At 25.8% G+C, this 144,179-nt stretch overlaps 22 protein-coding genes and 1 long non-coding RNA gene across 29 annotated transcripts in view; 10 read left to right on the top strand and 13 right to left on the bottom strand.

The window, feature by feature from the left end:
• The window catches only part of LOC128952283 (uncharacterized), a 2,201-nt gene extending 445 nt beyond the window's left edge, over positions 1 to 1,756 (bottom strand). Inside the window, exons 1-5 of one of the 3 annotated variants that reach the window (XR_008484435.1) lie at positions 1,698 to 1,756; positions 1,402 to 1,620; positions 906 to 955; positions 606 to 688; positions 203 to 288 (exon numbers count right to left, since the gene is read on the bottom strand). This is a non-coding gene — a long non-coding RNA (uncharacterized LOC128952283). Of the gene's footprint in view, positions 1 to 35; positions 98 to 202; positions 289 to 605; positions 689 to 905; positions 956 to 1,401 lie in introns of those variants that run through there. The other 2 variants (XR_008484436.1, XR_008484434.1) reach the window with 2 other exon arrangements.
• An 8,554-nt stretch (positions 1,757 to 10,310) lies between these two features.
• On the bottom strand, positions 10,311 to 12,367 carry LOC128951729 (paired box protein Pax-1-like). Its single transcript, XM_054296992.1, has 3 exons — positions 12,101 to 12,367; positions 11,562 to 11,686; positions 10,311 to 10,810 (listed from the first exon to the last, which is right to left on the bottom strand). Exons 1-3 carry the CDS (start codon positions 12,365 to 12,367, stop codon positions 10,318 to 10,320), a joined length of 885 nt encoding a protein of 294 aa, XP_054152967.1. The 3' UTR covers positions 10,311 to 10,317.
• Positions 12,368 to 21,452: 9,085 nt separating this feature from the next.
• LOC128951727 (probable phospholipid-transporting ATPase IIA) lies at positions 21,453 to 26,454 on the top strand. Its single transcript, XM_054296990.1, has 6 exons — positions 21,453 to 22,011; positions 22,888 to 23,630; positions 23,717 to 23,947; positions 24,019 to 24,594; positions 24,670 to 25,182; positions 25,265 to 26,454. Exons 1-6 carry the CDS (start codon positions 21,605 to 21,607, stop codon positions 26,452 to 26,454), a joined length of 3,660 nt encoding a protein of 1,219 aa, XP_054152965.1. The 5' UTR covers positions 21,453 to 21,604.
• Positions 26,455 to 26,806: 352 nt separating this feature from the next.
• LOC128952996 (eukaryotic translation initiation factor 3 subunit K-like) lies at positions 26,807 to 28,216 on the bottom strand. Its single transcript, XM_054298479.1, has 4 exons — positions 27,987 to 28,216; positions 27,613 to 27,907; positions 27,207 to 27,273; positions 26,807 to 27,131 (listed from the first exon to the last, which is right to left on the bottom strand). Exons 1-4 carry the CDS (start codon positions 28,037 to 28,039, stop codon positions 26,872 to 26,874), a joined length of 675 nt encoding a protein of 224 aa, XP_054154454.1. The 5' UTR covers positions 28,040 to 28,216; the 3' UTR covers positions 26,807 to 26,871.
• Positions 28,217 to 28,497: 281 nt separating this feature from the next.
• Positions 28,498 to 29,040, top strand: LOC128952270 (anaphase-promoting complex subunit 13-like). The gene has a single exon (XM_054297629.1). It carries the CDS (start codon positions 28,653 to 28,655, stop codon positions 28,899 to 28,901), a length of 249 nt encoding a protein of 82 aa, XP_054153604.1. The 5' UTR covers positions 28,498 to 28,652; the 3' UTR covers positions 28,902 to 29,040.
• On the top strand, positions 29,006 to 30,364 carry LOC128952701 (tryptophan--tRNA ligase, mitochondrial-like). Its single transcript, XM_054298134.1, has 3 exons — positions 29,006 to 29,086; positions 29,176 to 29,547; positions 29,630 to 30,364. Exons 1-3 carry the CDS (start codon positions 29,006 to 29,008, stop codon positions 30,326 to 30,328), a joined length of 1,152 nt encoding a protein of 383 aa, XP_054154109.1. The 3' UTR covers positions 30,329 to 30,364.
• Positions 30,365 to 30,433: 69 nt separating this feature from the next.
• LOC128951680 (probable ATP-dependent RNA helicase DDX28) lies at positions 30,434 to 32,224 on the bottom strand. Its single transcript, XM_054296929.1, has 5 exons — positions 32,104 to 32,224; positions 31,510 to 32,004; positions 31,331 to 31,437; positions 30,780 to 31,274; positions 30,434 to 30,699 (listed from the first exon to the last, which is right to left on the bottom strand). Exons 1-5 carry the CDS (start codon positions 32,123 to 32,125, stop codon positions 30,454 to 30,456), a joined length of 1,365 nt encoding a protein of 454 aa, XP_054152904.1. The 5' UTR covers positions 32,126 to 32,224; the 3' UTR covers positions 30,434 to 30,453.
• Positions 32,225 to 32,890: 666 nt separating this feature from the next.
• Positions 32,891 to 33,554, bottom strand: LOC128952510 (uncharacterized). Its single transcript, XM_054297918.1, has 2 exons — positions 33,322 to 33,554; positions 32,891 to 33,087 (listed from the first exon to the last, which is right to left on the bottom strand). Exons 1-2 carry the CDS (start codon positions 33,536 to 33,538, stop codon positions 32,906 to 32,908), a joined length of 399 nt encoding a protein of 132 aa, XP_054153893.1. The 5' UTR covers positions 33,539 to 33,554; the 3' UTR covers positions 32,891 to 32,905.
• A 162-nt stretch (positions 33,555 to 33,716) lies between these two features.
• LOC128952696 (probable serine/threonine-protein kinase DDB_G0283065) lies at positions 33,717 to 34,554 on the bottom strand. The gene is made up of 2 exons (XM_054298128.1): positions 34,192 to 34,554; positions 33,717 to 34,129 (listed from the first exon to the last, which is right to left on the bottom strand). Exons 1-2 carry the CDS (start codon positions 34,445 to 34,447, stop codon positions 33,717 to 33,719), a joined length of 669 nt encoding a protein of 222 aa, XP_054154103.1. The 5' UTR covers positions 34,448 to 34,554.
• Positions 34,555 to 35,073: 519 nt separating this feature from the next.
• On the bottom strand, positions 35,074 to 35,595 carry LOC128952695 (E3 ubiquitin-protein ligase MARCHF3-like). The gene has a single exon (XM_054298127.1). The coding sequence runs from the start codon at positions 35,593 to 35,595 to the stop codon at positions 35,074 to 35,076; it is 522 nt and encodes a 173-aa protein (XP_054154102.1).
• Positions 35,596 to 46,622: 11,027 nt separating this feature from the next.
• On the top strand, positions 46,623 to 50,372 carry LOC128952617 (probable phospholipid-transporting ATPase IIB). Its single transcript, XM_054298033.1, is given in 6 exon segments — positions 46,623 to 47,497; positions 47,588 to 47,821; positions 47,897 to 48,529; positions 48,614 to 49,120; positions 49,184 to 49,954; positions 49,957 to 50,372. Coding segments are annotated over 6 exon segments (3,243 nt in total). The 5' UTR covers positions 46,623 to 46,815.
• Positions 50,373 to 54,967: 4,595 nt separating this feature from the next.
• Positions 54,968 to 56,020, bottom strand: LOC128952684 (homeobox protein goosecoid-like). Its single transcript, XM_054298115.1, has 2 exons — positions 55,447 to 56,020; positions 54,968 to 55,308 (listed from the first exon to the last, which is right to left on the bottom strand). The coding sequence occupies exons 1-2, from the start codon at positions 56,018 to 56,020 to the stop codon at positions 54,968 to 54,970; spliced, it is 915 nt and encodes a 304-aa protein (XP_054154090.1).
• Positions 56,021 to 58,728: 2,708 nt separating this feature from the next.
• LOC128951868 (transcription initiation factor TFIID subunit 7-like) lies at positions 58,729 to 60,348 on the top strand. Its single transcript, XM_054297154.1, has 2 exons — positions 58,729 to 59,048; positions 59,145 to 60,348. Exons 1-2 carry the CDS (start codon positions 58,919 to 58,921, stop codon positions 60,257 to 60,259), a joined length of 1,245 nt encoding a protein of 414 aa, XP_054153129.1. The 5' UTR covers positions 58,729 to 58,918; the 3' UTR covers positions 60,260 to 60,348.
• A 78-nt stretch (positions 60,349 to 60,426) lies between these two features.
• LOC128951599 (DNA-directed RNA polymerase III subunit RPC5-like) lies at positions 60,427 to 62,928 on the bottom strand. Its single transcript, XM_054296847.1, has one exon. It carries the CDS (start codon positions 62,899 to 62,901, stop codon positions 60,568 to 60,570), a length of 2,334 nt encoding a protein of 777 aa, XP_054152822.1. The 5' UTR covers positions 62,902 to 62,928; the 3' UTR covers positions 60,427 to 60,567.
• A 907-nt stretch (positions 62,929 to 63,835) lies between these two features.
• Positions 63,836 to 64,628, top strand: LOC128952927 (RING-box protein 1-like). Its single transcript, XM_054298400.1, has one exon. The coding sequence runs from the start codon at positions 64,031 to 64,033 to the stop codon at positions 64,529 to 64,531; it is 501 nt and encodes a 166-aa protein (XP_054154375.1). The 5' UTR covers positions 63,836 to 64,030; the 3' UTR covers positions 64,532 to 64,628.
• A 463-nt stretch (positions 64,629 to 65,091) lies between these two features.
• LOC128952116 (gamma-secretase subunit PEN-2-like) lies at positions 65,092 to 66,805 on the bottom strand. Of its 2 annotated transcripts, none has more exons than XM_054297452.1 (3): positions 66,798 to 66,805; positions 65,485 to 65,530; positions 65,092 to 65,396 (listed from the first exon to the last, which is right to left on the bottom strand). In XM_054297452.1, exons 2-3 carry the CDS (start codon positions 65,528 to 65,530, stop codon positions 65,131 to 65,133), a joined length of 312 nt encoding a protein of 103 aa, XP_054153427.1. In that variant the 5' UTR covers positions 66,798 to 66,805; the 3' UTR covers positions 65,092 to 65,130. The 2 variants fall into 2 exon arrangements, with proteins under 2 accessions (XP_054153427.1, XP_054153426.1); XM_054297451.1 differs by lacking the exon at positions 66,798 to 66,805 and adding an exon at positions 66,194 to 66,391 and having other exon boundaries at positions 65,485 to 65,655.
• A 1,912-nt stretch (positions 66,806 to 68,717) lies between these two features.
• Positions 68,718 to 87,348, top strand: LOC128952044 (echinoderm microtubule-associated protein-like 2). 2 transcript variants are annotated; one of them, XM_054297370.1, is made up of 11 exons: positions 68,718 to 68,823; positions 77,409 to 77,576; positions 78,417 to 79,041; positions 81,368 to 81,448; positions 82,003 to 82,028; positions 83,199 to 83,328; positions 84,075 to 84,284; positions 84,535 to 84,880; positions 85,884 to 86,141; positions 86,217 to 86,342; positions 86,414 to 87,348. In XM_054297370.1, the coding sequence occupies exons 1-11, from the start codon at positions 68,724 to 68,726 to the stop codon at positions 87,239 to 87,241; spliced, it is 2,898 nt and encodes a 965-aa protein (XP_054153345.1). In that variant the 5' UTR covers positions 68,718 to 68,723; the 3' UTR covers positions 87,242 to 87,348. The 2 variants fall into 2 exon arrangements, with proteins under 2 accessions (XP_054153345.1, XP_054153344.1); XM_054297369.1 differs by having other exon boundaries at positions 84,523 to 84,880.
• Positions 87,349 to 90,780: 3,432 nt separating this feature from the next.
• LOC128952051 (phospholipid scramblase 1-like) lies at positions 90,781 to 92,612 on the top strand. The gene is made up of 8 exons (XM_054297382.1): positions 90,781 to 91,054; positions 91,196 to 91,308; positions 91,417 to 91,524; positions 91,609 to 91,686; positions 91,781 to 91,920; positions 92,000 to 92,119; positions 92,209 to 92,415; positions 92,516 to 92,612. Exons 1-8 carry the CDS (start codon positions 91,014 to 91,016, stop codon positions 92,573 to 92,575), a joined length of 867 nt encoding a protein of 288 aa, XP_054153357.1. The 5' UTR covers positions 90,781 to 91,013; the 3' UTR covers positions 92,576 to 92,612.
• A 573-nt stretch (positions 92,613 to 93,185) lies between these two features.
• Positions 93,186 to 95,891, bottom strand: LOC128952052 (transmembrane protein 165-like). 2 transcript variants are annotated; one of them, XM_054297384.1, is made up of 8 exons: positions 95,876 to 95,891; positions 94,910 to 95,025; positions 94,616 to 94,808; positions 94,292 to 94,390; positions 94,064 to 94,143; positions 93,662 to 93,802; positions 93,384 to 93,489; positions 93,186 to 93,304 (listed from the first exon to the last, which is right to left on the bottom strand). In XM_054297384.1, the coding sequence occupies exons 2-8, from the start codon at positions 95,003 to 95,005 to the stop codon at positions 93,240 to 93,242; spliced, it is 780 nt and encodes a 259-aa protein (XP_054153359.1). In that variant the 5' UTR covers positions 95,006 to 95,025; positions 95,876 to 95,891; the 3' UTR covers positions 93,186 to 93,239. The 2 variants fall into 2 exon arrangements, with proteins under 2 accessions (XP_054153359.1, XP_054153358.1); XM_054297383.1 differs by lacking the exon at positions 95,876 to 95,891 and adding an exon at positions 95,156 to 95,186.
• A 1,097-nt stretch (positions 95,892 to 96,988) lies between these two features.
• Positions 96,989 to 99,059, bottom strand: LOC128952047 (uncharacterized). The gene is made up of 3 exons (XM_054297376.1): positions 98,345 to 99,059; positions 97,412 to 98,265; positions 96,989 to 97,321 (listed from the first exon to the last, which is right to left on the bottom strand). The coding sequence occupies exons 1-3, from the start codon at positions 98,977 to 98,979 to the stop codon at positions 97,017 to 97,019; spliced, it is 1,794 nt and encodes a 597-aa protein (XP_054153351.1). The 5' UTR covers positions 98,980 to 99,059; the 3' UTR covers positions 96,989 to 97,016.
• Positions 99,060 to 100,773: 1,714 nt separating this feature from the next.
• Positions 100,774 to 103,833, top strand: LOC128952682 (galectin-4-like). Its single transcript, XM_054298112.1, has 4 exons — positions 100,774 to 101,026; positions 101,118 to 101,203; positions 101,292 to 102,114; positions 103,343 to 103,833. Exons 1-4 carry the CDS (start codon positions 100,961 to 100,963, stop codon positions 103,760 to 103,762), a joined length of 1,395 nt encoding a protein of 464 aa, XP_054154087.1. The 5' UTR covers positions 100,774 to 100,960; the 3' UTR covers positions 103,763 to 103,833.
• Positions 103,834 to 104,303: 470 nt separating this feature from the next.
• Positions 104,304 to 109,603, bottom strand: LOC128952046 (RNA-binding protein 25-like). 2 transcript variants are annotated; one of them, XM_054297374.1, is made up of 8 exons: positions 109,426 to 109,603; positions 109,292 to 109,329; positions 108,959 to 109,159; positions 108,698 to 108,841; positions 108,221 to 108,595; positions 108,058 to 108,138; positions 104,685 to 106,130; positions 104,304 to 104,619 (listed from the first exon to the last, which is right to left on the bottom strand). In XM_054297374.1, the coding sequence occupies exons 1-8, from the start codon at positions 109,526 to 109,528 to the stop codon at positions 104,380 to 104,382; spliced, it is 2,628 nt and encodes an 875-aa protein (XP_054153349.1). In that variant the 5' UTR covers positions 109,529 to 109,603; the 3' UTR covers positions 104,304 to 104,379. The 2 variants fall into 2 exon arrangements, with proteins under 2 accessions (XP_054153349.1, XP_054153350.1); XM_054297375.1 differs by having other exon boundaries at positions 108,980 to 109,159.
• A 6,101-nt stretch (positions 109,604 to 115,704) lies between these two features.
• Positions 115,705 to 142,140, top strand: LOC128952049 (uncharacterized). Its single transcript, XM_054297378.1, has 4 exons — positions 115,705 to 115,969; positions 118,347 to 118,405; positions 138,802 to 139,119; positions 141,463 to 142,140. Exons 1-4 carry the CDS (start codon positions 115,711 to 115,713, stop codon positions 142,051 to 142,053), a joined length of 1,227 nt encoding a protein of 408 aa, XP_054153353.1. The 5' UTR covers positions 115,705 to 115,710; the 3' UTR covers positions 142,054 to 142,140.
• The last annotated feature ends 2,039 nt before the right edge of the window (positions 142,141 to 144,179 follow it).

Genomic DNA, 144,179 nt, shown 5'->3' with positions numbered 1-144,179 from the left:
TTGATGATATGTAACCAATCCTTAGTATTTGCAATACATTAATAAATGGCATTCAAATGTGGAAAATTGGTACAAAAATTACTATTGCATCGATTATCTAAATGTTAAAAACAATTTAGGAAATGTTTTAAACATTTTAATTATAATCAATGCAACTAAACTTTTTTTTAAACAAAAAATTAGTTGAAAAATATTTAATTACCTAAACAACAAAACATTATCATAGCATCCATATATAATAGGGCACACCTCCTATTCCAGAGGGGGGTCTTGTAGAGTATTATTTACCTATAAAACAAACAATTTTTTATTAAACACATTTGTCTTAACATACAGTATATGAGATAATTAATTAATAAATCAATCAATCAATGCATGTATTGGTCAGAAACAGCCTCTGATAAAAATATCGATCATTTTTTATAAATCTCATAATCAGATCATCATTCAATACATTTGTTAAGATTATAATAATAATTAACTAATTACTGTATTATAACTATTTTAAATACAAACTATTAGTTATAACACATAGTATTACATCAATGCAACTAAACTTTTTGTGTCTTATATTTTATAATAATAATAATTATTATCATAATTACCTCAACAAAAAATTATCCATAGTATCCATTATTAATAGGGCACCTCCTGTTCCTCCTCCGGGTAGTAGTCAAATATTATTTACCTATAAAACAAACAATTTTTTTTGGTGTTAAACACATTTGTCTTAACATAGAGTATATGAGATAATTAATTAATCAATAAATCAATGCATGTATTGGTCAGAAACAGCCTCTGATAAAAATATCGATCATTTTTAATGATAAATCTCATAATCAGATCATCACTCAATACATTACATGTTTATTATCATGTTTTTTATATTGAAAATTATTATTTACCTCAAAAAAAATTATCATAGCTTCAATAGGCCAAAAACGATTGTTAAAATCTAATTAAATTGAATAAAAAATATATATTATATATTAAAATTTTGTTTGAAAATTATTTATATTAGTTGAATATATTAGTTATTTATATAACTAAAAAAAATTTAAAAAGATATGATATGTAACCAATCCTTAGTATTTGCAATACATTAAATAAATGGCATTCAAATGTGGAAAATTGGTACAAAAATTACTATTGCATCGATTATCTAATGTTTAAAAAAACAATTTAGGAAATGTTTTCAACATTTTAATTATAATCAATGCAAATAAACTTTTTTTTTATTAAAAATAAATGGCAATCAAAAGTGGAAAATTGGTTTATAAAAATGATTATTATTATTGCATACAATTAAAACAGATTGTAAAAAGCATTTTATTTTTTTTAAATTGCAATTTACAATTAATAAAAACTTAATTTTAATTATCAGTGTTAACAATATTATACCTATTTGTTTGTTTGTTTGGTTAAGTTGACCCAACACGTGTGTGTGCACTGTCCACGTGTTCACTCACACACACACACGTGTCCATCACACGCGTGTGATATATGGGTTGATCAGAGACATGGCCAACATTGTCCCACCACCACTGCGGGAGAGGGCGGGGGTATGGGAGCACCGGTAGATCATATATTAAGCATAATGGTCATACCATTATAATGGACCTGTATCATATTTTTAATTATCATAACCTGGGTCACACTTATATATGATAAATTATAAGGATATAATAAAATTGTACTTGTTGGTCAATTTGTTTTTATAGTAATGCTGATGATGATGATGACCATGCTGTATTTTAATAATTTATTTTTTTTAATTTGCGCATGTCAAATTTTGAGTATTAATATTAATAAATTTCTATATTAACATGTTGCACTATCTATTGGAAATTTTATTATTATTTTTAGTAAAATAATATAATTAATATTGAGCATGCACATATTTTTTTAGCGCACTATTCAATTAAAAAAAAATTATATGTAATAACTATTTAAAATATTTAATTTATTTTAAAAAAAAAACAATTTTATACATTTATTTTTTTTGACACCTATTAAATATTTAATTATTATTATTATTAACAATTATTATCACATAATGTTTAAATTTTCTATTAATTTATATATTTATTAATTTTTATACTAATTTTTTTTATATAAATTATTTACTGTTTAAGTTGAGATCAAATATAATAATATTTCCACAATCATTACCCAATACCTGCGTTAGAAAAATATATAAAAAATAATAATTAATATTTTAAATTGTTTAATAATTTATAATTTATTTTTTTAAAAAAATAATTAACAAATATACTAGATAATATTACCAAATAAGCTTGGTCATTGTTGCCGCCTATCCATACACACATTGAACGAAAACTAAAATTAATTTTTAATATTTAGTTATAATATTTGCTTATTAAAAATGTAATAATAATTTTATTAATTAAAAATAAAAGTTAAATACCTATTATTTGGATGTTTGTATTGATAAGTTAGCCTTAAATAGTTATCATAATTATTATTATTTGAATTATCATTGATAGTACATATGAATATACGATTGTAATTATTTAATGCAATTAAATAGTTTTCATTACTATTATTATTAGATAGTGTATTGAATTTAATATCAATAATAGGCATATCGTTTGCATTGAAAGCCTGTAACGGATTTTCACGATAAACACTATAATAATTGATAAAACCGTCGGTAAATGCGGCAAAAAAGTGGTCACTTTGCCTATCGTTAAACTGTATGGCCGTAACTTTTGTCCACAAACTGTTTAGTTGACTTTTCTGGTAGACAGTCGGCAATTTGGTGGCAACTTCGTGATGACGGGTAGATCGGACAACAAGTCCCGAATCAGTTCCGCAGTAAAAGTTTGACCACTCGTTACACTGATTGCCCAAACAGGTAATCTTCATCGTTGTCTTCATCAGCGAATTGTTTATATCATCAGTGGTAACAATATTATCCAAACAGTTGACCCGCGATATCAATGTTATCTTATAGTTAGTTGTCTGGGAAACACCTAAATCGTTGGTCTCGTCTAAACAATAAAAATAAAATATTACCGATAATTACGAAAAAATTATCATAAATTGTATGATTTAATTAATTTGCCTTTGATTTCATTGATGGCCCAAATAATTAGGTTTGCATTTTCATCAACAGAAACATAATGTATGGTATGTTCGGTATCGTTGTTTGTATTGTTGTCGGCGGCGGAAAGTTTGCAAATATCAACTATGGGACAGTCGTGTCCATTGGCTATGAGTGCCGTATTAAACGACGGCGTTCTTAGCTGAAAGTGTTGGCCATCGATGTCAACTTCTTTGTAGGAAAACGGCATTTCGTTGAGATCCCAGAGTGCCAGCGAACCGTCGACCATAGCGGCGATTACTAAATTATTTTCGGCAAACCCGCGGGTAATATGCGACCGACAAATCAGTACTTTTACGTAACGTTCCGATAGTACCGACCAGACAGTGATCATTGATTTTTCAACTAAACCCTCGTTTTTGGATACATTTTGTACACTAAATATATACAATGAATTGCCAAACAAATGGTTGATCTGACATTTCTTAGCCAACGGTAAACACTTTATGGTACGCATGTTTGTGGCAAATACTTCGGCGCCTGAAGTTTGGACAAAGACAAAGACAAAGACATCACTTAATTAGTTCTCTCTATTGATATTTAAGTATATTTTTTTAATACCTTTTGGCATATTATTTGCCGCAGAAGTCTTAGGCCGTCGTCGGCTGTGACTGTCGTCGCACTCGATGTCCATAATAGCCGTCAACAGGATCTCAGCTTTGGTCAAGAAGTTGACTAATTGAAAGCAATCGACTTTCGGTAGCAAATAATTGGTCAACGAATCAGTAATACTATTATTGTTGTCCGATAATTGTTGTTCAGTTCCCGACACTAATGGACTGAACAACGATGGATATTGTGTCCACTTTTGGTTGACTTCGGCGATATCCGTCTGAGTTGTACCATCTGAACGATCAATGGTCTGACAGGAAACTTGTCGGCCATCTTTGYGGCCGAAAGTTTTGATAAACAGGTCGTAGTTTATCGGCGGTATATCGACATTTGTGACCATAATTTTGTCCAATTTTATGACTTCAAGAAGTTCTCGGCTGCGAACTGATGCGCTGTTTCTTTTGCGATCCAATTGTGATAATAATCGGGCGTTTTGTAAGTTATTATTTGGTTTTTCATCAATACTTTGTTTTTCATGGACTACTACTACTTCTTCTTCGTGTTGTTGTTGTTGACGATGATGTAAATAACCATTGATGTGATGATTGGTTTGTTTTTTATCATTTATTTCATCGTTTTTTCTATTGTTATCAAACGATTCTTCGTCGTCGTCGTCTTCTTCTTCTTCTTTTTCCTCCTCATCTTCTTTATCACTGTCCTCAGAGTCTTCATTATTGTCTTCATTATTATCATTACTTTTATCATTATCTTCTTCTTCTTCTTCTTCATCGTAGTCATCAAAATCTGATTCATATTCCTCGAAGTCGTCGTCATAATCTTCATTTAGATGGTCGTCATCTTCATAAGTCATATGACTATTATCAGAGTTAACAACTATGTCATCGACATCTGAAACAGACGGCGGTTCCACTAAAATACTCTTAAAATTACAAATAAATAAATTAAAAATAAAATTTAAAAAATTAATTTTTCATTATTATTAATAATAATTACTAGAAATAATTATATTTGTTAACTAATATTATTTTATTACTTTAATTAAATTTTATATTATATTTAATATAATATAATAGTTAGTATTTCTAACAATAACATTATGCTAGTAGTGACTAAATATTTAAATAGACCAAAATAAATTAGCTAGATAAATTATTTATAACTGTAATAATATCATATAATCTACATTAAATTGTTATTACCAATGTTGCAACAAATATTTTATGTAAATTAGTTTTATAATTTAGTTTTAATATAATTAATATAACTATAAGTAAATCTACTTATAGTAATTATTTTTATCCAGCATAATAATTGTAATTAATTAAAAAAAAATAGTTATAATTAGTTGTTAACTTATCAAATAGTTAATTACCTCAGATTTTTTACCAAATTTTTTTGTCTTATTATAAGCTGAGTCTAATTCAGCTAATGATAAGTTAATATCGTTACCATTGGATAATTGTTTAGTTATTATGTTATCCTTAGTTTTGACATTATTTGGTAATTGTTTTTTATTACTTTTATCATTATCATCACTTTTTCTAACACTAGGATTTGCAACAGTTTTATTATTATTATTATTTGATGATTTAATCACTGTTTTACTAATATTATTATAACTGTTTAATTTACTACTAGTTTTTGCCGTACCATTGGGAACAATAGGTTTTCGGGAAGTACTGGTTGTCGACACTTTACCGACACTACTTGTTTTACTGGTTAAGACATTATTTGCTTTTGTATTACTAGCAGTAGTAGTTGTTGTTGTCTTTGGTTTGGCATTTGACTTAACGGTCCGATTAGATAACGATTGTTGTTGTTGTTGTTTGGAAGTACTGCCTGTTAGGGCACTGGTAGTAGTAGTAGTCGATGTCTTAATCGGTGGTTTAGTTTTGCTAACACCACCACCAGTAGTAGTCTTAACAGTTTTTATGGTTGTCTTTTTCAATGGTTGACTTTCCCCTTGATTTCGTTGTGTTTTAATTTTTGTATTATCATTAGTATTGGCAATTGATTTCGGTTTTGTTGTCGAGTTTGGCGTAACTTTTAGTGCCGCTGTTGTAGTCAAACCTGTCTAATATAATATATATATATATATATATTAATAAAAATAAAGTATTTTCTAAATATGTTTTTTTGTGGTCATATATTATATATATAATAATTATTAATATTTTTTAATAATATAATAATTATAATAAATTATATGATAAAAAACTACTACTACTAATAAATCGTGTTTAATTATACCGTTACTTTTGAGCTGACATTTGCTGGTTTATTATTAGCAACAATTTGCTGTGTCTTCTATAATATATATATGATATATAAAAAAAAACATTACATTTATTATACATAATAATAGTTAATAGTCTTATTTATCAATAGTCTAAAATGTGTTACAGTGTCTACAGTGTTAACCACAAAAAAAACTTAATTTTTTATAAATTTATAAATTTACATTTTAATTATAAATAATTATCTAAATATTATTGAATTTTAGATTATATTGAATTAGATTAGTTTTATTATATATAAATTATATTTAAAAATAATTGCTATACTACATGTTAAATTTAAATATTCTTGTTATATTTATAATTATTTATATCTATATTTTATTATTATTTTTTTAGATTTTTATTTTGTAAAATTTTAATATAAATATTTATTTAACATTTAATAGCTATACGACATTTTAGTATTGAAATTATACAGTGAACATACAAAAAAAAATTAATCACAAAAATGCTAATTATTTTGAATGTGATTTTTTAAAATTATTATTAATGATATTCTTACCGCTTTTGATGTCGATTTTTGTGACATTTTCTTTTAATTATTTAAATATATGTTTTATTTAAGTAGTAATAATAATAATATGAATAAAAAATATGATTATAATAAACAATATATACCTACATATAAATTATTTTACTTTTTTTTATTACTATATATTATTGTTATTAATTGTATTAAAAAATATGTGTTGTTATGACTACTACAGTACCAAAAAAATAAAAAATAAAATAATAGGTAATAGGTTGTTAAGGTAATCAACATTAGTTTATTTTTAGTATAGCTTTAAATAGCACACCCACACACACACACACACCGTACAAACAATATATTTAATTATTAAATAAAATATTTACTCAAAATTATAATAAGCTTTTAATTATAATTATTATAAACTAAAAGTATAACATTTATTTGGGCAAACATTGTTAAAAAAAACTTCATTGTATTTTTTATTTGATTAAAATTATAAAACTATACTAAATTCATATAATATAGTAACATTAAATTATTAATATCATATTAAAAATTATTAGTTTAATAAATTAATAATAATATAATATACATACTATGCATTATATTATATGTATTATATTATAGGTTGTACCGGTATAAATATCAATATAATTTGTTGATTAATAATTTAATTAAATTAGTATACAATGTAGAACTTAATATATAAAACTAATGTAAATATTTGATAGTAATCTACACACACACACACACACACACACACACACACACACACACACACACACACACACACACACACACACACACATACATACATACATACATACAAATATTTTTGGCATATTAGCTGACAAAAAAAATTATACAAGGGTAGATAACATCATCAGTAATAGTATACAGTAAATACTTATATATATATATAAGTATAAAATCTATATAATTTTTATATTAAACCTATATGTATATATATTATATTAATGTCTAAAAATTTATATTATAATATAAGTTAAACATATAAAAAGGGGGTAAAAATTATATATATATATGGTTATGCAATAAGCATACTAATAAAAGGGTAATTTTAATAATTAATTCAAGCAAACGTTTTTAAATAAAAAGACAAAGTGTGTGTATGGTTTTACATTGGTTTTGCGGTATATGTACAGTATATATATATATATATATATAAATTATATATAATAATAAAAAGTCTAAATTACTTTTGTGTATATTATTTCACTGAGTATTTATGATTTTTAAAAATAATGCAAAATCTTGCATCTGTTAGCCATCTGTTATTTCATATCATCTCTTTATATATATAGTACTGTATATATATATATATATATACCGGTACTTATAGATGTAAATATATATATATATTTCGGAAACAACTCAATGTCCACTTAATTGACGACTGACTCCTCCACACACACACACATACATACATAACAACACTGACTGAATGGTGTAATCAAATAACTAAAGGACTTTGACTTTTCACAGGAATAACTATAATATATAATAAAATTTTTACTCCTTTTACTACTATTTTTTCTGCCACTCATTTATACTGAATTTCATTCATTCATTATAATATATATATATATAAGCCTTTAGTTTTAACTGAAAAATTTTGTTGTTGTAGTTGTTGTTGTTATTTATTATATGGTATTATTCATTGTATGATTTTTATGTTTCAACAACAACAACGACAACAACAAACTTTATAATTTATTACATGTATATTATATTTTTTTTAACATTTGCTTTATAATAATAATGTTGTACGTGTTTTGTTAGTCGATAGTTAGTGAATGAAAGTTATAGATATATAATACATATAAGAGTTTTTTGTTGTTGTATATCCTTTTAATTATAAGTTAAGGCTATTTGATGGGGTCTTAAAAATCACTTCACTTCATATATATTGGTTGTTAGTGTCTCAACAAATATCAGATTACTTTAGTTAACCGATTGAGTCTCTCTCTCTCTCTCTCTCTCTCTCTCTCTCTCTCTCCTTAAGTTAAAGACTTTGCGGCTTTTAAAATGACTATTTGGGTGCCAAAAAAACTAACCGCTTTTTATATGTATGTATATATATATACAGTAATAAACAACTTTTTTTCTGGACACAAATCTCTACTCATTTTTATGACATTATACTTATATACTGTATATATATATAAAGTCCACTCAATTTAAGTGAGAGATTATAAAGAAAACTGTTTAAATAAATTATGTTATGTCTATAAACTGTTACTAACTATTGCATTGAATTAATGTTCACCAAAAAAAAAACTGTTACATCAATTATTGTAATAATTGTTTTTTTAAATTTAGTGGTTTTTAAAATTATATATAATATTAAAAATGTGTGTGAATTTAGCTTTAAATTTTGTTTATACTGTATTAAACTTAATACAGTATTATATAATTTACACATACAGTATAATTGCAGTATATATTTAGCATTATTTTCTGTATTAATAAAAATTTTACAAGAATTTTGAAAATTTTTATTTTCTATATTTTATTCATACATATAATTACTATAATATAATATATATATATAAAAGGATGTAATTATTAAAAAAATTATRMATTTTGTATGYCTGACTGTCTATTGTATGAATGTATGAGTGAGTGTGTATGTGTCGGTCGGCCGGTAGACACACACACATACATAAGCAATCAGTATATATTTATATATATAGAAGTAAAATGAAACCTCTTTTGGGCCGTAAATGAGCGGAAAACTGGAGACTTTTAGTCTTTTAAAAACCTTTAAAGTTTTGTCTCTCTCTTTCTCATTATAAAAGCAATCACCAGTAAAACAAAAGCAAAGCCAATATGAGGCAAAAATAGCAAAAATATATTATATATATATATATTTGAAAAATATTATATACATATATAYATATRTATATATAYAYACAAAGTGTTTGTATCGGCGACTCTGACTGTCAAACAGCAATCACATTGAAATGAATAATGAAAATTGCTTTTTGTGTATCAAATATCATATATGTATTATATCTTTAATGTATTACTGTGTATGTGTGCCTCACTTAAGACATTTTTACACACACACACAYACATACATACATACAGTACTGGTTTAACTATTCATTACAAAAATATTATATTATGGTCATTGCAATCATTTTCATCTGTGTCATACATGTACTGCCACTTGTTTGACAAAAACATATACATATATATATATATATATACACACACACACACACACAAACTTATGATATATTTATTTTTTAGCAAACATTTATTGCCAAACATTAATTAATTAGATTATAATATTCTGTAAGTATTTAACATTTTATAGTTATTGATAATAATGTATATTARAAATAATAATAATATAGACTATATATTGCATTTATTCATTGGTTTTTTATTTTTTGTTGTTTTGTTTTTTTTTCAAATACAAATAAAGTAATAAAATTTTTATTATTTTCAATATACTGTATAGATTTTTTAAAATGTAAATTGTAAATTATTAAATAACTGATATAATAATAATAATACTGTAATAATTATTGTTCAAATGATTATATAAATAAAACCAAAATAAAAACTGATTGATAGTGTTATCATTACGTAATAATACAAACTAATAAAGATAAATATTATTACTGTATTAATTATATTTAATTTWTTAAAAAAAACTTTATAACTCTATATATATTTTGTCAATCAATTTATAGGTAAATAAAACTTTCAAATGTCTGGATTTGTTTGTTTTTTTTAAATAATGAATACATAAAATAGTTTTTTTTATTTAAATATTATTTAATATATATATATAAGATGTGGGGATATATTCACGAAAAAAATAGCGACGAATGTATTGCAGTGCCGGCATGTATGGCAGCTCCGGCCGACTGATGATGAGCAGCCAACTGATGACCACCGGGTGCTGTCATTGCATAGCCCATCGACGCCGCAGTCGTACCGTTTGGCCAATTGGTTGGTCCGCGAAATCCRCCACCGGTTAGTATATCGTTGACTGTATGCGACGATGGCCAGTAGGTTGACCTGAGCGCAGCGGGTGTTGCATTGTATAGTGCAGCCGTAGCCGCGGCGTTCATACTGTGATGGACACTGTCGACACTGACACTGGTGTTGTCGACGATACCATACGGTGGTARTGTTGGCGGCGACGGGTGATGATGGTGGTGRCCCTGCGATGACTGATGATTCAGATGATGGTGATGATGATGATGGTGCAGATGAGACACTGGYGTTGTCTGACCAGATCCACCGCCGCCGCCTCCCGAACCGCCGGTCACTCCGATCTTATTGCGAAGGATACGACTTTTTTGAGGGGAGGAAAGGGATGCGAGATTTATATACAAAATAATATAATTATTAACATTTCAAATCTATACTACAATAAAACTAATATATATTTATATTTAGTGTAATTTTTTTTTCTTTGGTATGAATTTTTATGTTTGAGAAAATATTATTTGGTTTATATATTGATATAATCCATAAAATTATATATTATTATATTTATTATTGATTTATTATATATGATATTATTTATTTATTTTGCTTAAACTGCTAAAACATTTGCCAATAATATTTTKTTGACAGTAATAATATCCTATTAGTATTTGAAAGTTTTCAACTCATTAATTAAATTAATGTATTTTTTTAGGTACTGTATTTACTATACTATATATCATAGTATATTATCATATTTACTACCAATTTATTAATATTTATATTATTATCACACATTATAAAACATTTTTTTTTAAATTTTTGCTATTGTATGTATACTATAGTTCATATTACAAATATAAGTTCATCTAATAATATTAATGATTAATTGTTGGAAAATTATTGTATATTCAAGTATACATACAATACTTTATATAATATTTACTAAACTTTATTCAATTATACAATAATTTTTATATATGTGTGTTGTTAAAAAATTAAGATATAATAATATAAATTTTTTTCAAAAAACAAAGGTGTATAATAATAATATGTATTAAATAAATTTAAATTAAACATATATTTTAATTTAGACAATTAGTTATTAGACAATTACCTGATACTACTAACTGATGGTACGTTGTATTTATCACAAACACCGTCCTGTAGTAGCCTATCCCTGATCTCCCAGGCAAATATACCCGGGTCCTTTTGTTTTAGTTCACGTATRTATGATACCACCTAATAATMATAATAATAAAATCGATATTATATTGTATTGTATTAATAATTAAATAAATAATAATATTGTTAATTGTTTTTATAATATAGGCTATAGTATAGCCGCTATACTGTATATATAGATAATAATGTGTTTTTTTAAATACAGGTAATATATAATGATATTTTATTGATGACTATCTAATATTTAACMCAATAATTGTTAAAACAAATATTAATATACATTATATATTGATTTATATTTTTWAATTATATATATATATATGTWGTAATTKACTTACTTATAAAATACAATATACAGTAGAAATAATTTATATCATATAATTSTAATACTTATTATACTATACTGTGTATCTGTATATCTAATRTCTATAATTTGATTTTTTTAGCAAACAAAACAAAAAATAGACTTACTTTAGGTGTGGTAACCCTTGGTTTACTACCGCCAATAGCACCCGGAAGTATAGATCCGGTTTCATGATAACGGGCCAAGATTTTCGACACACAGCCATGGGATACACGCAATTGTCTACTGATATCACAAGGCCGGACACCCAACTGTGCCAATTCGACTATCCGTAATCTAATAGCATTGGGCAGTGGACGGCCATTAACAAAGACACCACCCAATTGGTTCACTTCGCCGTATCCCTGATTACAGTCAATACCTGATAATAACATATTTATTATTATTGCTGTTGTTGTTGGTCTACACACACATCAAATTGTTTATTATTATTATTATTAAATATTTTGTTTCAATTTTGTCAAAAAATCATTGCTAATCATGTATAATACAGTATATACTGTTTTTTATTATTATACAAAAAAAACAACAATTAAAAAAATGTTTGATTCAAATGGTTAGCTTAGTTTTATTGACGGAAAGCCCTATCGACACTTGAATTTTCTATTACTACTATTTAAGACACACACACACTCTCTTACTTAGAGAGAGAGAGTGAGAGAGAGAGAGAGCTCAGTGATGATGATGATGGTGATGGTGCTGATGATGGGAATGGGTATATGTATATGGGCTTTGTGTGTGTGTGTGTTGTGTGGTACATGCGTTTTATTGAGAGGGGACAGTCACATCACATCATATCCACTATTAGTAGTGATGCAGAATCAACAGCAGCAGCTCTTTCAGAGGGCTCCGGTATTTCACTCATTAATAGCATAGCATACCAGTGCATGGATGTATATGACACTGTATATATATATATATAGTAWATACTGTTCCCACTTGTTCCCCACGAATAGGCATCATCTTAAGCATAGTAGAGGGTGTGGCGCGCACCATCCAATTTTTTGAGAGGCCTATCCAATCGGCACTGGCAGCAAATAGYATAYTGCTTGTGCTACTACATAGTATGCCTSTCTAGTATTAAATACTACACACACACAAAAAACATGTTAAGCACCGCCAATCAAAACATATAGACACAYACACACACACACACATAATCACATASATATACACACACACGTTATATAATATAATTTTGTTTTTTGTTTGTTAACAAAAAACAATATTTAACATAACTTTTTTAGAATTTAAATAAAGATATTTATATATAAWTMTATAGATATTTATTAGAGATTTTTCCCAATGAAATTGAAATTTTTTTATATAATATATTTTGTTTGAAAGCCTATAATAWTAATAATAATTTTTAAAAAATCAAGACATCATCAGATAATGCAGGCATTTATCTAATTATTTGATTTAGTWTTTTKTTGTTTTGTTTTATTTTTGTTGTTGATATTTTGCTATGAATTTTTGTTGTTGTTGTTAACAATGAAATATTAAAAATTGTCATTTATAATTAGTTGTGAGATTATAAATTATTATTATTATTATTATTATATTAATTTAGATATAGWTTTATTTAAACTATAWCTAAAAATTTATAATCAAATTTCAAAACTTTTATCAAATTGAAATATTTTATAATTTAAAATATAAATTAATYTATTAATATATTTTTAGCTTACTTAAAGTTAGAGAAATTTAAATTAATTATATATTATTAAATTAAAACTTTATTTAAAAAAAATTAGTTTATGMATATTTTATCATGTTTACTTATATATATATATATAAATTGTATATAGCTTAAATCTTATTTTATTTAAGTTTCTATTRTTAGTATACAATATTGCATTAAATACAAATTGCATTTAAAAAGCAATATCATAAGTATGTGATAAAATGTAAATTTGAAATCTATATGACAATAAAATTATTCAACTTTTTTTAGGTATAAATATGTTTTATTTTACAGCATTTTTTGTTTAGTGAATTATGCATACAATAAGTGACAGCAAAAATGCATTTACAGTACTGTTGTTATTATGTACTGTATATTTAATATGTATGTCTAAAAAGGGGTTTCGTTTTGTGTGTGTGTGTGTGTGGGGTTAACTGATACACATAAAAATATTTTTGTACCAAAAAAACAGATAATTGAAATTGTTTGACGCCAAACAAGTGCAACAATTTTTAGCATAATTTTTGWGAGAGAGAGAGTGAGAGAGAGAGAGAGAGAGAGAGAGAGAGAGAAATGTTTAGCATTTTTCCCTTTTATATAATTTTGTTGTTAAATAAATTACATAATAATAATCATAATAATTTGTAATCAATAATTTTTGTAAATGTATTTAATTGTGTGATGAGTGTATACCAAATGATAACTACATTTTTAGCATTATTTACAAACATTCAATCAAATTATGTAGTAATTAGTTATTTACTGAAAAATATTTTTTTTTTTTTGAAAATGATAATTTTATTTAACAGTATTTGTGTTTTAGTTAAAAAAAARTTATTATATGAAATTTTAAAAAATAATAATAATTTATAAATAACTGTTATATTTTTAAAATAAATTGTATTATAAACAGAATTTTCAATTACATAATCGGGTTAAATGTTATGTTTTGAAAACATAACCCTTAATGTCTGTTAAGCTATACTAAACTCATATCACTCAAAGCCGATATACGGTATATATATATAGTTAAGTATATATATATATATATATCTATAAATTGGATGAGAGAGAGAGAGAGAGAGAGAGAGAGAGAGAGAGAGAGAGAGAGAGAGAGAGACAGTTCAAACAAAACAAAAACATTTGACTTTTGCAGCTGTTTTGCTCTCAATTTTTATCTCTGATTTTTTTTTTCTTTGAAAAAGACTCGTCTATTTCACACCAAAATTTCTGTCAAATGTTTGAACACAATATAAATGAAAAAACATTTAGATTTCTGTCTAAAATAAAAATTTTTGTTTCCAGTGATATTTGGTGTGCAAAACATTTAAAACATTTATATATATATATACTTTTTGCTTTATCTCTCTCTCTCTCTCTCTCTCTCTCTCTCTCTCTCTCTCTCTGTGATACTATAATTTGACTATTATTAATACTAATGCGCTTAAAAATGTTTGTATGGTTTATCAATGATGATTGTCATTACATTTTCACTTTTTTTAAATATCATTAGTTTTTCTTTTGTGTGGTATATATAYATATATAGTACTGTATTTGCTATGAAATTCATGCAAAAATGTTAGGATTTTCTTAATTTAGCACAATATAGGAGACACACCGTATAATTGACTTAATAGACTGTATTTTTCTGTGTGTGTGTGTGTCTTATAATACAAAAATTAGTCACTGTTTGTATTTTTATAATAATAAATAATTAAATTATTTTTTTGAATTTATTTTCTATTTAAAAAGTTTAATCTGCTTTTTCAAGCARTTTTTTTTTGCAAAATTTATATATATTTTATATATATATAAACGATTGATTTATTACTGTTTTAACTCTGTATAATTATATTGTTTAAATAAAATGCAATTTAAACTAAATATTTTTTTTGATATTATAATATATGTATGCTATATATAATATATAATAAATTTAGTGTTTAGCATAAAGAATATATATATATATATTTTTATTTTACTAATAATAAGAATATATGTAATTTATTGTACAATATTTATATATACTATATATATATATATATATATATATATATATATACAAAAATTTATAAATAGTTTACATAAAAACAGTACAACTAATAAAATMGATAAAAACATATTATACAGTATATTATAATCATAATAATAATAATACAATAGTTATATTGAAGTGCATTTGACGGCAAAAAAATAAATGCACATTWAGTTTGCATAGCAAATGGCATTTTTTTTATTTACATATAGTGTATATACTGTACAATAATACAATATAAAAGTGATACTCAAAAGTGTATAATAGTAGTCAAAAAAAGATATAGTTTTTCAACCAAAAAAAAATATTGTGTATCTCTTTCTTAATGAGCGGCAGAGCATTGAGTGTAACCGTGAAAATGCATTACGAATTACAAGAGTACACATTAGGCATTCACTCCTTATACCCAATGAGATATACCATAGAGGGAGAGAGAGCACAGGGAGCTTGAAAAAAACGCACTGTGCCAGCAATAATGATACTGTTAGTGTATATTACTCTAGCACTGACAGCAAGCATACTGTATCCATAACCAGCACCGGGAGCTCATCTTCTTCTTATTTCACTTCTTGTTTTTCGGCACTTTTCACACAATCTCTCTCTCTCTCTCTCTCTCTCTCTCTCTCTCTCTCTCTCTCTCTCTCTCTCATAAAGATGTGATTGTAATTGAAGTTAGAGAGAGAGAGAGAAGAGAGAAACTTGAAAATTATGAATTAGTTTTTGTTGTGGACTCATATGTATGCATATAAATATATATGATATATATATAAATAAATTGTATGTTTTTTTTTGGTATGTATGTACAGTACTGTATGTATGTGTGCAGATAATTGTGTGCCTTTTTAACCAAAACAGTTAGATGTAATGCCGACACGACTATACTCTTAAAAACACTTACCAAACAACACAAGAGTATACTGTAGTAACTGTTTTTGTTAAAAAGTACTTTTAGTTTTGCTTTGACTACTTTAATACTATTAAAACAAAAACCTAACCAAACCATAGCTCATATGAAAACATATCTCATATCCAGATGTTATGAATCCATCCATCCATCCATTGCCAGCTCTCTCTCTCTCTCTCTCTCTCTCTCTCTCTCTCTAAAGTCATATATTTAATATATARTAATAAATATATATTAATTTGAATMAAAATTTATAWATAAAATGATTTTKAACTAGRTTATATAATTTTAATAACTAGACAATCAATTRGRAATATAACAACWATTAAAAACAATAATTACTTTTTACCTAGCTTAAAAGATACTATAATAATAATAATTATAATTTAAGTTAATTAAATATATATCTATAATAAATAAATATTATCCTAAATTAAAAATTGTTATCTTGCAAAAAAAAGTTACAATATTGTTTTGATTAAAAAATTTTAAWTATAAAATATACAGAATAATTGWTTATTAATGTAATGCAATGTTATTACAATATTATTCAGTGCTATGTTTTTTAGTTAAGTCAATCACACACATACTAAATAGTGTAGTTGAATATCAATTTTTATTAWTATTATTATTATTTAACATTTGTGGATAAAAATATATTCACATATAATAGTTTTTTTTATATAAAAATAATAATAATATAGTAGACATGTATATGCTTAATTAAGTGATTAATTAGCACATTAAATATATATTTCTTGCATTTAACAAAATAAAATAAAAAATTATTTTATGCATTTTCATTTATGCATTTTCATGCAACCATAATAATGTTAACTACAATAATAATAATAATAATAATAATAATATTAGTATTAGTGAAGTGAAACAGTTGAGATGCATTTGTGACGATATATAATCATTATTATTATTATTATTTGTAAATAAAAATAATATTATATTAAGATTTTTATTTAAACAAAAATGCTATTAAATATCATAAAAAAAATTCCAGACATATACTGTATATTTATATTGACTAATAATTAGTAATTAGCAATACTGTTGGTGTGTATGTGTTGTCTAATATATAGGTATAGCAACAAAAAATATATGGTATCATACCATATGATATATGSTATAGTGTTTTCCCCCTAARACAAAATAAGTAAATGAGTTTTACAYACAAAAATGTTGTCAACTGGATATTAATATAAGTCATAAAAAAAGCCGCAAAAAGCAATGATAATTACGGGTATAAGTCGTCTAATTATGGCATTCAAGGAATGTCTGTATAATATGACTGAGACTCCGACCGATAGTCTCTCTCTCTCTCTTTGAGTTTAAAGACCAAACAGATAGATAGGACAGACACATCCACATCACACACACACAAACTACAAGAAACTATATGTTTTATCCATCCTCTCACCAATCTATAGTCACATTAGTAAAAAAAAGTAAAAGGAACGGTAGTTTGTTTTTGCGGCATACAGTACATACATGTATAGATCGGGAGTCTTTTAAGCGATTTTTTTTACWGTACAAGACTTTAGTGTTGTTGTGTCAAAGATATGCCGTTATATATTCATATTATAATAAGAAAGAGAGAGCTAAACACACTATCATCTGAAAAAATGATTGAATGAACTGTAAGTGAGTGAGAGAGAGAGAAAGAGAGAAAGAGAGAGAGAGAGAGAGAGAGAGAGAGAGAGAGAGAGAGAGAGAGAGAGAGAGTATGTGTCTATAAAGTACATGTCTTCGCATAACTATTACTCTATATTTTTTCATAATTTTTTGGTTATAATTTCTCTCTCTCTCTCTCTCTCTCTCTCTCTCTCTCTCTCTCTCTCTCTCTCTCTTAAAGAAGTCTTCCAACGAATTGCGGCGGAAATAGTGGCGAATATATAGACGTCGTCACCCAAAATGCAAGCACTGGTAGTTACGATATGATATTATGTATATGTATGAGAGCACTGGTAGTTATATATATACAGTATATATATATATCAATATATTCTATATCTATAGTATATGTCTGGTGAGACGGCTCTATGAGATGATATGACACTTATTTTTATTATCATATTATATGATTTACATTAAATATTATTATGTAAATTAYAGTATTATATAGTGAATACTAAATGTTTAAATACTAGACTATATAATGCATATTAATTAAATATTTAATGATGATATTTAAAATAAAGATARTGTTATAAAGTAAATCTAATAATAGTTGTCTTTATTGTTATTATTATTATTATTATATTTTTWAAAAAGTAATAAAATGTTGTCTAAAACAAAAAATAATATACTGGAATTTATTTGTTTTTTATTTTTAATTTTATATATTAAATAGTTTAAAACTCAAACGTGTGTGTGTGTGTGTGTGATATTGAAAATAATAAAATTTTAAAAAATATATTATATTATTATTTTTAAAATATGCAAATTAATATATATATATATATAGTATAATATTATAGTAATGTATAAGAAAAAATTATAGTATATATTATTATTATTATCATTTCAATAGATGATGTAATTCAATGCTAAAAGTATATTCAAGGGTTTTTGGTGTTTAAATTCAAACTATTTTCCAAAACAAAAATCATCTCATTTTCTTCTCATCTATTTTTGAGATCCATATTTAAGATAAAGAGGTAACAGATTTTTAGTTATGATTATTGTCACCCAAATAGTGAATTACTTACTGTATATATAACTAACTATAGACTCTATAGACTATAGTAATGAAAATCGCAGACAATGTTTTAGTTTTTCAAGTTTTCATTTTCCAATTATAATTATAATTGACTTTAAAAAAATGTTTAGGGAAAATAGCAACATATAAACATATATGCCATTAATATAGTTAATATGATACTAATATATATTAAATATAACCTAATATTTATTATGGTTTTTTTTGGTAGCTGACATAAAATACATTATTAATAACTATCTTAAATGATGAACCTAAAAAAATGATAATATAGTAAAGTATATAAATATTAGTAATTAAAAACAATATGTTTTTTTTGGGTGAATATAATAAATATTCAAATAAATTTGTATTTGAATACTATATTTGAAATATAGAATTATTATTACCAACTAATATATTCTATGCTTTAAAATTGCATAAAATTATATATATAGAGAGTATAGTATATTATTAATATATTACTAAAATTTATGTTATATTTATGGTATTATTGATTGTATAGTGAATTAATCTCTTTTTTCTCTTCCAATAATACATTGATTTGTACGGTATATATACAGTATATATATATATATATATATATATATATATATATATGGATACACTATGTAATAGTCGCCCAAAAAAATATTCAAAAAAAATTATCGCTTCATTGAATAAGTATAACAAATTCATTGACATAGCATAAGTAAACCATGCGGTAGGTATTGGATGGGTATATATGGATGGTATGGATGTATGGATGCGCTGACAATATCCATAATAATCAATGGATGTCTTTCTTGTACTGTATTATCTCTCTTTATATTTTTTTGGGAGGGGAGGGGGACTTCACAATCTTTATTATATATAAACTTATAATGATTTTTGTTGTTATGTTTTTTCCAATGAAATAGTATTATAGTCAATAGTTATAGTCTATTATTATTATCATCAATATTGATCAGTACCTACCACATAGGCAATAATCATACACACAAATAACTAACTGTACACTATTTAACATTATTATTATTATAATCATAATGTAAATCTATATATATATATATATATATATATATACATATTAGTCTTAAATAAACTATAATAATATAGTAAAATATTTCAATAGAATAAAAATAATAAAATCATTAAACATATTTTTTAAATTATATTAAAAGTAATATACAATTTTATTATTTAATAAAAAAATTTATTTTCTATAATTTAGGCAACTATACAGTACTAATACCATTGCTAATTATTATTACTGTATTATGATATTATGTTTTAATTTTTTTTTATTGAAAAATATCTATAAGTAATTTCTACATCATATATATATATAACTAGAAAAAAAAGTTTACTAAATAAAATTAAAAAATATTTTCCCATAATATACTAGATATTATAGATAGGATATTATTATTATCAATATTTTCTATAACACAGAATATACAGTACAGTATAGAATCAATGATATTATATAATACTATACACAGAATATATCATAACCACTACAAATAAATTGACGTAATTTATGGACATATTTTCAATATACCAATAATACCTGTACATTGCATGCAGTAGTATTACAGTCTAATACAGTCAATGCAATTAATTAATTGCATTATTATTATTATTTTTTATATTATTGGGTATTGTTTTTCCCATATATTTTGTATGTTTTTTTGCATACATTTGTATAAATACCATAAACACAATGCTATTATAGTTTTTTTTTCAACAAAAAAAACTATTGAAACTATTATAGTATAGTAAATATTGCTGTATTTACTATAGTATTTAGTATTCAATATATATATATATATTGCTTATAAATTGGTTAATACTTTACTATACTTTTACTGTAATAATAATAATAGCAATAATAATAATAAGCCATACATTGTATTACATACTAATGTATTGACAACTCTATCATATAATTAGCTGCTATTATGTGTTGAGTCAGTCAATCAATCGTTTACTATATTATTATTAATACTAAATATATTTATTTAATATAACTATTAATTTAATAGATTATAACTAATCGCTAAAACATAACAACCCATTAGCTGTTTATCTGATATATATTAGTATATCATATATAATATGTGATCAAAAAATTTGTTGTTTACTTATAATAATAACCATTATATCCATTGACTACAGTATATAATGATGCAAATGATTGTTTGTTTTGTTGTGTCCATCATATCCTTCTCCTCCTCTGCGGTAATAACTAGTGATAATTGTAATAATAATGTCTTTAATGTCGTCAACAACAACAACATCATCTGAAGACAACAATAGCCGACGATTTATTAATAATCCAAATCCTCAAAACAGATCCCAAAAACGTGTAACCATTAGTGAGCCGTTAAACAAGTGGTCGACGACTAGGAGGACGACGACGACAACGACGAAGAGGACTACTGCTAGTGATAACAATACTACTACAAGAACTGCTGTATTGATTGCCGTCGACGACGACGAGGACGTCAACGACGAGGAAGACATCGACAACCATAACGAAGATAATACTTCTACTACTAAACGCCGTTTGAAGTTAATCGCCGACCAATCGGACGACGACGACGAAGAGTCAGCCATTGAGTCTACAGAATCGGATTCGCTTCTCAAGACAGGCAACAGTTTAGCCATCAAGAGGTTAGAGATTTTTTAAACAATTGATTCAAAGATAGATAGACAGAGAGAGAGAGAGAGAGTTTGAAACAATTGATTCATAGATAGACAGAGAGAGAGAGAGAGATGGGATCAATTGATTCATAGATAGACAGACAGAGAGAGAGAGAGAGAGAGAGCACTGAATTATCAGTTATGACCATTGAATTTCTCGCCAATTAAGTGATATTTATTATATCATTATTGATATTAATTTATGTATTTTAAATTTTATTATTACTCCACAAATTGCATACATTTAATATATCATATTATAATACTGTATAAGAAATGGTAATATAATAATAATAGTTTTTTTTGTTGTCAATAATGTTTACACCAAAATCATTGCTTATACATACGGTATATATGATATCATTGAACTAAAACTAAAACAATAATTTTGATGTTTATAAATATGATATACATATTTAAATAAAAATATTTTTGTTATAAATAATCATACGATATATAATAGATATGAAATTTGTTTGTCAATTATTGTTGATTTTTTGATAGACATTACATTACACACACATTTGATATACATATGTAAATATAAGGTTACAGTAGTATTAACTTATTTAATGCATTGGTTTGCAATCACTAGTAATAATAATACAGTAATACAGTATTATAATTATATAAATCAAAAATATCTGCAAAATCACTATTAGTTAACACAATTAATTAGATAAATAGTTTTATGTGTGATATATGATATCATATTTATTTATTTTTTATATAGAAATGTTTTTCCATATTTTATTAGTATTGATAAACAACTGATTTTAATTTTTTTTAGTAATTATATATTTTTTTAAAATTTTATTGTCATTTCTGAACCATTATCACCACCAGTAAGAGGAGGAGCCGCCGAAAGCAATCGGTTTACTGTTGTTTGTGTCAATCGGTTAGCATTTGTATGTCAGCAATGGTTCGCTTATTATTTGGTAAAAAACAACTAAAACCGCGAACAGTTTATGTCCGCGGATCCGATATGTTCAACGATCGGACAAAACAGACATCGTTTCCGGCAAATATCATCCGAAACCAGAAATACAATATATTGACATTTCTGCCAATCGTTTTGTTCAATCAGTTCAAGTTTTTCCTAAATCTATACTTTCTGTTGATGGCCTGTTCTCAGTTTATACCCTCACTGAAAGTCGGCTATATCTATACCTATTGGGCACCCCTGGGGTTTGTCCTCGGAGTGACACTCATACGCGAAGCTGTCGATGATATATTGCGGTTCAAACGCGACAAAGCTGTCAACTGTCAGTTGTATCAGAAGCTGACCCGCGACGGACCCCTAGCCATACATAGTTCACGTATTAAAGTCGGCGATCTGATAGTGGTCTCAAAGGATCAGAGGGTGCCGGCAGATATGGTTTTCTTGAGGACCAGCGAGAAAAATGGGGCCTGTTTTGTACGAACTGACCAATTGGATGGTGAAACCGATTGGAAACTTAGACTCGCCGTATCGGCCACTCAGACACTTGATTGCGATGACAATCTATTTAGTTTAGACGCCTATATTGATGCCGAAGAGCCCCGCCGTGACATTCATAGCTTTACCGGAAAATTTACTGTAGATTCGGGTATTTATTGATAACACATATACCGGTATTTATTAGTATCATTTGAATAACATTTGCATTTTTTTTATTTCATTTGAATTAATTAGGGAATAAAGAGATTTCGTTGAACATTGAAAACACATTGTGGGCCAACACAGTGATAGCGTCTGGTACTGCAATTGGTATTGTGATATATACGGGACCCGAGACCCGGTCAATGATGAACAACAATGAGCCCCGAAGTAAAGTCGGTTTACTCGACTACGAGGTCAACTCAATCACAAAAGTGTTGTTTGCAGCGGTTGTCTTATTGGCGTTAGCTATGATATGCCTTAAAGGTATGGTTTGATAATATTTGTGTTTTATTATTATTATTAAAATTTTATTTTATTAATTCAAACATATATAGGGTTTAACGGTCCCTGGTATAGATACTGGTTCCGATTTGTCCTATTATTTTCCTATATTATACCAATTAGTTTGCGTGTTAATCTGGAAATGGGACGAGTAGTCTACTCATATATGATCCAACGAGATATGGATATACCGGGAACATTGGTCCGGACCACAACCATACCCGAAGATTTGGGACGTATTTCCTATTTGTTAACCGATAAGACGGGAACACTGACCCGTAACGAAATGGTATTCAAGAAAATACATTTGGGAAAGATATCCTACGGACCCGAATATTTCGATGAATTAGCCGCACTATTGCGCTTATCATATGCACCGCAAACGGCTGCCAACTATCAGACCCACAAACGTGACAGTTCGACGACCAGTACTATTAGTTTCGATCCCAGACAACGCCAATTTCATCAGCGACACGCCCGTATTGATTCGTACGAAGTTGATCGGGACAGTGTTATACGTGTCCAGCAAACCGTACTGGCCATTGCCCTGTGTCACAATGTCACCCCTTCCTATGATAATGGATCCAATCCTTTTTTTGACAGCAATGATGTATCGAAACCACCGATTGGTAAATCTAAAATTAATTCAACAATAGTTGTAGTTTTAATTAAATTATTAATATTATTGATCCGATAATTGCCAGATTCAGCAGATACTGTATCGATACCAATGTTACAGAGAGGTATCACCTATCAGGCCTCCAGTCCCGATGAGGTAGCACTGGTACAGTGGACCGAAAAGATGGGTTTGGCACTGGTCTACCGTGACCTGACTACTATGAAATTACGTAATCCTGTCGGCACTATAATCGGTTTCGATATTCTTCAGATATTTCCGTTCAGTTCGGAAACCAAACGAATGGGAATCATTGTCAGAGACCACAAATCAAACGAAATAATGTTTCTATTGAAAGGCGCCGATACTGTTATGTCGACGATTATTGTCTATAGCGATTGGCTTCAGGAACAGTGCGATACTATGGCACGCAATGGTCTCCGGACTCTTGTAGTGGCAAAGAAGACCTTGAGTGAGGAACAGTACGCCGAGTTTGAGGTTCGCTATAGTCAAGCGAAATGTTCAATGAGTGACAGAAATGCTAAGATAAGCGCCGTATTGGCTAATCTTGAAAAAGATTTGGAACTCCTTGGACTAACCGGTATGTGTGTTGTTGTCTATGATTTTTTTTATATATACGGGTATAATGTTATTAACTTTAAAAAAAATAATAAATAAATCAGGAGTTGAAGATCGACTACAGGAAGGTGTGGCCACAACATTGAAAGGACTACAAGACGCTGGTATTAAGCTCTGGATGTTGACCGGCGATAAACTGGAAACAGCTATCAGTATAGCCAAGTCGTCACAGTTGGTCAAAAAGATGCAAGAATTCTATGTATTTCGACCGGTCAAAAGCCGAACAGAAGCACATCTCGAACTAAACAATTTTCACCGAAAATCCGACTGTCCGTTGATTATTCGGGGCGAAGATCTCGAACTATGTATGAAATTCTATTCGACAGAGTTTATGGAACTGGCCTGTCAGTGCCCGGCAGTGGTTTGTTGCCGATGTTCGCCAACACAGAAAGCCGAAGTAGTCAAACTGATCCAAAATCGTACCGGTAAACGTACACTTGCGGTCGGCGATGGCGGCAATGATGTATCAATGATACAGACGGCCGATGTTGGTGTGGGTATTGTCGGCAAAGAAGGACAACAGGCATCACTTGCGGCCGATTTTTCAATACTTCAATTTAGTCATATCTATCGCTTGATACTATTGCACGGCCGTTACAGTTATAAACGATCGGCTACTTTAAGTCAGTTTATTATACACCGGGGACTCATAATCAGTACACTTCAGGCCATCTTTTCGTCAGTCTTTTACTTTGCATCCGTTGCCTTATACCAGGGTTTCTTAATGATCGGTTACGCCACAATCTACACAATGTTTCCCGTATTCAGTATCGTATTAGACAAGGATGTATCGCCCCGACTAGTCATGCGTTATCCGGAACTCTACAAACTAATGAAAGGCCGTTCCCTCAGCTACAAGACATTCTTCATTTGGGTACTCATCAGTATATATCAGGGCGGTGTCATTATGTACGGTGCAATGCTACTGTTCAACGACGAATTCATCCATGTAGTGGCCATTACGTTCACGGCTGTCATACTAACCGAACTACTGATGCTGGCCCTAACCGTACGCACCTGGCATTGGATGATGATTGTGGCCGAACTGATCTCCCTATCCACCTATCTATTGACACTGATAGTCGCACCGCAATATTTCGATGAAAAATTTATCCAAACGCGTGCCTTCCTATGGAAAGTGACACTATTGACGGTAGTGTCGTGTCTACCACTCTATATCCTGAAGTTTGTTCACCGAAAGATTGCACCGCCCAGTCATTCAAAGCTTACCTAAAAAAAACCTAATATTTTTATTTAACTTTTTTTTAATCAAATGTTTTTTTATATAAAAATCATTTCATTTGTTTTTTCCTCTAATTATTATTATTATTATAATTCCATTAGTTTTTTAGTAATTAAAAAAATATTTATTTTTATCTAAAAAAATCAAAAATCACTAAATCTCTGAATAATATAATAGACTAAATCTCTATTATAGGTATATATAATAATAATATTGTTATTTAATTATTTAAAAATGTTTATTAATCAATATATTTGATATGATTATCTAATATAATGGATATTTAAAAAATAAATTATGAAACAATTAAAAATTATGTTTTTTAAAAATAGTTTAATTAAATTATTGTTTTTATACATTAATTTTTGTTTATATAATACACACACAAACTCTCATTCAAACTTTCATTCATCGATATGCGGCTATAACTTGGGCTACATTTTCGAGATCAATCTTTTCGGTGATATTCTTAGTCTTGATGTTCTCTTCCTGATTGGTAACAAACACTAAACCCTTTTCCGCTTCTTCATTGTCACCGATACCGCCGTCTTTCCAGCCCATTACCGACATCCAATGTTTCAGGTCATTGTCAGCCAAATCGCCCAACAGTACGCTCAGCGACGTCTTCTTGATGGTCTGGTATGTGATTTGAATGACGTGACAAATGACTGGGTATTTAAACAACAAAAAAATTAAATACAAATTAATCTTTCATTTGATTATCACATTTGATTGATACATACATTTGCGAATAGAGTCCTCAAATCCGACGATCCCTTTGTACAGCAATGGATTTTCCAATAGTTCCTTCTGTTTTGGTGGTGAAAAACCAATCGAAGAATAAGAAGAGAAAGAAAATCATTATTAAAAACTATCGCTTGATTTATGGTAATAGATATATCACATGAAATCAATTGGGGTTTTTTTTATTAAACAAACAACAAAATCTGTAACACTTAACACAAAATATCTTATTATAAGTCAATTGTCATAAGATATTTGGAGAAAAATAAGTGTCCAATTAGTTTAGTCCAAAAGCGAAAATCTTACAAAACGTCTGAAATTGACTTTCATTGTAAAATCATTTGAATTGGACCCGAAAGGATGGGGGGGAAAGGTATGAAAAATACTAGAGAAGCGCTTATATACCCAGAAAACTTCAAAATGACACGTTTCAAGCAATTCATGCAACCGTTGTATCCCTTTGATGGTGTCGTCTTCCAACAGCTGGCTATCGATCAGACATTTGCAAAGAACAAAATCAGTGTTCGGCAGTGCCGTCAACGCCTTCAACAATATCTTCACGACTGTTGTCTTTTTCGTCTCTTTCGGATTAAACTGATACAACTTCAAGACGGCCAGATTGGCCTCAATATCGTAGTAGTTGTCCTCCGATTGCCGATCGATATAAAACTCCAGTTCTTCCAAGTTGTCCGGATTGTAACTAAATGGTAAAAAAAATGTGCCGACAATTGTGGGATCAGTTTGTCGTCGTGTGATGTGGTGGTGGAGGACTAACTTACCGGTCAATTCCCCGAAGCATTTGCTTAATCTTGGGCTGCATTTCTTCGGCCATCGTTTACTGTTTCCGGTGTCTGTCTGTGTGTGTGTCTTAACCAGTGATCAAATCAATTGTCTTTTAAGACATGTGCGGACACGTGTTGTGTGTGTCTAATGAATGAATGATTGAATGACTGACTGAATGTATGGATGAATAGCACGACATATAGTGTAGAAAATAGGAAACCACGTGACCATTCAATTTGTATGGTTAACACATACATACATAGAAATATAGAGGAATTACTTATGCAAAACTCAAAAACAAAAATATTTTAAATATAATTATTTTCTTAATTAAATAACTAAAAAAATTTTCTAACATTGTTTGACTATAAATTATATTTTTTTAAATTAAAAAAATATAAGTAATTTTTTTGTAATTATTTTTTTTTTTAAATTTCCTAATATTTTATGTTTCCAGATGTCCGGCAAAAAACATTACAAACTAAGCGGTCATCTGTTATCACTGTTTGTATGCATGAGTTATACTGTATATGACATCAATAACGTTGGTCTCCAAACAACACTAACAATACAGTGTTGACCCGTTTTTTTTTGTGTGACCACCCGATTGATTGAYTGGTATAGCCACTGGTCAACTGGTGTTTAGCCGAAGCCACACACAAATGGACAGCCAATTGCAACGGGACGGCCGTCTATTGCAATTAGTGGACAAACAATGGCGAGAAGATATGAAACARTTGCCATCGGAAGACATTGCCGTACCGGTCATGCAATTACCCGATCCCGAACCGGATAAYGGYAATCCAAATGAGACATTAAAAGATCTGGAGCTYAAGTGGACAGATCTGGCACTGAATCGTATTACTAGTCGTGACAAYAATAATAATAATAGTCACGCGAACGGCAATTGATTGACAACAACAACAGCACGTGTTTTGTCGTCATTTGTTTTGTAAAATATATTGCGTTTTGAATAAAGACATTAAAAGACATTTATCTGTGTCCTCAAAAAAAAATGTTGTTWTACCGATCGTTGTGTCGCCGATTAAGACAACAACAAAATGTCTTAGTCGACRGGTATCGACAATGTGTGTCCGTTAAGGGTAAGTAACAATCGTGTCATCGGTGCCGACGTCGGCTTGAAGAAGAGATTGACGTGATTTAGTCCATGTCTTATACATTTAGCATTYGTCSTCKTCATCAACGWCAYCGTCGGCCACCGGTTTGAGTATCTATTCGGCTATACAGCCAACCGGTTCACTACATTTGGGCAACTATTTCGGCGCWATTCGCCAATGGATTGGCTTTCAAACTGACCAACAAGTTTCGMGAACCGTTTACTGTATAGCCGATTTGCATGCCATGACCACCATTACCGACCAGCAGCTTATGCGCGACAATATCAAGTCAATGGTGGCCACACTTATCGGTTGCGGTGTCGATCCAAAACGATCGCTTCTCTATCGGCAATCAGATGTCCCATATCATGGCCAGCTATGTTGGATTTTGTCCACTTTGGTAACAATGCCGCAGTTGTTTCGATTCCCRCAGTTTAAGGTGAGGTTTGWYTATTGGCTACCAGTTCTMTCTCTCTCTCTCTATAGATCTAATCGTAACTTATTTATCGATTATTTTTCAGGACAAAACYGAAGGCATGAAAGAGATACCATTAGGTCTATACTTATATCCTGTCCTTCAAGTGGCAGATATTCTACTATTCAAGTCAAACGCAGTTCCCGTCGGCGATGACCAATTACCACATTTGAATTTTGCCCGACATTTRATCCAAAAGTTTAACACAACGTTTGGCACTGGATTTCCCGATCCGATAGCCATAAGYCCGCAAATGACGGGTCGTATACGTAGTTTGAGATCAATCGACAAAAAGATGTCCAAATCGGAAGCAAACGATAAGTCAAGAATAGAGATAACCGATAGCGCGGATGAAATCCGAKTGAAAATACGTAAAGCTATTACCGATATGACATCGGAAGTGACGTTTGATCCGCAAAATAGGCCCGGAGTTAGTAATTTGGTAACCATTTATTCATTAGTCACTGGCTTAACACCCGAACAAGTTTGCARCGAAAATGTCGGCAAAAATACCGCTGAATTCAAACAAGTTTTAAGCGATTTAATTGTCGAACATTTGCGACCAATTCGTGACAATATCTTAAGACTAATGGCCGACGAACTGTATATCGAACAAGTGCTCATCGATGGCCGCATACAAGCCATGCTTATTGCCGAACAAACAATGGCTGAGGTCAACGATGCCATCGGTTTCGGTGCTTTTAATTCACAATTTAATTCACGTATTAATGTCGATACTGTTTGATATATAGATTATTTTATATATATATATAATTAATTACCGGTAATAATAATAAAATTTTTACATATAATTACGATTGTATGCGTATAGTTATACTGTATGTTATGTTAATTTATARTATATATAAACTACTGGTACTTTCTAACTGATAACTTATTAGTTAATTGTTGTTTAATGTTTGCATCGACCGATTCAATGGGACTGTTTACCCGTAGGGCGTACTCTAGTTTCTGTAACATATAGATATCGGGCTTAAACGACACAAACGTACTGACCAGACACTGCCCGTTGACACCTAAACGACCCGTACGTCCCGATCGGTGAATATAATCAGATACATAACGTGGACAATCAAAGTTGATTACATGGCGTACCTTAAGAAATATGTTAAATATCGGATCAGTTCCTAAATCCAATAAAACGTTTTAAATATTTTTTTAGTCAAATATCTTACCCGTACGGTATCCAAACCTCTTGAGGCCAAATCGGTACACGAAATAACATTACAGTCACCTCTTTGAAACCGTTCGAACTGATCGATACGTTCATCATCTGATAGTTCGGCATTAAGTCGAAGACATTGAACACCATTTTCATTGAGATAATGATAGACCCAATTGCTGGCATCCGATCGATTGGTGAATATCATTAACGGCCGGCCGTCGCGGACATCTTTCTTGACCAGTTCGATGAGTTTCAAGTCGCGATCGTATTTATGTAGCCGATAAAAGTCTTGTCGCACGTGTGGCATAATATGATGCAATCGTTGAGTAGATATACGATCAATGTTTGCGTCAATGTCGACCATCTTTCCCAGTGTTTGCGGTAAATTTGTCGGCAATGTTGCACTTACACACATCAATTGGGTACCAATTGGCGGTTCCGGTGGTCCATCAGATGAATAATGTTCTTCATTATCACTGTCAGTTTTGTTGTCATTGTCTCTCACCTATCAAATGCAAAAAAWATGATAATTTTTTGTMTCTTTGTTTCTGTAATACAAACCATAACATTGGCCAATATGTCTAAGATATCGCTACCAAACGTATCGTCAAACAATGTATCGCTTTCATCKATCACCAAATGGTTTAGCCATTTGAATGAATAGATATCTAAAAGTAAAACAATAAMCSCGTAATCATCAGTAAARTAATATAMTTTTAAGATATGACTGAAATACAAACTTCTCTCAAACATCGGCCGAACCAAACCGATAGTCGATATGATTAAATCCATTCCCGAGTGAGTCATATGTTTTGGCTGACCGCCCATCATAACGGCCACACCGACACCGCAGTAGGCGCCCATCTGTTGGGCCACTTGTCCCACTTGTTGGGCCAATTCACGAGAGGGCACAACAACCAGACCGCGCGGTGTCCGCTGATTGCTATCGTCACCGGTTTGCTCTTTGGTTGCGCGAATCATTTGGATAACTGGAGCCAAATAGGCCAGCGTTTTGCCGCTGGCCGTCTCGGCCGAACACACAACGTTCCGGTKYGTCAATACCAACGGTATGGTTGCCCGTTGAATAGCTGTCGGCTCTGTAATGGCCATCGACTCGATRGCWTCGCACACAGTTTCGCTCAATCCTAGCGACCCGAAGGTGACCAACTCGTCCGATAATTGTTTGACAATTGGCGACGGATTTTGTTCGTAGGCGTGAAATCGCATCCGTTGTCCTATTAGTTAACAACAAAAAACACAAGACATTTAGTTTAGTGTTCGGCTACCGATGTTTTATACTGACCAACGGGTGTCACAGAACAGAGACGACTTACCGTTAGTTTTGTTGCCATTCATCCACAGTTTGCTTATTAATGGTACACTATTTTGTCGGTACTGTTGATTCAAATGGTGATTAAACGACTTGTCTGTTGWCGAGCTTATGACACAMACTCTACGATCACCRGCCGATGGTTTCTGGTTAGTGGYGGCGGCGGTAGTCGTTGTCGTCGCCGCCGMTGWCGGCTGTTGTGATGTTTTGCGCCACTGTTTCGTACGTTTATCTTCACGATGTCGGACATCATTAAGACACGATTGCAAATATTTCGGTACTTTAATGACTGGTAACGATCGGTCGATATTAGCGGCCGTCGCCGCGGCGGTGGACAAACACAATGATGATAACGGATTAGTTGCKGCGGCGGCGCGCCGGCGGTGACAGTAGTAGTCGTCCTAACAATCAATTGATTGTATTTAATATTTTTGGCAAACATTTTGTGTTTACAAACATTTATGAATTCAATTATTATATATTAAAACATGTGTTTGTATTGTACTGTATATTACATAAACCGGTATGTATTTCACTGTACAGTAATATTAATCAATCAATAATGTGATTATAAAAGTTGTGACAAATGTTTTAAATGAAAAAAAAAACTTTTTTGTTGTTTCATTAAACATTTATTTGTCAACAAAACTAGTAAATTACACAATTAATAATAGAAAAATAATATATTTCTTTAATAAATACTATTTTTTTTGGGCAAAATTGTTAAAAAGCTTTAGCCCAGACCTGTCTACTAAACAACAAAAACAAATAAAACAAAAAAACAATCCATCAAAACATATATAATATCACTGGTAATGGTGATTACGGACGGCAGTGGCGGTCCGTTCGTGTCCAGTTAGGAGTAGCTGGAAGGCTATAGCCTGGGATCTCTGCGCCACCGATTGGTTGGGCATAGCGTCCCACATAAGCCGCTCCATAGCCGATTCCAGTGGCGACCAGTTGTTCCCACCAGGCTGGACATCGTCCACTAAAAAAACGGGAAAAAATGTAGATTAGTAGACAACCAGTAGAAAAATTATTTGACCCAAAAAACCAGTTGACCCCTACCACACCCTAACCTCACCCCACCCCCAAACTAACTGTAACTAAATAATAATTAAGTAATAAAACTAACATTTTATATATGTATAACTGCTTAAAAAGCAATACTTTTTTTAGCCTAAAAAACAAAAAAAAACAGGTTTTTTATGGTATGACTTACGGTTAAACAATGGTAACATAGGGACAAACCAGTTACCATTGAATTGCCCGGGACCGCCACCGTCGGCCGGTGCCTCATCGGCCGGTGCATCGGCAACAGCCGCTACCGGAGCCGTAACATTGGCTGACACACGCGCGCGTAGCATATAATAGACCATAAGTATAGTCACAATTACGGCGTAAACAAACAAAACAGTGATACCGATAGTGATAATCATGTCGTGTGTGGCAATTGTTTTCAAATTAAGACACAAAATAAAACAATTTATTTATTAATCAACTTTTTAGTAGTTATCTAATCAATGATTTCTGTTTAAATAAATTATTTTTTAAATTTTTAAATTATAATTAATACTAATAATATTAATAATAGTAATAACGCGATAATTAAATGTATTAATAATACTGTACTCTAATAATTAGCTGTAATGTATTGAACTGTTCATTGATTTGGGCATCAATTATATGGTGATCGCTGTTACTATTGTTGTCCACTATTGTCGGTACCGCCGCTGCTGCTGTCCTTGTCTTCCGGTGATTACTACTGGCCATCAATTGTCGTGTTGTTGTTATTCTTGTCCCGAACACCGCATGTGTTGTCAAATCATTCAAAAATATAATTGAAAACAATTTTTCATTACTGCTGTCCAGTTCGGTATAGTTTACCGAAGACGAGTCAGTATTGTCAAGGGATTCGTCGAGAAAGCCGTAACTGATTTGATTGGGAAGTTCAGTGTCGATGACGGCGCCGGCAGTGGTATTGTTGTTGACCATCGATACCACACCCGATGATATGCTATTGATTGCTACTATTCATCAATTGATCAAACGATTAGTGAATCCATAAAAACAACTGATCTCAACAACTGACCATTTGTTTGCTGCTGATGTTGTTGTCGTTGTTGCGGCCGATTGTGTCCACCGCTGACGGCTGTAGTGTTATTGTTGTTGTTGATGATGACATTGTGTCCATCATTATCGTCATCATCGATGATCAGCTGTAATGTATTGAACTGTTCATTGATTTGGGCATCAATTATATGGTGATCGCTGTTACTATTGTTGTCCACTATTGTCGGTACCGCCGCTGCTGCTGTCCTTGTCTTTCGCTGTTTACTACTGGCCATCAATTGTCGTGTTGTTGTTGTTGTTATTGTTATCCCAAACACCGCATGTGTTGTCAAATAATTCAAACAAACATATGATTTGATTAATTCATAACACTTTTAATACTTTCATTATTACTTTATTTTTGTTTTTATAACCAAAACAAACAAATCATATGTTTGTTATGTATTTGTTATGTATTTTTTAAATGCAATATATTTTAGTTATCAACCAATAGATGACATAATAAAAACATTGCAATGCATTAAAAATATTTTTTTTTAAAAAGTTTATTAAAAGTTTGCCGCAATGTTTAGTATTTTTTTAATAATTATAATTTATTACATTCATATATTTTATATGAAATAATTAATTCAATTAATTAAATCAATTTAAATTATATTATACAGTATATCAATAGTTTAACAAACAAACAAAAAATTAAATAAATATTTTTATAAAATAGTTTGTGTAAAAGTTTATAAATATTAAGTAATTATATGTGATATTTATGTCATTATCAATGAAATAAATTATTATTAAATTTATTATTTTTTAGGTTAACATTATAATTGTCGGTATTTTTAAATTTAAGCAAAAAAACAAAATGTTTGGACAAAACACCGGTGATTTGGGTTTCTGATGGTCAACGAGTTGTTGGCGATTCAGTGGCGATAGTATCAGTGGTTGCCATCATCGGTACAAAATCGATAACAAAGTTATTTGGCCGCCAGTAGCGGCTGTACTGCCAGACAATGGTGGCCACAAACCGGAAGAATATGTAGACAATGTACGCGAGCCGACTGTAGACAATAAATACAACAAAATCTTGTAGCCATTGGTCAGTATTGTCGGCGAGGGCTATGACCAGCCGTACGATTAGCCAACAGTGTATCAGATTCAACAGTTTGCTGGCAATTTCGACCAGTGTTTCCAATTGGATCGGCTCATTGGCAAACATATCAACCATATTCATCGGCCGACGTCGGATTGCGTACTGATGGCCACAAACATCGCAACAATGATTTAGCGTTAGTTTTACATAATGTTTGAGACACTGTTTGTGTGCTAAACTCCAGGACCGACACCTGCAGACAGTTAGCAATTCACCCGAAGTTATCATACAAACCCGACACTTGTTGTTGTTGTTTAGCGACGGCGAAGACATAGTAAACTAGCGATTAATAACAAAAACATAATTTTGATTATTAATTATTATTATTATTAGTAGTAGTAGTAGTAGTAATTTTTTTAATTACAGTATAAATCACGTGTGAAATTAATTATTATTAGAAATAAAAATTTAAATATTTAAAAAATAATTTCGTTAAATTTGTTTTATTTAAATGTATAATTCAAATGTATGTTTAAATAGCTCGCGCTATTGTATAACAAACAAAACAACACATATTATTAATATAATGTAATTTAATATCTAATTTATTTATTTAAAGTGCAATGTATTTGACTTATAATATATACAAACATAACAAACAAATAGTATTGAAATGTCAAGTATATAAACACTGTTATATAAATGCTATAATAACTGTAATATAAAGTTATGGAACAAATCTATATTATAGACAGCCAGTAGAAAATTGTTTGCCCCAAACCCACCCCCACCCACCCAACCACTTCCTAACCTCACACCCATCCCAAACTAACCTAACTAAATAAGAATTAATAATAAAACTAACATTTTATATATGTATAACTGCCTAAAAAACAATACTTTTTTGCTGGCTGTCTATAATATAGATTTAAGCCAAAGTTATAAACAATAATAATAATAATTGTATTACAATTATTATAATCACACCAATAGATTGATTGATTAATAATCATATAGTGATGAATAACACTACAGACGATCTGTGTCCACAAAAAGCTGATCCATGGTTTATGAATGATAACAATAAACTGTTGGCCACTGCCGATAATGTCGTTGTCGTCGATACCGCTGATGATAATAATAATATTAAATTTGCTGACAATTTTCAGTCAAAACCCCACATTAGACTAGCGAATCTAGCTGTCAATGAAAATCAATGCATCAAACCGTTACCCGATTCACAACAATACATACAATCATTGGGTATTTATTATCAAGATAACACTTTAAGATAATAGTTTTGTCCGTGCACATTTCATCAACAACCATATTTTAATTCAAATCTAAAAATGTATTGTTATATTTTCAATTTTTATTTAAAGCAATGTTATTTCTATGGAAAATTTAAAACGTTTATTGAGCTCAGGTAGGTTTTAGGGACAGGTAGGCAGGTGCTGTGTAATAACATTTTGCTATATTATATGAGTCACAGGGCACCGGGAGGTAATCTACCTGTGCTAAATTTTTGCAAAATTTTCTATTTTTATTAAAATTTTCTATTTTTATTCAAAGCAATGCTATTTCTATAGGAAATTTTTAAATGTTTATTGAGCACTGGTAGATTTTAGGGACAGGTAGGCAGGTGCTGTGTAATAACATTTTGCTATATTATATGAGACACAGGGCACCGGGAGGTAAGCTACCTGTGCTAAATTTTTGTAAAATTTTCTCAAATGCAAAAATTTTCAATTTGTGTTAAAATTTTCAATTTGTGTTAAAATTTTCAATTTTTATTGAAAGCAATGTTATTTCTATGGGAAATTTTAAATGCTTATTGAGCCCAGGTAGGTTTTAGAAACAGGTAGACAGATGTTACTCAATTTTGCTATATTGTATAAGTCACAGGGCACCGGGAGGTTAACTACCAGTGCTATTTTTTGTAATTTTTTTCAAATACAAATTTTTTTTGCAAAAATGATTAAATTTTCAATTTTTATTAAAATTATTTAAATATATATAAAAACTAAAAATTCTCAAAAGTTTAGACGAAATAATGTGTATTGGTTCAGTAGTTTTGTTACATTAGGTTATGTTGTAGTTGTATAGACAAATTAAGTCTCATTCAAATTACTAATGATAAATATTTTTAAATTAGTAAAAGAATTGCACGGCTATACATGTTGCGCGGGTTAAACTAGTTATTATTATAATTATTATCAATAATTAATATATAAATAATAATTACTTTAATTGTTTTCCAAACAATTTATTCAAATATTTTTATAGAGATAAAGTTACAAAAACTTCGGTCCACTAAATCGGGTGCAGAAACGTCCAGCAAAGACGTATTGAAATCAATGGCTATAAAAAGGGATGCAATTATCCATCAAATGCTTGAATCAAACAATACTAGCGATCAGTTGTTTAATGATTGTCAAGATTTTGATGGACAGTCATCGTCAGCACTGGTAGGCGATAGTCTGTAACAACAACAACCGTTTGTACAATACTTGAATCGACGGCTGTTTCCTGATATACAAGCCATGACTGATGAAGAAATCAAACAACTCATAGAATGGAATAAATTGGACAAATCTAATCAACAATTGGATAATCCATAAAATTATATATAAAAATATTTGTTGAATCTCAAAACTCATAACAAATAATAGAAAATTTTATTAATAAAATTAAGAAAAAGTATTTTTGTAAATTCTGTAAAATGATAAAAGCTGTATGTATCTTGGATTCATATCATATACGAAATGTAAAAATAATGTTTTAATTAAAATTATAAAATGGTTGTTGAGGTATCTTGGATTCATATCATATACGAAATGTAAAAATAATGTTTTAATTAAAATTATAAAATGGTTGTTGAGGTATCTTGGATTCATATCATATACCAAATGTAAAAATAATGTTTTAATTAAAATTATAAAATGGTTGTTGAGGTATCTTAGATTCATATCATATACCAAATGTAAAAATAATGTTTTAATTAAAATTATAAAATGGTTGTTGAGGTATCTTGGATTCATATCATATACGAAATGTAAAAATAATGTTTTAATTAAAATTATAAAATGGTTGTTGAGGTATCTTGGATTCATATCATATACCAAATGTAAAAATAATGTTTTAATTAAAATTATAAAATGGTTGTTGAGGTATCTTGGATTCATATCATATACCAAATGTAAAAATAATGTTTTAATTAAAATTATAAAATGGTTGTTGAGGTATCTTGGATTCATATCATATACCAAATGTAAAAATAATGTTTTAATTAAAATTATAAAATGGTTGTTGAGGTATCTTGGATTCATATCATATACCAAATGTAAAAATAATGTTTTAATTAAAATTATAAAATGGTTGTTGAGGTATCTTGGATTCATATCATATACCAAATGTAAAAATAATGTTTTAATTAAAATTATAAAATGGTTGTTGAGGTATCTTGGATTCATATCATATACCAAATGTAAAAATAATGTTTTAATTAAAATTATAAAATGGTTGTTGAGGTATCTTGGATTCATATCATATACCAAATGTAAAAATAATGTTTTAATTAAAATTATAAAATGGTTGTTGAGGTATCTTGGATTCATATCATATACCAAATGTAAAAATAATGTTTTAATTAAAATTATAAAATGGTTGTTGAGGTATCTTGGATTCATATCATATACCAAATGTAAAAATAATGTTTTAATTAAAATTATAAAATGGTTGTTGAGGTATCTTGGATTCATATCATATACCAAATGTAAAAATAATGTTTTAATTAAAATTATAAAATGGTTGTTGAGGTATCTTGGATTCATATCATATACCAAATGTAAAAATAATGTTTTAATTAAAATTATAAAATGGTTGTTGAGGTATCTTGGATTCATATCATATACCAAATGTAAAAATAATGTTTTAATTAAAATTATAAAATGGTTGTTGAGGTATCTTGGATTCATATCATATACCAAATGTAAAAATAATGTTTTAATTAAAATTATAAAATGGTTGTTGAGGTATCTTGGATTCATATCATATACCAAATGTAAAAATAATGTTTTAATTAAAATTATAAAATGGTTGTTGAGGTATCTTGGATTCATATCATATACCAAATGTAAAAATAATGTTTTAATTAAAATTATAAAATGGTTGTTGAGGTATCTTGGATTCATATCATATACCAAATGTAAAAATAATGTTTTAATTAAAATTATAAAATGGTTGTTGAGGTATCTTGGATTCATATCATATACCAAATGTAAAAATAATGTTTTAATTAAAATTATAAAATGGTTGTTGAGGTATCTTGGATTCATATCATATACCAAATGTAAAAATAATGTTTTAATTAAAATTATAAAATGGTTGTTGAGGTATCTTGGATTCATATCATATACCAAATGTAAAAATAATGTTTTAATTAAAATTATAAAATGGTTGTTGAGGTATCTTGGATTCATATCATATACCAAATGTAAAAATAATGTTTTAATTAAAATTATAAAATGGTTGTTGAGGTATCTTGGATTCATATCATATACCAAATGTAAAAATAATGTTTTAATTAAAATTATAAAATGGTTGTTGAGGTATCTTGGATTCATATCATATACCAAATGTAAAAATAATGTTTTAATTAAAATTATAAAATGGTTGTTGAGGTATCTTGGATTCATATCATATACCAAATGTAAAAATAATGTTTTAATTAAAATTATAAAATGGTTGTTGAGGTATCTTGGATTCATATCATATACCAAATGTAAAAATAATGTTTTAATTAAAATTATAAAATGGTTGTTGAGGTATCTTGGATTCATATCATATACCAAATGTAAAAATAATGTTTTAATTAAAATTATAAAATGGTTGTTGAGGTATCTTGGATTCATATCATATACCAAATGTAAAAATAATGTTTTAATTAAAATTATAAAATGGTTGTTGAGGTATCTTGGATTCATATCATATACCAAATGTAAAAATAATGTTTTAATTAAAATTATAAAATGGTTGTTGAGGTATCTTGGATTCATATCATATACCAAATGTAAAAATAATGTTTTAATTAAAATTATAAAATGGTTGTTGAGGTATCTTGGATTCATATCATATACCAAATGTAAAAATAATGTTTTAATTAAAATTATAAAATGGTTGTTGAGGTATCTTGGATTCATATCATATACCAAATGTAAAAATAATGTTTTAATTAAAATTATAAAATGGTTGTTGAGGTATCTTGGATTCATATCATATACCAAATGTAAAAATAATGTTTTAATTAAAATTATAAAATGGTTGTTGAGGTATCTTGGATTCATATCATATACCAAATGTAAAAATAATGTTTTAATTAAAATTATAAAATGGTTGTTGAGGTATCTTGGATTCATATCATATACCAAATGTAAAAATAATGTTTTAATTAAAATTATAAAATGGTTGTTGAGGTATCTTGGATTCATATCATATACCAAATGTAAAAATAATGTTTTAATTAAAATTATAAAATGGTTGTTGAGGTATCTTGGATTCATATCATATACCAAATGTAAAAATAATGTTTTAATTAAAATTATAAAATGGTTGTTGAGGTATCTTGGATTCATATCATATACCAAATGTAAAAATAATGTTTTAATTAAAATTATAAAATGGTTGTTGAGGTATCTTGGATTCATATCATATACCAAATGTAAAAATAATGTTTTAATTAAAATTATAAAATGGTTGTTGAGGTATCTTGGATTCATATCATATACCAAATGTAAAAATAATGTTTTAATTAAAATTATAAAATGGTTGTTGAGGTATCTTGGATTCATATCATATACCAAATGTAAAAATAATGTTTTAATTAAAATTATAAAATGGTTGTTGAGGTATCTTGGATTCATATCATATACCAAATGTAAAAATAATGTTTTAATTAAAATTATAAAATGGTTGTTGAGGTATCTTGGATTCATATCATATACCAAATGTAAAAATAATGTTTTAATTAAAATTATAAAATGGTTGTTGAGGTATCTTGGATTCATATCATATACCAAATGTAAAAATAATGTTTTAATTAAAATTATAAAATGGTTGTTGAGGTATCTTGGATTCATATCATATACGAAATGTAAAAATAATGTTTTAATTAAAATTATAAAATGGTTGTTGAGGTATCTTGGATTCATATCATATACCAAATGTAAAAATAATGTTTTAATTAAAATTATAAAATGGTTGTTGAGGTATCTTGGATTCATATCATATACCAAATGTAAAAATAATGTTTTAATTAAAATTATAAAATGGTTGTTGAGGTATCTTGGATTCATATCATATACCAAATGTAAAAATAATGTTTTAATTAAAATTATAAAATGGTTGTTGATGTATCTTGGATTCATATCATATACCAAATGTAAAAATAATGTTTTAATTAAAATTATAAAATGGTTGTTGATGTATCTTGGATTCATATCATATACCAAATGTAAAAATAATGTTTTAATTAAAATTATAAAATGGTTGTTGAGGTATCTTGGATTCATATCATATACCAAATGTAAAAATAATGTTTTAATTAAAATTATAAAATGGTTGTTGAGGTATCTTGGATTCATATCATATACCAAATGTAAAAATAATGTTTTAATTAAAATTATAAAATGGTTGTTGAGGTATCTTGGATTCATATCATATACCAAATGTAAAAATAATGTTTTAATTAAAATTATAAAATGGTTGTTGAGGTATCTTGGATTCATATCATATACGAAATGTAAAAATAATGTTTTAATTAAAATTATAAAATGGTTGTTGAGGTATCTTGGATTCATATCATATACGAAATGTAAAAATAATGTTTTAATTAAAATTATAAAATGGTTGTTGAGGTATCTTAGATTCATATCATATACCAAATGTAAAAATAAAATTTTAATTCAAAATTTTCATATTCTTGATTTAAAAATTGTATTCTTCAAAAACATCAAATCTAAAAATACATTTTAATTAAAAATTTTCATATTCTTGATTTAAAAATTGCATTCTTGAAAAACATCAAATCTAAAAATACATTTTAATTAAAAATTTTCATATTCTTGATTTAAAAATTGCATTCTTGAAAAAAATAAAATCTAAAAATACATTTTAATTAAAAATTTTCATATTCTTGATTTAAAAATTGTATTCTTCAAAAACATCAAATCTAAAAATACATTTTAATTAAAAATTTTCATATTCTTGATTTAAAAATTGCATTCTTGAAAAACATCAAATCTAAAAATACATTTTAATTAAAAATTTTCATATTCTTGATTTAAAAATTGTATTCTTCAAAAATATCAAATCTAAAAATACATTTTAATTAAAAATTTTCATATTCTTGATTTAAAAATTGCATTCTTGAAAAACATCAAATCTAAAAATACATTTTAATTAAAAATTTTCATATTCTTGATTTAAAAATTGTATTCTTGAAAAACATCAAATCTAAAAATACATTTTAATTAAAAATTTTCATATTCTTGATTTAAAAATTGCATTCTTGAAAAACATCAAATCTAAAAATACATTTTAATTTAAAATTTTCATATTCTTGATTTAAAAATTGTATTCTTGAAAAACATCAAATCTAAAAATACATTTTAATTAAAAATTTTCATATTCTTGATTTAAAAATTGCATTCTTGAAAAACATCAAATCTAAAAATACATTTTAATTAAAAATTTTCATATTCTTGATTTAAAAATTGTATTCTTGAAAACATCAAATCTAAAAATACATTTTAATTAAAAATTTTCATATTCTTGATTTAAAAATTGTATTCTTCAAAAACATCAAATCTAAAAATACATTTTAATTAAAAATTTTCATATTCTTGATTTAAAAATTGTATTCTTCAAAAACATCAAATCTAAAAATACATTTTAATTAAAAATTTTCATATTCTTGATTTAAAAATTGCATTCTTGAAAAACATCAAATCTAAAAATACATTTTAATTAAAAATTTTCATATTCTTGATTTAAAAATTGTATTCTTGAAAAACATCAAATCTAAAAATACATTTTAATTAAAAATTTTCATATTCTTGATTTAAAAATTGCATTCTTGAAAAACATCAAATCTAAAAATACATTTTAATTTAAAATTTTCATATTCTTGATTTAAAAATTGTATTCTTGAAAAACATCAAATCTAAAAATACATTTTAATTAAAAATTTTCATATTCTTGATTTAAAAATTGCATTCTTGAAAAACATCAAATCTAAAAATACATTTTAATTAAAAATTTTCATATTCTTGATTTAAAAATTGTATTCTTGAAAACATCAAATCTAAAAATACATTTTAATTAAAAATTTTCATATTCTTGATTTAAAAATTGTATTCTTCAAAAACATCAAATCTAAAAATACATTTTAATTAAAAATTTTCATATTCTTGATTTAAAAATTGCATTCTTGAAAAACATCAAATCTAAAAATACATTTTAATTAAAAATTTTCATATTCTTGATTTAAAAATTGCATTCTTGAAAAACATCAAATCTAAAAATACATTTTAATTAAAAATTTTCATATTCTTGATTTTAAAATTGCATTCTTGAAAAACATCAAATCTAAAAATACATTTTAATTAAAAATTTTCATATTCTTGATTTAAAAATTGCATTCTTGAAAAACATCAAATCTAAAAATACATTTTAATTAAAAATTTTCATATTCTTGATTTAAAAATTGTATTCTTGAAAACATCAAATCTAAAAATACATTTTAATTAAAAATTTTCATATTCTTGATTTAAAAATTGCATTCTTGAAAAACATCAAATCTAAAAATACATTTTAATTAAAAATTTTCATATTCTTGATTTAAAAATTGTATTCTTCAAAAACATCAAATCTAAAAATACATTTTAATTAAAAATTTTCATATTCTTGATTTAAAAATTGTATTCTTCAAAAACATCAAATCTAAAAATACATTTTAATTTAAAATTTTCATATTCTTGATTTAAAAATTGCATTCTTAAAAAAATCTCATAATTTAGATCTTAAAAGATACACAGATGCAATGATTTATTTGTATGGTATATTTGAATGAAAATTATGCGGACTATATATTACGAAAATAAAAATTATTTGATTTTTTAAAAGTTAAGACATTATTAAATAAATATATATATAATAATAATAATAATACAATAAACGAGAGAATCTAAACAGCGGTGGGAATGCTATTAATTCCAATTATATGGTTAACAATAACTAAAAAATGACCAAGGCATTATTATTGTTGATAAATTTTAAATGATAGTCGACTGCAATTATCTGTTAAATGATACAATTAATTTAATAAATAACCAATTAAATTTTTATCCAGTATAAAATTATCTACAATATAATGTCCTTGGTCATTTTTTTTAATTCAATGTATTGTTGAGACCATATAATTGGTAATTAATAGCATCACCGCCGCTGTTTAAGACTCTCTCTTTCAATTAACTGTTATTTTTTGTTTGATTATCAAAATAAGTTATTTTATATAACTAGAATGTCCCGCGCAAAATGTATAGCTGTGCAATTCTTTTATTGATTTATAATATTCATCATTAGTAATTAGAATGGCTGCCTAATATGTTTTATACATCAAAATATTAATCAATATACATAAAACGTAATAAAAATTCAGTACCAATACACATTATTTCGTCTAAACTTTTGAGAAATTTTAGTTTTTTTATATATATTTAAATAATTTTAATAAAAATAAAAATTTAATCATTTTTGCGAAAAAAAATTTGCATTTGAAAAAAATTTACAAAAAATAACTGGTAGCTAACCTCCCGGTGCCCTGTGACTGGTACAATATAGCAAAATTGAGTAACAACATCTATCTACCTGTCCCTAAAACCTACCTGAGCTCATTAAACATTTAAAATTTCCCCAAAAAATAACATTGCTTTGAATAAAAATTAAAAAATTTAATACAAATTTAAAATTTTTGCATTTGAGAAAATTTTACAAAAATTTAGCACAGATAGCTAACCTCCCGGTGCTCTGTGACTCATATAATATAGCCAAATGTAATTCCACAATACCTGCCTACCTGACTTCGATAATCATTTAAAATTTCTTATAGAAATAACATTGCTTTGAATAATAATTGAAAATATAACAATACATTTTTAGATTTGAATTAAAATATGGTTGTTGATGAAATGTGCACACATACAGACAGAACTATTATCTTAAAGTGTTATCTTGATATACAAATAATTATTTTTTTCAATAAATCGGAAAATATTAATATTATCAATAAAATGAAAATTTTTATTATATTTAATTTTTTTAGAAAAATATTTTAAAAAAAAATTCCAGTATATTATTATATTTATTATTCAAAATTGATGATAACTGCATATAATTGTACCAAGTATAGTTTTATTATTAATATCCTTTTTTAAAAATAAATTTAAAAAAAAACTAAATATCAAATATTTATTTAATAAATAATTTTTTTTTTATTAAATACAAGTATTAATATACTGTAAATTACTTGTGTATTGTTATCAAATATATATATATATATAAAAAAAAAAGTCAAGATTTATGATTTATGCGACTAATGTTTTTGTATATTATTATTATTATTATATTATAATATGTCAAACAATTTATCAAAATTTCAAATATTTAAAATGAGTTGACACAAAATAAAATATTTGTAGAAAAATAAAACATTTTTACATTTGGAAAAAACACATGTTGACAATGAAAAAAAAAAATATAATTAATAATATAATAAAAATTAATGCTTTTTTCAGATTTATTCAGTGTAAAATATACTTATATTAAATTATTTATTTATTTATATTATTTACAAGTATTTTTATAATTAGTAGTATTGTTATTATTATTATTAATAAATATTAATGTGATTTATTATGTAATGTTTTAAAATGTAATTAAATGATARTATATATATTTTTTTAAGTGAAAATCTTTATAATTAAGATTGAAGTTTATATTGTAAATAAAAATTAGTTTTTTAACAAATATAATATAYRGTAATTCATTGATAACTAATAAATAAATAATAGTAACTATGATTGCATTAAATACCTGTAATATACGTATATAAGTCATTATATATATTATCTTTGTTACCATAGTTTAGGTATTTTTTATATATATAGTGATAATACCTACTAATAAATACTTATATATATATTAACGCCATAACTAATTGCATAACATTTAGTATTATAATAATAATATAATTAAAACAATGACAAACCCAAACAACAAAGTGATAACAACTGATAGTTATTTATTTTTTTTGTCGTTTCTGAACGAATGACCTACTGTTGTGTCCAAGAAGAATAAGAAGACAAAGAACTACTTATAATAAAATAAAATCAATTAATTGTTATGTGTTTTGTGTGAATCAATCAAACAATTCATAGCCCCATATATTATAATAATTTATAGGTGTAGTAGTGATAGTAGTAGTAGTAGTCAGTCATGTGGGCAATAATTGACCGACTGTTTGGCAAAAAGCCGTTAAAACCGCGAACCGTTTACATCAGGAGTTCGGATATGCTGTTCATCGACGGTTCAAAACAGCAAACATTTCCCGCAAATATTGTCCGAAATACTAAATACAATTTACTAACATTTCTACCAATCGTTTTGTTCAATCAGTTCAAGTTTTTCTTGAATCTATACTTTCTACTGCAGGCCTGCTCCCAGTTTATACCATCACTACAAGTAGGCTATATCTATACCTATTGGACACCACTGGGCTTTGTACTAACCATAGCATTGATTCGGGAAGCAGTGGACGATATTATGCGCTACCGGCGCGACAACGCTGTCAACAGTCAACCGTATCAGAAGCTAACTCCTGAGGGTTTGGTTACCGTAAAAAGTTCGCAAATAAAAGTCGGCGATCTGATAGTTGTCACTCGAGATCAGAGAGTACCGGCAGATATGGTTTTCTTGAGGACCAGCGAGAAAAACGGTGCCTGTTTTGTACGAACCGATCAATTGGATGGCGAAACCGATTGGAAGCTTCGATTGGCCGTAACGGCCACTCAGGAACTGGAATCCGATGACTGTCTGTCCAATTTGGATGCCTATGTCGATGCCGAAGAACCCAAACGTGATATTCATGGTTTTATCGGAAAAGTTACTATAGATTCGGGTATTGTTTTTGTTTTTTTATTTGAAAATAAATTGATTTTATTTTATTTTTTCTTTATTAATAATATATTTTCCACATATTGTTTAATAGACAATAATAAAGAGATTTCGTTGAACATTGAAAACACATTGTGGGCCAATACAGTGGTAGCATCGGGTACTGCAATCGGTATTGTTATATATACGGGACCCGAGACCCGATCAATGATGAACAACAATGAGCCCCGAAGTAAAGTCGGTTTACTAGACATTGAAGTTAATTCATTAACTAAAGTACTGTTTGGAGTACAGGCTGTAATGGCATTGGTTATGATAGGCCTTAAAGGTTTAAAATTTAAATTTTTAAATATTTTTAAAAAACCTAATTATAATCAATAATCATAATTTTTTTTAAAAACAGGTTTTCATGGACCCTGGTATAGATATTGGGTCCGATTTTTGCTATTATTTTCCTATATTATACCTATGAGTATGAGAGTTAATCTGGAAATTGGACGAGTAGTCTATTCGTTTATGATATCGAGGGATATGGATATACCGGGAACAGTAGTACGGAATACAACTATGCCCGAAGATTTAGGTCGAATAGCCTATTTGCTAACCGATAAAACGGGTACATTGACCCGCAACGAAATGGTATTCAAAATGATACATATGGGCAAAATATCGTACGGTACCGATTATTTTGACGAAGTGGCCAACCAGTTACGTACCTACTATACCATACAACAACCGATGATGATGGCCGCCAGCACAGGTAGCTATCAGCCAGGTCATAGACGAGACACTTCGACGGCCAGTGTTATCAGTTTTCGATTGGATCCGCGACAATACTATCAGTCACAATATAGCCGAAATGATTCGTCCGTTGAAGTGGACCGGGACAGTCTTTATCGGTGTCATCAGGCAGTACTGGCCATTGCCCTGTGCCATAATGTAACGCCATCCTACGAAACGGGATCCAATCCCTACTCGACATCCACTTTGGATATCAATGAGATGTCAGTGAATAACAATTCATTTGTAATGAATGGTAATTATTATTATTATTTTTTTTAAAAAATTTTTTAGTTAGCGATACTATTGATTGATTGATTTATTATTATTTATTAATTAGATTGTGTGTCCATACCGTTGATGGAAAAGTCGACAATCACCTACCAGGCCTCCAGTCCCGATGAGGTAGCACTGGTACAGTGGACGGAAAAGATGGGTCTGGCACTGGTATATCGTGACCTGTCGACTATGAAACTRTTGAATCCCGTCGGAAATCTAATGAATTACGATATATTGAAATTATTTCCGTTCAGTTCGGACACTAAACGAATGGGAATTATTTTGAGAGATCAGTCCAATCGGGAGATAATGTTTCTACTGAAAGGTGCCGACACTGTTATGACAACAATCATTGTCTATAGTGATTGGCTTCAGGAACAGTGCGATACTATGGCACGCAATGGACTCCGGACTTTAGTGGTGGCAAAGAAGATACTCAGTGAGGAACAGTATGCAGAGTTTGACATACGATATGAACAGGCAAAGTGTTCAATGGAAAACCGAAACGATAAAATAATGGCCGCATTGGCCACTCTGGAGAAAGACATGGAACTGCTTTGTCTAACCGGTATGTGAAGATAATTGGGTTTTTTGGGTGATATCTTTAATTATTTATTATTTTTCTACACAGGAGTTGAGGATCGTCTACAGGAAGGTGTGGCCACAACACTGAAAGGACTGCACGACGCCGGGATTAAGCTCTGGATGTTGACCGGCGATAAACTGGAAACAGCCATCAGTATAGCCAAGTCGTCACAGTTGGTCAAAAAGACACAAGAATTCTATGTATTTCGTTCGGTCGGTTCCCGAACCGAAACACATCTCGAACTAAACAATTTCCTTCGGAAAAGTGATCGGCCATTGATTATTCGGGGCGAAGATCTCGAACATTGTATGCGATTCTATTCATCCGAGTTCTTTGAGATTGCCTGCCAGTGTCCGGCAGTTGTTTGCTGTCGATGTTCGCCAACACAGAAAGCCGAAGTAGTCAAACTGATCCAGGATCGTACCGGTAAACGTACCTGTGCTATTGGTGACGGTGGCAATGATGTATCAATGATACAGACGGCCGATGTTGGTGTAGGTATTGTCGGCAAAGAAGGACAACAGGCATCACTGGCCGCCGATTTTTCAATACTTCAATTCAGTCATATCTATCGCTTGATACTATTGCACGGCCGCTACAGTTATAAACGATCGGCTACTTTGAGTCAGTTTATTATACACCGGGGACTCATCATAACCATACTTCAGGCCATATTTTCATCAGTATTTTTCTTTGTATCCGTCAGCCTATACCAGGGTTTTCTGATGATCGGCTACGCAACTGTCTATACAATGTTTCCCGTATTCAGTATAGTCATCGACAAAGATGTCTCACCTCGGCTGGTCATACGCTATCCGAACTATACAAACTAATGAAAGGCCGTTCCCTMAGCTATAAGACATTCTTCATATGGGTACTGATCAGTGTCTATCAGGCCGGTGTCATTATGTACGGTGCAATGCTACTGTTCAACGATGAATTCATTCATGTAGTGGCCATTACRTTCACGGCACTCATCCTAACCGAACTGCTGATGTTGGCCCTGATTGTCCGTACCTGGCATTGGCTAATGATTGTGGCCGAACTCATCTCATTATCAACCTATTTGCTAACATTGATAGTCGCACCGCAATATTTCGATGAAAAATTCATACAAACCGGTAGTTTTCTATGGAAAGTCAGTCTATTGACTGTAGTGTCGTGTCTACCACTTTATATACTGAAGTTTGTTCACCGAAAGATTGCACCGCCCAGTCATTCAAAGCTAACCTGAAAAAAAAACTTATAATAATAATATCTAATTTATTCTAGTATTATATAWTTAATATATATWTTTTTTAATTTATTTTTATTATTTAATATATTTATATTTAATAGATTTTTCATAATATAACTATAAATACACAAATAAAATGTTTTCTAAAAGATTATGTCTTTTATTTTTTGTTTGATATAATATTATTTATTAGTGATAACTGATTCAACAACAAAAAAAAACGGATTATATTTTTAGATTAGACTCTGTATTATAAGTTATTATATGATTTAATAGTATTGAATAATGTTTTTGTTGATAAATTAAACTATAATTTTGTTTTTAGAAATAATTGTTTTTTTTAAAAATATCTATACATGTAAATTACACGATTGTAATATATTAGTAAATTATACCAGTATAACTAATAAATAATATATATAAACGCTAATATTTATCAAATACTTATATTTATATATTAATAATATATTATCTATAATATTGTCAATGTTTGACAACAATTATCTAATAATAAAAAAAATTTTGTGATCAATATGTTAGGCTATATATACCAGTAAATCATTAGAAATTATTAGCATATTTGAAATATTTGTCAACAAATATATTACAAATAATTAGTTTACCACATAAAGTGATACCACACGGGTGGGGACACACACACACACACATACATACATACACATACACACCGATAGTTTAGTAAATAAATAATAAAATTGACAAAAAGCCACTGAAAAGTATTGATATATTATTATTATTATTATATTTATATACTAAAGAGCTGTGGATTGTTTGGTTGTAAACATATTTTCCGGCCGATTAACTCCTTTATATGGATACCTCCCAAGTATTTAGATCACACAAACTGCTGTGTGTGTGTCTAATACCCAGTGTAAGACTAGGGAGCAGTATGTGTGTGTGGCCTACCGGTGCCCAACCGCAGTGGGTTTATGTCAAAAGCTTTATAACATACATACAATCTTTTTTTTTTTGTTCACAAATATAATAATAATAATACGATAAATGTTGGAAACATATTAAACGCTATACAGGATTGACTAGATTTTCAATTAAATCCGATTCCCAGCTATAGTATAGTAKTGAGAGAGAGAGAGAGAGAGAGAGAGAGAGAGAGAGAGAGAGAGAGAGAGACTCAAATACACGGCTAATGTTATATATATATGTCCTGTGCTATAGTTTAGTATACCGTATAGTACTGTATAATATCAATACCTAAATCTATGCCTTTAGGTTACGCCTATCAATACGGTTGGTGTATTGAAATCGGTTTGTGAATTATACGGTACACACACACACACACACACACACACACACACACACACACACACACACACACACACACACACACACACGTATTAGTGGTATCGGTATTGATAGCATTAATTGTATGCCATATCGCATAAAGTTTATACTATAAACACATACTCTCTCTCTCTCTCTCTCTCTCTCTCTCTCTCTCACTCACTCACTCACTCACACACACACACACACACACACACACACACACACACACACACACACACACACACACACACACACTAATTCTTAGTCTAATTCCTAATACTAATCCCCCAAAAACCTTAAAACTGAGTATAAAACTATTGCCATATAAACCGTATATAACTTATAATAAGCAAATCCTTAAACTCGCCGATAGTTTTTCATCGCTTATATATTATATATTACACACCGATATTCTGGGATTGAGATTTGAGATTCACGTTTGAGATTAAAAATCAATATATATTAAACCTTGTATAGTATATTATATGCCAATACACACACAGTTTAAATACATGCCATGAAATGTACACCAAATGCTTTGGTATTATTTATTATAAATATAAAAAAAGCGGACAAATTATTATAATAAAGTGCTCAACAATAGCCGTGAAAGTGAGTGAATAATAAGAGAGAGAGAGAGAGAGAGAGAGAGAGAGAGAGAGAGAGAGAGAGATCGGAAAAAGGACATTCAATGGTGGGCTCGATGTTTGAGGGCTTCCTAAGAGATCAGTTGATGAAGTATTTTTCAATGTGTATGTATGTGAGGAACAACACCACTACCACCACTAAAACATCTGCACATTTACATTACCAAACATTAGGACCAGAAAATAATCATTGAATGAATCAATTGATTTGATTTATAAACTTTTAAAGATTTGTTGTATTTCTCTCTCTCTYTCTCTCTCTCTCTCTCTCTCTCTCTCTCTCTCTCTCTCTCTCTCTCTCTCTCTCTCTCTCTCTCTCTCTCTGTATTCAGAATTTTTTTTTGTATCAATAGCTAACAAAATGAGCAAAAAAAAAAGCTAAGAGCCTATCAACTGAATACTATTATTAGTAGTAGTACTAAACTATTTTTAAATATATAAATTTATATTATATATGCTAACCAATAATTTCCGACTTTTTTTTGGTAGCATATATAAGATGCTAATAAAAAATAATTATTTTATAATAAATTTATCTAATAATATAATTTTAGAAATAACTATACCGTATATATATATTGATATGAGTATTACAATATAATTATATAAATAAGTAAATTAATTTTAATTTAATATAATTTATAGTGTAGACACACACAGAGAGAGAGAGAGAGAGAGAGAGAGAGAGAGAGAGAGAGAGAGAGAGAGAGAGAGAGAGAGAATTGCTTTATATAATAATAATAATAATAATGAATAATATAACCAATTGTATGGTTTCTACAGATTTTGGGTATTAGTCATACAAAAAGTTGGAAGCCTTAGACATAAATATAATTGGGTTTCAAAACAAAATTAACTGTTGAATAGTACTGTATATATACACACATAGAAAAAAAACAATTCAAACTTTTTATATATCATATTAAGTTATACCATATATATATATATATACAGTATATAAAATATATGGTATATTATTAGTTAGAGATTATTAATAGTAGTACTTATTATTATTAGGAGCAGCAAATCTCATAAGTTTTTTATTTATCATATATTTATAATTCAATGGGAAAAAATCGATGTAATTTTTAGTTAAATACTGTATTTCACAATAATTTTTGGTTTTATTTTGTTGAAAAAAATTGTTTACAATAACTTTTTGTTGTTGTAATACGTATGTGTATTTCAATAAATTAATTATCAATAATAAGTACATACAATAATTAATATACAGTATACTGATATACAGTAGATAAATAATAACAAAAAATTTAATTTAATAATAATAATTGAATATATTATACAAATTGCTATAAATATAATAGCAAATAATTTCAACATAAAAATTTAACTAATTATCAATAATATACAACAATATATATTTTTTTGATGTAAATTACAATTGAAAATTGATAGATTAACTGATGAAAATTGGGAATACTATTAAATAAGTTACATTTAATACAAAACAATTGTAATCTAAATTATTATTATTATTATTAATTATAATAATACGGTAATTAATATCAACCAATATATATATATAATACAAATATGTGTACCCCCGGTATGTCTACCCATATGTATTGAGAGCACCGGTACTTTCATTGTTGTTGTTGTTGTTGTTGTTGACTGTCCGAGTGTTCCCTTTGCTGTTTCCGCCACTTTGCCCGTCGATTTTTAAACCAAACCTATAATTATATATATATATATTTAATACATTTATATAATAATAATAATTGTACTTAACATATAAATTAAAATATTTATATATATATATAAAGTGTGAAATATATATTATATTATAGTCTTAGATTCTATAGTTTATATTATATAATATATATCATATCAAATATATATATATAGTGCTCCTAATCGTCAAAATAATTTGATGCTATTATTATTTTATATTATTGCTATTACAGTATTATCATTAAAAATCATCGGCAAATTCAATCAATTTTCAAGCATTTGGTGATTTAATTTTTGAGAGCACTTATAGGTTTGCCGTTTGCAATCAATTGACTAACTGGTAGTAGTAGTACTGTATGTCCTCCAGTCCTCTCAATACTTATATGATCTATAATACCGGTACAGTAGTAGTGTGTTTAACAACACAATACAATGGGTCCCTATTATTATATTATTGTCACATCCATTATACAGTATTATTATTATTATATTATATTATTGACATACGATATAACATATTAAATGGTATATATATATATATATAGTTAGTTAGTTGTATTCAAGTGTTTGATTATGTTTGTGACAGAAATTATTATTATTATTATTATTATTATTAGAGTATAGATGTATGAAAATGATAAAATTGATCCCAAAAAATGTTAGTCTCCAGAAAAAAACCATATCATTGAATATATCATTGATTTACTTATAGTAAGATATTGATTGTAAATCAATGTGATTTATAGTGAGATATATTATGTATAATATGTTTTTAATAATATATGATTTTTTTAGATACAATTTCTATAGATTTTATAGTTAGTATTGAAATAACTACTTTATGCTATAATTTTTGTGATAAAAAATATCAAAAATTATATAAAATTAAAAAATAAACGATAATAGAAATTATTTTTAATATAAATGTCATATAAAAGAAATCTAATTTTACAAACAAACAAACAAATTGCTTACTTCGACCCTTTCCTCTTTGAGATCGACACCGATCGCCAGTTCCTCTCTGAGCAGTACATCCGGATAGTGTGTCTTATGAAAGGCTGTTTCCAATTGCTGTAACTGTTGTTCCGTAAATATAGTCCGGTGTCGGCGCTTGCGTTTGTGTCCCGATGCCATCAGATTGCTGGTCAACGACGATATGAATGCCGAAGTTGATACCTGTTGTTGCAATGAGGCGCCAAACAGATGATAATCGTTTGCCGGTAATCGGCACGACATCAATGGGTTGGCGGCCGCCGAGTAGGCAGTGGTTGGACACGAGTTACGGTTAACTAAAAAATTTGTTTTTTGAAGAAATAATAAGTTTAATACAGTTATACAACAATATGTAGATATAGGATATATAGAAGTTTTTTTTATGTATAAAAGTTAAATAATTTTTTGTTATTTAAACTTATAATAACACTAACGTTGTGTCGATGGATAATATAATAGATGATCATATGATGGTAGTAGACATTGAGCGTATGGATTATCACATAGACTACTGGTATTATAAGCATAGAGTGGATGATGAAAGCCGCTGGCGATGGCGGGTATTGTCGTTGTTGTTGTTGATATGTTGGCTGTCGGCGTCGTTGTCGTAGTCAGACAGTTGTTGCTATCGATGGCGGCCGAAGACGACACCGCAGAACTAGTGATAATGTTGTTGCTGTTGGCGGCACTGGCACTGTAATTGGTGTCCAATTTACATGTTTTTGTCTTATTATTATTAGTATTATTTGTCGGCAAATCTAAGATATCTTTAACCGAAAAACCAAAACTACTGTTCGTTTTGTTTGCGGCATCTTTTGCTGCTGAGACAGACCTAGACTGAGACAAACTGATTGGTGAATCGTTGTCATCATCGGCGGCTGCATTGGAGGAAGTATTGTTGGCCAACATTTTCATTACGGACAGCACATTCATAGCACAACCGGAAGCAGAAGAAGAAGAATAAACCGAAGATGAAGACGACAACTGTTCATAACATCGACTATACATTTAGATACTATATTTGGCACACATTTAACACATTTGTTATCTACTTTTACTATAGTTTTTCACACACACATAGAAAAAAGTTATATATTTATTATTAACACTTTTTCAATAGTTTTCAATAGTTTTTTTGTTGGTTAAGTGTAACAAATTATAATATATGTATATATAGAGTGTGTGGTCAACAACCGTATAAATCAGTCAAGATTTTAAAGGCCTGAGCTCTCATATATAGGGACTGGACTGGACTATTGGACTGTTAGGTTAAAGGAATCAATGAGAGATTCTGTAGGCAAACAATATATATATATATATTTATATATTTAGATTGAAGTGCTCTTTCAGGAGAGTGACTACCATTTAGAAAGAGAGGGACTGACTGTCAGATAAATAGGCGCTGCGGTTGAGTACTGACTACCAGAGTATTATGTGATTGTGTTGTTCACACACAAGTTGTTCACTTCTTAAGCATTTTTGTCACTTTTATTTGCTCTCTCTCTCTCTCTCTCTCTCTCTCTCTCTCTCTCTCTCACACACACACACACACTGGCGGTACTCTTGACACACACACACACACACACACACACACACACACACACACACACACACACACACACACACACACACACWGTATGGCAATCATAGGTATATAACGATTGTATGGTTGGTTTTGTCGGTACATGCGTTTAGAGTGGTGACACTCATAGAGTATATTTGATACGCGATCCATACTATCTATACATTACTGTACTCTTATACACACTATATATATACCAGACTGCCTGACCATCACTTGATGATCCCGGAGACAAATTAAAGCACATCTCAGAACATAGAGAGGATGGGCTCACACACACACACACTGACATCCAGTCCTATCCAATCGTACCGATCCTATCATCAGTACAATGTGTAGTACTGTGTGTATATAGAGATTATATATACAAATATTAAAACAGATTTATCTTTTAGTTAAAAACATTTTTGTTATCTTTTTTGACGGAAATTATTAAACTTATTTAATTATTAATATATATTTATATAATTAATTTAAATATAGTATATAAGTAATGTTGTTGTAGAAAATAATAATAATAATACTGTATGTGTGTAAAACAATATTTTAAAATATGATATTTATTATTAATATTATTATTTAAAAATTAATTAATTATATGATAAATTTGTTAAACTTTTTAAACTAATTCTAATAAGTATTAATAATTTTATTATAGTTTTTAAAAAATAAATAAATAACTATTAGGATTAATATACACCTATAATTTATATTAATATATAATGTAATTTATAAATATATCTAAATAATTTTTGTTAAAAAAATATTTGATAATTTAAATCACATTTCTATATACTTTTGTTTGCTTTTACAAAAAATCTCATTAATTAATCAATTAATTATTATTATTTCTTATAAATTTTATTATATGATATAAAATTTATATTTATATATGTTATAAGTTATAACTGTTTAGTTTTAAAAAAAAATATTAAATACTCATTAAATTATCGTTAAATAAAATAAATAGATAAAAAATAGTAATAACAAATTATAAATTTTTATAAAAAAAATCAATAATTTTCTTTATATTTTCAGACTATTTTTTAAATATTAAAATGAATTAATTACAAGACATTAATTTATAGACTATTTTTTTATAAAATTAATTTATATATATACATTATATTCATAGTCAATTGATTTATAATTATTAAATAAAAATAATTATAACTATAAAATTAAATATAAACTAATACATAGTAACCTATTGAACCCTAAATACTATTATTTAAAAATAAATTATTTATTTGTTAAATATATGCTAAAAATTTAATTACTTGTAAATTAAAAATTCAGTTGATCTAAATGCCACTAAATGTTATGTATAGAATTGCATTTAAATAACTATAATAATTATTAATTATTTTATTACAGTTTTATATATATATATATATAAATAGATTAAATTACTTTTACTAATACTAAAATACTATATTTAGGATTAATAAACATCATATAATGTATGATAATTTATTTATTTAAAAAAAATAATTTTTGTTAACAATTTAAAATTAAGATATATATATATATATATATATATATATATATATAATGTATTTATATAATTTACATATTTACTAATTATAAATGTTATATTATTTAATATCAATATAGAACTTATTTGATGATTTGGTGAATATATTAAATATTTAATAATTTAAATCACAATATTTCATTAATTAATTAATTACAAGATAATTATATAAATAATTTATAGACAATTTTTATACAAAAAAAAAAATAACATTTAATTTTTTTTATACACAGTATAATTCATAGTCAATTGAGTGATAATTATAAAAAGTGTTTTTATTTTAAATATAAAAATAATCATAAGTTATATATAAGTATATATATATATATATATACTGTAATAATATAATTGTATAAATAATTTTATTAAAAATTTTTATACTTTTGTTTGTTAAAAAAAAAATATTATTTTATTTTCAATTAATTTCTATTAATCATTTGATTAATTAATATAACTTAATCATATAATACAGTACATTGTATTTAAAAAAATAATTTAAAAAAAAAGTTTTTATTAAAACCAAACAAATTCAATGCCGTTATTAATGTATAGTATTTTCTATATTATTGTTATTATTATTATTAATGCATTAATAAAAAAAAAACTGTTTTTCAATTGTAAACATTGTTTTTGTGTCAACAAGTGTTTAGTGGACTCCCGAAAAACCGCCGCATTTTATTCGGTGATCAATTGGTTAACCCAACGATCGGACAAATCTATCTATCGATTAATCAATCAAATTGGTGGCCAAACAACAACAACAAACACATTGATTGCGGTAATCATAATGCCGTTTGAAGACAACAACAAATCGGAAACTATGACCGCGAACGACGGTCCGTGCGAATTGGAGTCACAGTTTGTACTTCGGTTGCCATCACTGGCAGCGGCCAGTCTTCGGGCAGCCGTACGGTCAGGTAAGCCAATCGGTGATCTGTTGAGCTGTTTCTGGTCAATAACATATTGTCTCTTTTGTCTGACCCGATCCGATCCAACCCGACGTCGGCCATCAGGTGTTATGAATCTCAAGGAACGGCTGACCGTCCAGATTGAACCCGACATCCGACGCGGTACTGTCCGATTTGATGGCTGGATATTGCCGGCAAAGATTGTCGATTTACCGACAATTATCGAATCGCACAAAACATTGGACAACAAAAACTTCTACAAAACGGCCGACATTTGCCAAATGATGATCTGCAAGGAAGAGATGGACGATCCGACCGGTGCCGGCGGTCAGTCGGGTGCTGCCGAACCGGACGACACTGTCAATCGTAAGTCAAAGGACGGCAAAGACAAGAAACATTTGTTTCCGCACGGCGTGACTCCGCCGTTGAAAAATGTCAGAAAAAAACGCTTTCGAAAGACACTGAAGAAAAAGTATGTGGACTTTCCGGAGATTGAAAAAGAGGTAAAACGTTTGTTTCGTACGGACAACGAAGCCAAACATGTACGCTATGAAGTGGTCAACGCCGAGGATGAACTCAAAGGAGACCAGAAAGCTAGCGGTCCGTTGTCTCCGTCCACCGCAATGGGCGGCAACAGTGGTCCCGGTTTTGATGTCGGCGAACACGATCTGTTTGGCGATGTGGTCAGTTCGAGCGATGAAGATGACACCCGTGGAGGTGGACGTCCCGATTCGGGTGACGATAGCCGCATGTCGACCAGCAATAACCGAGACTCGATATTTAAGGATAAGAGTTCACCGGATAAATATGTTACCGAATTTTCTAAAGGAATGCTATCGGATATGCCGTCCGCTGGCGGTGCGTCCACTTCGGCGGCGACCAATAATAACAACAACTATGGCTACGATATGGAGTCCGAATCGACCAGTGCTGTCGAAGGTATGGGCGCTATGGGCGAGTCGCTGGCCGCCGAAGACACAGCCGCTACCAGTGCACTGGAAAGAGGTGCCGAAAATGATCATCTGATGGAAAAGTTACGCGAAATTGAAGACGAAATCACTAGTTTGCAGTCGCAGCGACTGAACCAACAGATGGAAATGGATAACATCGAAAATATGGCACTCAAACAGCGATTCCAGAGTCAAATCAACGAACTGAAGGCTCAAGAGGTGGCCAAACGACGCGAACAGGAAGAACTGTTGGCTATTCTAAATGAGTGATGGATCTGATGGGAAGTCTTCATCAATATTATTATCAAATCATCTGATATATAATGTAATCATTATTATTATAATTATTTATCCATTTATTTTTTATTATTATTATTATTAAAAAATTTTATGCAATATTTTTTTATTTAATTATTATTATTAATGACATTATCGGTGACACACAATACATTAAATGGCCGCTAAAATAATTTAAGTGTACAGTTTTATAAGTGACTTATTGTTGTCGTAGATGTAAATGAATGAATAAAATGTAAATTATTATTATTATTGTTTATTAATTAAACTAAATCATGGAATCAATTGGGACTAACAGTTCCCTTAAGATAATAGACGCTCGACTTATTAATACAATAATCTTTTAGTAGTTTATTACACGTTATGTCATAATTGCGATCACCGGTCAACTGTTTGTCTTTGACTTTCTCAATGAAAGCCGTCACCCGAATTCTGGTCTGATCGGCAAACATTTCGATCAGCGTATCCCTGAAATCGTCCAAATGGTCGCCAAACTTGGTGTAGGCATAGAGCGGCTGTTGAGTGGCATTCTGTGGCCACTTGTTATTAACTCGAAAGCCGCCCGAATCGACTACAGCCTTGTCGATCACTTCTTCGGCAATTGTTAGCCATAAACGGTTGGTGGCGGTGTTGTTGTCACTGACGTATTGCCGGAGATCTTCAGAGGTCGTACAGTGCGCTGACTTTAGTCTTTCGTGAATCAATTTGACTAAATCGCGAAACTCTTCGTCCGCCGGATAGGGTGTAGCCGTCGTATTAATCTCGAAGACAGCCATTTTCGGCGATTTCGATCGTTTGCGTTCCTTGATTTTGGCCGCAATGCAACCGCTGCCACTCGCCGTTATAGTCGCGGCCATCATCGACTTTGTCGGCGATTTGCGTTCTTTTTTAATCTTCACAGCCATGATATTATTGTCTACCACTGATGGATTCATTGTCGCTGTCGACGAACTCATAGCTTCGATAATCTCTGTGTCGTCGCCGSCGGTRGCACTGGTGGTCGTCGAGTTAGAMGAAACTCGTCTTGAGTTTCGGCGCTTTCGTTGACCAGTTGCTGATCCTTTCCCTAMACCACTACTACTGTTGTCCGGCGTCATCGGTTCCGATTTGATGGCAACAACAACATTGGTATTATTATTATTATTATTGTAAGTCCGCTCTAAGCCATGATATCTATTGGACCAGAGAAGCTGTTGTCGTTGAACAACATCCGGATATCTATCGATAAACCCAGTGTCGTCTTCGGCGGCAAATGTCCACAGTTTAGTTGATCGATCAAATCGGGCAATTTGTTTGAGAATATCGACCACATCTTCGTCGGGAATCCGGTTTTTATACACCGAAAACGTTTCCATTTTCGACAACGACTTGGTTTGTGTGAATCGCCAGATCAGGTAATCTCTTGTACGACACAACTGTTCAATAGGTATACCAGTGTTGGCACTTCTGGGCCTCTGTTCTCTGTTATAGAGTATTTCACTTTTGACGACCCAATKGCCCCGAACKAGCAGTGCATAGATTTGGACACTTTTGAGTACCGATGTTTGATCAAAGTCTCCCTTTAGTAGACTAATAATCTCATCAAACGACAAGAGTTTAGCATTGATTAACAATTCCCGGACCTGATCGGCATATGATAGCAAACCAATCTGCGATAGACATCTGATCTGCGATGATGTGGTAGTGGTAGCCGTGGATGCAGACGAAGACGACTGTGATTGTTGTTGTTGTGTCGTCTCATCCAAACATTTGAGTCTCTCTAAGAAATCTCTAAGACTAGCTATGGAACTGGTATTATATTCACCATTATTCGTATCATCTGATGAGTTATATATCATTGACATCCTATTATCCGATGATATTTGGCTATCAATTGGATGGCATTTAACWGKAGTCCAACTATCTTTGGCCAACGATTGCTGGAGAAARGCGTACGTCTTTTCACGGGCTTTGCGAGCCTTGTCCTCATCGCCGCCAGCRAAYCGCATGGTTATGGTCTGAATCGACTGGCCTTCAGTCTCGTCCTGAGACATATCGGCCTCGGAYTCTTCATCGCCGGCGGCCGTATTGGAKGATTTGGATTTCGAGCYGCCGCCGGCGCCGCTGACGGTGGCACTCACTTCGGGTGTTTTATTGTCCAAATAGTTRAGTTGAGGTCTAAACTGGATGATCGATTGAATCGGATTTAAGTGCATCTCTTGRCAATCGCTGCGAATAACGGCCACACAGTAYTGGCCAAGTGTTGGCCGCATTTCCGACGACTTCAGCACTTGTTTATCGAGCTTTTTGTTTGTGGCCATCATCTCGTAATCGGCTGACGTTCTCCTATTATCCGATTTCTTGTTGGACTCTGATTTCTGGTCACTCATTGCCAACAATTTTCCAAAATATTCGCTCTTTTTCTGATCAAAATTAGCCGATCGGGTGTCGACTTTGGTTTCTATTTCAAACATYCGGTGATTTGGTCGGGCCTTGACATTAACGTCGCGCGACTGGGCAATCGGCGAMCCGTCTGACCAGTACTGGAAAACGTAGAGATTGTCGGCAAGACTTTTGTTCAGATAGACATCCACTTCTTCGACCACTTCGTCGTCGTCATCCAAGTYGTCGTCCATCGCGGCCGCGATGTTGTTGTCGGTGTGTGTGTGTGACTGACCGGTGATGGGATTATAAGTGATGGYCAGGTGGCAGCTTCCAAGTGATGTGGAWGTGATGATAATAATAATGTCTTCAACAACAACAACAACAACAACCAAAAAATATGGGATCAAATCAAGTGATGTGCAAAATATGAGGCAATAGTTATGATAATAATGTAAAGCAAAACATCAATTGAATGATTGAATTGAAAAATATATTTCAAATGCTGTTTACTGTTGTGTTGTTGTTGTTGTCATTGCGATCAATGCTATCATTTATTACGTCCCATACATTGGACAATAAATTATTATTATTTTTTAAATAAAATGTTTATTAATTAATAATTTAATTGTAATCAATAAGTTTTGTTTTTTGTTGAAACAAATTATATATATATAAACAAAATGTTATTTTATTGTCCAAAAAAATTATATACAGTATTAGTTTTAATACTAATAAATAAATGATAATACATGTAAAAGTTTTTTTTTTGATTAACAAAAATTAGTATTTTTTATTTGATTTAAAACATTTTATTAATTAACATTTTTGTTATAAAGTTTTATTAGGGGGTGGGGGTAATTTAATTTGTATAAAGTACTTATTTATTATTATTTTAGTAAAATAGCATTTAGGTGGGGATGGGTATGTATAGTTTTTTTTTCTAGTTTTAATATTTATATGAAACTGGTTATATTACCAGGATACTATTAAAATGTATGAGATTAACAAACAATAATTTTTTACACACAATATATAATTTGATAAACTATTATTAGATAATTTTTTTTTTGGTAACAATTAGTCTATTAAATACAGTAAATAATCACGTATTGAAATAATACTGTAAATTTTAAATTTAAATAAATTCATTCAATAAAATATAATTAATTTTATAAATTTATTCGACACTAACTGACACTAAAAAATAACTTTCAAAAAATAAATTTATATCACATATTATTTTCAATACACAATTTAATTAGTGATTAGATTAGACAATTAAAACTTCATATTTTTTTGTTGTTGGTTTAATTTACCGGTTCATCCAAACAGACAAAACTTAACTAAAAAAAGTTTTTTCCCAGTTTTTATATCAYATATATGAGTGGTTTTTTTGGACGACTATTCGGCGGCGGCAACGGCACCCATACTATGGCATCAAATAGTGACGACGACGACAACGATRYGGAGGCCATGGATGTGGACAACGATCGGCGCCACCATCAAGAAGTAGTGGTGGCCAACAACACGAAGAAAAGCCATACCGAGTCGGTAGACGACGACATGGCCGTATCAGTCGATAGTAGTGACGTCGGTAGCGGAAAATCGGGTCCCCGATTCAAAGTGACCAAATTTTCGTCGGTAGCCCTCTGGGCCTGGGATATAGCCGTCGAAAACTGTGCCATTTGTCGCAATCATATTATGGAACACTGTATCGAATGTCAGGCCAATGTCGACAGTCCCGTAGCGCTGGAGTGTACACTAGCCTGGGGTGTATGCAATCATGCCTTTCATTTGCATTGTATTACCCGTTGGCTCAAAACCCGACAGGTCTGTCCATTGGACAACAAAGAATGGGAATTCCAGCGCTACGGCCATTGAAAAAACAACAACATCGGGTGTCCCGTATAGTCTCCCGGAACCCCCCTATACTACCTGTCCTTCTATTCATCGTCCAATACACCCACACATTTCAACACACATATTTGATATCATAGATTCATTTTTTTTATTACACTCATAGTATTGTATATTAATTTAAATCTAAATTGTTGTTTTCAATTACCAAAAAAAATACTTTATATTTTACAGGTAGTTATTTTGTTGTCGTTTATTATTATTTGCTAAATTTTTTTWTTTAATAAAATAATATTTAGAAACCAAAAAAATGATAACAATTTATTTTATTAGTTGTTATTTTATGTTAAATATGTATTTTTACAATTAAAAATTAATTTTATGTTTGCTAAACAAGTATTAACATTACGGTAAGAGAGAGAGAGAGAGAGAGAGAGAGAGAGAGAGAGAGAGAGAGAGAGTAATATTGAAATATTTATATAAAAACAATATATATTTTTTTAATTTTTAAATCGTATAAAAAAATTTATGTTAAATAAATTATTAAATTATTATTTCATTAGTATTGCAATGAAATATATGACAGTTTCTAACCAAACAAACAAACAAAAAAACAGTTTTTTTTATGGTATTCCTCGGGGAATATTGAACGACAAATAGTCGCCAGTGGCCTCCCATTGGGCCCGTTTTAGCTGAAAAGTCGTAATCCAGGCAACGATGGCCACTATCCATACGGCCGAACCGATCATCGAATAGGTAACGTATCGGCGCAACGGTTTTCTGGCCGTCGACGATGAAACGTCTTCATGGCTGCTGCCGTTGCCGAAGGCGTACTTGAAAAACCAGACACTGTTGACCAGCCAGAGAAACGGCAGACACGCAAAGCCGACTGTATCGGATGTGTGAAAATAACAAATCAATTGTTTTTTATAATAAATGGCCACCAATTCAATGGCGGCGGCGGTGGCGGGACTTACTGTAAAAGTATTTACGGCAAAGACTGACTTTGTCTTCGTCGGACATCTTTCGCGAGTCCATCGGATGAATGTATGAATGGTATGTATAGTTGTTGGGATCAGTTGTTAGTTGGAAATTAGCGGTAGATTTGAAGTCAGTCAGTCAAGTGATGGTTATATCGGCGTCGGTGACTAGTGTTGGCAAAAAAGAGAAATTTATAAAATAATAGAGAAATTTCTAGAAAGTTTCTAAAAGAAATTTCTATTTATGGGATCCCCATGGTTAATTTTGTTATTTCAATATTTTTTATCTTGTAACATTGTTATTACAAGTAATAATTATATATTATTATTAGTATTTTAATTATTAATTAAAGTGAAAATTAATTAATTTAATTATATTTAACTATAATATAATAAAATGATGAATAAAATTTTACAAAATTGATTATTATTAAATAATTATAATTATTTATATAGGTATCCCATTTGTATAATATTATATGTACAATATTATGTCTCATTAATATATTTATAGTATTTCAAATAACTATAGATATGGGGATCCCATAGTATAACATTAAAGTTAAATTTCTATAGAAATTTATTCATGAGAAACTTTCTAGAAACTTTCTCACGGAAATTTATTAGAAACTTTCTATTTGCCCATCTCTATCGGTGACAACAAACATATATTAAATGATATGATATATGAAAAAATGATTTTTACATTTAAATTAAATTCAACTTTTTTTGTGATATATTTTTTTCGGGGAAACAATTAATTAATACAGTATTTAAACAAACAAACAGACAATTAATTTACTACTAAATCAATAACACAAAAATAAAAATAAATAACAACTAAACTAAATATAAATTTTAAAAAAAATGATATCATAAATAATAATTGACTGATAAATACATTGTTGTTATTAACAGTGTTTTTAAAAGTGTTTTTCCTAATTGACGTTTAAATACACCGAAAAATAATGTATTAAATAATAATAATATTTATAATAATAATAATGTTTTTCCCATACAATTCCCAAATGGCGTTAATATAGTATAGGTTTTCATATAATATCACAGGTAAGGGTCATACAGTAAGTGTGTTACAAATTATTTATTATAAAAAATAAAAATAAATTACCGGTAATTTGAATTAATTTGAAATAATAAAATTAAAAATTAATTAATTATAATATTACACACAGATAGATAGGCAACTTAAATGTATAGTTATTTAAATGTTACAGTATATTATTGATTTAAACAATTTTTGTTATTTTTTAGTAAAATAACAAAAATAATATTTACTGGTATAATGTTACCGGATGATGATGATAAATGATTAAACAATTTTATTGATATATTAAATATCATATTATATTTTTATTAAAAATTAATATAAGATATATATTTGTATTGATGTTACTACTGTAATAATAAATTATTGCATATATACTGTATGATAATTATTTACCGGTATATATATTAAATAGATATATAAATAAATTAAATAAATTGATTTTCATTTAAATTTATTTATCATACAATTAATTAATAGCAAATACATTATACACATAATAATTGTGAAAACAAAACAAAACCAAAAAATATCTAAATTATTATATAAATCTATATATCATTTTTAAATCAGATGGTGTAATCGATTGATGATGGGATCAATTGAAAAGTGATAACTAACTATAAAAAACAGTGTCTAATATCGGGCGCCTTTGATCTTCTCAGCTTCTTTATAGACACACCATTGTTCAACTGTTGAACAAACAAAAAAAGACAATTACAAGACATCACCCAAACAAACCCAAAATGTATGGACCAATTAATGGTGGTATACATCCCAATCATATGGACTTACCATGTGGATCAAAGCGAAGAACTTCAAGTTTCTCATTAAGTCGGGGCCTAATGGCCACAACCCGATGGCCGCTGACCAGACTCTTGATCCATACCATTAAGAACCTGCGGCGGGGAGAAGATAATTATCAATCAATTGATTAGATCCATACAAAAATAAATAAAGACATAACTTAACAAATACTTACTTTGACTTTCCCTTTGCCATCACTTATCACTTAATTATTTTTTGGGATCAATTGATGGGTGATATTTGGTTGTCAACACAAACAAATGGTAAACACGTGTATGAAATATACAACCAATAGGTGTCGACACACACATACACTGTGACGTCACTGTAATATAACCAATGCAACCAGTTGTGTATGGTGACCAGGTTAACTTTGTATATATAAATAAACATCCTGGACATTTATAAAAAATTCATTCATTAACAAAAATTTGTTTTAGTAATAATAATAATAATAATAAAATTAAACTAGTTTAATTAATTTTCAATATATTGTCTAGGTTTTACATTTTTATTGTTGCTAGATACTAACTAAAATATAGTAATTGATTTTAATATAATTAAAAATTATAATTCAGGGCTTGTTTTGAATGTTTTTGGTCACTCTATTATTACTAGTATTAGTGCAGAAAAAATGTTTGTATTGAATGTCATTTACATTTTCAAGAGGCAGTGTTGTTGTTACCGTCGAAAACGTCAAACACATTGTATAGATATATAAACACATAGAGAGACTGTAGTAGTCTAGCAGTCAATGTATTGGCAATGCATGGCATCGACTCATTTGATTTGATATTAATATACTGTATATAAAAGTATTGTATGTTTTCCAATACAAACACACATAAAGTAAATGTAGTTTTAATTTTCGCTAATAATTTTCATTTTGTATATCATATATATATATATATATAAATAACTTATGAAAAGTCAGATTTTTTTTTGTATTTACTGTTATTCAATACATTTTTAACATTTTGTCTGATTTTTAATTTTAAAAGTAAATGTTTTATTTAGTTTATGATATTATTAAAAATATTTTTATGTCAGTGTGTTATATGATATAATATATCCATAAGCCATGAGCTCATTGAACGGTGCCGTAGACTCTCAGCAAACAATAATTGTTGAAAACTTTATAACATTGGATGACAACAATAGTATTATCGACGATGAAAATGATTTGATGATTATTGCCGATAATAATCATATAATTAATAACAGTAACAACAGTGATGTCATCAATATTAGTAATAACAGTGAAATTGTTGTTGAAAACCATATTAATAATAATAATAATAATAATATGAATACTACTAATAATATTATTAATAATACCAATAATAATGATAATAATATATTAATGGCAATCAATGGTAATTCAAATACCAGTGACAATAATAATTATCATCAAAACGATACTCATCTTAACAATAATTTAGTCGATCTTAACATTAATAATGGTTTGTATTATTATTATTTGAATTTTACACTATTTTTTTTGTTGTTTAAATAATATGTATATATTTTTTAAAAATAAATTTATATATATTTGTTTGATATGTTTGTTGATATATGATATAAATCCTATCAATCAATAGACTAAATATCACATATATATGATTGTCTGAATGTGTGATATATTTAGGTTATTATATTAATAATTTGTTTTTAAAAAATAAAATAATACAATGTTTTATTTGCTATAGTTTATCATTTTGTACTTAAATTAAGAGAGARAGAGAGAGAGAGAGAGAGAGAGAGAGAGAGAGAATATAATTTATATACAAGCATATTGTTTATTATAATAATAATTGTTATTTTATATAAAGTGTTTTTTTAATCAATTATTAACAATATTTATGACATTTATGACTAACACTACTTATAATAAAATGTATTTCAAAAAAAATATAKATATATAAATAAATAATAAAATAGTTATCTATATATACAGTATATTCACACAACACGTTTGAAATGCCATTAATCCCTAAATATAATACCAATATATATATAAATCCCCTTAAAATTACTAGTTTTTTTAAGCACCGGGAGATATACTTCTATCTCTCTCTCTCTCTCTCTCTCTCTCTCTCTCTCTCTCTCTCTCTCTCTCTCTCTCTCTCTCTCTTAACTAATAACAAGTTATTAGAAATAAATTAAAATACCATTTTTTAGTTGATATCCTCTCTCTCTATACACTAATTAGCAATAAAATTATATCAATATGTATTAGTATTATTATCACTGGAAATAAACTAATTGAATTGATATCTCTTTGATTCATTATTTTTTTTTTGTATTTTATAATAAATTAGTTTCAAAAACAATCTACTTTTTTGGTTAAAATATTTTTTATTTTTATAAATCACAATTACATACCACTGTGTCCTTGACTTCAATATATATATAATTTTTCATTTAATAGTTAAACTATAATAGCTTTCCTCCTAATGGTTAGCGCATACATACAGTGAGAGAGAGAGAGAGAGAGAGAGAGAGAGAGAGAGAGAGAGAGAGAGTTGGGCACAAAACTTATTGTATGTGAAAAAACTTTCATACAATCATTGATGCATTAGTTTGTGAGTACAGTATTATATTATAGTAGTAGTAATATTTTTATGGCTTATTGTTATACCCGTAGACTAGTGTATAGTAATGGTAGTTAAAAGACATCACTCAATCTCAACATATGGTGTGTGTGTGTGTGTGTGTGTATACCCTTATCTGCAGGTGCTCTGTGTGTGTRTGTGTATGGTTGGGAAGGGTATGGCTGACCACCGGAAAGAAAGAAAGAAAGAGAGAGAGAGAGAGAGAGGATAGGCAGGTGTTTAGCACAACTGTTGTACTTTAAAAATCATATTTTATATTTCAAACTTTCAAATGCTATTTATATGGTTTAAACACAAAATTATTATTATTATTATTAAACTACTTTACATATATGTCGAGTAAATTTTTATATACTTATATACTGTCTATTTATTTATTAATACCAAGGTTTTTGACCCTAATTACCGGCTAAACAATATATGTATAATAGTATTATATTATAATACAGACATACCTTTTTTATATATATATATATATTGATTTTTATTTTGTTTTTTATTTATTAATAAAATAAACGGTTGCCATATATATAAATGGTTTATTACTATTACACTAGGGTATGGTATGTCAATTAAAAAATATATATACTGTATAAAGATGGGTGCAAAAAATATGGGAATAAATTAATTGTGTTTAAAATTGATTTTTAATTGATTTAATAAATTAAATATTATTGCACAACAAATTAGTAATATATATAATCAAAAAATAATAATAATTAATAATTAATTTTTGCCCCATTGGCGGCAATACACTTTTCTAATCGGGAATCCATACTTCCAATTAAGCTCTCTATATGTTTTGGAGCACAAACCTCCCATATCTCTTCGATTTTTGCCATCCAGTTATCTACGGAGCGCTCTAATTCTTTCTCCAGGGCATCCTTCATGAGCCTCCATAGATTTTCGATAGGATTGAGGTCACACGAAACTGCTGGCCAGTCGATGACCTCATATCCATTATCACGGAACCATTGTGTTGTTGTCCGTGCTTTGTGGGCACTGGCATTGTCCTGTTGGAAAACAAAGCCGTCGGGATACAGGACATCAATGGTGGCCATATTTTCATCTAGGATGTCCTGGTACTTTTCGGCGGTAATTGTTCCCTTTGACAATGCCAGTGTTGTGGTGACAGTGACAGGCTGTGGGAGCCATTTAAGAAGTCCCGACTTTTTTAATGACCTCCAAACTGTCCAGCGAGATACCGGCGGACTACCTCTTTTGGACATTTCACCCGATATCCAACCAGAGCTGGTCATCGGGTTATTATTGGCCAATTGGGTAGCCCGTCGCTTATCATTAGCTGACAGTTTTGGAAGTCGACCAGAGCCAGGCTTCCGTTCGACCCCTTTACCTTCCCGTAGCCTTTTGACCAATCGGTATACGGTGGTCTTGGGTATTCCTGTGGCCATCATCAAAAACTTCGGGTCATCTTGGCCATTGTTCCACAGGAATTCGAGTGTCCGTCGGGCGTCGAGATTTGTCTTCTTTGGTGCCATTTTCTTGAGGTTTGCCGTCGATGTGGAGAAGTAAACAAACACATGTGGCACACTGTTTTAAAGCTCTTTAATAGGGCTATCTATTTGTTTACTTTAATTTTATCTACATTTACACATGTAAATGTTTGGCGCCTATATTTAAAGTTAAACTTTTTCCCACATTTTTTGCACCCATCTTTATAACCTATTAGTTAGTAGTATACTATAAATTAATTGCATTTATTATTATTGTTATTATTAAGTTAAATGAACACTTACTATAATAATATATAAACTTATATTATGATAACAATTTACACAATATTATATATATATATATATTGACACATTTTTATTGAATATATGTTTATTTTGTTTTGATATATACCGCTATAATAAATTTTTTTAAATATAGGAATGTTAAAAATGTGTAATTACTTTATTTTATGAGCACCTAAAAGTGTTAACAATAATAATAATTGATATAATATTGTATCAAAAATTTTTTTATTTTAGTTAGTTATCTAATAACTATTCAAAACAAAAATAAACAATATTTGTTGAGAGTGGGTGTTAAATAGTAGTAATAATAATGCTAATAATGCTAATTTTATGTGTGTGTTAATAAATTAGCAATTTTGTATTTTTTTTATAATTTTACAATTCAAAAAAAAATTGTTGTTATAATTTATTATTTAAAAAATTATGCTGAAAATATTTTTGGCGCATAATTGATAATTAAATAATTGTATATAATTTTTATAATATACTATTTAGCAAAAAAAATGTGTTATATAATTGAATGGTAATTACTTGATTTATTATTGTATATAAATTATATACTATTATTATTAGTAGTAGTAGTATAATAACAATTTTTTTGAAGGATCTTACGGAAAATTTTCGCTATTTTAAGTATTATGTATACAAAATAAAATGTATATAAAAAATAATTTGTTTAATGATAATAATAAAAATAAAATATTATTTTTTATATAAAATAAATTATTTAATGATACTATCGGATGACATGAAAGTTTTTTATCTAAAAAAAATAAATTGTTTGAATTAATAATAATAATAAAAATATTTAGTAATAATATCAATACTAATAATAAATAAAATAATAAATAAATTGTGGATCTCTTGTGGAGCAGTACTTGAATTACTTGAAATTGCAGACAATTTTTTGTTACTTTTTTTTAAAAAAAATAAATTAATGTCTGATTTAAAAAATTTTTGTTGAATTTTATTTTATTTATATGTATATAATATTTAGTTTATATATATATATATATATATATCGTGAGAATAGTATTTTAAATTTATATTTTCGTTATTTGTTTTTTTTAATAGAAAAAATAGACGCATTTTTTACTTTTTTTATATTATTTCATTTCATAGAAATCAAGTTTATTATTGCAATTATTATTACAATTTTTATTTATTTATAAATTTATATTAATATAATAGATATTGAAATAACTGTCGATGAGTTATTATTATTATTTAGTATTATTTATTGCGGAAATCTATTGTTGATATTTTTATTTTAAATAATTTTTTTTATAACTGCTATATAAATAAATATAAAACAGTGTATTATTATAATTATTTTGTTGTTGTTATAACTATCATTAAATATAAAATTTCTCTCATTTTTTTAATTATTTAAATTAAATGCATATATATTTTTATGATTTATAACAACAACAAACAGCAAATAAAAAAATTAGTTATACGGACGTGAATTAATTTTTGTTTAAAAATAATAAAAATTTGCATTTAATCACACAATCATAGCTATATATGATATTTATATATTATAAAACATTGCAATTTGTTGTTATTTTTTTAAAGCAAACATATTTTTAATAAAATATAATTTTTCATATCATAGTATCATTTATTATTATATAATTTGTAATATTTTTTTAAATATATACAACAAATATTTTATTTTAGATATTTTCAATGTAAAATGTTTTTTTTATTAAATACAAATATGGATATTACTATATATTAATAATAATGTTGTGTTATCTTATTATTAGATTTTGAAAATATATATCAAAAGTGATTAATTTATTATTATTATTATAAATATTTTTTCAATTACGGTAATATTTTTTCACGCAATGTGTCATTTAGTTATCTTCAAAATATTTTTTAATATTTTCACAATAGCTTATTGTTTATTATTTTTTTTTGTAAATTAGTTTTTTATAAGTGTGTTTTTATACTATAACAACTATTTTATAATATATTTTTTTAATAATCAAAACATTTATATGAAATATACAAACATTTTTTATATATGCATAATGAATCCTAAATTATATAATATTTTTATTTTAATGGCTTTTATCACACAAAATAATAACATATTGTTTATCTAGTATTTCTCTCTCTCTCTCTCTCTCTCTCTCTCTCTCTCTCTCTCTCTTAAATATATTGTTAAAAGTACACAGTTTTAGAGTTTTGTTATCTTTTAATAATAAAACCAAAATTGACTTTTATTTCAAACACCATTTGCATTACAAACATATATAAAAAAACTAAATAAAACAAAAATAAATTAAATATTAAAAAGCACTTATAATGTGATTGTTATGTGTTTATTGAAGAGAGAAAATAAAAATAAAAATTAAAGACTAAATTAATTTGTGAATGACTTTGGGTCACGATTTTTTTGGGCGATTATTATTATTATTGTTTGTTAGTATTATTTTTAGTTTAGTCTAACATACATTTGAATAATTGATCAAGCTGCTATTGTAAACCATGCATAATTGCCATTTTTAATACTATTAGTTAATTTATTTTATGTATTCAACAAAAAAAAACAGTAAAATAAATTAATTGCTAATACATTTTATCTTAACGGTTTAATTTTAAGTTAAAGGATATTTGAATTGAAATTAACAAACAAAAAAAATAATAAATAAATTTATTTTTGATTTTAATCTAACTTAATAGTATTTAATTAATTATTTTTGCTGTTTTATGGTATGGTATTAATGTTTAGATTTGTTGACAATTTATTATTCATATTATTATATATGTATATTTTTTACTGATTAATCATGAATTTTTAGTTTTTTAATATATAATGAAATATTTAAATTAAATTATTATTATTGTATTATTTAAAATTAAGTTTTACTGTTAGTTAATACCTATATTATATCATTTAATAACTAGTATTGTAATTAATATTACTGCAAATGTAATTATATGTGTGTTTGATTTTTTTGTTGTGATTATTAACATGTTTTTTTATATATACAGTAAATATATTATATTATATTAATTATGTTTTGTAATTTAGATAAATAAATGATTAGGTGATTAACAATAATTGCATTTCATGTTTGTTTCACAGCACTTATAGGTTTTAGTTGAATAATTGAAATTTGAAAAAATATGTAAACTTAAAAATATTGACATTTTCTATGATATAATAATAAAAGGTGTTTATAATAATAGTAAAATCGATAACCAATTAATTAATGTTTTTTATTATTATTATTATTAGAGCTTTTCCTTTCAGGTTTACTATTATTATTATTATTGTAATTATTCATTAATTTTTTTTACATATATTTTTAATGTATGGAAAAAATATCGACAATTATATCAAGCATTTAGCAAACAGAGCGTATTATATATTGAATGCAAAAGTAAATTATTATAATATTATTATTAGTATTATATTAATAATAATAATAATAATATATCTCAAATAATGTAAGTTTCTATACATAAAAATTATATACGATATATACAGTATATATATATATTAATATATATTTATAATATTTTGTTGCCATTGTTTTTTGCATTGCTCATGAAAATTATTATTATTATTATTATTATTATTATTATTATTATTATTATTATTATTATTATTATTATTATTATTATTATTATTATTATTATTATTATTATTATTATTATTATTATTATTATTATTATTATTATTATTATTATTATTATTATTATTATTATTATTATTATTATTATTATTATTATTATTATTATTATTATTATTATTATTATTATTATTATTATTATTATTATTATTATTATTATTATTATTATTATTATTATTATTATTATTATTATTATTATTATTATTATTATTATTATTATTATTATTATTATTATTATTATTATTATTATTATTATTATTATTATTATTATTATTATTATTATTATTATTATTATTATTATTATTATTATTATTATTATTATTATTATTATTATTATTATTATTATTATTATTATTATTATTATTATTATATTATTATTATTATTATTATTATTATTATTATTATTATTATTATTATTATTATTATTATTATTATTATTATTATTATTATTATTATTATTATTATTATTATTATTATTATTATTATATTATTATTATTATTATTATTATTATTATTATTATTATTATTATTATTATTATTATTATTATTATTATTATTATTATTATTATTATTATTATTATTATTATTATTATTATTATTATTATTATTATTATTATTATTATTATTATTAACAAATCTCGTTTCTCAACCAACAAACAAAATAAAAAACAATAAAACATTTATACATGACTTTGCATTAAAATATATTTATATAACACATTTATTACTGTATATTTTTTTAGTATAGTATATATATATATTGTATATTTAAGGTTATATACCGGTATTTTATTTTATATATTTATATATCATATATAAATCATTTTTTTAGTTAAACAACTAACTTGAATGAACTGCCCATTTAAAAGTTATATTATATATATATATGATATATAATATGTTGTATTTTTAAAACCCATATGCTATGTATGATTAAAACTTTTATAAATAAAAAATATATAGTTAGTTATCCCTTTAAAAACAAATGTTAAGGGGATATAAAACAAAAATTTTTGTTTAGCTAATATATTATACACACACACATATATATTATACACACACACACACACACACACACACACATACCTATACATATAATACACGACACGGTGAGCACCGGTATCTCTTAATTTGAATAATTTATGCTAAATCATGAGTAGTTTCCACCACATATATACGTATATATATATAAAARTTTTTTTTAAATACAGTTTAATTTTGAGTTATGATTTTTATATWTGCGAGACCTCTCTCTCTCTCTCTCTCTTTCTTTCTTTCTYTCTTGTTSTTGTTRTTTGGATATCAATAGTTTGAATATAATTTTATTTCAAATACAAAGTTAAATAAATTATTTATTTCAAACCAATATTTATCATTTATTTATTTTATATTTTGATAGATAAATATATAAATTCATGTGTCTGTGACTGTGTGTGTTTGTGTGTGTGTCTGTCTGTCTGTATAGTTGTAAATGATTTTTATAATTTTATTATAGTGTGTAAGACATCCATAGAAAATAATAATAATAATAATAAATGATTTCATAAGCATTTCATAAATACATTATACAATAAAAGCCTGTTTTTAACGGTTTTTTGTGTGTGTATATTATTTTTATTATTAGTTGTATTTATTATATCTTAACAACTTTTAAAAATTATATATATATATATATATATATATATAGTTATGTTTATTTAAGTGAATTGATTTTAACCATAAAAGTGATTTTTATTTTGTTAGCAATAGAAAAAAATACACAATAATAGTAGAAATATTATTATTATTAAATATTGTATAAACAATATATATATTGTATATACTCTACTTATAATTGAATGTAAAATATGTCGAGTGTGTAAAAAAATAAATGTTAAATAAAAGTTAGTTTAAAAGTTAATATATAAATTATTTTTTAAAATAGATAGAAAAAAACTTTAATTAATTATATTAATTTATTTTATTGTTTTTGTGTTTTCAAAAAAATTTCAACTCAAATCCCAACCAACCAAACAAACAGATGATAGCTTCCTGTCCAACAGCACCGGCACTCACGCAGATCACGAGCACCTCCAGCAACGGGTCGTAGATTTAGAGAGAAAATTAAGCGAACAGTGCGATGAAATTGTATGTCTCAGGAGTACATTGGCTGATGTGTTGAGACGGGTTACTCAACTCGAGGGCAGAGGTATGGATGGGTATCACTTGTTTTTGTGAAACTTATTTTTTTATATATAGATAGATATATTTGTGTAATAATTATTATTATTATTAGTAAACAAATTGATTATATAATTTTTTCTTATATACGGCTAACTTGTAATTATCTTATCATTTGACATCTATATTAGCACCCAATTTATATATATATATTTATATAAAAAGTTATAGCTATTTATTATTATTATTATTGGTATTATAAGTTTTATATGTATTGGAATATAATTATGATAATTATTTTTTTTAAAAGATAATTATTTTTTTGGACCAAATATATAACAGTTTATAATTTTATCGATATATAAATTATATATATATATATATATATATATATATATATACAGTTGTATATATATATATATATATATATATATTTATTGTCGATAAACACTTTATATCCACAATTATACTGAATATTATCATTTATTTACATATAAATTATTACACAGACACACACAAAATATATTACTTATCGGTTAAACCAATATATGACTGATTTTTTCCCCAAATTTTTTTCTTGTTGTTGTTGTTGTTAAGGAAAATATTTTTATTTTTATGATTCAAAATCCCATTTATATGAAGATTTATTAGGCTATGCTATTAGTAAGAAATTTTAATTTTATTAAATTGCAATTCATTTAAAAAAACATTTCAACCAACAAAAAAAATTAATTTATTACACAAAAAAACTTGATTTACCCTAAAATAAAATAAAAAGAGTTATCATTATTATTATTATGTATTAATTATAATTTTAAATTATATATTAAATTATTATTTCCCCATTCATTCCCAATTTAATCAATAGCACCGGTCATTACTACTACATCAACAACACTGCCAAACAATACATTCAATAATAATAATAATAATAATAATAATAATAAAGGCATACATTTATCATCGTTAAGAAGTTATAGCAATTCTTCAATTTATAGTCCAAATAATTCAAGAAATAATGTTAATTATAATAACAACACCAACAATATAAATGGTAATAATAATAATAATACTAATGGTATAAATGGACTGAAAAACAATCTATTAATCAATGGAAATGCCGGCAATCAGTCCATCAATGGCAGCAACGGAGGAACAATGGGTGCACCGTCTGGTCAGCCAGTGGTCAACGGTCACCGACGCCTTACACACTATCCGTCCAACAATTCCCTCCATAGCAACAGCGACCGAGGAGGAGGTGGCGGAGGTCATAGTTCGTCAAACAGCGGATCGCCAGTACCGTCGCCATCGCCGTCCCAGTCGTCTAACAGTTACCGAACCCATACGCCATTGTCGGGTACATCGCCCAGACATACGCCACAACGGGATCACCACCGGTCGTCGTATTCGTCCTCAACTTCAAACTTGGTATCGATGCGGAAATGGTCGGCCAGTCAAGAGTTTAGAGGCAATCCCATGGATCTGTCCAATAGGTAATGACTGTCTCCTTATATTTCATTTAATTATTGATTATTTGTTTTGTTGTTGTTTTTGAAAAAAGTAATTATTAAACATTAGTTTGTTTTTTTTTTGAATTTTTTTTATAAAAATTTATTTGTTTGTATTTGTAATCATTTGTTTTATTATAACCTTATTTTTGTGTTTTATTTATTAACAAACAGTGTGTCTGTCTATTGTTATAATGCATATAAAGTAGTTATTAATTTTTTTTAATTATTTTGTTTTGTTATTTAATGCTAATTTTAGTTTTATATATATATATTTATATAATCAATGCAATCATTAAGATTATTATCATCGTTGATATACATATATTATAGTAAAATCATATACAGATGAAAAAGTGATTAAACGATTAGTGATTATAAATATATATTAATTTTAGTAGTTTTTTTTAATATTACTATTTATATATACATTGTATTAACGATTCAATCAACTATTTAATTATTTTTATATTGTTATTTTTTATATAGTTATAAAAAAATATTATTATTATTATTATACATATTAATTAGGATGCTGTTGCTCATTAATTAATGTTTTATAATTATATCTAAAGTTAGACTATATAGTAATTTATTTTTATCAATTTATTATTATTAAATACTATTGTGACCTTTATTATCAATATTATTATTACGAAAAAATGACAATTAATGATAGATAATAATTCAGGTTATAAAATAATGAGTACTAAAAAATATATAAATATTATTATTATATATTTTTATATAATTATAATCTATAAAATTGTGTTATAATTTCAACAATAAAAAACTAGATATCTATACAGAATATAATCTATTATATTATTATTATTATAAAGTAGTAATAATAATAATATTATTATTTTTAGTAATAAAAAACTAAATAAATAATTTTGTGCCTCATTTTGAGACAACATTATTTTTTTATTATAAAAAAATAATAGAAAATATTTTATTGTTTTTATTTTAATTTTGCAAATATTTATTTATATGTAAAAAATTATTATTATTATTATTTTATTTTTATTATTTGTATATTAAAGTAGTTATTTAGGTATTTGTTATAAATTATAACTAATTTAAAATAATGGAGAAAAATATAATTAGAATAATATTTAATTTTTTATATATATATTTATAATTATTTAAATTTAGTTTTTTTTTGTTGATAGCATATATTTCGCATATATTATAAGTTATTATTAATACTTATTATATTACTTCAAAACATTTAGAGTTTATTAACATTGAGAGACAAATTGTTTTTTATTATTATTGTTTTTTGTTAATACATTATTAGTGATTTGTACTGTAGTTTAGTTACCGTAATATTCTGTGAGTGTGTGTGTGTTATTAAAAATAAAAACATATTATTTCACACACATGTATACATACAATACTATACAGTATTAGTTTGGTTGCCATAACTCACGCATATTTTTGTGTGCTCTGAATATAATTTATATTTTTTTCATAATATATACTATAGTATAGTATAGTAACATATTATAATAATATAATAATATGCATACTATATATATATATATAGAGTCAGACATATATATATGAAACAAAAATTTATATCATTATTATGATTACATACATTATTATTATGTTGTAATATAATATTAACGATTTGTGTTTTTTTTACAATTATGATGATATGATGATGATGACTTTAAAAAATAATAATTTTATAATAAAATTTTTAACCTTTTTTTTCTTAATTATTACATTATATCTCATGATTATTATCAGTTTACTACATTGGTATATACAGTATATATATATAAATTTATATATATATATATATTACCTAGACCAATTATTAGACGTCTAGTCGTGTTGTTGTTTTTAAAAAAATATAATTATTTAAAAAAGTATAATTTACAAATTAGGCAAACAAAATAAAAAAAAATTATTACCACATTGACAATGTGTGACAATTTTTGTTTGAAGTTTTAAATTATTCATAAATTTACATATTAGTCGGAAATTTTTAATTATATTATTATACTGTAATAATGCAATAGCATATTACAGTATATATTATATTAATTATTTATACAGTATAAGGCTCTACACACAAATGTTCATTAATTTAATATTTTTAACAAATAGTTGACATTTAATATATATATAATTACTTTCTGATAAATTAATTTCACTCAAATATGATAATAATAATATTCAATGAGTATTATCTAGTAGTAATACAGTACTAATTTTGTATTATGGGTTTATGTATGATATTACATATGTTATATATATATATATATAATTTATTTTTATATGTCTGTATATATAGACGGATGACCAGTGGGTCACTATTTAATCTTCATGTTATGAGAACATCATCTACCGGTGCTATAAACCACATCAGACATGGGTAACAATAAAAAAAAACTAAATAATAATAAAAAACATATTTTTTATGAAACCTGTCGGGGCTTTAAATTTCTCACTGATATTAGGAAAAAAATATTGAAAACAAAAATGTCAATATTTATCTCTCTTTCTCTCTCTAATTGGTGATGGATTTACTATATATTATATCAAATTTATTTTTAAAAAAACTATTTATATAATTGCTTTTATAGTAGATATTTATTATCGGTAGTAAAAATAATGCATGAATTGGTTTTTTTTGGTTACTATTTTTTCACTATCTCATCAAAACTAAAACTTGTAATATAAATGTTTATTATAATAATAATAATGCCTTTAATTGTCTTATAATATAAATGTCTTTTAATAATAATAATATTTTCTCAATGCTTTTTAAACGCCTCTCTTTCTCTATTCATTCAATATTTATTTTTGTTTTTTTTGATGATATTCATTAAAATTATTATTATTTAATGAATTATTATCATATTTATAACACATATATTGTTTTTTCTCTAATAAATGTTTTTTTATTTATTTAATTTTATTAATTAGTACTAAGGAAGCCACTCATAATCAAGGTTTGTATGAATTTTTAAATTATTTTTTTTAATTTTCAATGTTTTTTAATGTTTAAGTTATGAATAGCGCGACAATATTTACATTAATCATTATTTTTTTAACACACAAACACAAAATGATTATATGATAATTATTAACTACCAAAATTAGTTATTTGTTTTTTGTTTGTATGTATTATACAATTATAATAATATAATATAATTATAATAGAGTTCTAATAATAGACACTTTTTTTGAAAGCCATAATAATAATAGACAATTGTTTTTTAAGGGTTTTACAGTTGAAAAAATATAACTTAAAATTTTTTTTACATTAGATTATAATATCTATATATATATATATAATTAAATTATAAATATTAATAGATAATAATGTCATTACAAACTTGTTGTTTGTTTTTTTAGTTATTATTATTTTATTTATTTTATTTTTTTTGCTTTATTTGTTTGTTTCGGAAGGAAGAGCTCCTCATATCTCAAGGGCTTAACCGCCAACTCATGGCATTCCTGAGCCATAAACTTAACTAAAATAAAACTATAACTTAAAAAAAATAAAATTTTAATTTTAATATTGAAATATATTTATTTTTTGTTAGTTAGTTTGCTGCCAAACTAGTTATTATTATTTGTTAAAAATATATTTAATTATATTAAAATAAAAAATTTTGGAGTTTAAAATTTGTAAATTAAAACATATTTATGTTATTATTAATATATTTTTTAAAATAAAAAATAAGATCAACTTAACACAATTTTTTTTATAATATAATAAATTATATCATATAAGATCATATTATGTAATAATAATAATAATAATATCTTATATCAGATAATCATAATAATCAATATCATTGAGATTTTTTTAAAAAATCCTACACATATTAACTAATTAGTAATATTTTTTGTGATTAAATACATGTTTAGATATTATTAATATTATTATTACTTAAAAAAAATAAAGTTTAGATTTAGTAATATCTAAGTTGTATTACTATTTTTGTTACCTTATATGTAGTGATATTTATTAACTCTAATAAAATAGGAGTAAAAAAATGCATTTTTATTTTGTGTACCAAATAAACAAACAAAAAATTCATTGAAAAAATTGATATTATTATAATTATATAATACTAATATATTTTTAAAAATTTATTATTATTATTATTTAGAGGACGGCATAATTCGTATTTACCTTAGAGGACATCCACTAGTGGTACACATACCGACCGACCAATTGCACAGTTATTCATTAAACAAAGTCAATAGTCCGCCCACACAACGCCTTAAGCTTGAATGGGTGTAAGTATATTGAAATAAAATAATAACATTATTATTATTATCATTTAGACCCCCCCCAGCCTCCTCTCTATTATTATTTACCTATTGATATTAATTTTTTGGTCATTAAGTTAGATATTATTATAGCTAATACAGTATTTTTTTATTTATTTATTTTTTGTTGACTATTCAATGACTCTAACTACAGGTATAATAATGATAATAATATCATTTAGATTTTATTATTATTATTATTATTATCATAACATTATTTCGATTTGCATCTAAACTACATTTTAATACTATACTACATATATATATATATATATATATATACATAAAAATAAATTTAAAAATAAAATTAAATCTAAACTTATCTCTCAAAAAATGTATGTCAGTGTTAAACAAGATTTGCACGATATTTATAATTTTATTTTAGTAATGAATATATTATTATTATTGTTTTTTTTAATATATATATATAACAAAATTATAATAACAAATAGTTTAGTTATTTATATTTATTTATTCAATATTTTATTTTCTGGTTAATTATTTATTGATACGCTTTTTGTTGTTGTCTTGAAATAATAACCCCTTTCCTCCTCCTCCTCTTCATCCTTCTTGTGAGGGAACACCTGGTTGTCAACAATTAATAATAATAAAAAAATATTTTTAATTTATTGTTTAAATTTTCATAATAAATTAACATTATTTTCTGTTTACTATAAATTATATTTATTTATTTTTTTAATTTCAAAAAAAAGTTACGGATATCGGGGTCGCGATTGTAGACATAACTTGTTTTTGTTGCCGACCGGTGAGATTGTCTACTTTATCGCTGCCGTAGTCGTACTCTACAATGTCGAAGATCAGATCCAACGACACTATTTGGGACACACCGACGATATTAAATGTTTGACAGTACATCCCAATCGATTGCTCATTGCTACGGGACAGGTAGCCAGTTTGGACAGGTATTGAATCTACAATATATATATATATATATAATAAATTGTCAAAAAAATGCATGCATACCCCCTTTATAACTTTGGTATTAATTTTTTTCTTATATAACTAACACTAACATACTATAACTGGGAAATAATAATAAAAATGATAAAATTATGTAAGTTTTTTCTAACTATTAATAATTAGTTTTTTACAACTAAAAAATTATATAATTAATATTATTATTATTGATAATAATAATAGACGTGAGCGTAGAGCACATGTACGTATCTGGGATTCGGTTAGTTTGAATACGTTGCACATAATCGGCCAAAACGGTGACTTCGACCGCAGTATACTGTGTCTGGCCTTTTCCAAACTGGACGGCGGAAACCATTTGTGTGTAATCGACGAGTCCAACGAACATACCATTTCGCTATGGGATTGGCAAAAGACCGACAAAGGACACAAAATTACCGAAACAAAAACCAGTTGCGATCCCGTACTGGCCGTCGACTTTCATCCGATGGACCGATTTGCACTGACCACCGTCGGTAAAGGTCATATACACTTTTGGGATATGGAGGGCGGATCTCTATCGAAAAAATTGGGTATTTTTGAGGTAATGGTTTGTATAACTTTTAATGGGATGAGCCCTACCCTCTCTTTCTTTCTCTCTCTCGCTCTCTCTCTCTCTCTCTCTCTCTTTACTTATCAGTGCATCTGATATATACACTTAATGTGTCTGTCTGTCTGTCTGTGTATTGAATTTCCCAATCAATCAAATCGTATTTTATATAAGAGTTGTTTGTTGTTGTTTTTTATTGAGTTGTTTTATTATTTTTTTATTATTGTTTTTAAGAGAGAGAGAGAGAGAGAGAGAGAGAGAGAGAGAGATCATAATAGCATTTCTTTTCAATTGACACAAACATTTCTCTTATGGTTTTAAAATTGTTTTTAGTTTTTTTTGTTTTTTTTCATTAATAATATTGATGTACATCTAAAAGCCAAACACACACTTACCTATAGATTAGTAGTTTTAATAGTAGYAGTAGTAGTAGTCCTGTTGTATCGGTTTTTTTGTTGTGATTTTTATATATACAATATATATATATATATATAAGTATTATTATTTTGTTTGTTATTTTTGGTGTAATTTCGATGAGAAATGGTATGAAAACCTTTTTTTTTATTCTTTGAGAAAAAGATTTTTGTGAACAAAACAAAAAACTAGTTTTCTCTTCGCTTAGCTTTTGACTGAATGCATGACTTCTTCTACCACTTCTTCTACTTCTTTACCATAGTTTTTGAGAGAGAAAAGTCACTCTCAAAACACACAGTCTTTGATAATAATAATAATAAACGATTTTCTTATATTTTTATTTTTTGTTGAAATTGTTTTCTCACTTCACTTATATATGAGAAAAATCGTGGAAAAGGAAGTTTTTTTTCTTGAAATTTATTTTTAAATTTTTTGATTTTTCTGCGATATATTTGCTCTCTCTCTCTCTCTCTCTCTCTCTCTCTCTCTATGCGAAGTGAACTTTTAAAAAAAATTTTAAAAATAAGTTTTTGTATTTTATTTTTTTAATTTTTTTTTGGTTTCGGTTTTAATCTTTCATCAGAAACAAGAAAAACCGAAATATATTCTGTGTATGGCTTATAACGATATGGGAGAGCTATTAACTGGCGATTCAAATGGCAATATAATGGTCTGGCAAAGAGGATCCAATCGGCCAGTTCGGGCAGTCTATGGTGCACACGATGGCGGTGTCTTTACTATTTGCGTATTGAAAGATGGATCGGTGGTAACGGGTGGCGGCAAAGACAAACGTATTGTCGAATGGGATTTCATGCTTAGTCGGACTGGAAGAGAGGCTAAAGTATGTATTAACCGGCAAAATAAAATGTCTGTAAAAAAATTAATGCTAATTAATGATCTGTTTGTTGTTGTTTAGCTACCCGACCAGTTCGGTGGCGTCCGTACACTGACCACTGGAAAGGGATCGATGTTAATGGTGGGCACCACTAAAAATTGTATACTTCAGGGCACACTTGCACTGAATTTTTCATTAGTGGTTCAGGTATTGATTGATTCAAGATTTACTAATTTAGTCTATAATTTAATTTAATAATATTATTATTATTATTTAAGGGTCACACTGAAGAACTGTGGGCACTGGCTATACATCCGACACAAAACCAGTTTATAACAGCCGGCTATGACAAGACTGTCCACTTGTGGGATACGTTATCGCATACAGCCGTCTGGAGTAAGGATATGGGCGAAGCCATACATTCGGCCGCTTTTTCGCCCGACGGTTCCGTATTGGTTTTCACAACGACCAGCAGCCGATGGATAGTAATGGATTCGACAACCCGTCAGATGATATCAATGCATTCGGACGGAAACGAACAAATAGATTGCGTCAAGTTTTCGCCCGACGGACGCTTTCTGGCTCTCGGTTCACGCGATAATCATATCTATGTCTATCAGGTTTCCGAAGAATATCGCAAATACAACCGAATCGGCCGATGTTCGGGTCATTCAAGTTTCATAACACATCTTGATTTTACCAGAGATGGTACTTACATTCAGAGCTGTTCCGGCGATTACGAACACCTGTTCTGGAATGCAACCATTTGCCGACAGTTGAACAATATGTCCATTGCCCGCGACCTGGACTGGCAGTCGCACAATTCGGTACTCGGTTTTAACGTTCTGGGTATTTGGCCAGAGAATGCCGACGGCAGCGATGTCAATACGTGCGATCGTTCGCATTCCGGTCGCCTGTTGGCCACCGGCGATGATTTCGGTAAAATTAATGTCTACAGCTATCCGGCACCGCAACCGAAATGTCTGAATCATTCGTACGGCGGACACAGTGGCCATCTAACTGGTGTCCGATTTATGGCCGACGATTCGCGACTCATATCGATCGGCGGCCGCGACTCGACTGTCATGCAATGGACTGTCTCATGAGTTATTGTTTTAAAAAAAAAAATAATGATTTACCGATAATTTCGCTTTCATATACAGTATATTATTGAATGTTGTGTTATATATATTATTATTTTATTATTATATCTCATCATATATTTTGTTATATCTTTTAATTTTTTTTTGACTGAAAATGTATTTTAATTGACGAAAACATTTTTGTTTGTTTTATTTTGATAAACGGATTTTTAATTTTGATTTTTTAAAAATATAATATATATCTAAATATATAAATACAATATTTATAATTGCTTATTATTTTTAAACACTTATTGATTTAAATTGTTTTTTTCAAACAAACAATTTTTTTAAAAATTAATGTAATTATGAGTGAAAAAAAAATCCGTCCATTTGTTGCTATTTACAATCATCCATATTTTAAAAATATATAAATTTACCAAGCTCATTATCTATTAACTATTTAATGCTAAATAACTTATTGACATTACATATATAATATAATATTATTACAAAAACATAAAACAGTTTTAATTATATAATTAGTTTTTAACCCATAATATTGAATATATAGAGTGCTATTTACAATCATTTAAAAATATTTATCTATTAATTTAATAATAATAATAATAAAACAATAATTTATTTGTTAATTTTTATTCGTTATAATAATAATAATAATGATTTTTTTTTGCTTATTTTATTTGGTAATCAAATCACGTGTTGAATATATTTATATACAAATAATAATAATCTCTATTTCTTAAGAGTTATGATTTTTATTGTGAGCTTAACTTTTTTTTTGGTAACTATTTTATTATTATTATTATATTATATTTTATTTTTTATTTGTTTTATCTCTGAATTACGGTATTTTTCAAACAAACAAATTTGTATTTACTGTAGTAGTAGTAGTAATTGATATAGTGTTACATTTTTTTTATGTTATGATGAAAAATGATAACCAAAAAAATTTTGTTGTTGTAATATTTTAAAACTGCTTAAAAAACAAATTTTTTTTTTTAAATTGTAAAAATGATAATAAAATGATTAATTGTTAATTTAAATAAATATGTGTTTATTTTATTTATTTATTTGATTTTATTTGCAATAAGATAATAATTTATATAATTAAATTAGCATATAATTTGTATACCGGTTTTGTTATAATTTTGATTATTTTTAAAAAATTAAATATTTTATTGTATTATTAATATATATATATATACTGTATATCTCTATGAAAAATCTGTTTCTTTTTTTTGTTTTTATTATACTGTATATAAAAATAGAGATCAGATATTTATAATTTAGAAAAGATAAACATTTTTAAGGTTTTATATTATTAGTGTCAGTATATATTTTTAGTAATAATTTATATATTTTTTAGTTTTGGGAAATATTTTTATGTAAATCAATGTTATATACAGTATATATATATAACTTAGATTTTATGCTAAATAACTTTTATACACAAAAGTTTACGTTTTGGCATTTAAGACAAAAATTTTATTTATTTCTTTTTGTTAATCTATTTGTAATTCAATTTACGGTATGTATGAATGATTTATGTGGTAATAAAAAATATGATAAATTTTAATTCAATATAATGATAATAAAGTTTGATGAATGAGATGACAATTATTTTACTGAAACTATATTGATATCAACAATATATATATTATTATTATTATATATATATATATATATATATATATTACAACAACAAAATCAATGTTTAAGTCTATTATAATTATTAATATAATGTATTAATACATACAGTTAGCTTATACTGTATTATAATATTGTATTATCATAATTGTCACTGTTTTTTATTTAATTTATGATATATATATATTGTTTATACAAATCAAATCATAAAATAATAATAAAAGAGAAAACCATTCAAGGACATTTTTAAAAAATACTAAAATATATATTTTTTGATGAAATACTATATAACTATAGAAATATATTTTTTTTGGATATTGTTATCATCTAAATAATCAACAATTCGCAATTCAATTGTATCATATAATTTAGTTATATATATATATATATATATATATATTTAAATTTTTATTTTATTATAATACTATGTGCATGCATTATACATAACATGTATGTTTATACGGTATTTTAATTTATGTTATTAATAATATATTATATATATTATATACAGTATATTATGATATTTTCTATATATTTAAATATGAATTAAAAAATAATATTTTGCAGTAATGATTAATATAATACTGTATTATCAAAGTTGATTTATAGTTAATTTTTTTGTAGTTATTTTAAAATATAAAATTAAATATAATAATTAAATACTGTTAAAGTAAATATAATTTATATTAAAGCACACGATTGCAGACCATAACTGAAAGCTATATATATTATTAACTTTTATTAGTATTATTATTATAAGTTTACATTAATCATACAAAAAAACACTGATTGTATTTATAATACTTGTATTTAAAAATATGATATATAATAATAATAAAATACTGTATATACTGTATATAATATCATATATGTATAAACATTGTATTAAGTATTTAAAAAATTATATAGATGATATATCACTTTGATAATAAACCTAATATAATATTACAATGTTGTTGTTATAATAAATTTTATACAATATATATATATATATATATATAATAAGATACGGTATGTTGTAACACATTTGTTACACATTTAATGTGTAAACTCATTCAATATCCAACAATAAATTCAATATCCAACAATAAATTCAATATCCAATATTATTACAGACAAAAAATATATTATATTATATATTATGAAATGAATAAACAAAACGATAGTTTATATTTTTAATGATTTTTTTTAATAAAAACATTTTCTATATATATACACTATAAATATATCGTACGATATACTGTACTAATAAAAATAATAGCTATCTATGTATAGCTAGAAAAATAAACAATATAACAGCCTGGTACAGTATATACCGTATATTAATATATATATATATATAGGCTATATATATTAAAACTAGACTTTTTATCTAACATTTTACGCCTAACTAAACACTACAACAATATTATTATTATTACTACTCATGTAATCACACATATGTATTACTGTTTGTGGTGTAATAATTAAAATAAATTGACGTTTAAATTTTTCACCATTTAATTACTTTTTTTTTAGTTATTATATATAATAAATAAATATATATATAATTTTAGTTTATTTTGTGAGAATATATATATATAAATTTAAAATATCAAGTCTATGCTAATAAACCAATAAAAAATATTATATATATATATATATATATATATAAATGCTATTTCAAATATATTGTGCTATTTTATTACAATAAATTAAATATATGAATCTACAGTGAATCCCCATAATCAGTGCAAATAATCAGACAATTTTTGTAATATTATTTATATTATTATTATTTGTTGGCTTAACCAAACAGGTGTGGCCTCTTATCGCTCAACATTAATATATATATATTATATATAAATTTATATATATATATCAATAATGATAATAATAATTTTTTTTCATGTATATTAAGTTACAATATTTCCATTGACTAATTGAAACACAAAGCTCTCGTAAAAATTTTAAATTATTAGTAATTATTTTTGTGGTTTTTGTTGTTATATTAAAAATTATTTATATGTGATTTTAAACACACATTTTTTTGGTTAGCGTTTATTTTTACAATAATTGTGATCAACAAACAAAAAATTAAATAAATTATCATTAAATCATAATCTAAGCCCAAAAAATAAAATAAATGTCACAACAAGTTGTTTATTCACAACAACCTCAACAAGGGTTTGTAAAACAAAATTTTTTTAAAAATAATTTTATTTATTTATTTAATTTTTTTTGTTGATAATTAAAATTGTGTATTTTAAAATTATTAATTTCAATTAATTATACTGTATTAAATTTAAAAAAAAAATAAATTAATAGCTATTCTCAACCCTATATACCGCCACAACAAGGACTACCCTATGGACCGCCCCAACCAAACTATGGTCCGCCGCCACCACCAAACTACGGTCCGCCACAACCACCACAACCCGGTAATAGGATTTTTTTTTAAATTTAATTTTATATAATAATTTAGTTAAAATTATCAAAATAATTGCCATCCTATCACACACACACACACACACACACACACACTTTAGCCCAATGGGTAGCCGCTCCCGCTGTACCGGTCAACTGTCCGCCCGGTTTAGAGTATTTGACAGCTATTGACCAGCTATTGGTTCACCAAAAAGTTGAATTACTTGAAGGTTTGTATACATATTTGTATAAAATTGTAATTGTTTTTTTTGTGTCTCTAATTACCGGTAATTTATTGTTGTTGTTGTTAATAGCATTTACCGGCTTTGAGACCAACAACAAGTATACCATCAAGAATAGTATGGGACAGAAGGTCTACTACGCTGTCGAAGGTATTTGAAGAGTCAATTGATTGAATTATTTGCACAAAAATAATAATAATTTTTTTGGATAAATATCTTATTTTGTTTTGTTTGTTATCAAAAGACACGGACTGTTGTACCCGAAACTGTTGCGGATCTTTGCGTCCGTTTGATATGAAAATACTAGACAACGCTCAACAGGAAGTCATTCATCTGTATCGACCATATCGTTGTACTTCTTGCTGGTGTTTCTGTTGTCTTCAGGTATTTATTCAATAATAATAATAATAAGACTTTTAAATCTTATAAACTATTTGAAACAACACACATATATATACTGTAGAAACTTGAGGTTACGGCACCTCCTGGCCATACAATCGGTTATGTAGTACAGGAGTGGAGCGTATTTTGTCCGAAATTTCGTATCGAAGACGCCTCCGGTGATACTGTCCTACGTATTGATGTAATATATAGCAAAATCAATCAATCAATTATAACCAACTGTCCAATTAGTGGATCAACTAATTAGTTTTGTTTGTTTGTTAAAAAAAGGGACCATTTTGTACGTTCAGCTGTTGCGGTGATGTCGAGTTCAATGTGACCACACCCGACGGCAAGTCATCGGTCGGTAAGATAACGAAACAATGGTCGGGTTTGGCCCGCGAAATGTTTACCGATGCCGACAACTTCGGCATATCGTTTCCCATGGATTTGGACGTCAATATCAAGGGTGTACTATTGGGCGCCTGTTTTCTAATTGTATGTCTAATTAATTAATCATATTTTTTATTATTTAAAATTTTTTTTAGTAATAATTATCTTAATATTATATTTGTGTTTTTTAAAATTATTTTTACAGGACTTTATGTTTTTTGAGAAAAGTGGTAATAAAGAAAATGATAGACCTGGAATGTTTTAAATATAATAATAATAATAATAACCTAGCTAAATTATAATATTATTATTTAAAAAAAAAATCATAACTTATTGAAATTAATTGAACAAATTGAACAAAATATAAATTTATATTTTTAAAATATTTTCTACATTGATAATAATTTATTATTATTATTATATTTGATAGATATTTAAGTATTACCGATATATTTATAATTGACATAATAATTTATTTGTTATTATACATAACATACTAATTATTAATTTATTATTATTATTAATGAATTGTTAAAAATCATTTACTTTATTCAATATATAATTATTTTTTCTAAATTATTTCTATGTTTATTAAACAAAAAATTATATCACTTTTATATACCACAACAACAAAAAGTAATAATAAATAAATCAAATCTTTATTGAATACAAATTGATTTATAATGAAAATAAAAATCACAAATATTTACACAATAAAAATGTGTTTTTTATATAATTATTATTAATTGCTTTATTATTTATCTCTAATTAATAGAAATCACTTAACATTAAAAAAATATTTTCAATTAATTAATCAAATCTATTATTTTATTATTATTATTATTCAAACAAATTATACATAGGTAGATTATTTATTAAAAAAAAATTATTTATAATTAAAAAAATAAATAAATATTTCCTAATAATTATTATGAACCAATTACTAATGCCATCAATGCAAACGATATAAACGATATGCCGCCAATTAATGTTACTTTTTTTAATAATAATAATAAAATTAATAAAACTTTTTATAATATATTTTTTTAAAATAAATAAATAATAATAATTACCAGTTTTAGCCGATATAATTTGGGCCAAAATACTGCCGCCCAATACGGCAATCATTGTACACATAGAGTAACCACATATTGATCCCAACATTACGCCAATTGGATCCTTGAATTAGATATTAATTAATTAATTAATTAAAATATTATAAATAATATGATTTTTTTAAAAATAAAAACAAAAAATTTTCCGATAAGTAAATGTGTGATTCATAATAAGGATAGTTGTATTATCCTTCAAAAAAATACGGTTATATTTATTAGGTATACAATATATTTACCTCACGTGCGGCCAACACAATGGTTCCGACCTGTGATTTATCGCCCCATTCGGCAAAAAATATCAGACAAAATGTCTCAATGAATACAAATGATACAAATGGTAATAAAGTTGATATAATTGACTTATAGTTTGACTTTTCCTGTAAAAAATTAATTGATAAACAATTTTAAGTATATATTAATCTTTTTTTTAAAAATAAAATAAAATATATCACATATTATTTAAAATGTCAAAAACTTTTTTTTAAAAAGATATTTTATAGTTAACTGATAAGTATATATATATATATATATATATATATATATATATATATAGAGTACTACTACTACTACTATTATAAGATATTTTTAATTAATAAAAAAAATTATAATTAAAATATATTTTTTTAAATTATAATTACTTGTTTTGATTCAAGTTTTTTCAATTCATTTTCCGCTTCTTCTAACTCTTCTTGCGATTGATTGCTATCCGTATAATAACCTATTGATTGATAATTAAACCAAAATTTTTTATTATAAAAATATTTTAACCTTTAGTTTAGTATTAATTAATTAAAAAAAAACTTTTAAAGTTTTTGAAAAAAAAAATTTTTTTTCACATTATATGCTAAAACAATAATAACACTAACTTTCGTAAATCATTTTGCAGCCAAAAAATGCAAATAAAACTATCGAAAAGTTTTTAATCAAATGTTTTGGTATTACTTGTGTCATCAATCCTATCAAAACTATTTGAACGAAAAAAAATAAAATAAATAATTGATTTTGAATAAAATAAAATTTAAATTTAAAAGTTTAGTCAATCAATACATTAGATTATTGTATATTACATTAACTCAACTATTAAATTTCCAATATATACAATATATTTATATATATATATATATATTAAAAATACTATTAAATAGTTTAATATTTTTTTGTATCATAACTTATTATAGGGATTATTATACCTGATATGGCATTCATCGTAATATTGGCGGTCATTGAGCCCATAAATACCGTCCACTTTGTATTATTCATAGCCATAATGGCAGTGATGAAGAAGGTTTTATCGCCCAATTCTGTACATAAAATCATAACAAATGAGGCGATAAAAGCTTGCGATAAACCACTGGACATAACTGTATGCCATATATTCATCAACTAATATATATATATAACAATAATTCATTGAATATAATTACAATACAATTTAATTAATAATAATATTTTTGTTTGTTTGTAAAAATAATAATTGAGTTTACAATATATATGAAGACATCACCGAAACTATTGGTAAAACATTGTAACAATATTATGGCGATGAGGGCTATGATCGCCAGCACCGGATAGTTACGCATATTTGTTAGACCATCGATACCTTTAAACAATATTATTATTATTATATATAATTAATTAATTAATAATTCAAAAATTAAGAGAATTTTTCTAAAAAAAATTAATTTCAATTAAAACAAACTAAAATTCAAAATAATTTCAATAATATTTACTTATTAAGGCAGTCATGTTTGTTATTATAATTATAAATTATTTAAATTTTATGTACAAATATTTAAATAAATTAATAAATAGAAACTAATTATTAGTAATTAGACTCAATACTAAATTATTTCCAAATAAAAATTATTTTTAAATAATAGAAAAAATTATGAATAAAAAAATAGGATTTTTTTAGTGGTTATGTTTGTCATTATATATATCGATAAACAACAGTAGCAATAATTTTTGTGAAAATTTTTATAACTTATAACCCATAATCTATAAATAAAAATTAGCGACAATTTTATCAATTTTATTGTTTTCCCCATTGAATTCTCACTTGAGTTTTGTTTGATATTAAAAATTTTATAATCAATAAGTTTTATCATATGATTTATCATTTCAATTAAAATAATAATAATAAATTGATATAAATATAATTGAGCACAATATATAGTATTGAATATATATATATATATATATATATATATTATACTATTAAGTAATTAAGTAACAATCAAGTGGTTATAAAAAGCTTTTTTTTAATTAACATTTAATAGTGTGAATCACTTTTAAAAAACAATTAGCTATTGTTTACATCAATAGTTATTAATAATAAGTCTTTATCTTAAAATCAAACAAAAAAAATATAATTACTTATATAACGCAATAATATTTGCGTCAAACAATTCAATAAGATATTTAATCAACAATTTTTTTTCAATACTTACGATATATATTGATATATTAAACAGTAGCTATTAATTTGCTTAATAATAATTTTTTAAGATTATATCCAATTGTATTTTTATTACTTTAATTATTTAAACAAAAAGTTCAAACTTAAAATCACGTAGAAATAGTTGATATAATTGTTACACTTATTTATATGTCTTATTGAAAATAACTTATTTAAAAAACTATTAACACTTAAATATTAATAACAATTTTAATCATACAAACAAAAAAATCAAACAATAGCCAATAATTTATTAATCAATATTATTATTACTGATTAGTATTTATTAATATTTATTTGTAAAACTATGTCATCACATTACACATACAAATATATATAAAATACATTTTTGAATATTAAATACTATTATAACGCGTTTTTAAATGAGACTACAAATAATAATAATAAAAATAATACAATATTTGTTAATCACCATTATATTACAACAAAAAATTAATATATATAAAAAAAGTTATAACAGCAAAAAAAGCAATTAATACTGGGATTACATACAGGTTTTATTTAAAACATTGATAATTTTTTTTTATATTATATATTAGTGACCTTATGTTTGAAAATCACGGTATTTAATATATTTATATACAGTATTATATACTGTATATTATATTAATAAATATTATAAAAAAAAATATCTGCTATTAAATTTATAACTTATTATATAAATTGGTTTTATATATATATACAGTGTTTATAATATAAACTTTATATTATAATATGTGAATGTGTCCTAAAAAAATATAAATCAGTTGTTATACTAATAATAAATTAATTAATATTATATATATATATAATGATTATATAATATTATAGTCAAAAACATTTTCAGATATACAAACAGATTTATTTTCTGTGTTAACAAAAATAAAAAATTAATTATAATATTTTTATTTTTGTTTCTCATTTTTTGTAATGTAAAGTGTAATGTAATGCAAATATAATTTATTCATTTATATATAGAATATATTATTGATATTTAATTTTTGTTTAATAACATCAAAAAAAAACTAAATTAACTAATATTATAAAATTAATTATTAAAAAATATAACTATTTATAACAATTATATAAGTTATATAAATAATAATTACTGTTTTTTTTTAAAAAATATAAACTTAAGATCTGCTGGAAATTGATTTCTCATTAATTGTCTTCTGTTTTGTCGATGTCTTAGTTGTCTTGTTTTGTTGTGACGATTTGGCCGGCGGTGTTGACGTTGGCTGCGGCGACGCCGCCGCCGCCGGAGACTTGTCCTGCGGACTCTTAAACTTTTCGCTGGCCATCCGAAACTTTTCGGGATCGGCAAACATTGACTGACTGATCGGCCGGTGAATGGATCCTGTTTTTAGGGTCGGGTTTTTGTTGTCGGAGCTGAGCTCTTTCATCACTACATCGGTTCCCAGCGGAACATGAGTTTTATCTATACATATATATACAAACAACAACAAAAATATTAAGATAATAAAATCGGTGGTAAAATCGGATGATTTTTGGAAACAAAACAACAAACCCAGCGAATCGTCGGTAAAATCTTTGGAATTGTCGACCAGTTCGCCGAAAGACTTGTATTTGGTCGTAGCCGCTAAACAGTATAAATAGCGGCAAAAACCGCAAACAAATAGCCAAACAGTAAAACTTAGGCAAACAGTGGCCGTCAACAGTACAGTCATCACTAGTGTCTCATTTAGATCCCGATTCTTGAGCCACTGTTTTTCAAAATGTTTAGCAAAACTGTTGTTAGCTATCTTGACATTAGCTGTCGTATTATTATTATTATTATTAATATTATTATTATCGGTGATCGTTGTCATTGTTGTCGTAGTGTTGCTGCTGATGGTCATTGTTGTTGTCGTCACGTTTGATGGTAATAATGAAACCCTAATCGATGGCGAGCTATCATCGACCGGTACGGCTGCCGCCTCCGCCGCCGTCGCTGTTGTTGTGGCTGACGATGGCAATAAACAACAGATAATGATCGGAACCGCTAGCGATACAGCTATGGCCGCCATCAACATGACTGTCAAAATACCAGCCCTTGTCCAACACCAACAGGTTCCGCATTTTGTCAATTCTTTTGTTTTCGGCGACCAATGTCTCTCATACGGCCGTTTGAAACAACTTCGGTAGACAAGTGCCAGACAATTGATACCATTGTAGGCCAGACCGCTGGCCGCCACGACAGTGACCGCAAGTATGACATTTTTCGACAACCATTCGCTTGCCAACCATTTGTCCAGTGATAGGGCAATAGTCGGAATCAATAGGAAACTGGTGGCCATAAAACATGATATAAATATAATGTCTTCGCAGAGATTGATTTCCGGCGCCAACACTACACCATTGGACTGGATGTCTGTAAGTTCGCTGAAGAAAAAAAAATTAAAAATAAAATCATTGAATCAATTGGTTTCAAAACAATTATTTTATTTTTTTTTTTGCTTACCATTTGATTCTAGTTGTCGATAGTGTATTGTTTTTGAAATGTGCAAACATTGGCGCAAACATTTCATCGCTGAGCAGTCTGGGCACCGGTAGTACAATCGGATGGGCGACTGCCCGGTCCATTGATTCGCATTGAATATCCTGTTCGACCCCATAGTAGACAGTATAGCCGTAGAGCTGGTCGGTAATGCGTACGCCACGCAAATAGATCAACGATTCGACAATATCGTGAATGGCCCGTACTTTGGTCACCGGTCTCAACAGTTTCTGTCTGTACAACAGTATGTGTGCCCTACCGTTACGTATCTTACCGAACGGTACCGTAACGGATATCATACGCGACGTCGATTTGGTAATCAACTCGACATAGAGATTGCCGCCACCCGTATGGCTGTTGTATTGTTTGCGTATATTGTTGGCCACTGTAGCCGAAAACGGGTCGATCATAATGGTTACCAGATAACGGTATTTAATGGTTTGCCTGTCGTTCGGGTCGCAGTCTTTGCTAAAATATTTGATGGCCTGTTCAGTCAGACAACACCAGCTGACTATCCAGTTGATCAAACCATAGACCAATACGGCTGTCCACAGTATGGACGCGGCTATATAATCGCCGTAACATTTGTTGTCAAACATGGTTAGTGGTTACCGATAGTTAGATATTAGTTCAAAAAAAATAATAACTGTTAATAATTATAATGATAACTAAATTTGGATCCAAACAAACAAATAAATAATTAGTTAATAAATATTCAGACAATAATAATTTTTTTTCAAATTCAATTTTCTCATTATATTAACAATTAATATAACAAGTGCTCACACGTGCACTTGTTTTTTTCAAACGCGCGTGAGTTTATAATATAAACTTTATATACACAGACACACAAGTAATTAATAATAACCGTATTATTAGTCTATTTTTGAATCATTTTTTTTTAAAAATAAAATTATCATTAAAAAAATATCTCGCGATTATTGACAGTAAAAAATTAATTAACTAATTATATCATATAATGTAAATTAATACAGTATTGTCTAGTTATGAGAAAATTGATGAAAAAAATTCAATCAAATTAATAATTATTAATAAATTAATACAACAGGTATTATGTGTTTTATTTGCTAATCAAATATATTTATGAATAATTTAGTTTATCGCAAAATATTACTACTAATAATAAATGTTTTAATCAATTGTTTTTATTTGGTTCAGTAAATGATTGAACATTTATTGATTTATTTGAAAAAAAATAAATCGGATAAAATTATAAATAATAATATAAAAACAAAATAAAATCATTGAAAAATTATTTACCAATAAATTATTTTTGTTGTTGTTTTGGATAAAAGTTTTGTTTTAAAAAAAATATATTTGAATTCATGTTAGCTTAATATACCCTATAATTAATAACTAATAATTATTTATAATTATAATTTAATATTTATAATAATTTTTAAATAATGTTAATTATTAAACTTTAAACATATATTTCTTAATAAATGTTTTTTTTAAATTAAATGTTTTTTAATTAGATTTTGTTTGTTTGTTAATTAGTCACAAAAAAATATGTAATTTAATTACTGAATAATTTATTGTTTGAATTTTATTTATCAATAATTATTGTATTAATAGGTTAATAGATAGACTTTTTATTTGATGTAAAACTTATATTACAATGTTTTTAAATGTAAATGTTTAGACTTAAAAAAAACAAGTATTTTAAGTCAAAATAAAATTAATTATAATAATAACTAATAATAGATAATAATAGATAATAGTAAGTATTAGTATATATTTTATAGAATTTATTTTTTTTATATAAACATAATCAGTAAATAGGTTTTAATTAATAACTTTTTGAAAACTTTAATTAAAAATTTGAAACTTTAGTACAGTTATACTGTATATAATATTATGCTTGATATTTTTAATTTATATCAATTTAAGCTAATATATATAAATACAGTATTTATTTTATCAATAAATTTCATATCAAATTTCTAAAAATAAAATAAAAAATTGTTATAATATCAAAAAAATAAAATAAATGTATATTAATGTATATATAAACATATGTCTAGTATTACCTACGATATACAGTACATGTATAACAACAACAAAAAATAATTATTATTATAATGAGATTTTAATTAATGATTTATATTATAATTATCATATATTTATTATTATAAGTAATAAATTAAACAAATCAACAACAAAAAAGTTATTTTCAAATCAAAAAAAAACTTTTCCTCAAAAAATGTTTTTCAAAAAAAAAAACATTTGATTGGTTTATACAATAATCCTCTATTGAATGAGTCATTCAATATAGAGGATTGCATCACATATTTGAAACACACATTGAAATACATTGAGTGATAAAATAATAAAATAAAAACATAAATATTGATAACATTTTTACAGTCAGTCAGTCAGTCAGTCATTGATATTTCAATAGTGAGTTGACTCCAGTGTTAAGCCATTTGTAAAAAAACTTTTTTATATATTTTTTTGGTGTGTTTTTTGTGTTTAATTTTGTCTATTGATTATCAAAATTATTATTATTTTGTGTTTATGTGATTATAATAGTTGTAACCATAAATTATTATTATTATGTCCATCAGTGTCCAACCAGTGGTCAACCCGTACCCGATGGCCAACAATTTAGTTCACCGACCGGTTTGTATATAAATTATTATTTATTATTTATTATTAACTTTATTACCTTGTTAACTTAACTATTAATTAATTAATTATTTTTTATTTACAGAGAGTACCGTTTTTCGGTACATTATCGCCGATAAGTCCTGGTTTGGTGATTGTCATCAGCGGACGAGTTCCGCACGGATGCCGACGGTATGTAATTATATCTCTATATATGATATATCATATAATTAAGACAAACGATACAAACAATTAGTTGTTTTCTTCCGATAAAATCTAGATTTGAATTCAATTTGATGGCCGGTTCGGTAATAACGGAATCGTTGAAGACTAGCGGCGACATTGCCTTTCATTTTAATCCCCGTTTCGACAGTCAACTAGTCGTCCGTAACAGTCGTCACAGCCATCAGTGGGGACCCGAAGAACGCGAACCACAGTCAATGCCATACGTATCGGGACAGCCGTTCGAGACAATGATATTAGTCGAACAGTACGGCTATAAAGTGGCCGTCAATGGCCGACACTTTTGCGAGTTTATCCATCGGATACCATTGGCCTGTGTCGGCGTATTTGCCATCGACGGCACTGTCGATATCGAGCGCATTGAATACCGGCGTGAAGTACATTATATGCCACAACCAGCACCGCCAGTGATCATCAATCAACCATTGGTACCGATATTGAGTCCACCCGTACCCTATCATCATCGGTTTGTCGAACCAATACGACCGGGACTAATGCTATACATATCGGGTCGGCTGACCAATAGTCCCAATAAGTTTGCCATTGATTTCAATTGTGGTCAACATCCCCATCAAAACGATACGGCATTTCATTTTAATCCACGTCTCGAAACCAAACAAGTTGTCCGCAATCACTGTCAAGGAGGTCGTTGGGGTCACGAAGAGCGTCAGGCGCCTAACTTTCCCTTTCATCCGGGCGTCAACTTTGACCTAATTGTCCGATTAGATCAAACCAGATATATGGTGGCCATTAATGGCCAACATTTCATTGAATTTAAGCACAGAATACCCCTACAGTTTGTCAACGAAATGGTTATTAGCGGCGATATTATCGTAAACTCTATACGATTTTCACAGTCCTAATGGGACGGCAGGAGGGGGTCATCCAAATTGGGGCAACAAATATAAATAAATAAATAAACAAAACATAAATTATTTTCAGGCTTTTAAAAAAGCTATTTACGGTACAATTTTTTTTTAATTATATAATACGGTATAAATAAATCATACGGTAATTTAAATATATATTTTATAAATATGATTTAAAAGAAATTATTTTTAAAAACATTTATATTTTTTCTTTTATTATTAATTATATAATAATAAATTTTTAAAAAAATAGTTTTTAAAATTTACAATTATATTTAATTTGGATAATCATTATTATAATACTAATTTTGTTAAATTATTATTTTAAATAAATAAAACTGGATATCAAAAACTTATATCTATAATTATTTTTTTTAATAATTATATCTATTATTATTATTATCAAATATTAATATTTAAGTTTAATAAGTTTATTATTTAGTAGTAATTATTAGCAAATCAATTATTCAAGTTATTTATCAATCAATTAAAATAAAAATAATTATCATAAGTATGTGGTAAAAGGGTAAGTGTGGGGGAAAAGCATTTAATACACATAAAAGCTTTTTTTTTGATTGATTGTTCAATAACATTGAAAATAGAAATTTTATAGTTAACAATACCAATTATAAAAAATAAGGATTATTGTTTTAAAAAAATAATTTTGTTGTGTGTGTATTTTTAATGTTAATTGTTTTAATGTTAATATATATATTTATTATTATTATTTTTGTATGTTAAAACAAATAGTTATTTAATTAAAATAGTTATATAATATTATTTATATGTTATTTTTTGTATAAGTTGGGCACTCTAATTTTCTAGATTAACTATTATCAAATAATATATAGATCTAAATGGACCTAAATATTTAATGTAAAGTTAAATTTAATATATTTTTATTATCTCAAATTTGTTTATGAAAATATTATATAATACTTATTATTATCCATAATAGACAATTGAAATTCACTACTTTTATTAAAAAGAAAATTGATATATAAAATTATCTAGATAAAAAAATCATATAATATAAATTACCGTAACGTAAAATAAATTTATTAGTGTATAACTAACTATAACTAACATAGCTACATTAGTTATTAAAAGTACTGTATTTTATAGTTGACTTAATTAGCAACAAAAATGAGCACGGTTAAATGAAATTAAATTATTTTTAAGCAATTAATTATTATAATAAGTATTTATTTTTTTATAGTTTTGTCAGCACCTGTTTGGCGAACCTATACGTCCAGGATTAACGATCTACCTATCGGGACGTGTGTTGGCCAACAATCCCAACAGGTTTTCCATTGATTTCAAGTGTGGCCAACATATGCAGCCGCATGAAAATGATACGGCTTTTCATTTCAATCCGCGTATCAATGAGACTCAAGTTGTCCGCAATCATCACGAGAGTGGTCAGTGGGGTACGGAAGAGCGTTATGGACCTAACTTTCCGTTTCATTCGGGTGTCAACTTTGACCTAACTATCCGAATATATGATATTGGATTCATTGTTGCCGTCAATGGCCAACATTTCATTGAATTCAAGCACCGAATTCCGYTCAAGTTTATCAACGAAATGGTTATTAGCGGCGATTTAATCATAAACTCCGTACGATTTGAAGCAAAATAATTAGTTAACGATTATTTACCGGCTTTTGATTTGATTGGCAACAACGACAACAATGAATCAACCAATTGGTCCCAAAAAAATTAATAACTATTATTTTATAATTACAATTAACTATTTTGAAATTTTTTTTTATAAACTATAATCTACTTTAGGAGTTCACGATTCAAGAAATAAATTTAAAAAATAATAAAAATAATAAACATTTTCGTTAACAAATATAACAAAAATTTTTCTATTAATTTATTAATTATTTACTGATATATATATATATATATATATCCACATAATCGTCGGGTGTTTTATATATACGGTATATATATTTATATATATATATATATATATATATACCTCTCTCGAGAGGTTGTCTTTTACAATCAAAATACGATGGTATAAACAAATCATATAATAATAATAATAATAAAATGTATTATTTTTTGTTTTGTTTGTTTGTTGATATAAATATGAATTGAAAATTATTATTATTATTATTATAATTATTTTAAATAATAGTTTTTAAATTTGTAAAAAGTGTCTAATTTTTTGTTTGTTTATTTGTATATTATATTTATAAATATAATATTTATTTATATATATATATAGATATATAAAGTGTGACTTCATTTTCCTAAACCTAATTTTTTGGCTTCAATTTCGTATATCAATAGTCTCCACATTTTGACGACAAACACTTCCGCTTCTTCATCTAAAACCATCGCCACGTCGTCTAAAATACTTTGAGCACTACTTTTTGACTGAAGTTTATTACAGATGAAGTCGAGTAGGGCTTGTTCTTCTTCGCCAATATATTCGGCAATCTTTTTGTTAATCCATGGCCTTATCCGGCGCTCCATTAATATCTGTTAAAACAAGACAATCGGTTAATCGGTTCCAACAAAAAAAAAWGTTCAAAAACAAGACATACATTGTCGACGAGTGACCATTCAATCTCGTATTTGAACAGTTCTTCCTTTGAAGTGGGAATCTTTTCGATCAACGATTTGATTTGTTTGCGTTTTTCTTCCGATGACATCGAAGATTTACCGCCACCACTATCGTGACCACCGATGCCGAGGGCTGCTGTTGTTGCTGCCGACGCAGCCGCTGCGGCTGCCGTTAGGGCCGCTAGTTTGCCAGTAGGCGTATTGCTTAAGTCACTGGAGTTGTCGTTATCGTCGACTAGTGTCGGCAGTCGGCGTTTCTTGGCTTTCGATAGGTCGTCGTCTTCATTGGCATTGAACACATCGGAAACGGATAGCTTTTTACGTTTGAGATCAGCGCCGACTGTGGCAGCAGTGGTGGTGGTATTGTTGGTAGTGGTGGTCAGCGATAATTTATCGCCGCCCGATGAGGTCATATCATTATTAAAGTCTGGAGTGTTTCCATTGGATGCTTGACTATTCTGTTGTTGTTGTTGATGGCGATCGCCGGCGCCATTGTTGTTAGTATTGACACTATTGGCGTTGACATTGTTGGCTAATTTCATTCCCTGAAAGCCGAATGTCTTGACAGGAACTTCGTCTTTGGGCGTAATGTCCGAACCCATGGATATGTCGTCATCGACTGCTAGTCGAGCGGAACTAGACTTTTGTCGGGCTTCCAACATCAGTGCGTGTATACGGTCGCCGACAACTTTGTTACTGCGATCGCGTTCGCTATCGCCGGAGGCCATCATTCGTCGCCGAACTTCACTATCGGGATCCGGATGGCCTTCTTGGGCCAACTTATCTCTAAGCTCATCCAGTTCGCGCTTCTCCTGTTGGCGTTCGCCTTCATCGCCAGCGACCTCTTTTTCCCGATCGCGAATTCTGGCCCGAAGACTATTTCCTTTGTAATACTTGTGATCAAACCGATCGTCGTCGTAGTCTTCGAGAAATTCTTTCAGTTTACGCCGTTCTTCCTCCTCATCCGATCGACGTCTCTCTTCTTTCTGTCGTTCCTTTTCGTACTCTTTCGACTTACGACTCTCTCGTTGTTCCCAATCTCTTAGCCGTCGCTGATATGATGCCTCCTTTTCTTTCATCTGTCGCTCCAGTCGTCGTCTTTCGTACGCTTCTTCCTCGTCCTCGACCGGCTGTTCCCGTTCTCGTTCCCGATACCGGTCGCGCTGTTCTCTCTCCCGTTCGCGCTCTCGTTCCCTCTCGCGTTCCCGTTCTCTTTCACGTTCCCTTTCTCTCTCTCCCCGATCTCGATCGCGCTCTCTGTCCCGATCTCTACGCGAACCGCCACCACTACTTCGTTGACGATCCCGATCCGATCGATCAGGCGATCGATCTTTGTTACGATCCTTTCGGCTGTCGTTGTCCGCAGACTTCGATGACGACGACTCATCCTTTCGTTTCTTTTCTTCTTCTTTTTTCTCTTCAATTTTCTGTAATTAACAAAAATTTTTTTGAAAAAATTAATTATCACTTTTACAATACTTTATATATATATTTGACTGTTTGGGAAAAAAATCAAATTTAATTCAATAATTAGATAACTATATTATAAAATAATAAAATAAAAAAATGATTTTTTTGCTCACAAACGGAGATAATCTTATTATTTACAATGAGTTTCAACAAACAATTTTTTTTGAATCAATCAATCAATCCTCTGTTTCAATGAATTCAATTAAGGATATAATATGTATATATAAATAATTTTATATATAATTAGTTAAAATCATATAAATATTTACGTTTTTAATATTGTGTGTGAGTTTGTGTTTTGTAAATTAGTTGATACAGTTTTTTTTAATACTGTAGTTTAGCTTTATAGTGGAAAAATATATTAATAGATTACACAATAATAATTATATTTAAAAAAAAAAGTTTTCATATTATATATTTAAAAAAGGCTTATATATATGTCTGCCTTACCTAAGCATTGGATCACAATTTTATAAAAAACAAATTATATTAATACAATTTGGTTGTCTCTCTCTATCACAATGTGTTTATACAGGAGTTTAGGTGGTGTATAGTACCGGTAGTATAACTTATTATAGAGAGAGAAAATAACATATATATAAAATTAAACTAACACCGCATTTGGGGGTAAGACATATTAAACTTATTAAAATCAGATACCGGTGCCCACCATACAAATGCTAATTAGATATACAATTAAAAAAAATTGACTAATTATGACATGACATTCAATTATTATTTTTTTATATAAAAAATGTTGCTTAAAATGGTTTGTCTCAATTTTAAACACTCACCACAAAACTGATGTCCCAAACAAGTATCGGTGCCATCATTTTAAATATAATTAATATACAGTATATATATAATCAAATAAAAATATATATAGGGTTTACTCACATTTATGATATATGACTGTCCTGTCCAGTCAAGTCAAACAAAACAAACACTACTGTCCGATACCCCATAAATGGTCTGAAAACTCTTAACTAATTTATTTTATATTTTTGGTTGTTGTTGTTGACAACAATTATTAAATTGTTTAATTCAAATATATATAAATATATGATAATAATAATTTAAACAATCTAATCAAATGTTGCCGTAAATAATGGGATCACAATTAAAATAAAGAGTAATATATATGCAGATTACTCACCAAATTAAACACAAATAGCAAAACGAGAAGATTAGGATCAATCATATCGACAATGAGATTATAATTTTGAAAATTATGAAATAAAAAACTTATCTCAAAAAATAATTATATTAAAAAACAAATAATAATAATATAAATAAAACTAATGGCAAACTTATGGTATTTTTTTTTAAATAATTTACTCACCGCTGAAAATAAATCCTATAATCACAACATCTCTTTTTTTTATTGTCCCTCAAAAATCACAATCACTTTCACAAAGAGTCTATTAGTTCACAACAGATATTATTTTTTGTTTGTTTGTTTGTTTGTAAACGTGAGGTCAAAGTAGTCGATGATATTTTTGAATTTGATTTTTTCAACACAACATTATTGTTTTTTTTTAGGAGAAAGTCCTGGTTTTTTATGGGGGGAAATAGCAATACATATGTCATATGTCATGGTCTCGGAGAGACAATTAAAGACAATTAAAAACTAAAAAATGTATTTATTTTCTACACTTTTCAAGTATAGGCAGTATTTAACTTATATTATAATTAAAATCCAGTATTAATTTTTTATCTCACAATTAACTAATAATATCATAAATTAATTATAAAAATGGGGGTCAATTGTATTATTATTATAGCTAATGATATACTATCAAAAAAATAACTCATTTTTCAGTGAAATTTACGGTTTGTTTTAAATTAAAAAAATAAAATGTTTTGATTTATTTGGATAAATACCTTATAAGTGTCGCGAAATTTATCGATTTCTCTATGAATTAGCGATCGTTTATCGTCTTCTAAGTCCATTTCGGCCAAATTCTGTGTCAAAAATGAAAACCGCTATTTAGTTTAAGAAACTATTATAGATCTAATCATTTGTGGGATCAAATCAAAAAAAAACCTCAGGTTTTGTCGGATCTTTGGCAACATTTTGGTTTCGTCGTTGTCTATCCCGTTGATCGGGATCTTTAGACAATTCAATTTCGTGTTCTTTAAGTACAGTCTGTAACTGTTGGGCAACAATCATGTCTTCATCCTTTGTCTGGTCGTCCAAATCGGTACCCGTTTGACCTTTACTTTTCAAATACTCATCGAGTTTTTCCTGCGTTTTTGGATCAACTTTGACCACTAGTTTTTTGTCGGCAATATCAAAGTCGAGCAACAATCGGACGGCCCTGAGTGCCGATTCTTGATCACAGTATTCGCAAAAACCGAAAGCCTGGAGCTTACCGTTGGCGCCCTGGACTCGCTTCCAGTTGTTAACAGTTCCGCATTTCTAGAGAGAGAGAGAGAGAGAGAGAGAGAGAGAGAGAGAGAGACACCAATTAATTACCGAATAGGATTAGATCRTGTTACCGGTAACTAAAAAAATACATACAGATAACAGTTGTCTGATAAGCATATCGGATGCCCGATCGGTAATATTGCCGACAAACACTGTTACCGTTGATCCAGGTTTTGGTTTCGGCTTTTGTAGCTGTTGTTGGTTATCGTGAGTCGCGGCCGCCATTTGCTGGAAAATCTACGGTAACATAAAAACAAAAAACAAATACTAAGCAAATTGTTCACAAAATCTGGCCACTCATTATTGGGTAATAGTGGTGGCGTGCGGGAACTCTCTGTTTCGCTTAATAAGTACAGTAAACGGTGGTGGTCTGACCGGATTGGCGCCAGGATATACTCCTAATAAGGATGGCGGCGGCGGTCCCGGTGGTGGGCCCGACATCATCGACGGCGGCTGCTGTAAATGGCTGCTATCGAGCTGTATGTTGCGTACGGGTGGCGCCGATATTGTTGTCACACCCGACGGCATCGGTGTTACGCCCATCTGTGTCGAGACCTGTGTGACGGTAGTAGTAGTAGTAGTAGTAGTAGTAGTAGTAGTGGTCATCAAAGACAACAAACAGAGAAACAATTCATTAATATTTAATCATAAATATAGGATATCTATCAACAATCGCGCGACACATACGGGCATCGGTGGCATCATTTGCATCGGTATGAGACCAGCTGTTAGTGATATAAATATATAATAAAAAGATAATATCATCAATAAAGTGGTCAATCAAATCGGTTATTATTATTATTATTATTAATTAATTTTACCCATCGGTTGCATTCCCGGCATCGGATAGCCCTGTGGTCCGCCGGCCATCATCTGGGCGGCCATAGCGGCCATCAGCGGGTTATTTGGCCCCCGAAATGCCATTTGATTTACCGATTGATTGATTTAATTGATTGTTTTAATTCAATTATAATTAAAAAATATCTGATAAACAATTGATTGATATTTTTGTCGATAATATCCAAAACATATGTATTATTATTATTATTATTATTATAAAACAATTATAATTTATTTAAATATATCATATAATTAATTAATTAATTAATTTAAATAAAACACTAAATTAATTATTAATTTTTTGATACAAAAATATTATTATTATTACTAAAAAAAAATTTTTCGTTTCATTTCATTCAATACAATATAAAATAAATACATAAATAAATAATAATAACAAAAAAATTTTTTTTGACGCCATTTTGGTTTTTATTTATTATTGGCGCCATTCATATACTGTGTTACGCGCACTGTATTTATATTATTAAAAAAAAAAAAATTACTATTAGTCTTAAACAGCGTCGGCGGCGGCGGCGGCGATGCTATTAAATAACAATTAACTGGCCAACAATACGTTGAATTAAAAAAAGTACCCCGGGGCAATGTTGTAGATAATTTTATACAGGATAAAATTGTAATTGGTCATTTTTWWAAAAAAATTAATTAATTGTTTAATTTGCCAGATAATTGCAGTCGACTAGCATTTATAACTAGCATTTTTTTTGTGTAAACAGTCAACTGTAAATTATCTGGCATATAATACAATTAATTAATTAAAAAATGACCAATTACAATTTTATCCAGTATAAAATTATCTACAACATTGCTCTTGGTCATTTTTTAATTAAACGTATTGTTGAGCAGATAATTGTAATTAATAGCATCGCCGCCGCCACTGTTTAAGACTCTCTCACTATTAATATTATATTTAAGTTTTCTAATAAATTTAAAAAATAAAATTATTTTTATACAAAAAAAATAAATAATTTATTTTAATTTATTTAAATTAATAATTTACTAACAATTTAAGTTATTTATTTTTTAAAAATTTTGTTGCTAGTAAAGTATACTTGGGTATTTTTAAAAATAAAAATAAATTAATTATTTTCCATTATTTTTTGATTATTATTGAATACTTGATAACCTTGCTTATTTATTTATTTATTTTGTTTTTATTAAAATAATTTATTTATTTATTTAATTAATTAAACATAAATGATTAAGTCAAATTTATATTTATATATATATATATATGTATAATGTTAATGTAATGTAAATTTTATATAATGTTTAATCATGCTACTCAAAAAAAAATATGAAAATAAAATAAATTGATTAAATTTTTTTTATTAGTAAAATAAGAATAATAATATTTTTAAAAATTATTTATTTATCTAATTTATTCGTTTTTATTTAAATTATTTTATTATTAAACTTTATTTTCTTATTATTTATTTAATTTGAGGCAATTATATGCTAAAATAAATTTTACAATACAATACATTATAACAATTTAAAAATTTATATTCAATTTAATTCAAAATATTAATAAATATTGTAGTATTATTATTACAGTATTATTATTATTATTATTATTAATTATATAACAATAAAATATAAAATTATATTTAAAGAAATTTATAATAATATAAATATATAAATTTATAATTAGTTTTTTGTGTGTCTATAGTGAATACAAAAATAGAAAATCTTTTTTATTTTATTTATTTTTTTACTTCAAAAAAAATAAGTCTATTGTATGTATCGATCATGAAATTTATGAAAAAATAAAATATATTATTATATTTTATAATACAATATTAATCAGATTATTATTATTATTATATGATAAATTCAATTGTTGTAAAATTTTATTGATTACAAGTTATTTTTTTTATTATTATTTATTTATTATTGGTGTACTAAGTGGTACAGTACTATACTAACTTATATATTTATATATATATATAATACTTAATAATAAATTATAATATGAAAAAATATTTATTTTTTGTATATATTTCAATGAAATAATAATAAATATATTTAGGTCTTACTAGACATGTGATGACTCATACCTGTATAATACTAATAAAAAGTACTGTATTTTTTATTTATTTTTTAAAAAAATTTAACCATGATCATTTTATTATACTACAATATATAKATATATATATATATATAAATTATTTGTGTATTTTATGGCTTTAATAAGCTATAATAATAATTTTTTAAAAAAAAATTTGATTATTAACTTAAATAAATTATATAATTCATAAAACTTTTGTTTTTTTTGCCTCTCAATCAATATAATAATAATAATAATAAAAATAAATAAAAAAACAGTATTTATTTCACAAAATGCTAGTACAGTATATTACTATAGACTAATAAATATAAATATAACTTTTTTATTGGTAATTTGAATAAATTATATAATTTATATTAAAAATTTAAATATAATTTATATATATTTAAGGAGTTGATTGCAAATATATTTAGTGACCTCATTATTAACTAAATAAAAAAAATTATTTATTTATTAGACGTTTTCTCTCTCTCTCTCTCTCTCTCTCTCTCTCTCTCTCTCTCTCTCTCTCTCTCTCTCTATTAAATTAGTTGTTAGTTTCAATTGATGTCAATAAACTTTAATATAAATCAGATGAAGACATATACATAAATTTATATATACTATATATATAATATATTTGTGTGTGTTTTTATGTCTATACTACTACTAAATTATTTCTAATAAAAACATATGGGAACGGGTAGTATATATAAATATATACATATATATTGCACATATATATATATGCATGTATATATATATATATACTAAATATATCTGAAAATAAAACCGTTTCTAATAAACCCATAGTGTGACTGATAATTTGGGCTCAAAAAAAATTAAGGGATGGGAAAGGCATTATAAAATTATTTTTTTGTTAATACCATAAAAAATACTGTATATATGGTTATTGTAATGACAAACACCCAATAAGTACTGTATATTTATTTTATTTTATATRTAAAATACCTGTGCAATTAGTTGTATTGTATATAAAAAAGGGGATAATTGTATAAATACAGTATTATTAATATAAGTATTATATTTTTGAAAATAATGTACACAATAAAAAAATAATTGTATAAATTTTATTTTTGTTGTTGAATTGCATTCACACTTTTATTTAAATATTTTAAAAAGTAAATAAATATATATAAAAAATATATAATTTAAATAACTATTTGTATTGCTTTTTWWAAAAAATATAATATTTATAGTATAATTTAAAATATGCATTAAATTAGTGCATTTAAAATGTAATTATTAATTTTTTTTATATTCAAATATAAATTTTAAATATATAAATTATATAGTTCTGTATATACACTGTATATTATTTAGTATTATATTATATAAATTATTGTATTGCAATATATACTGAAAACTATATAAAAAAACAAATTAGTATCAAATTAATTGTGTGTGAGAGAGAGGGGGACATAATTACAGGTATATATATATATATAATGTTTCAATAGTGAAACTAAATATTTATAAAAAAAAAATTGTTTAGCCATATGATACTGTAGTTAGTATGTAGTCATATGATATGATATTTATCATACATTACATGATTTTTTAAATTATCATCATCATTAACATTCAACTATAATTTGTCTTTATTTTATCTAGATAAAATTTTTTTCCCAATAACAAATAATAATAAGCTTATTATTATTATTTTATGCTGATCATCATCATCATCATATTACAAGATAAATAAAAAAATACAATATTAAACTTTTTATTTCTATAGACACACACACATACAACACACACACACACACACACATACACACACATACATACATACACACACACATGTATGTATGTATGTATGTATGTATGTATGTATGTATGTATGTATGTATGTATGTATGTATGTATGTATGTATGTATGTATGTATGTATGTATGTATGTATGTATGTGTGTGTGTGTGTGTGTGTGTGTGTGTGTGTGTGTGTGTGTGTGTATGTATGTATGTATGTATGTATGTATGTATGTGTGTGTGTGTGTGTGTGTGTGTGTGTGTGTGTGTGTGTGTGTGTGTGTATGTATGTATGTATGTATGTATGTATGTGTGTATGTATGTATGTATGTATGTATGTATGTATGTATGTATCACACACACATACATACATACACACACACACACATACATACATACATACATACACACACACACACACACACACACATCAATGGGTATATTAATGGTGACGTTAGTGAAAGAGCACCGACACACAGGTCCGCCCCGGTATRTACTGTACTGACAATGTATAATGATTTTGAGAGAGAGAGAGAGAAAATCGTGATATTTTCTTAACTCTATGTAAGAAAGAAAGAGAGAAAGAAAGAGAGAGAGAAAGAGAGAATAGACTCAACCCGTGGATAGTTTTTAAGGTATAGTTCCCCAACTTTCAGTGTGAATGCGCTGGTAGTGTTGTTTCCACACATTTTAATTTCATATACATTTACACACAGTTAGCAACAAACAGACTGCCTGTTCATCCAGAGAGTGAACTGTAAGGGAACGACTGTTTGACTACCAGTTTGCCATTCAGTTGTTGTACTGAAAGGTTGTGTCTATAGTTGTGCTCTCCCTCTCTCTCTCTCTATTACTACTACTACTACTACTACTATTCATAAGCACATACATTGAAAAAAATCTTACTTTACCTAAAAACTTTTGGATGAAAGTTTTACCTACCAGTGCTTAAAAAAAGTTTGCTTTCATTTCATATGATTATCGTTATGTTAAAAGTTATGTGAATATTGAAAACATGTTTTGATTTTTTTATTGGTATTATTATTATTTCATATGATTTTAGCAAAAAAAAAGTTTTTTTTTCTGTGAATATATAAATATATTTCTCGATATCTATCAACACTTCAACAAATATTTTTTTGTTTTGTTTTTTTTTTGATATATATAAAATTAGTTAGAAATTTATGCAATAAATTGCATATCATATATATATGTATGTATATAATGTGTGATACAGTATAACTGATACTATTTTAAAATTATTACATAACAACAAAATTTTTGTGTTTAAAGTTTGTCTGCAATCATCATCAGTGAAAATAAATAGTCAAATAATATCATATATATATATTTTTATTTGTATCATCAGATATATATCATATATGATAACAACTATTACTTCATTCAAATAGTTCATGAAATCAATCAATCAATCAATCATTCAATCAATTTGTCACACAATATATCAGATTCACACACAAAAAGAGAGAGAGATAGAAAAAATTAGATAATATAAAACAAAATTGTGATAAAAATAAATTGAATTTTATGCAAATTTGAAGCTTATATTTAGTTTTGTTGTTGTTGTTGACAACAAATATTTATATCTACAGTATATTTAATAAAATATTTGTTATATAATAATAATATACTATATATATATATATATATATAAAAACTGTTGGCTCTCMTCAATGAAAGTGTTGTTTTAATAATAGACAACAACAACAACAAAAACATAAGAGATTAGTGAAAGAGAGGAAAAAAGAGATAAAACTGATTGATATCTATTCAACAAAAAGTGTATATAATTTGTTGAATAGAGAAAGAGAGAGAAAAAAAAAAGTTATTTTAAGCCTTAAAAATATAAAATGTTATAAAAGTTATTATTAGTTCAAAAAATATTTTTTGTGGAGAAAACTGATTGAAGAGAAACTGTTTTTTTTAAAGAGAGAGATAAAAGTTGCAAAAGTTTTTTTTTTGATAATAATTTGTTGTTTTTTATATTTATTTTGAAAACTATTTGATGGGAGGGATGGCTTACAACAAGCGATTTATGTCTGATTTTTACTTGAAATATACTGTCGTTTAAAAATATATATATATGTATGTGTAAAGTATGTAAATCACTAAATCATTAGTTATTTACTATTATTTTTATTTCATATGAATATTATTATTATTATTATCCAACAAAATATTTATGTCAAGTGTTATATAAACATCAATTGATAAGAAAGAGAAAGAGAGACGACAAATATATATATATATATAAATATATCAACAAAAAACAACATTTAATTTTATTATTACCTATTATAACAACAACATTACTACTATTAATACTACTAATAATAAATTTTAATAATAATTATTATTAATAAAAATAATAATAATAATAATAAATTAGATAAATGTTTTACAAAATGCCGCCATTATTTCGGGACTCGACTTCATGTAATCTATTACCGGATAATACTAGAGAAAAATGTTGCGAATCGTGCGATAATAATACAACTACCGATCCCGACAACAACACCGACACCACCACCATTGCCCCCATAAGCCGAGTCAAATGTGTATTGGTTGGGGACGGGGCTATTGGCAAGACCTCTCTCATTGTCAGCTATACTACCAATGGATATCCCGCTGAGTACGTGCCCACAGCTTTTGACAACTACTCAGGTAATCAACAAACAAACATAACATACAAAAACATAAAATATAACATTTAAAAAAAATAAAGTTTTCAAAATGTAATTTCAGAAAAAAAGTCTTATACTAAAAGAAAGTAGTTTAAAAAAAATAATTTTTTCGTTCAAATATATATAAAGTTTAAAAAAACAAATTCAAACATTAAAAAAGCACTTTTTTTCTCTCTCTCTCTAAGAAAACAAAATTTATTTTACTATTCAGCGTAAAAAAGTCAGTATTTATATCAGTTATACTGTATTTACAGTATATGTATATCAATGGTATGATAGCCAATGAAAATAAAATTAAAGGATAAAAAAAATTATTATTAGTATTAGTATTATTATTATTACTGTTAGGGGATTATACTAATAAAAATTTACATTTTTTAAACTTAAAAATACTTTTTTTCTTTATACATATAAGAAGGCGGTCAATCGATCTTGAGCGGCGTATTTTTTGAATAACTTTTAAACGGTTAGAGATAATTTAATTCTGTAAAATACATTTAAGAATATCATATCGACCACACTTAATATACACGAAATCACAAAACTAGGATGACCAGATATACAAAATATCGGGACAAACGTAAGACACTATGCTACAGGTCAAACTACAACAGACTAATTTTTTATGACAATGTAAATTTGTAGTCAGTTTAATATAAAAAAAGAATCATCAAAATCGGATTGGTATTTTATTTTTATACCTTGTTAAATTTGTCATAAATCACATTGTATAAAATTGTCTAAAATAAAATTGACGTTATTTGTAAATATTATATACTTATTAAATGAAGATTTTCATGTAATCACTAAATCTAAAAATAAAATTTTAATATGTCGACTAGTTTTCGAAATAATCGACTCAATATAAATTATAATATCAAATTACAATAGTGTGATTTATATTGAAAGTATTATTTCGATAGTCGACATAATAAAATTTTGTTTTTAGAAATAATAATATAATTGAAAATTTAATCTTCTAAATATATAATAGTCATAAATAAGGTCAATTTTATTTTAGACAATTTTATACAATGTGATTTATGACAAATTGAACAAGGTATAAAAATAAAAGTACCAATCCGATTTTGATGATTCTTTTTTATATTAAACTATTATTTCTTGACTACAAATTTACATTGTCATAATAAATTAGTCTGTTGTAGTTTGACCTGTAGCATAGTGTCTTGCGTTGGTCCCGATATTTTGTATATCTGGTCATCCTAGTTTTGTGATTTCGTATATATTAAGTGTGGTCGATATGATATTCTTAAATGTATTTTACAGAAATAAATTATCTCTAACTGTTTAAAAGTTATTCAAAAAATACGCCGCTCAAGATCGATTGACCGCCTTCTTATTTATTTGTTTTAATGAATTATTCATCAAATGTGTTCAAAAATAAACACTAAGAAAAACTTATTATTATTATTATTATTATTATTATAAAATTGCTTACTTATAATATATATATAATAATAAACTAATAAATTTATGCAAATTATATAATGTGATGGATCTATAAAAATAATCACTTTTATTTTAATTAAAATATCAAATATTTTTTTTATAAAAAAAAAATTGTATAAATCAGTCGTATTTGTTTTCTAATTATTTTTATTATTATTATTAGATTTATTATTAAATGAAATTTAATTATTATTTTTTTAAATTGTCAATTAAAACCATAAGAAAAGCATTGAACGGAAAAATTTGAGTTTTTTTTGTTAATAAATAAAATAAAAGGGATTATAATTTTTAATTGAAGGTTAGAAACAAAATTAACAAAAAAAATATTATTATTATTATTATTACTATTATTACTGTAATTAGGATCTATTAAAAACATTAAAACTAAATGTTGATAATAATAATATTATTATTATCAAGAATATTATTATTATTATTACTATTATAATAATAGTTTATATATCCATATTATATTTTTTATTACTCAATTTGATACAAATTTAGATATTTTATTATTATTTTTTTATTATACAAAAAAAAACAAAAATTCTAAGCTAATAAAAATCAAATTAATTTTTGTAAGGATTACATTACACACACACACACACACACACACATTGTAAYTAAATTATTATATGTTTAAAAAAAACTTTTTATGATATTAAAAAACTTGTATATTAAAAACAATAATAATAATAATATTTTTATCTAATTTTTTGTTTGTTTTTTTGTTTGTTTCATCACATTATATATAAATGTAACGTCAATCTCATCTCTCATCTCTACTACCTTTATGTGACATCTCATGTGATTTTTATTTTATTTTCTTTGTGATGGATATCTCCAATCTCTATCTCATCCAAAACCCCTAACCTAACTGTCCCCAGTGGTGGTTACCATAGATAACAAGCCATGTCAGCTACAATTATGCGATACAGCGGGACAGGTATGTGAACATATACTAGATATTTAATATACAATATATTTATGTTTTTATTATTATTTGATGTTGTCTTTATATATATACATGTATATACTATAACACACACACACACACACACACACACACACACACACACACACACACACACACACACACACACACACACACACACACACACACACACACACACACACCACACACACAYACATACACACCATAAAACATTATTTGACATTTAATTAACATTATATATTTAAACATACAATAAACTTTTGGCATATGTTTGTGTCTCTCATATGTTTTTTATTAGTTTTTATTTATTTTTTTTTCTCTCTCTCTCAGAAACTTATGTTTTTTATTTTATATCATTTTTTTAAGTATTTTTTAAAATTTATTTATTTGCTATGTTTGTTGGTTTGTATTTGAAAATGTTTAGTATACTACTATTCAAAATGAAATTTTATATGAAAATTATTTTTGTTGTTATTTTTTTCAACAAAAAAAATAACTAATAATTTTTTTTTTGGTGCAAATTGTTTTACAAATGATTATTTAAGTGCCAACACACACAAAAAAATCCCTAAGCACTTGTCTCGGGTGTCTCTATATATGTAWGGGTTGGTTAGGTTGTTGTTAGTGGTGTTGTTGGTTATTATCAATACATATATATATATATATATATATATTGTTGTCAATCTGTATGACTATCTACAGGAATATACATATTATTATTATTATTATTATTATTATGTACTGTATTAATGAATCCACTAAATGATGCGGTAATTCATCTATCAATGGGCGCATCACTTCCTATATATAACCGTTATATACACAGTATATACTGTATGTATTTGAATACATAGTTTATATGAGAGAGAAAAAATTGTTTTCATATTATTATTATTTTTTATAAAAAAAATAACAAAAAAATCAAAAAAAATAATTTTTTTTTGGAAATAGTTTTTAGCGACTATGTGTGTGTATGTGTATGTGATTATTAAAGTTGTTATAAAATAATTTGTATGAACATTAGAGCCAGTTTGTATTTTTTTTTATAGTTTCTATGGGAAATCAACAAGCAACAAATTTATTTTTATTTAAAAAAAATATATATATATATATAAATAATAATAATAATAATAATACAATSTAGTTTGTGAATAAATAACAACAACAAAATTAATAATAATTTTTGTCATAAAACTTATTGTTTTTGTTTTCCCCCTAACTATTGCTGTAAATCTAATGTTTTATATATATATATATATAAATATAATACAAGTATTTATTATTATTTAATATATAGTTGTATTTTATGAGAGATTTTCCCGATTTTATCTTTTGAAACAATCTTTTATTTTTTAATTTTATTTATCATTATTTAGTATTATTTTGTTTGTTTTTGTTTTTTGTTGTTATTGAAGAAAAGCTTATTATATATCAATAAATGTTCAAAAAAAAAAATACAAAYAAAAATAATAACGTTTTTTCCCCGAAAAAGCCATTTAACTAACATATAATCGGTTAAACCAAATATTAAATCACTAATTATTATATTATTATTATTTTAAATATAACTTTTTTTTTAAAATACAAAATATTTTTTAATGATAGCATTTTGTAAAGAGTACACAATTTTTGGGTATCAAAACATGATATCATTACGGAAAATATAAAACTATTTAATTATTTTGTTATTATTATTTTTTTGTTGTTATTAACAATTATTAAATGATAGCAAATATTTCAATTGATTATTTTTACTGTATTTAACAATAAATATAGGAAATAATATATATATATATATATGATATATAATAAACCAGAAGTTCAAAATGAGATTTTTTTTATTATTATTTTATTTTATTTTTTTAAACAATTAAATTTATTTCCATATTTCCAATAGAAAAATAAATGAGAAAAAACATTATATACAGGTATATTACAGTATATATATAAAGTATAAATACAAAAAATATTATTTTTATTAATTAAAATCACTTGAATTATATACAAGCCATTTGAATGAACAATAAAAACAATATAATCATTATAAATGATGTTATTTTACCGACAATATCATCAATATATATATATATATATATATATATATATATATAATAATAATAATAATAATAATAATAAAATGATGATAATAGTAAAATAGATTAATATATATACTGTATATATATATATATATTTAGTATATCTATAAAAACATATAATATTAGGAATATTAGCTGTTATTATACTATTTTAAAATGTATTAAAGACTATAAAATATATATATTATAAATAATATAATGATAAAAATATTATATTTTTTAGTTATTTTATTTTGAAAAACATGATTATTTTTCAAAATAAGATGACTCTCACAAAAATAAAATAATAATAAACCATTAAAATGAATAAAACATGATTTTGTTGTTATTTTTCCGCGTAATGTATCTCCAAATTGAATATATATATACTGTATATATATACTAATATATATATATATTGAATACTGTATTTAGTAATATATATGCTATTATTTGATAAGCATTTTTCTCTCTCTATCTCAAAGATATAAACTTTTTATTTTTATATATTTTTTTGGTTTTAAATGGTGTCCTCAGGTGTACAGGTATTACCCCAAAAGTACAGTACTGACTGAGTGTTTCCTCTATTAAATAAAAATAAACAATTTTATAAATTTTTTAAATTAAAAAAATGTTGTTATTTTATTACTATTAAAACACACACACAAACATTACAGATACAGTACATGTGCTGTACTTTAAATATATTTTAAAAATTTTATAAATATATGTGTGATAGACATAACCTTACTGTTTGGTGTGTGTGTGTGTTGCATATGTTAGATATTATCTTCACAACCACACACACACACACACACACACACATACATACACAAAATTTTTGGCAAAATATATATTTTAAAATGTSAATAAATAAAAATAATTTTGTCTGCAAAAACTTAATGGTTATTTAGGAGAGAGAGAGAGAGAGAGAGAGAGAGAGAGATAGCAAAAAAAAATTATTATCCAAAAAATGTGTGTTTACTTTATATAAGTTTATATACATTTTGAAAATTACATTTTACATTAATATGACAGTCAGTCGTCAATGAGATGCAAACACATATTTTTTGGTTAGTATTTAATGGTATTTAGTTAAAAAAYAGTGTCTCTCTCTCTCTCTCTAATGGTATGTTTATTTCTCTCTCTCTCTCTCTCTCTCTCTCTCTCTCTCTCTCTCTCTCTCTCTCTCTCTATCCCGACATATGCCATATGGGATGGGGTAGGGATGGTATTCAATGGTGGTGTTGTCAATATGCACTRTGTATAGTATAATATAATAAGCATTGCATACCATTGCATACCATTGCATACCTGTGCGTGAGTGAGAGGAAAGGACAGATTGTATGTATGTCCACACAATAATATAGTAATATAAAAATTTATTTTTTCACCAAATGTCACATACCATAAGCAATAGTCACCACTTATATGAATATTTTATATAATAATATCACAACCATTAGTATAGTAGGAGTTCCCTATTTATATCCCCTCTCCCCTCTCTTTATATATATATATATATATATATATATATATAGCTTAAGTCTCTCTCTCTCTCTCTCTCTCTCGAAAAATTCATAGTACTGTATATAATGTAAATATATAAGATATGATACAAATTTTAAAAATAACTTTTTTTTAATAAATAAATAACTTATTTTCTATAAGAAAAAAAAGTTTAATTATTTATTTATATATATACTGTAAAGTCGTCTCCCAATTGATTAATGACTAGCAATTTGTGTCTATGATTTTTTTTTTTGATGAATAAACAAAAATTTTATTTATTTATTTTGTATTTTTGTTTTATAATTAAAAAAAATTACAGATTTTGTTGTTGTTGTTTTTTAGTCAGTCCATAAAAATTGGTCTCAATTAAAAAAAATTTAAATAAAAATTATTGATTTCAATCTAAAGCTCAAAAATAAATAAATATTWATTTTTWAAAAAAATTGCTGGGTTAATTAATTAATTTTTAAACAATTAATTACAAGTTTGTTTGATTGATTTTTTTGTTATAAAAATARTTTAATTTGTTGTTATTGTTGATTAAATATTTGACTAAATTTTTATTATTTATTAATTTTTTTCTTATTAAACGTCATATGATTGACTTAATTGTTATATTTTCTATATATATATTTAATTATATTTCAATTATTTATAAAAATTACGAGTTTACTTACAGAGAAAATAAAATTTTAATTTATAATAACAACAACAAAATTATCATTACATTAAAATATATTTTTATAATATATGTTTCAAATTGCAAATACAGTACAGTATATATCATCTATAATAATGGGTAGCAATAGTTAATATTACAGGTATTGCAAAAAAAACAGTTATATATTAACATTAAATATCATATATAGATATATATATATATATACTATAATTAATATGTGGGGAAAATAAATGATAATTTATTGTACATTAATGTTAATGAAAAATTATTATATTATTTTGTTATTGTTGCTAAATTTAGATCTCATTGTATAAATATTTGCTGTATTATAATAAAACATTAATATAAACATTAAATTATTATATGGTTAGACATGTTATCATTATTATCATCATTTTTAAGGCTAAAAAAATTAAGCTAAAAATTATCAACTTATTAATAATAATACAATAATTTAGTTACAGTATATTTTAGTTAGTTAGTTAATAATTATTAAAAAAAATATATTTTTTTTATTTATTATTAATTTGTTTTTAATGTTCAATAAATCAGTTGTTTTTCGTATTATATCTGATTTTTAAATTTTTTTAATTACAGTACAAAATACAGGTATAAATAAAATAAAAACATATAACTATAATTCAATTAGCATATAATGAAAAACTTGTTTTTTACTATTTAAATAATAATATTTTTTAATTGGAAACATAAAAGTGTTTTTTTAGTAAATTTAACAATATTATCATATAATAAAAAAAAAAGATAATATTGTAATTAATAATTGAATAATTTAGTTTAATTAGTCTCAAACATTATTATTATTACGATATTATTATTAAAAATGTATAATACAGTAATTAATGCAAATAAATAAAAAAAATAAATAAGAAAACTGTTATTTTATGGCAAAATTATAATAATTAAACAATAAAATACATTAAATATTTGTGTATATATATCTTAGCTTATAGATAGTGACTAATATATATTTATAATTTTAATTAAAAAATAAATTAAATTAAAATTAAACAGATATGCTTATATATATATATATATCGTTTATTATATATATATATATATATATATTGATAAATTTGAAAAACACATACATATTCAACACATAAACAAAAAAGGGAAATTGTAAATCTTTTAACACATACGAAAAAAAATCAAATAAAAAAATTTATTATTTAATTTTATTAAGGTATGATATGATTTTAATTTAATGACACTTTAGTCACAGTTATATATCCCACACTAATTTATTATTATTATTATTATTATATGTGTCTATGATTTTTTTTAACAAAATTGTTACAATCAGTTTTATTTCAATTACTATTAAATATATATAATAATACTATAGTTGTGTTTTGCAATCCTGTTTGAAACCCACTTGAATTAAATTTGAAAATAAAATATTTTTCAAAAAATAAATTGAGTTTAATTGAAAATTTTCTAGTCTTGTAATTGATGGCCTTAAATGTCGTTTTGTATTTAATTTTTTTTTAAATTTATTATTTGTTTATTATATATATATTTTATTATAAGTTTGTTGACTAAAGTAGGAGTCACTTGTTGTTATACATACACATATATGTGGCGGTCGCCTACTTTTTACACGACATTTATTTTATAACATATTTACATTACATTTACAAAAAACATTGCAAACATTAAAATTAAACGTTTTTAATGATAAATTATATAAATTAGATTTTAAAAAAAAATAATATTTTAAACCCTTATTTGAATATATTATATTAAATGTTGAATATATTTGTTTTGTAATCTGAAAAAATTATTATTATTATTATTATTATTATTATTCATATATACATTAAAAAATGCTTAATAAAAGTTTAAATTATAATTATAATAACTATACACACACACAAAAAAGTTTTACATTTATAATTTTTAAGCAATTAAATATTAATATAAATTTTTCATGTTACATAATATTAAAATAAAAATTATTATTATTATTATTATTTTACTTTATATAATTTTGTTTGTATTATAAAACAAATTAATCAATTTATTGCTACCGTATATAATATACTGTATATATATATATATTTTAGCTATGGTTGTAAAAATATTTAAATTTTTTTTAAATAAGCCATAAAGTCATATATTAAGCAAACAATTTTAAACAACTAAAAAAATTAGTTATATAAAACAGCATTTATATATATATATATTATATTATATATTCATATATATATACTGTATATATATATATAGGTTGGGACAACTTGCCAAAAAAAATTATTTTTTTATTGTTTATTGTCTTAAATAAAAAAAAATATTGTTATATTAGAGATTCAGTTTTAAGCAAACTAATAAAAACTAAATAAATAATAAAAGTTTATTTTTAACAATTCACAGCAACAATGTTTTAGTTGGCTATAAATTATATATATAAATAAATAAATGAAAATAAAAGACAAATGATATATAAAATTATAATTAGACTCAACTAACAACACAAAAAAAATAAAATAACGTTTTATTAATATTTTTATAAAATATAAACTGATGTCTGCAATCAATGCCAAAAAAACTTCAGTCAAAACTTTTAGTTTGAGTATTGTTTTTGTTTTATTAATWTATTTTTTGAAGTTATTTTTTTGAAAAAATAAAATCATTTAGTATTTATAGAGTTTTACAAATCATTAATATATAAACAAAAATTTCTAACATTAATTTCTACAATGACATCAAATTCAATTGAATCAATAATATATATATATAATAAATATTTTAAATTTAAATAATTTACATTGCTAGTTTTTCCTAGTAAATTTCAAATTTAAATAAATTAAAAATATTTATTTTAGAAATATATATATATATTATATTATTAAAAAAAAAATTTAACAAAAAATTTAGTGTTTATGTAATAAATTAAAACAAAATTTTAGTTTAAGATATATATATAATATTCAACAAAATTAATGATCTTTTAAATTTAAAAATAAATTATTATTATTATTAATATTTGGGTGAAAGTGTTTTTTTTGTTGTGGATAACTATTATTGGCTCAAAATCAGTCAATTACAGTATATATACAATATATTATTACTATATTATTATAATAGTAGCTATATTTAAATTGAAATATATTATTAATATGTATAGTATACTGTAATACACACACACACACATACCGTCATTGAGCTCCGGGAGAGACATCCCATTACCAAAAATCAGGTCTACTAATTCATATATATATATATATATATATATATATATATATATATATAGTATGAAAACAATGAGTGTAAGTATCGGTCAATAAGTTTTTTTTTGAATGGCTTTAAGGCATAGACATCGTGAGAGAAAATAGACCCCAAAAAAAGTGTTTGTAAAGACTAAACCAATTTTCTAATCTACCGGTGCTCTCATACATACATACTAGTGGTGACTAACTTAAAGTCTACTCAATAATTAGTGTATTAATAGAAAGGTAGAGAATATTATTATTATTTTTTTTTTTTGGTAGTCAGTCACTCAGTCAGTTAGTCATACAGTGATTTGAGTGCCTCATCATTAGCTCCGGGAGAGAGAGAGAGAGAGAGAGACCCTGGAGTGAGAAAATTGACGCTTATTTACTACGGACTAACCAAACACTTTAATATATGCGATGATTTATATTTGCGATAATTAGCTGTAAATATATTTAAAATACATTTTTTTGGTTTTACTCTCTCTCTCTCTCTCTCTCTCTCTCTCTCTCTCTCTCTTAATGAATAGCTTTCAACATTCATAGACATTAATAAAATTATTATACAAAAAATAAACCCAAATAAGTACATATGTGTATATAACGTTTTAGCTAATAATATTTTGGGAAATTATTATTTTTTTATTATTATATTTATTATTATTATTATCATTATTATCATACATACAGTTAGTAGGACTCATAAAAAAATAATAATAATCAAAAAACAATATTAATATTATACAGTTTACTCTGTATTATATTATATCTTCTCTCTCTATATATTAATAATAATAAATGTATATAAGTTTTAGTGTTTTTTAGTTATTTTTTTTTGAAAATATACTTTTATTTTATAGTACAAACATATTTTCTCACAATATTTTTGTTGTTGTTGTTGTGTTGATAAGTGTTTCATAATACCGGCGCTATTATAAACAACAACACAACATATAGTTAGAGGCAATAAATACAATATAATATATATATATAATACTTTACTTTAACATTTCAAATGGGTTTATAATACTATTTCAATGATTTTCATTTAGTAATGTAATAGATATATAATATATACACTCTGTATATATAAGTTATATTATAGTATAAAACAACACATTTTTCAAATACTAAATTCTTTCTCATAATTGATATAAACATTAGTTTTATTTTAAAAATAAAACATTTTTTTTAGTTGTTTTTTATTATTTGATTTGCTTAACACAAATATTTTTGCATATCATATATACATTATATAGTACATGATATATATTACATAATAAAACATTAAACAAATTGTTTTTAATAGTTTGTGTGTTAAATGTTTTTTTTATTTCGCATTATATATAATTTATATATATATTTGATAATAAAAAAAATATTATTTACCTAATTATATCATATGTAGTGTATAATAGTTAGTAATTAATCCACATATTTGTTTGGATTGAAAAAACATTGAACTTGTCTTTTTTTATTGAATATTTGAAACTATTGGCATAATTTTGTTTTTATATTGTTGTTGAAAATTTACATTTTATATATATATTGTGCATTTAATTGACAATTTTATTGCCTAATAGGCATCAAGTGTCAGATTATATAATAACAGGCATAAARTTAAAAAAAAAATTTTTACCTAAATTTTTGTTGTTAATGGGAAAAATGTGAAATTTCCTTATATTATATGCAAAATATACAGTATATATATAAAAAAAAAGTTATATACAATATTAACAGTAAAATAGGATAATTTATAATTTATTGGATAATAAAGAGACCACACCTTAGCCTTAGTAAAAACAATTATAATAATAATAATTATGAAAAGATGATGAAAATATTATATATATATATATATATATATATATATGTATACTAATTATTATAATTTTTGTTGTTGTATATATATAAATAAAGTTATTTTTCTCTCCAAAAAATTATTTTAAATTATGTGCCGATTAACTGCCATACGATATATAGTGTATATACGGTATTATATTATTATTATTATTATTATATAGACCATAATGGGAGTTATTAGGTCAGCTCATCTGTATATATATATATATGATATATAGTATATATATATATAGTGTATAAAATAATAAAAATTTTATTTATGAATTAATGTGTCTTCAATTTCAAAGTTGGTGTACTCGTTACGATTCATTTCAATTTATTATATAATAATAAAATGTATTTAATAATAATAATAATAATATGATAATATATAAAAAAAATTATAGTATATTATTAACAATTATATTCACAACAACAACAACAACAACAACAAAATATTTCTATTAGTTAATTGTAAATTTGCTATTATTTATTATTTTTTTAATAAAAAGAAAATATGATATTATACTAACAAAAGAGATTAAAAGGAAATTTTTGTTACCTTTTATTTGTTAGTTTAAAAAAATTTAATAATAAAAGTTTATAATTAATTATTTTTTTAGATCAAACTATACCCGCTCTCTCTCTCTCTCTCTCTCTCTCTCTCTCTCTCTCTCTCTCTCTCTCTCTCTTTAATAAAAATATCCATTTAATAAAATTTAAAAAAAATAAAAACACTTAATAAAAATATGTGTGTTATTAGTTTAATTTTTATTGATGTTTTTTTTATTATTAAGTAAATCAATCAATTGACAATCAATTGAACTGTTATATTGCTTGTTTTATTTTTTGAATAGACCTGATTGATACCTATTGTTATTTTGCTGTTTTATAGTATATGTATTGTTAATTATACAGCACTGGTAGGCTTATTATTATTATTATTTTTTGAACAGTTAGCTATCAATGGTGGAAAAATATTATTGAAATATATTACAATAGACAGTATATTTTTTGTTGTTATAATTTATTATTCATTAATAATTTTAATCTCATTTTTTACTTTTCATTTGATATGAATATTTAATAGATATTTAAATTTATTTATAATTATAACTATTAATATATATATAYTCTATTAGCGTTGCTATTTTGTTTGTATATATATATTATAATTACATTTTATTGAATAAGTTTTAATTAGTTTTATTTTTTTTGACAAAATATAATAAATAAAAAAAATTAGCCAATTATTCAGTCATTGACTTAATAATATGTATTTAATTGAATGCATATAAATTAAATATTATCAAAATATATATTTTTTTAATAATTAAATATTCATAATAAATTATACKGTATATATATATATAAGTTATAATAATAATAATAATAATAATACTGTATTAAATACAGTTAAATTTACATTTAATTTGTTTATGCAATTTATTTTGATACATTAATAGGATTTATGGGTATCAATAAATTTTATATTATCTTATATTATATATATATATATAATCTAAATATAATATTATAATAATAAATGTAGTTCACATTAATTGTTAATTTTCGGACATAGTTTTTATAATGTATAAAAATAAATTAATAATATTTTTAATAATAATATAATGAAAAGCATATTACAGGTGCTAACAAATATTAGCTAATTTTTATAAAAATAATAATAATAATTATATATTATTATTAATTTTATGTGTGCTCTTTCACTCATTGATATGTTAATAATAATAATCTGTTTTTTATAAGGAAATTATTTTAATGAAAATCATGAAAATCTAATTAAAAATTATTATTTTTTTTAATTATATATATATTATTATTATAATATCATGCGTTAACTTCAAGTTTTTTTTAATTATTATTATTATCTCTCACTTGATTTTTATCGATTTTATATTAAAAAAATATTATTTTTTTCAAAAAAAAATTCTTATATATTTAGAGATAAAATAACATTATATATGATGTGAAATATGAGTTAGTTTTTTGAAACTATTGAAATCTTATGATTTGTATAATAGATATATAATTAAAAAATAAAATAAAATTATAATTTAATATAAACAGTAAAAATTAGTTATTAGTAGTTATGAAGACTAATTATTTTGTTATTTTAGAAACAAAAAAATATATTATTATTAATGTGAGAAAATTTTAGATAAAATTATTAATAATTTAATTTTTTATAAAAAAGATAAATACAAATATTTAGTGCAAATTATAATTTCATTCATTTATAATTTTATTGATAATTTTTTTTAGCCACAAATACTGTATATAACTATTAAGATAACTATTTGTTATTTTTTTAAAAAATTAATTAATTAGTATAACTGATTCACACACACACATTGAAACTAATTTTTTTTTTGAAAATATTTTTGTTGGAAAAATCAATGTTTAGATATTATATTACACACACAAATACAAAATTTTTATATATATATATATATATATCTTATCTTTTATTCAACAATTTTCATTGAAAGTCATGGCAAATTAATGTCACAATTATTATATTAATATAATTTAATGATGGGATCAAAATGTAATAATATAATCTAATAATTTTATTGAAATATTTAGTCAGARAGAGAGAAGAGAGAGAGAGAGAGAGAGAGAGAGAGAGAGAGAGAGAGAGAGARAGAGAGAGAGAGAGAGAGAGAGAGAGAGAGAGAGAGAGAGCTAATACATACATACAATAATATACATAATATATCAGATATATGATTGATGTCTAATGTTTTTCATATATATATATATACATAATCGTGTGCATCAAAAAAAAAACACTGTATATAATTCAATATACGATAAATACAACAATATATTTGTTATAAATATATACTAATATAACAAAATTATCCGGATATATATGATATAATATCAATATTGATGATGAGGGGCAACATTATTATCATTATTATTAAATTAAACATTTATTTGGCTGACGTGTTTGGCGTTATAATAATAATCAACAACAAAAAAAATAGTTTTTATATCTAATAAATATTTTATTTAAAAAAAAACTTTATACTATACTTTTTTTTTTGTTGGTAATATTATTACGAGTGTATAATTTATAGATTTAAATTTAATTATCTATAATATCATAGTGCGCTTAACATAATAATAATGATAATCATAATACTATTCAATTTATATTATTTTCATATTAAAATTTTATTTGAAAAAGTTTTTTAAATTATTTAAAGTTTAGTGTAAAGTTATAAATAAGGCTAAAAATACACTGTATTTAAATATATATATATATATATGAATATGTAATAATACACTGTATATATAATTGAAACAAAAAAAAATAAATTTTAAATTGCACAAATTTTTTTGGGGGGGTTATTTAATATGATATTATTAAAATTTTATTATTTTTTTATTATTTTCATAACCCATGTAAATACTCAAAAAATAATTTTGGATATTAATTAGAAAAAATAAATAAATAAAATAAATAAACTTTAAAAAATTGAAATACAATATACTGTAAAATTTATATATGTTAAATAATAAAATAAATAATTGATTACTTAACTAGAACAATGCATCTATATATATACAGTATATTGGAAAAATAATAATAAATAATTGCCACAAAATTTTGTGGTCACCTGTATATATATATATAGTGTACACAAAAAAATAAATAAAATATCGGTAATTGTAGACCCGATTGGCCTCAAAAAGCTTATATATAGTTAGTCACGAGGCTATTAACTGGTCAGAGATTTTAAAAATGTATTATTTAAGTAGTAGTCATATATATATATATATATATAATACTGTACTGTATATATCATACTATATAACTCATCAGATTTTTGCTTAATAAGCGCATATAATTGAAATATAATAATTGCCTGCACCTGCACCTAAAAGCACACACACACATACAAACTCAAACATACCACTCCATCCAATTATGGTCAGACCCCATTAGTGTACAGTACTTAATGTACCCCCAACTTTATATACAGTATATATATATATACCAATATTATTTTTAGATGTATCACTATATGTTTGTAAGTATATATATATATATATTTGAAACATATTTTTAGTTAAGTACACAAAATTTTAGTGGTGATCAGCTTTTATCGTTTGATAACTAAATTGTATTTTATTAACCTTATGGCTAATGTAATCGACAACAAAACAATAATATAGTATATAATACTATAATAGCATCAATAAACCCGAAAATTCAGCAGAAAAAATGTTATCATTACTTATATATATTTTTGTTGTTGTGTACACTGAATATCATTTGGTCATTATTTTTTTTTGGTTGAGAGTATCAATAATATACTACTACTAGTAGTAGTATATGATAACTAATACAAGTTATATAAGTTAATATACAGTATATGGATAATACACACACACACATATATATACACACACACACACACACACACACACACACACACACACACACACACACACACACACACACACACACACACACACACACACACACACACACACACAGTGTGTATCATAAATGCATTGTCATCAACACTATTGCTTTTACAAGTTAGGCGTTTATGTTTGTGTATGTATTATATAATGCATTAAATCCATTATATTATTGTATTATTATTACTATATTGTATTGTATATGATATCCACTGTCAATGTGTTTTTACATGTAGTGCTTAACAAATCAATTCTCATTTATAATATTATTGTTATATTATATTGCTTTCAATACATTAATTTCATGTCAAGTCATTTCATGTAATAAACTAATCCATAACTAGTATTATAATAGTATGAGTGTAGTATATGACTGCAAAAAAAACATAAATATTTACTGTATAGTATTTATATTATTGTTGTAAATATATTTAAATACTGTTATATACAGTATATATATACTAAATATTATAAAGTTTAATTATAACAACAACAGTAACAAAATAAAAAAAAAGTTATTTATGACATAATATAATATATTTATATTTTGATTTATATACCGGTATTATATATAGATATACCCTTACATATTGTAGATATTTTTTTAAATACCGTATTTCTAATAGCATACACATTAGAAAGTTATAAATTAAAATTTTTATTATTTTTTTGTCTAACAAATAAAATATTATAAATTTGAATTTATATATATACTGTATATACAGGTATATTCAAACTTTTATTTAAACTATACAAAAATGAAGTTTAAATTAAATATTCAGCAAAATAAATTTAAATATATAATAATAATAATATAAACGCATAAAATAATTGTATATTTCAAATAAATAAATGTTTCAATAATAATAATAATAATAATAATAACAAAATCCTTACAGTTATAGCCAAATAATAATAATAATAATAATAATAATAATGTGAATAATAAAAGGCATTTTTGAAAAGCTAATATAAAATGATAGGCTTATATAGTATACATTGTATGAGTCATATATATATATATATATATATATATAAGACTACTTTATAGCCTCTTTTTCAAATCATAAATACAATACAAATCCTCAAATAAATACTAAATCAATTGCTTTAAGAAAATTAAGTTCATTGACATCCCGGGGCTGTCGACCACCACAACCACCAACACTACCGACTGATCAGACATTACCCCCTTTTTTCTCATCCAATATCTCTTCCAATAAGTTATCCATAAGAGAAAAATTAAATTTAAAAAAAAATTATACAATCAATTGTAGTCAACAACAATAAAAAAAAGCAAAAGTTTCGTTGTTTGTTTGCTTAAACTGTATTCATCAACAAAAAAAATGTTTGTTTTAATATTTAAATAATAATTTAATAATAATTTTTGTCAAATAAAAAAACATTTTTTAGCTAATTTAATCCACTTGTATCCACTGTCTAATTATATTTTTGTTTAATTCAATGATAATTCAAGAAATCACATTTATTTGTATATATGTTTATTAYATATATAATATATTATACAATATACTGTAGTTTTATATTACATTATTATTATTATTATTGAGAGCTGCTATTTATGATAAAACATGTATTTTTAACAAAATGTAACCCTAAGGGCATATAAATATAAAGTTTTTATTTTGTTAGTAGTAATAGTTATTATAGATGAATGTATCCTTTAGTTTCATAAAATAAAAATTATTTTTGAAATTTTATAAACTCTTTCTCTCTCTTTCTTTCTCTTCCCTATCACTCACCTGACACTCCCCTTAAATACTGATAGGTATGAGTCATACCTTTTATCTCTAAACCCATTCAAGTGTTGTTGTTTTTTTTTTGATGGGGGGGGGTATCCAACAAATCTTGTCATTACATTGTAATTGGATATATATTAAAGGGTTTTCAAACTAAATTTTTTATAAAAATTTCGACTAATATTGTATAATAATATTTTTTCTGTTGATGTGTCCGTTTGGATGATGTCTTTGTTTTTATTTTTTTATAGCCTTATAAATAATAACCTAATAATTCAGTATTTTTTTATTACTAATATTACTTATATACCGTATATATATATATATATATATATATATATATATATATATTACTCAAGTGGTATGTGTGTGCGCTAAGTTAGGTGCCGACAAATTTAATAGTTTTATTATTATTATTATTATTACTATTTTTATTGTCTTTATAAATATTCTCTCTCTCTCTCTCTCTCTCTCTCTYTCTCTCTCTCTCTCTCTCTYTCTCTCTCTCTCTCTCTCTCTCTCTCAACAATTTGATTTTTAGGTACAAAATATAACACACTATTATTAATGGGGTTTCCTTATAATATAGATTAAATTTAAACGATAGTTAAGTAAATGTGTATTTCAATGACACATTTTATTGAATTGAATTCAATTTCAATTGGACACAATTATTATTATTATTGTTATTTCTCTGCAAAAATTATTTGTCACATCTCTTAATAATAGTAATAATAAAAATATTGCCAAATATAGTACAGTATATATATATATTGTACTGTATTTATGATATATATATAGTAATATTTTAAGAAACAATAAACATTGGACTTAAAACCCATAGCATATGTTGTCTTTAATAGAGAAAATCTGTGAGAAAATTGAGAGATTCTCTCTTTCTTTCTTTCTCTCTCTCTCTCTCTCTCTCTCTCTCTCTCTCTCTCTCTCTCTCTCTCTCTCTTCAATCTCTCTTTTTCTCAATTCCCAGTCCAACCATTGCCGGAGGGCTTTATATATACAGTATCAGGGCCAAAATACCCCCCTAAGATCGAGAAATTGGGATTTTACCCCCCCCAGACTTTGTTGAAAAAATTGTCGCTTAAAAACGAGGAGAATCTGACCCCCCCCCTAAAATTTCGGCGCCGAAGGCGCCGAAAATTTTTTTGAAATTTATAAAAATTTTAATTTTAGTTGATACTATTTTAGTAAGTGTTTTTATGTTTTTAATATTTATAAAAATCTAATTATTGATTAAAAATAGTTAAAATATATATATATATATATATATATAATCATATTACAATTTAAATATAAGTTTAAGAAGTTAATAAAACAATAAATACTTATGTTTTTATTAATAATTTTTAAATTTTAAATAAAAAATTTAAAAATATTTTCAATTTTGTACTTAATATAATTAAACTTTAACGAAATTTGAGTTAAATAAGTAGTATTCAGTCAGTATTTGTATAAAAATAAAAATATATAACAAACTATAAACATTAAGTATTGTTTAAAAAATTAATTATGTTAAAAGTTAAAAATTATTAAAATACTAAAAATAACTCATAGTGTATCATTAATGCTTTTATCAACTATTTTTAAATCTTAAATACATTATTTTATTTTTTTTGTTAAAATTTAAGTTTTTATTAATTTTAAAAAAATTTTTTTAAAAATATTTTTTGTTAAAATTTAAATTTTTGTTAATTTTTAAGTTTTTTTAGTTTTTTTTTATATTTTTGGAAATTTTACCTATTTTCCCGGGAATTTATACGGGAACTTGTGGGAATTTTATTGAATTTACATGGGAATATTCGGGAACTTAAGGAATTTTTATATATATATGCAATAAAAATATTTTTTTTGAGAATTTTGTAAATTTTACTAAAAATCCAAAACCTTGCTTAACCCTGATGCAGTATATACTGTATATATACAAACTTATTGAGTGTCTATTGTTTGCGTTTCATTGCTTTTTATATATATAAATATATTTGAATACTAATATTACTAATAGTCTATTCAAGTGTTTATATATATGTTAAGTATTTATTTATAAATCTACTGTATATATGCTTTTTGCGAAAACTAATTTAATATAACTTAAATAGTTTAATTATTATTAGACAAAATCATGCAATTTTCAACACACACACACACACACACGCATATACTGTATGTATATATATAAACAAAATTTATTACTTTATAAATTAAATTATTTACAAATTACTATTACTTTTAATAGTTTAATTAACTTAATTTTTTTAATTAAAAAAATTGATAATTTAATTTAAAGAGAAATAATAATAATAATAAAATTATTATTAACACAAAAAATAGTGGGCATATATTTAAATATATAAAGTACTGTACAAACCATTAGGGGTGGGGGTATAATATACTTGTATAATATTTGAGAGATATTTTATAATTGATATTTCATGTGCCAAAATGCAATATAATTTATATATATATATATATATATATAGTTACAGACACAGTGTATATTAATATGTATTTATTTCAAACAACAACAAAATAGTCATAAAAATCAAGATTAATATTAATAATAAAATTTAAAAAAAAATTATTGTAAAAATCCTAGGGATGACCTTTTAATGAGTGCAATGAATGTATACTTATGTCTATATCGGGGGGTTCTCTCTCTCTCAGCCCTTGAAACACATGTATACTGTAGGTATGAGACTCATACTATGAGTCCCTGGATATTATGGTGACTAAAGTGAAAGCCAGGTTTGATGCACCTGTAGCTCACAGTATTCAGGCTCCGGGTTTATGACAGACTAATGGACGACTCAAAAAAAATAAAATAAAATAAAAACATATAATACTATCCATAAAATTCTCGATTGTGTTGTTGTTATTATGTTGTTGTGTGAGAAAAAAAAGTGAAACCAAAAACTTTAGTTAACCTTTTCATTACCTCTCTCTCTCTCTCTCTCTCTCTCTCTCTCTCTCTCTCTCTCTCTCTCTCTCTCTCTCTCTCTCTCTCTCTCACTCACTAATGTCTAGTGAACTGTTAAGGAGTATAGTATTAGTAGTCTTAAAATTTTTCTTAAGCTTTTAAGACTTATGATAAAAATATATATATAAATAATAATAAAATAAATAAAAAAAAAAAATTTCAAACAATAATAGCCAACAAAAAAATCTTGTTTTTTTTTTGTTTTTATGTTTTACTCAATTTATTTTACACAAAAACATTGCGAAAACATTTTAAAAATAATCTAAATATTTATTAATAATAATTTATTTCATAAATAAAAAATTATTATCTATTATGTATTAATAATGACATACTTTATACAGTATATTAATTCCCAGGTATTTATGTTATGAATTAATATATTTTATTATTATTATTAATTTTGTGTGTGTATTATTTTGTATTTTGTTCAATCAATATCCTAAACAACTTAAAAACTATTGATAAAATATAGTAATTTTTTAGTGAGAAAAAAAACAACAACAATATGTCCATAAAAATTGTTTTTTTTTGTTTTTTCTAATTTAGTAATTAATCAAATCGTTTATTATTATCATTATTTATATATTTATTTATTAATTGTATACTATAGGAACAACAAAAAATATATCTATTATTTATTAGATAAATGTCGGCTAATATATAATATATTAATAAAAATGAATAATAAAATACAAATAAATTAAACACTACGAAAATATTTCATATATTATAATACTATTATAATTATAATAACTATTACAATAATATAGTAATAATAATAATCATTTTGTAAAGCAAATGAGGCAATTGTTGTTTAATAAAATTAAATATTTTAATAATAATAATATTGTTTTGTATGAATTGAGGAAACATCATATCTAAACATTTTTYWWATTTTAATTTTATTATTATTWTTAAAAAAAAATTAAGCATATCTACAACAACAACAAATATTTTGTTATAATAATAATAATAATAGATATTTTAACCAAATATATGTATTTATTTTTTATTTAGTATTCACATTCAACTGAATTAATGTATATTTTATTTTATTTTTTGTATTTAACATAATAACTAAATAATATTAATATTAATATTAGTATACAAGGAATGTTACAAAAAAAACAAACATAAAAAACTATTATATATTTATAATTTAATATACAATCTATTAYATTATTCACCCAAAAACTATTGTATATTAAATTTGTTGTTTGTTTTTCATAACACATTCATAACACACACACACTTATAATCATTAGATATAACACATTACATGACAACAATAATATCCGTAGCCATACATCATATATACAATATATATATAGGGATGATATGTATAAATTTATATACAATATAAATATACAACAAATGTAAAGGTATTAGACGTGTATCTATGTGTGTGTGTGTGTGTGTGCACTGGGAAACACATATACACACCATATGAGTGATGTAAATGTTTAGATAAGTCGACATCAAAAATAGCAATTTCCTGGATATTGGGGTTTTTAAATACTCTCAGTAGGGATAGGGAGGAACTGTATCACTCTTTACACAAATAGAGAGAGAGAGAGAGAGAGAGAGAGAGAGAGAGAGAGAGAGAGAGAGAGAGAGACTAACACAACTAACTCTCAATGAAAATTGATTACACTTAGCATACAATATATTTATATATATATACACAMACATAAAGTATAYGAAACAATAGCATCATTTAATAATAATTATAAAATAATAAAAATGATAATTTTTTTGTCTTATGTATTGTTGTTTTWTAAAAAAACTAATAAATTTATATTTGATTTGATTTTTTTTTAATAGGACGACTTCGACACATTGAGACCCCTGTGCTATCCGCAGACCAATGTTTTCCTCCTATGYTTCAGTGTGGTCTGTCCGACCAGTTTTCATAATATACAAGAAAAATGGTTACCCGAAATCAAACGCTACGGCAATAGTAAGCCACCCGTAATACTGGTCGGTACTCAATGCGATCTACGGCACGACGTCAAAGTGCTTATAGAGCTGGCCCAGGCCAGGGAACAGCCGGTTAGCGGTGAAATGGCCCAGAGATTGGCCAACAAAATCGGTGCCGTCAAGTATATCGAGTGCTCGGCTCTGACACAGAAAAACTTAAAGGTTTGTCTCAAATAAAACACACAAAAAAAATATTTTCAATTTTTTTGTTGTTAACTCTTTATATAAATAGTTTTTTGTATATTTGTGTTATTAATTATATATATATATATATTCTGTATATTTTTATAACATTGATATCAATGTTATTGATATATTAATATATATATATAAAATAGCACACATTTTCACTACTTTATATATATATATATATATTAAGTACAAAATAAAATCCAATACTCTTTAACCTACAAAAACTTTTAATATGTATTACACACTATATATTTGTACAATAATTATAATGTGTAAACACTTTGTTTGTGTGTTTAAATTGGCAATCAATATATCAGATATATATATATATATATTTATATAAATGCATACAACCATAAAAGCCAAATGTCAACAACAAATTTGATTTAAAAAAAAWATATATATATATATATTCAATGAATATATATTTTTTTAATAGTTAAATGCAATTTACTGTAACATTGCCAATAATAATAATAATCGTTTAAAAATATATATTTATAAATAATTAACAGTTAATAAAAATTTAGTTTTTCTATTACTACTATAGATATACTATTGATCTATATTATTATTATTATTATTATTATTAAAAAATAATTATATTTAAATTATATGCTAAATGACTATTCAATAAAATAAAATATATAGTTCAAAGATATAAAAAACACTTACTGTAGAAACAAAAACAAAAATATTAGTTTTTTTAAATATAAGGGTTATTAATAATATAAAAAAATAATATTAGTAATAATAATGATGATATATTAATATAAGTAATATATATATATTTTTGGGGGGAGGAGGGGAATCCCTGTGCTCTAATTATTTACCAACCCTTTAGGTGATGGGAATATTGCGTAAGTTTTTTTTATAAAAAAATTAATTTATTAAATTGAAATTTATCAGAAAATTAATATTAAACATACAGTTAGTTAATACTGTATTTAATGTGTATTATTTTTTGTGGTTACAAATTGATAAAATAAAGTTTAATTTTTTTTTAAAAATATTAAATACTAAATTACCGTAAGTATAAAAAATCTAGAAAATTTTCGCTCAAAAAAAATCTTAAAATAACATTAATTTTGGTGTTAATTAATTATTATTTTTTTTTGATTAATTAATTTAAATTGAAAACCTCTAAATCCATATTGAAATAAATAAATTGTTTTAGACATTTAGAGAAAAAGTTATTTATATTTTTTAAATAAAAACTAAAGTTATATTTTAAAATTAATATATTGATAATTACAGTACAGTATACCTGTATATAATATTTTCCAAAAAATGTTTGAATGAAATATAAAATATATATATATATATATATATATATTAAAYGTTATTTCCCTTCCCATAGATTTTCTCTATATTTTTATACTGTATATAATTTAAATAATATTTACGATGACTTTAATTTTGTTTTTAATATTTAAAACTCATTTATTATTTTGAAAATTATTTACAAAAAAATTAGCCATAAATATCTGTATATTTATTTATTTATAACTCTCTTTAATAAATTATTACCGGTAATCAATTTATAATTATTAACTACTATTTTTTTAAGTTAAACATTTTATTTGTTACATTTAATAAGTACATAATATGAATGACTTTTTAAAAATATAATTAATGTCATTTAATAACTGGGTTAACAAATAATAATAATAATAATAATAATAAATAAAATTAATAATAATAGTCTTAAAAATATATTTTAAACTATTTTAAACTGCTTGTGATGTCTAACAGTTAATTAATTAGTTGTTAAAAATATATATATAGTATTTAACAATAAATTTAATTACAAGTAGTTTAACAAAGTGTTACAAATCTCGTCTAAACTATAATTTACAACCTATTGTTAAACTAATAAAATTTATGTAAATTACCATAATAAAATTAAAATATTGTATTTACTGCATATATATACAAATATTTTTTTGAGATTTTTCTAAAAATAAATTTCTATTAAAAACTAAAAATTCAATTTACATACTAATTAATCACTTAACTCTTTTTAATTTTTTTTAATTATTATTGTACTCAATTCATATATAATTTACTTATTTATTAAAAAAAACAAAACTAATAATTTAATTAGTAATAACACACATAAATTAAATTATTATTAAAACCGCAATTTTATCTTAAAATAAAAAAAAAGGAAAATTAATATCTAATTTATGATAAATGTCACACATTTTTTTTAAAAAAATAAATAATAATTAATTAATTAAATAGATAAAAATTAATAATTTTATTAAACTAATTAATTAAATTAATTAATTTTCAAATATTAATATTTAGGATGTTTTTGACACATCAATACTGGCGGGCATTGAATACGAGCAACAATTGCGACAAAAAAAGTCAAAACAACAGTCAATGACAACGAAGAGCCCATCAATTCTGGTCAGTTGGGGAAAGGCTAAGAGCTTGAAGTGGCTAAAAGTTGGCGGAAGTAGTGGTGGTGATAGTGATGATGACCATCACCTGACCATCAATGGCTGTCCTAATCATGATCATCATCATCATCCACGCCATAATCATCACAATCATCATCATCAGTGTCACAGTAGTAGTAGTCATACAGATAGCGGTAGTACCTGTTGTTCGCTATCGTCGACAACAAACTCCAGTAGCTATAGTAGTAGCGATCAATCGTTGCCACCGAAACCCTATTCAGATATGGATGACATCGAGACAACAAGTGGTGGTGATGTACACAATAATGATATCAACTATCATCATCATCAGCAGCACCATCAGCACCCGTCACTTATTCATAGACAACAGGGACAGCCGTTTTATGGCCAACATTCCAATGTTATGATAGATATATCTAATAATAAAAGTCGGCTACGAAAGGGTTGGCGCAGATTTTGTTGCGGTCTCTGAGTTAGTTAGTGATGGATAGACAGATAGATAGATAGTTAGATATTAATAGATAGATAATGATGTGATCAGTCATCACCACATAATAACTGGGCTAACAATTTATATATATATATATATGATAAATTAGTAGAAATATTTATATACAGTATATATATATATATATATAATTTTATAAATAATAATATGATATTTAATAATGTATATACTGTTAAAAATAATGATAATAATTGTTGTCCATAGGAGTGGTAGTAAAAAAAAWRTTTTTTTTTAAGTAGAGTTAATACAATAGTTAATATTTACAGATAAACAGCTAATTATATTAATATTTTAGAAAAATAACATAATTTTAATAATAATATTATTATTATAAATATTATCTAAAGTAGTGTTAAATTGAGATTTTTTCGTATTATTTTTTTGTGGAGTTTATCAAAACATATAATTATTTATAATATATATATATATTTATTATTAAAAATTTATTATTAAATATATATTATAATATAAAACAAAACAACAACAAAAAACATCCTTAAAAACATTAATTATTATTATAATAATACTAATACTATTCATTGATGATGATATAAATTGATAATAAATTTTTGCAGACAAACAAAACATAACAAAACAAAACATAACAAAAAATAACAACAATTTTTTATTTTTATTGTTGTTATTGTTATTTAAGTACAACATATTTTTGACAATAAAATAGTTTACCTATAAATATGTCATTAATATTAATAATAGTAACAAACAAAAAATATATATACATAATATATATACACACAATATGTTTGACAACATATATATATAGTGTATACTGATATAAAAGTGCCACAACTGGTCTGCACCTACCGTACCGACCAAATGGTTGTCTTCAATAAGTTATTATAAATTATTATATATATTCAATATATATATATAATTGAATAGTAGATAACATTGATTTTTTACAACAACAAAAACAAGACATATATGTGTCAAACGATTGCAATCATTGAAGAATATTTAAGAGAGAGAGAGAGAGAGAGAGAGAGAGAGAGAGAGAGAGAGAGAGAGAGAGAGAAATACAACAAAAAAATTGATACACAAAAAAACAAAATAATTTTTGTCTATGTATTACATTACAATATATTATTATTTAGTATTTTTATTTTTGTCGACATTTACATATAWATATAACAACAAAAACATTGTATCCTATGTTTTTTGAGTACTAATTAATTAATTAATTAGTTAAATATAAATATATATTTTTTGTGTGTAAACATGTAATTATCAAAACAAATATATTGGTCACAAATATTCAGTAGAGATTTGTAATTATTTAAGTAAAAATAAATTGATTATTATTATTATTATTAGAAAATATAGCTAGCTAATTTTTGTTGAGAAAGTTATATTAAGTTTTTAGTTTTGATTAAACAAATTTATCAAACAATAAACTATTTTAATAATAATAATAATTTTTGTAATGAAATATTTTGTAATTATTATTATTACAACAACCAAGAATATAATTGACATATCATTTGACAAAAAAATAAATAAATAAAATAATATCTCATTGATTGGGAAAATCAATTTTGAGATTTATCATCAATTGATTAATTGATTGAAAATTTAAACTATAAATTACATAAAAATAATAATAATATATTGCAATTAGATATATATATATATATATAAGTTATATGTGACTACTATTGTATTAAAACAATTATGCATTTTTTMAAAATGAATTATAAACACAAAAAAATATTTGATATGATTATATAATAAACAAAAAAATCTATTATATATTAAAATATTGTATATATTTATTGTATTTAATATACATAAATGTATGGTTATAATTGATACCAACAAAAAAAATAGTGAAATAATAATTATTGTATGACAACATAAATATATATATGACATTTTTTTATAGAAAAATAAAATTTAAAAATTTATATATATATATATAAATTAAAATTATTAAATTATAATACCAGTAATATTTATATTTAATTATATATATATATAAAACTATTGTGTATAATGAATAAATTTTTTGTTTCTATGTAAAACTCATTTATTATAATTATAATTAAAACTAATTAAATGAAATAAATATT

The sequence above is a fragment of the Oppia nitens genome, unplaced genomic scaffold (assembly GCF_028296485.1).
Source record: "Oppia nitens isolate AA-2021 unplaced genomic scaffold, nextdenovo-longstitch-racon4-pilon3 scaffold1_pilon_pilon_pilon, whole genome shotgun sequence".
Classification (NCBI taxonomy): Eukaryota; Metazoa; Arthropoda; class Arachnida; order Sarcoptiformes; family Oppiidae; genus Oppia; species Oppia nitens.
Note: the sequence above shows the minus strand (reverse complement) of the source record. Positions and strands in the feature narration are given on the sequence as shown.

What these genes read in the sequence shown, in the direction of transcription:
- LOC128952052 (XM_054297383.1), bottom strand. An exon ending in CTGCAAAATGATTTACGAAA is followed by an intron (nt 94,144 to 94,291) that starts GTTAGTGTTATT and finishes ATCAATCAATAG; the next exon opens with GTTATTATACGGATAGCAAT. An exon ending in AATTATATCGGCTAAAACTG is followed by an intron (nt 93,305 to 93,383) that starts GTAATTATTATT and finishes TATTAAAAAAAG; the next exon opens with TAACATTAATTGGCGGCATA.
- LOC128952044 (XM_054297369.1), top strand. Translation starts at nt 68,724, where the DNA reads ATGGCAATCAATGGTAATTCAAATACCAGTGACAATAATAATTATCAT. An exon ending in ATAAACCACATCAGACATGG is followed by an intron (nt 81,449 to 82,002) that starts GTAACAATAAAA and finishes TTTATTAATTAG; the next exon opens with TACTAAGGAAGCCACTCATA. An exon ending in ATTTTTCATTAGTGGTTCAG is followed by an intron (nt 86,343 to 86,413) that starts GTATTGATTGAT and finishes TTATTATTTAAG; the next exon opens with GGTCACACTGAAGAACTGTG.
- LOC128952510 (XM_054297918.1), bottom strand. Translation starts at nt 33,538, where the DNA reads ATGATTATCACTATCGGTATCACTGTTTTGTTTGTTTACGCCGTAATT. An exon ending in TATGTTACCATTGTTTAACC is followed by an intron (nt 33,088 to 33,321) that starts GTAAGTCATACC and finishes CCGTTTTTTTAG; the next exon opens with TGGACGATGTCCAGCCTGGT.
- LOC128951868 (XM_054297154.1), top strand. Translation starts at nt 58,919, where the DNA reads ATGCCGTTTGAAGACAACAACAAATCGGAAACTATGACCGCGAACGAC. An exon ending in TCGGGCAGCCGTACGGTCAG is followed by an intron (nt 59,049 to 59,144) that starts GTAAGCCAATCG and finishes GTCGGCCATCAG; the next exon opens with GTGTTATGAATCTCAAGGAA.
- LOC128952046 (XM_054297374.1), bottom strand. Translation starts at nt 109,528, where the DNA reads ATGGCATTTCGGGGGCCAAATAACCCGCTGATGGCCGCTATGGCCGCC. An exon ending in AAATGATGCCACCGATGCCC is followed by an intron (nt 109,160 to 109,291) that starts GTATGTGTCGCG and finishes ACCGTCACACAG; the next exon opens with GTCTCGACACAGATGGGCGT. An exon ending in AATTTCGCGACACTTATAAG is followed by an intron (nt 106,131 to 108,057) that starts GTATTTATCCAA and finishes TGTTAATTACAG; the next exon opens with AAAATTGAAGAGAAAAAAGA.
- LOC128952047 (XM_054297376.1), bottom strand. Translation starts at nt 98,979, where the DNA reads ATGTTTGACAACAAATGTTACGGCGATTATATAGCCGCGTCCATACTG. An exon ending in TCGACAACTAGAATCAAATG is followed by an intron (nt 98,266 to 98,344) that starts GTAAGCAAAAAA and finishes TTTTTTCTTCAG; the next exon opens with CGAACTTACAGACATCCAGT. An exon ending in TTTTACCGACGATTCGCTGG is followed by an intron (nt 97,322 to 97,411) that starts GTTTGTTGTTTT and finishes ATATATGTATAG; the next exon opens with ATAAAACTCATGTTCCGCTG.
- LOC128952696 (XM_054298128.1), bottom strand. Translation starts at nt 34,447, where the DNA reads ATGGCCAGTAGTAAACAGCGAAAGACAAGGACAGCAGCAGCGGCGGTA. An exon ending in ACATCAGCAGCAAACAAATG is followed by an intron (nt 34,130 to 34,191) that starts GTCAGTTGTTGA and finishes ATTGATGAATAG; the next exon opens with TAGCAATCAATAGCATATCA.
- LOC128952684 (XM_054298115.1), bottom strand. Translation starts at nt 56,020, where the DNA reads ATGTATAGTCGATGTTATGAACAGTTGTCGTCTTCATCTTCGGTTTAT. An exon ending in ATATTATCCATCGACACAAC is followed by an intron (nt 55,309 to 55,446) that starts GTTAGTGTTATT and finishes CAAATTTTTTAG; the next exon opens with TTAACCGTAACTCGTGTCCA.
- LOC128952695 (XM_054298127.1), bottom strand. Translation starts at nt 35,595, where the DNA reads ATGTCTTCGCCGTCGCTAAACAACAACAACAAGTGTCGGGTTTGTATG.
- LOC128952116 (XM_054297451.1), bottom strand. Translation starts at nt 65,545, where the DNA reads ATGGACTCGCGAAAGATGTCCGACGAAGACAAAGTCAGTCTTTGCCGT. An exon ending in TTGCCGTAAATACTTTTACA is followed by an intron (nt 65,397 to 65,484) that starts GTAAGTCCCGCC and finishes CATCCGATACAG; the next exon opens with TCGGCTTTGCGTGTCTGCCG.
- LOC128952051 (XM_054297382.1), top strand. Translation starts at nt 91,014, where the DNA reads ATGTCACAACAAGTTGTTTATTCACAACAACCTCAACAAGG. An exon ending in GGTGTTTCTGTTGTCTTCAG is followed by an intron (nt 91,921 to 91,999) that starts GTATTTATTCAA and finishes TATATACTGTAG; the next exon opens with AAACTTGAGGTTACGGCACC. An exon ending in ATACTGTCCTACGTATTGAT is followed by an intron (nt 92,120 to 92,208) that starts GTAATATATAGC and finishes TGTTAAAAAAAG; the next exon opens with GGACCATTTTGTACGTTCAG.
- LOC128952996 (XM_054298479.1), bottom strand. Translation starts at nt 28,039, where the DNA reads ATGGCCGAAGAAATGCAGCCCAAGATTAAGCAAATGCTTCGGGGAATT. An exon ending in ATGCTTCGGGGAATTGACCG is followed by an intron (nt 27,908 to 27,986) that starts GTAAGTTAGTCC and finishes TTTACCATTTAG; the next exon opens with TTACAATCCGGACAACTTGG. An exon ending in GTCATTTTGAAGTTTTCTGG is followed by an intron (nt 27,274 to 27,612) that starts GTATATAAGCGC and finishes CCACCAAAACAG; the next exon opens with AAGGAACTATTGGAAAATCC.
- LOC128951727 (XM_054296990.1), top strand. Translation starts at nt 21,605, where the DNA reads ATGTCTTTAATGTCGTCAACAACAACAACATCATCTGAAGACAACAAT. An exon ending in AGCTATGATATGCCTTAAAG is followed by an intron (nt 23,948 to 24,018) that starts GTATGGTTTGAT and finishes AAACATATATAG; the next exon opens with GGTTTAACGGTCCCTGGTAT. An exon ending in GGAACTCCTTGGACTAACCG is followed by an intron (nt 25,183 to 25,264) that starts GTATGTGTGTTG and finishes TAAATAAATCAG; the next exon opens with GAGTTGAAGATCGACTACAG.